Source organism: Hippocampus guttulatus, chromosome 10 (assembly GCF_054856545.1).
Source record: "Hippocampus guttulatus isolate MCC_2025c chromosome 10, RoL_Hgut_1.0, whole genome shotgun sequence".
Classification (NCBI taxonomy): domain Eukaryota; kingdom Metazoa; phylum Chordata; class Actinopteri; order Syngnathiformes; family Syngnathidae; genus Hippocampus; species Hippocampus guttulatus.
Window position 1 is genome coordinate 6,315,281 of NC_141270.1, and position 141,482 is coordinate 6,456,762.

The following is a 141,482-nucleotide window of genomic DNA, read 5'->3' on the forward strand; positions in this document are numbered from 1 at the left end:
GACTCAAAAACTCCATGTACATGTTACCCCTTAAAGTCCTTTCCCCGTTTTGAATTCAGCTTCCAAGCATGGAAATAAAGCTGGAAATCAGTCAAAAACGATTAAAGTGGAAAAACGCAGAGACTTGTGAATTTCCTGTTCCTCTTTAGAAGGCCAGAAATCATAGCTGGGAAGGTTCACTCCCAACTTTGCTTTAATTCCCATCGCGGAAACGCTAAGGGAAAAACAAAGGCTGTTGAAAAACAAAGCCTTTTAAGGTCTATCAACTTTCTCCAAGCTAATCTAAGAATCTAAGAAAATAAGTCATTGGCCCTTCACTGTGAATACGTCTTGATTGGCGTGTCTAAGAAGAGGCGGCGGGGAGATGAGAGATTGCGCTCTGTCAAAGGAGTTTATCTTGAGACACTCGCTGATGACAAGAAAACACGAGGAAACTTTCTGGGTTGCAGAAGCAAGTAAACGAGCACTTTTTGAATTAAAAATAAATAAATAAACAAAGCGGCGGATTGGTTGCGGGGCTTAAACTTTCACATGGGATGACGGTCAAAGACAGAAATGGTAGAATGACATACCACGTGCATTAATGGGAGCCATTCGTTCTCTTTGGGGGAGCGCAACAAACCAAAAGTCAATTCACAAAGGTTGAAAAAATGAACTAACTAAAGTCACACTAGCGGGATTTGATCTAAAGAGGCCAAAGTACTTGGAAACTCAACCGCTCAGAGGGCACTTAACAAGGTCCAAATGGAGAGCTTGCTGACCAGTTGTTCACCACTGGGGTTACACTGCCCTCCAGAGGCCAGAAAAATAATAACACTGCTATGGAAACGAGGAGACAAAAAGCATCCAGGTGGGGAGAATGAGAGGTGGTGAAAGTATTCACGCATTTATGTAGTGGACTCCAGTAAAAAGAATAAAAATAAAAAATAAAAAAAATCATCATAATTATAAACAATATTGATGGTGATGTAACTTTCTCTCCCCAGTTTTAGGACATGTACTTAGGTGTCATTTCTGTTGTGTTTTCTATCTGTGTTGTACATTTTGTGCGAAGATTGTTTTTTGATTGTTTGTTTGTTTGTTTGTTTGTTTGTTTTTAAGTCAGTTGTTCGTGTAAGTGGTGTACATCATTTGCATGTTCGGAATAAACATAACATAACATCCATCAAAGCCAGCTTCGTATTTGGTTTTGGAAAACATTTTTCTTAGTGCAATTATTCAGCTGTGATGTCTGTAAAAAAGCTTTACTGACAGTAAAATCAGTTACATCAAAGAGCCTAATTAATTTTATAAAATGTAAAACTAGGTTAAAAACAAATGCTTGTAAAATTTACACACAAAAAAATCAGTCATTTTTAACACTGTTCACCCTTGTGCAAGTATGAAAAAAAAATCTCAGGTGGGTCTGGAACATATCCCCTGCGATAAAGGGCGGGGGGGGGGGGGGGGGGGGGGGACTCACTATCCTCCGGTTAAAGGGTGTGAATGGTCTCTTCTACCATAGCATGGAAGGCAATGGAGCAGCTGAGTGTTGGGCTCTCGAGTGGCTTAAGGAAGCGTTGGATCTCCTTCAAAAGAAACAAACAGCCATTATCTCCTCGGGTAAACTCTCTCTTTCCTGCCCTGAGCACCCTCATCACTGAGTGCCTCCCCCAGGGAGCTTTTTCTAGGCAAACAGGCCTGTTTATTTGACCCAAAAAAGAGGGGCGGGTGCACTTTAAGCAGGTTTGTCTAATTAAAATGTTGCTAAAACGCGGCGGAGCAGGCACTTTATTTAAGAGCTAATTGCACCCACGCCTGGGATTGCCTGCTTTTTTACGCACGCGCTTCTCTGTGAATGTTAAACAGTCGGGAGTTAATCAGCGAGGATTTGGCAGGGGGATATCGGGTTGCCTCGTGACACGGGAGGATGCGCGTATGATTAGCGGCGGCCTCGGCGGGATGCTTGTTTTGTTTACCAACAGGTGTTTTTAATCTCCACGCGGCGGTGAGATCGGCACGTCTTGACGTGTAAGGACTTGTCAGCAAAGAGTAAACAAGGCTTGCCTTTGACTTGACGGGATGTATCTTTTTTCATCAGGGCAACACATCAGCCTCACGGTTGTGAGGTTCAGGGTTTGAATCTCGGCTCCGGCCGCCCTGCGTGGAGTTTGCATGTTCTCCCTGTGCTCGCGTCAGTTTTCGTCTGTGGTCATTTGAAGACTCTTCAAAACATAAGTGTGAACATGACTTAAGTAATTTACAATTGGCTGGTGACCAGTTCAGGGTTCTTGTTTAAGTCCCATGAACTTTTAAGCATCACTGAAGTCATTACAAAAACATTTTTTGAAACAGAAGCCACTCATGTGGATTTCTTGCCTGATTCCTACTTTTTTATCTTAATATTTTCCAGATGGCCACTCACTTAACTGTTTGTTGGTTTGGTGCTATCTACGCCACCGGTGCATCCACTGAAATAAGATTTAATTTCATTTTCACATGGAATAAAGAACAGGTAGCATTTGTTTCACTGAATTTGTGATGCAAAATTTTATTTCACATTCAAATTTTAATGCTTAGTTACTTTTCACTCACTCTGTATGTGTGCCCTGCTTTTGACTGGTGACCACTTGGTCACTGTGCAGACAATGCCCTAAACTGAGCATTAAATTTCATAGCTTTCTATTATACAGCTTCAGAATTGGTCTAAAAAGACACGTTGCTCTACTTTCTTTGTCCGACCAACGGGCAAACATTAGAGCACAATGGAAACTGAGAACAAGGTTGTACGTAAAGTAAGAGTGTGCTTCAGTTTAATCAACAGATGATTGACAGAAATTAAGAAATGCCAGAGGGACGTAAAATTATATGATTTCATCCCCCCCCCCTTCTCCGCCCATTTAATAGTCTGTCATTTTATACCTTTGGGCGAAGAAACACTTTAAAAACGACCAGCAGGAATTGTGTTGAAAGTGTTGTCATTGGACGGCATGGACAAGGACAAAGCGGAGGAGTCAACGTGGTAGTGAATAGTAGAAGAAGAAAAGAAGAAAAAAAAAAGGGTACGAAAAGTGGGATGGGGTGGGCGTGGGGGGTTTGAGAGTGAGAATAAAAGCTTAGCTTGTATTACCTTTTCACACATCTACTTCAGGCTGACAGGCCGCGAAAGCAAAGCCATCTCAGCAGCCAATTTCAACAGTTTTGCGGCACACTCGCGCACAAGTCAGGGTGAAAATGAAAAGCCGTGTGGAGACAAAACTTGTGAATGGACACCTATCTTGTTTTTTTTCTCTTGCTGTTCTTTCTTTCTTTTGTTCTTCACAGGAGGAACTATCTGCGGTCATTTATACATATGGCCCATAATACATTTATAGATGCGTCAAAGATATAAACTACATTTTTAAATACCACATTCACAGCACGAATACAGGACTACCAGGTACTACCTTGATATACACTCTACCAATAAATAAATGTCCATTTATTAAAACCTCAGTCAAGGTGCGGTTCTGACCGCTGTTGCTTGTCTGGTTTTTAGCATTCCATTCTGTTAAATACTGTAATCTGTTTTTCACTTTGGTTGTAGTCTACCCGGTTTCGTATTTCAATTAGCTTGTCAGTGACTTTAGTTAGTCGGCTAGTTTGACAGTTAGTTGGTTAGCAAAACATGAAACATGTCAGTTATGCAGTGAAGTTAGCACGCTGGCCAGTTTGTATGTCTGTCAGTTAGACAGTGAGTTAGTCCGTCGTTTAGTCAGTCAGTCAGTCAGTTAACTTGTCAGTTATTTTGCCAGGTGGTTGGAATTGGATAGAGTTGGTTGGGGGTTCTGTTCCTTCTTCATTTAGCTAGCCAAACAGAAAAAGAGTTTGTGAGTCTTAGTTCGGTAGTTAGTTGGCTAGCTATCTAGCTGGCTAACTAGCTATTTGGGTCAATTAAGTAGTCACCCAGTCATCCAGCCAGGTTACAGCCATGTTGTCTTAGGTAGTGTATTGTCACATACTAACAAAAAGACATGGACGAGCCAAAACAAATTATTGCCTCGTGTATTTTATCGGAAATATCAGTTGGAACGACACTGAGTAGCATGCAGACCTCCGCCAAGGTTGAAATGCCAAGATTTGTGTTGAAGCCTCAACCTTGGCAAGAGGTAAGCTCTCTCCTGAGTTCCATTCTACTTGCTATGGCTTTGATATTTGACAGTAAAACGCATGTGACAGAGGCCCGTCCATCCGTCTGTTTATCCATTGGAGATGCTATTCTTTAACAGGATTAAAGAGTGTTCCCTCTGCTCTTATCTAGTGTTTGAGCACTTGATCACGGACGCGTGCCCTAATCCGAACATCGATGCGGCTCCATCAAAACGCTCTCGTGGAGCAACCCGCCAACAAAAGAGGGCCGATTTCGAGGGCAGGGGCTGGGGGTCGATCTTTGCACGCGCGCACACACACACACACACACACAGTCTTTTTTTTAAAAAGACTTTCCGCTGTTAGCTTTGATAGTTGATGCCGAACAGCTAATCTGGAAAACTGACGGGCGTATGAGATCTGTGAGGCAATTTTGTTTGTGCAGAATAACAATGTGTGTGTGTGTGTGTGTGTGTGTGTGTGTGTGTGTGTGTGTGTGTGTGTGTGTGTGTGTGTGTGTGTGTGTGTGTGTGTGTGTGTGTGTGTGTGTGGTGGGTTTGTTTAAAAATCAAGCAGGAAGATCAAGTCAGATTGGTTGATCCGCAGCGCATTTGTTTAGCTCCGGACCGGGCAGATGAGAAGCTGTTTATGTCAAATCTGTCATGAGCAATTGCAAATATTTGGGACTTGTCATGTGTGGCGTACACAAGACACGCTGGCTGAACTTTTAGAATGTGTTCAAAGAAAACAAGCGCTCAAGGCAGACCGACACTGATTGGCAGTTAAGTGCAAACAACTTTGATGACAACTTAAAAGTGCAATTGAGCAAATGGCTAATTAATACTGCTTCCTGTAGTTTGAATATACCAAGAGATGGACCGACTATGAAAACACGCTACCATACAACCAAACAATGGAGAAGAATAACTGTAGTAATGTTGGTAAGGAAACCATCTTGATTTGAGAGGAGGCTGAGGGCAGTTGCAGGAAAGTGGAGACTGTGGAGTGTGATACTCCAGTGAAAGGGTATGCCAATGTTTGCACTTTTTGCCACAGCCTTTTATCCTAAGATGTTATAAAGAAGGCGGCCCGGTAGTCCAGTGGTTAGCACGTCGACTTCACAGTGCAGAGGTACCTCATGTTCTCCCCGGGCCTGCGTGGGTTTTCTCCGGGTACTCCGGTTTCCTCCCGCGTTCCAAAAACATGCATGGCAGGCTGATTGAACACACTAAATTGTGCTTAGGTGTGAGTGTGAGCACACATGGTTGTTCGTCTATGTGTGCCCTGCGATTGGCTGGCATCCGGTTCAGGGTGTCCCCCGCCAACTGCCCGAAGACGGCTGGGATAAGCTCCAGCACCCCCCGCGACCCTAGTGTGTATTAAGCGGTTCGGAAAATGGATGGATGGATGTTATAAAGATGCAGTGGTTTCGTGAAAGAGGAGACAAAGGAAAGAAAGAAAATGGGCTGATGCAACCAAGTGCAGACTGTGGAGTAGAACACAGTAGAATTGGAGTGCTGTAACACATCTGATGTTAAAATGTATGCCAACTATCAACATTTCTCAACAATTCTCAAAATGACACTAATTTTATTCGAGAGCCAATTGAGGGTGTCTGCAGCAAAGTGGAAACCGATTGTGGAGTAGAGCACAGCAGGGGCAAAGTGTCATCAGTGTATGGCCCTGCTCCTGGGAAAGTGGATGACACACAGGGCCAATGGTTAAATAAAAATCTGATCTCTGAACTTTTGATGGGCTCTTTCAACCTTGAATTATCAAAACACTGATTAACTGGGCCTGCGTGGGTTTTCTCCGGGTGCTCCGGTTTCCTCCCACATTCCAAAAACATGCATGGCAGGTTGATTGGACGCTCTAAATTGTCCCTAGGTGCGAGTGTGGGCGTGGATGGTTGTTCGTCTCTGTGTGCCCTGCGATTGGCTGGCAACTGATTCAGGGTGTCCCCTGCCTACTGCCCGAAGACGGCTGGGATAGGCTCCAGCACCCCCCGCGACCCTAGTGAGGATCAAGCGGTTCGGAACATGGATGGATGGATGGATGATTAACTGGTTCCCCGAGCAGAAATGGATGTCCTATAATGGTTCTGGGGAAGGGCTGCGGGGGGGTTCAGACTCTGTCCATCTGCGTCTCGAGGTTCTGGCTCCAGACACCCCCTCCACAAAAGAATCCACACTGACCACTACAGAAACACAGCCGTCACTTGCAATTAGAAGCCATCCAAGAGTATGATGTACAGTCCAGTCAAACAGCTAACGGGCCGAATGAGGGTGAGGGAACGGGGGCGGCGGGATGGGGGATGGTTCAAAAGGTCCTGTTTGTTGATTACATTTGATGTACTCAAAGAGCGCTCCGAGACAGACTTAAAATGTTTTTAAACTCATTTGGATGGATCTATTCTATTTCGGACTCACTTTCTGACAAGCTCGAGTTCATTACCAGAGCTTCTTCTGTGCTATCACATCTTTCGCCATCTATCATTTCTGTGGTGTTATACTCCGCAGTCTCCACTTCGCAGCAGCAGTCCGTTTTCGTCCTCCTCTAAGTCTCCACTCGAATACAAAATTGTTTTGCCGTTATTGATATTTGAGGATGTATAGTTAGGAGAGACAAAAATAAACACATCCATGCTAACCTACCCTGTTGCTGAAATTACAACGGTAATGCAACATTTGAGGATACACGGTTAGAAATGACAGCGAAAATACACACGCTATTAACTTCCTGGGTTGCTCTGCCCTAGCTCTGGACATGGGACTGTCATCATCCACATTCTCTACTTTGCTGCAATGATCCGTTTTCTTGGTGATCGCAGTCGAATCCAAATAAAATTATTTGTTGCCTTATCGATTTGACAATACACCGCTCAAGATTACAGAAATGAAACACGTGCAAACATGAGTTTACTCTGTGGCTGCGGATGGTGCAGTGTGGCACTGCACATACTCCACTATGCTACAGCAGCCCGTTTTCTCACCGCAATCAGCCTCCTCTCGGGTGAAATTTCCACAAAATCAAAATGTTTGAGGATACGCATATAGAAATGACAAAACACACACACACACAAAAGCTAATGTTATCTTACACGGCTGCGGTTCCCTCATTCTCTATTGGGATAACATTTCTGAATCAATTTAATAGTTGAGGATAATCACTTGGAAAGGAGAAATAAATACACACACACACACAACATGTACAGTGCGCTGAAGAAAAAAGGCCAAAGTTGAGACAGTTTGGCAATAAATCTCAGCAAGGCGAACGGAAAAGTGGAGCCGCCACTCAGGCAAAAAGCACAGACTAAACACTGATGACCTCGGGACTGACCTGCAAAACACACACACACACACACACACACACAAAATCATGCTTCCATATCACTTCAGAGGACATTGACTTGCATCCATTTCCTGGAGACGTCAAGATGATTTAGCTCGTGAGCCTTTTTGGTATGAGACAAACGTGCCTTTGATGCACATATCCAGCCTCTGCCAAAACACTTGGGCAAAATATAGTTTTATTTACTAACGTCAAAGAATGTTCAAAATGACTCAGAATTTCAGAAAAGCCTTTCTTATAATACATTTTACTTCTAGGAACAATCTGTTTAGAATTAGTAAACATACTGTCTCTAAATATGTTTAACTTCCAGAGTGTATTGTATTGGGAAACATTACGATGAAGGATTCCCGCAAAGACATAAATTAACACATCGTTACAAATTGATTGATTGAAACCATTGAGGAAAAATGTCAGTGCATTGCTGAGCAGAAACCAGCAGAGGCGCTGTTAGTTAAATTAAAAGAAGACAAATGTGAATTGAGCTATGAGCGAACCATTTTGTTCCTGTTTTTAATTGCTTTTATTTTTTTATCTTTATTAGTTTTTTATGAATTTTATGTCAAGTGGAAACATGTTTTTATCGTTTAGATTTTTGTTCTAGTTAATCTTCTGAATTTATCGTTTTCTGTAACAAATATTTTTCTTTTCATTTGTACTTCATTTACATTTTTTTCTGTTGTTTTTCTTAAACAAAATATTTCTGAAAACTAAACGTATATTTTTGGTGGGGGGAAAAAATCATACTTTTATTTTATTTCTTATTTAGATTTTGTTTTTATTTCCATTTTATTCTTTAAATGTTTTATTTTTATTGGCGTTTTTAAGATGTATTTGTCCTTTTTTTATATTCATTCTGACTTTATTTTGTCACGTTTGTTTTCTAATGCATTTTCATATTGAATTTGAACGTTCTAGTTGAAGATTCTTCTTGAACAAAATGGCTCGGAAAGGATGCACAGCATAACATGAGTGTCTGTCTCCCCCTGGTGAATGAGCCTGGCTAAACAGGGGAAGTGGGCTCCCGCTGACTTTTCCATGCCCTCGAACCCCACTAAAACAGTTACGGTGACCTTTGAACTCAAACCACACACTGAGGGAGGGGGGGGGGGGGGCGACCTCATTTATCACCTGGATGTGGACTGTTGTGATACGTAGGACAGACGTGCATCTGTGTGTGCGTGTGTGTGTGTGTGTGTGTTGTTGATTTTAAAGGGGGGGTCTTCTTTGGGCTTCATAAGTGTACAAAAGTTACAGACATGGAGGCGCTGGCTGGATAGTTTCCGACTGGCTGAGGAGGTGGGGGGGTGGGGGGGTGGGGGGGGCTGCGCATGGGGATGGAGAGAGGTCATGGAGTCAGAGCTGATGAATGTGTTCTGGTTTCACAGTGTGGTTTGAATTAAAGACAAATTAGGTCCATTTCAGTTCAAATGTTGTCTGAGGCTCAAAACCTTCAAGTATGATATTGAGAGCTCAGTTCAGTGAGCAGAAGCTGAAAAGAGATAAGCATGTAAAGTATTTCTCTCACAAAGCATGTTTTCCTTCAATTTTATGGGAATTATTTTCAATTCCGTATGACCATTTTTCAGATTTCCTGTAGGAGTATTTTAAATTCAGTGTTCTTTACAATTATGAAAATTTATTTTTTGGGGTAAGAAATTGTCCAACTCTGATTAAAATAATAATAAGAAGAATTCTAAGAATGTTTAAAATAACAAGATTTCTTCTATTGTGGGATTATTATTTAATTAGTTTTATCCCATCTTTCTTTTAGTTTTATTGAATTTCTTTACTACAGTTATAAATTTGTGATTTTTTTCTGAGATTTTTTTATAATTACAATTGTTTTGATTATCATTTTTTAACTAAAAAAGTTTTTAAGTGACATTGTTTTCACTTAGAATTAAATTTTTACTCTTTTTTTTTTCCTTACCAACACTTTTGTCAAAACACTCTGGATTCATGGCCTTCTTCTCCAAATTTATTTTTTACCAGTTAAATAAGAACTAAATGTATAGTCATAACAGGCAATTTAGTCCCCAAATTTACAGCCGTGTTACTCGATACATCACCATGGGAGACAGTGAAAAATACTCACTGGTGTTTACTCGGCCGGTGATAAATGAGTGGTCTTCTCTCTGATAAAACGTTTCTGTACATTGCACGCACACACAGTAGAGACCTTTTGGATTAATTGAGCCTTCAATGCATGGAGAGCAGACCACATGTTTCGAAAACGATGTATGTAACTAATCGGAAGCATGATGAGATGGATCTCAAACAGAAGTGTACGTACGTATGTCTATTAGTGTTTGGAGACAAGAATGAATGACTTGAAATTTCGTAGTTGGGAGAATTTTTTTTGGGCCTCTGAGTTTTGCACTAGGATTGTTCCCATTTGAGCCACATGGTGCCAGTGTTGGCCCTCGTTTAGTGGTCACTGATTGGCCATGTGGAAAGAGAGATCGGATTCGAGGAAAAGGTACCACGAATAACTAAGTATTTGGGCATTGATAGGTGTTTTCTTTTTACTCATGAGCTCATCGTAAAATGAAATTGATGTTTCGATCTTATTACCGATTAGCAAGAGTAATGTGGACCACAAGAAAAAAAAATTAAATATTGGTTTTAAATTGTTTTTTTAAACATACAAGAAAAAATTCAAATGTTATTTTAAAACAAGAATATTTTGTTTAGTGGGAGATATTATCAGTTGGATGTGTGCTCGTGTTTTTTTTTAAATAAAGGAAATAAAACTCTAGCAGCAAGCTGCACACAAGAAGCGGAACAATTCCTCAAAGAAAAATAGGCCATGTGCTTGCCTCAAGATGGTTAGTGGCAGTCCCAGTCAAGATTAATAAACATGTAACAACAAGGACTACACATCGTGCAAGTTAAACCAAATGATCAAATTTACAAAAATCCATTAGCTTAATGCTAACATGAAGTACAAAACGCGGTAGACGTGCTCACAAAACTAGCATTGATGATGCAGTAGTAATAACCAACCCTTGACAGTACGGATATTTGAACGCAAACTTGGCATCAACACATGTAGACGAACAACATACCATATTTGTATCTTCAGCGAAAAGCGACGAATATTACTGCATCTTATTCAGTGCGCTGAACTGTAGAAAACTTTTCAATGTGAATTACAGCTTTGTAAAATTATATTATTACCCCTTACCCCTGGTGAGCAGGGCGCGTGCACCAAAAGGAGCACTATCTCAGGGAGCATTGAAGCATGGAATCATGTTTAATTGTTTACATTCTCTTTAATTAATGTATAACACTATGTTTGTTATTACAATACTTTTGTACTTTACGGAGGCAAGAATGACCAGTAGAGGACGCTACAACATAGCGCTTTCTCATGAAACCTTGTCTGTGGATTAGTCCAGACTTGAGCCCCTCTTTACAAAAACAAACAATGCAGTCTAGTGTTTAGTGGTGGTGTAAACAGTGGCACTAAATCATCTGACTTGCTCACAGTTTAAGTGGATCAATAGGTGTGAAAAAGATCAATCCACAACGATTGTCTCACGAAAACTGAACCTCTAATCTGGCTTTTGCATAATCAAGCATGTGGAGTTTGAAATTGCATGTTGCCAAACGGAGGTGAGATGAACCGCCGCCAAGCCGAAACCGTTCTACTTTGGGTCCAGCAGGTCTAAATTTGAACTAAAAAGAATGTCCTTCAAAATGACAGCAAAATATCAACAAATTTTCAAATTTGTCTGCTTACACAAACAAATGTGTAAACACAAACACACAATAAAATAGAATCCTGTTTACTCATCTTTAGTAGATTTCTATTTTTATGACAACTTTTTTACTTTTACTGCGTACATGTTTGTTTGAAAACTTACCTCTGTACTTTCTGCTTTTTACTTTGTGAAAATTGGCTCATTATTATTCAATCATTGCATATGATGACAAACTGTAAAAAAAAAACAAAAAAAAGTAAAACTAAAAACAGCGGTTGAGAGCTTGACTGATTCGTTGAGATTTCACGGATTTACGGGGTGGAAAAAAAACAAAGACCATGGCAACATTGAGGAATGTGAACCACAGAGTGATTACAAGGATGCTACAACAGATTCGGAGAAGCAAGACATTCCCCTTGCATGGCTTGATTTAGAAAAATTGATGTTGTCAGCTCCGAGAACGATTAATGGAGAATGCAATGTATTGTGACAGTCTAAAAACTACCAGCCTCTGGCATTCAAAAATTCCCTGCCTGGTTTGAAGAAGCATTTGCTCGTAACGTGTATATTTGCAGTTCCCATAACGTAATTTAGCTTCTTGTGTGAGGCAGGTCACAACATCAGCGAAGCTACGGGACCACGTCGTTTTGATGAGCATGTTTCCAGTGACTTTCTTACTCTTTCTTCTTTTTCTCAGGACAAGTATTGTGCAAGTTAAGAGAATGAAACTATATTTTATGCACGACGAGGTAGAAAGTAATCTATATCGGGGTTAGCGGAGCTATGATGGGGTGGGGGGGCATGTGGCCTGCAGCCCCGACACCAAACTGGAGACCGACGTCACAACTTCCGCCCTGCTCCCTCCTCCAACTCCCTCTCTCCTCCCCCGGCATCGCTGGAGCGACTCGAGCCTGCTTGCCTGGCTCCCTCGCAAACCAACATGGAGTAGCAGCGCAAGAGATGGGGCTCTGGCGGGGCCACCCCACGGCGACGACGACGCGATTTTAACATTATAATCACAGCTACCGTCGTGTGGAGGACATTTTGGGGGGACCGAGAGGGGCAAAAAAAAACCGACAACGAGCCAGCACCTGAGGGCGAGTCCATATTGTCCTGCAAGGCGGGGGGAGCTTGCGTCGGACGAACACTACCTGCTGGCCCTCTGAAAAGTTGGAGCATATCGGGAGGAGAGGGGCTCGACATTTGCAATCGAAAAGCAGCTGGCTGGCGAGGTAGAAGAGGAGGGAGGTGAAGTGGGACGGCTCGCACTGCACACAAAAGACTTCCAGTCGGATTCTTTAGTGATAAATGTGGATTTGTAGCGGGGATCGACGCGATGACGAGGCCGAAGAAGAACGCATCCGCCGCGCTACGTGACCTGAGGTGAAGCGAGGAAACATGATAGAAGAAGAAACACACCCAAACGAGTAAGTAACCATATAACCCCCCACCCCTCCATTTTACCCCCCTTTGCGCTCTCCCACTACACCCCCTCTCGTGCTCAACTTGGTCTCGACTACTTTTATAAATACCTTCTGTTCATGATGTTATAAGACAACATAATCTAATAGTGGCTGCGTGGGTAGACGGAAAGGCGCATGTTGTGTTTGGAGAAAAACGACGAGGAGGTAGTGGTGGTATAGGAGGAGGAGGAGAAGCGTGGGTGGATCGGAAACATTTTGTGAAAGGATCCCCGTCCAGCACTCCCCCAACCCCCCCCGTTTTCCAAAGACTTCCTTCGGCTGAGCGTGCTTGAAACCCTCACTACGTCAAATCAAACAAAAGCGAGAAAAGGCCGCGTGTGATCCTATCGGCGCGTGTTATTTTGTTTTTTAGCTCCGTGCGTGTTTGTGCGTGTGCGTGTGTGTGTGGTGCCTCTAACCGAAAGGGGAAGTCTCACAGGATATGAGATATCCGATACGCCTCATCCGCCATGTCTTTCTCAATCACGCCTCATTTGCATACCCCCATTCATAAAAAAACATCGGTAGAAAAATGAGCCCACTTAAGTAGCCAAGCCCATAATTAGCATGTTTGTGTTGGTTAAAATAACGTCAACGTGCCTTAAACGCCTCGTTTTCGTGAGCATCCACGAGGCTTCTCTAACGAGCCAACATGGAGACGTTTTATTATGCTGGTTCGCCATTTTGGCTCTGCGGTGTCGATTTGCGTGTGTGTACGTAAATATGCGTTGGTGGGAACTAACTATCGGTTGGAGGGGGGCGGGGGAGGGGGTGAAACAGTCGAAGGGGCCGAAGGGCATCGGAGGAGGATGTTTGTGCTGCGGTAGCGTGACGCCGGCCTCATTCATAAAAGCCCTCTTCAGCGTTGTAGCCGTGTGCTAAATTATTAGCACAACCCTAGGTTAGCCATAACTAAATAAATAATTGATACATTAAAAAAACATCAATAATACATTTCTAACGCATATTCGAAAATACATGTATGGTAATTCATTTTTTGCACTTGATATCCTCGTGTAAAGCTTGATTTAGGGTCAAAGTCAGGCGTTTTCACAGTGACTTAAAATTCGCTAGCGCTCAGTACATGTAATAGAACATTTTAATATATTTTTAACTATATCATAAAGCTGTCTTTGAGACTAAATGAAGCTTTTCCCACGTGAGTCAAGTTTGTACTCATATGTAATGCGAGTAAACTGTCATGGATTTTTTTTTCTCATTTAAATGTAAATGTACACATGTATCCTCCTGGAATATGTCCTGTACTATGTCCTGTACTCCTAGTGTTTTAATAAAGTACACATTTGAGTCTAAATGTCACAATTCCTGCATGATTGTTTCATGACATACCTGGAAATTACATTGAAACGGGCGCATATGTTTTGTCAAGTTACACATCAATTAATTTCTCCAATGCATGGAATAGAAAACTCTAGAACATTTTAAAGTAATTATATTGAAGCTCTAATTTGATGCTAAGTGAAGTATTTCCAGAGTGGGCTCCCACATACGCTTGCTTGAGCACATGGTCAACACTCGTAAACATAGAAAATGCTAACAAACATTTTTTTAGAAAAAAAATATCAAGTTGCACGATGTATGTGTATATTCCCCTGGAATGCACACTGCAATGTGTTGTTTTCTTTCTTTTCTTTAGTCCTCTTGCACTTCATGGCGCGTAGAGCCAACCATAGCTACCAGGTCTCTCCATCTGGGTCTATTGTGTTGTTTGTGACTTATTAACTTAATAACGTTTCAGATGGACTAAAAGTGTTGAGTGAGAAATTTGGGGAGCTAGCTGGACACTTAAGTAAAACAGTTTTTGTGTGTTTGTGTGTGTCATTTAAGTTGCACATGTATCGCACTGGAATGCAAAATTAAAAATGTTTTGTGCTGTGTATTAATAAAGTTGAAATGGAATGTTTACTATTGTGACTTCTCTTGTGGGCTAGCTGGAAAATGCCCAGTGAGCCCATTTTTAAAATGTTGAAATGTCAAGTTATACAAGTGTCACTCCAATATATCAAATGCAACACTAATATTTTGCTGACTATCTTTGTCTATTCGCAAAGGTGGAATTCAAGACTAAATTAAGCATTTCCATAGTGAATTGTTGGGGTACGCATGTTCAATGCATCTAAAATATATAATATCTTAACTTAAAAGTAATGTAAATGCAAACACACAAACTTCAAGGCTTCAAATGGTGCATTTTAAGATAATCAATGTAGAAAGTGGTAACATATCATTTTTTGGGTCAAAATCTCTTTAAATATCTGTACTATATATTGATCTATATTGTTGAGCTAGCATACTAGAAAGCTCTCTAAACGTAGAAAATGCTCAAACTGTTTCAACGTTGAGTTATACAACATGTCCTTGTGTATTAACACTGGCCACAGACGTTTTCTCGAGTTATTTCTGGCATCGTGGTGACCAACTGCTTAGCACATCTGCCTCAAAGCTTCGGCCTTACCGTGTAGCGTTTGTATGTTCTCCCCATGCCTGTGTGGGGTTTTCTACATATACAGTACATGCTGGTTGCTCACCACCTTCTAAAAACATGCGTGGTAGGTTAACTGAAGACTAAACCATCCATCTGTGTGAATGTGAGTGTAAATCGTCCTGCGATTGGCTGGCGACCAGTTCTGTGTATATAATTCTAGTTAGTATAGCGTACATGCTACCAGTGTTTTTTGGGGGGTGTCTTTAACTGCCGAGTTAAACAGCAAGTATCCCCTCCAAGACATGGAAAGCAACAAACACAGTTGTTTCTCATACACTACCTATTTTAGAAAAGATGGGTGGATTACCAACTTTCTAAACACACAACAGAATAGCACCTGATAATTATATTTTACAGCACTGATGGATTCAAGACAATTAAGAAATCGTGTACAATACGTCTACCATAACTACAGCTGCAATTAATGTTTTTTCTTTCTTTGACTGTAATTTGTCGGCAAGATGCCCGTTGACATTCATCCGAGGTCAGTTGGCATCCCGCGGAAAGGAAATCCACCCCCCCCCCAAACAAAAAAGCACTCATCACGAAGCAGACGGTCCAGTTAGCGGAGCTGCGTATTCAACCCCACCACAACTGCCTTGCTAAAATTGTTCTGTTCCTCATGTTTATATTTGTCAGCATTGGATATCGAGACCCCGTTAGGTGTGGAATTTCATAGTGGGCGACCGATAATAACTGTCAAGAATAACACACTAAATCTGTGCCAACGGCCTTTGGTAAGTGCAATTGAATAGCCCCGTTTGGTCATTTACTACTAATGGCTTGGCCTAAGTTTGAGAAATGTTCGAAAATAGAACAAAACCATAGCCCAGCATTTTTGTTTTAGGTCAAATAATCACGGAATTACACACAACAGAGAGCACTTTTGTCCTCGTAATGTGACTTTACATCCCTCCGAAGTTCACTTGCGATGTTTTTGCATTCCGCTCTATTGAGTAAAGCCTGCACCAGGTATTCTTGCGAAAACAACAACAAGGTTGAGCCACAGGTCCGTTCTGTTCACATTTGCACAGTTTTCATTCGCCAGATGCTTCAAATTGACCCGTGAGCATGATTTTTTTATTTCGGAAAAGCAACATAACAGGAGGGTTAAGGACATGAGGTACTCCCAACATAACACGATGTAGCTTATTGGCCAATCAAATGTCATAAATTTGACCCGGGTTCCCACCTGCCAACAACTTGACTGTTTTCTATCCTCGGATAGCATTATTGAAAATGTTCACAAACGGGGTGTTGTCAAAATAGTCTTGAAAAAAAAAATGTTAGAACAGTTATTCTGATTTGCTTTGACTCAGGAACATGATTGCCGTTCCCGAGGCCTCCAGACAGCGCTAGCAAGTTGGCACCATCATAAAATTGGCCCACGGTCAAACTGCCCAAAACATGACGCTGAAAGATAAATTGTTCTCTGTCGTAGGAATGTTTTGGAAGCATTTTATGCACAGATGTTGTCAAAACCAATCTCCAGGTCTCAAGATACTCTAAATGTAATACATCCTATCTTATTGAGTAGCATGCTAGCAAGTTAACGTTGTAGGAATGTTTTGGAAAAGGTTTGCGTACAAAAGCTATAACTAGCTGTGAATATGTGGGGGTTGTATGACTTTGATCGGAAATTATAATATTTTAAGAAAATTGGCTGATACCTTTGATATACAGTCATATGACCTTTTAAAGTGATTGGAGATTACCAGCTACGTAATTAAGTCAACAAATCTTTGACACAGATTTCCCCAAAAATGATCACTGTGTTGTTTTCAATAGTTCCGATGCAATAAAGGCATGAGAACGAAGGATCTATGGATAATCAAGACTGGAACAATACGTGCGCGGACATCCTGAAAATAACACACAGGAGCCCCGTCTTTAAACATGCATTGTTAGAGATATACTGCGCGTAATTAAAACATCATGTTGGTAGCGCATTCCAATCAATTCAATGAACTTAATAAACTGTGGTAGCCCACCCCCACCCCCACCCCAACACACACACACCCTAGTTTGCATGCACACACACTATCATGTGGAACAGATCCATGGTAACAGTGTTTCCTGTGTTGTACTCATCACAGCTTTTATATAATAGCCTGAGCGGTTTATATCTCGAGAGCAAACAATGGAGCCCGATTGTTTGTCCTTTCTCATAAAAAGAATTAATAGATTAAAAAAAAAACATCCTTGCTCATCAGCTGACGGGATCGTATCAATAGCCGTGGTTGGCGTCAACTTTGATTGCTGGCTTAGACGCTAGGGTGATGATGTGAACAAAATGTGGGTAGCTGCGCCACAATGTACACGTATCATGCGCTTTGTATTTCTTGCCCCGAAATTACTCCTTTTAGGAATTCTTTACAGTACGAGGCAAATAATGTATTTTTTTGACCGTTCGTAGAACACGCGCACAATCACTCTGGGTTATTTAAGTGCACAGAACTCAGACGGAAATCACATTGAATATCAGATGGCTTACTTATGTCCAAAAGCGCCGCCACAAGCGAAAACCGCAACAGCCGGCTGTTTATGTAAACAAAGTTGACAAGTTATAAAATGTAGGGAGGACGATAGAAGTTACAGCAGTCTCGCCAAGTTTATTTTCTTATGTTCTTCACTGAGAAAAAAGTTTTACATATGTTTAAAAAAAAGACCTTGGTACACAGGCACACTTAGTAGCAGTTTTTAAAAATGCCGTAAATTAAGGGTAGCTTTTTACATGTCAATATCCTCATCAAAATGTCCTCAGAGCATTTAAAAAAAAAAAAACTCTCTCAGAGTGACCATCAGAAACTCTACATTCACCTCTAAAAATGATAAATACCCAAATGAACGCTAGTGGTACATCCAATGCCCAATATGTCATTAAAAATAAAAACATTCTTACATTCTTTCATTAAGCATGTTTCATTATGCATGTCCACATCCTAGCAAAGAAATTCTGTTTGCGCCTCGTATGTGGATTTAGAATTTAACGTACAGAAATAATTTTTTGTTGGCACACGCTATATACACTGCCGTTGTTGTTTTGGTCACGCATTCCAAAAACTGATCTCGTCGTATTCTTTTTTACAGATTTCAGCATGTTGGCAAAATAAATAAATAACATGTAGGTTTTGTTTTGTAACCGTCTTTGATGTTTGCTTTTTGAGTCTCCAAATGTCCCCCACTTTTCATTCATTTCCATTTAAAAACAATGTGGCTGGACTGAAAGTATTAGCCGCTCAAGTCTAAGAGGATAAGAAGCTTTATGGGGAGTTTTACTTTGACCTTGTAAGAGGTTTAGAAGCAATCAGCTTATATTTCCACCTTGATTTCAACGGATCAGATGTAGTGTCGCGTCGCAGACGTTTAAAAAAAAAAACACCATTTCCTGTTTGCATTATCCGCAACACGCTCACCCACTTTTAACCAAATCGACATCGGGGGTTTTCAAAATGAGGTTCACTACCTTGAGTGTCCACAAAATAATTTGCTGTATATTCTTACGTCGTTAACGGTTTAAAAATAGGAAGGCAGCCAACAAACCAATTAGCTTTGGGCCAATTAATTGCTCTGATATAATTGTGACGCATTATCACAACAATCGGTCGTTTCCCCATTAAGTTATTGGAGCAGCTGGATTGTTACAGAAAAGACATCTATTTGTTTTAGAACAAAAGGTGTCTTTATTTTAATATAGTCCTATTTTTCGGGACCAAAACAGCATTTTTTTTTTGTCTCTCTCTCAAAAAAATAGTCTTATTTGTGAGACAAGAAATCCATCTTTAAAAGGCATAATACGAGAGTTAAGTTGTCGTTTTGAACTTGACTCGTTAAAGGGTGACGGGTTCCTCCCTTGTTCAAGTGTTGACTTTAAAATCATAACGTGACTAAGAAAAATATGCCTTTATCGTCATAACATGATGACTTTTTATCCCAAAAAAAGACATCTGTGCTCTTGATCTGAAAATATGCGCAGGTTGTAATAGTATGACTGTTCCTCAAAGTGGAATTTAAATTTTGCCTTTTGTCATTAGGCGATTAGAAGCGGGACAAGGGTCCCTTACAAAAAACGTTTTTTGGAGAACCCTTGTTAGGGTCACCTCATGTAGCGTCAATGCAGGCCCTGTCGTCCATGTCGACGATAAACGTATCCGAGTGACCAACTGAATGAGTGGCCGAGCGACCGCTCTGCTTCAAACACGTGAGCGAGTGTCCCATATAAGGGCTTCTGATTAGCAGGAAGCCGATCACGGCTTCCCCCGGGAGGCATCAGTGTCAATAGTTGGGAACAAACTCGTTTCACCTCGCTCTCTTTTTTTTTTTTTTTTCATTTGCAGAGAGAATAGGGCAGCTTTTCATTCAGTTCATTTTCTTTCAACGGTGTGTGACTTTTCGATTTAGCCGGCTTATTGACGAATTTCAGCTTCATGCCAGCCAATAGATTTACCCTTGTTACAGCTGACCTATTACAGAACAAACAAAAAAAGTGGGGGGGGGGGGGGGGGGTAAAGGCGTCTACTGGTGTTTAAGGTAATTTATTTTTTCTTTTTTTTTTACTTTCATTGCAAATATCCCATGTTATAACGTGTTGACCCGTGGTTGTTAATACAGTGTGGCCAATGTATGGACAGGTGTGTTTTTATTGTCTAAATTTAGCTTGCTGCTGCCGCTTTTGATCAGGGACGTTTTGTAGTCTGGAAATTACGGTACTGTAATCGTATTTACCGTATAGTATAAAAAGGAGCACTGCAAATGTGCACCCCCAAGGGGTGCGTCAAATCACACAATCTGCTTAGTGTGGTCTGTTTTTTGAGTTTTTGGGGGGTTTTTTGGTTGTTGTTTTTTTTTTTTTTGGTAAATTTTCTAAACCATGTTTTCATTTTTCCCACGTTTCCAATAGGCTTTTGGTTGGACTTTTTTAATGATGAGGAAAGGGTGTGCAACATCTGTTAAATGTCTTTTAAGAAAAAATAAGTTTACTTCATATTTATTTTTTATGATGTTTTGGAGGACGGAGGAGGGTGTGCCATGTCTGTCTTAGTTAAGTGGGGGTTTTTTTCCATTGTGATTTAACCACACTTGCATAATCTTTTGCCTTCCAACGGGCTGAATTTAATTTGGGGAAAGCCCAACAGTGCATTGTATTCCAAATTCCAATATTGTAATTGGAACATCAAATATCATGTCAAGAAAGCCAACATGTGCCTCATTGTTTAAGATGCGGCACAACGGTGTGAAACGATGCAAGTGCATCAACCGGGAAATGTTGCCACCACTACGTGATGGCGTGGACTTGGGGCGGTGCTCCGATCGGCGTACCTTTTGTGCGTCTACGTGTTTGTGTCGATTACACCAAGGAGTGGCCCTTGTCAGCTCCATTCAGAGGAAGTGTCGCCGCCCTTAGCATACAGGACGAGCCTTTAATTATTATTATGATCACAATCAGTCATGCATGAGTCAGATGCCACACATAACTGAAGTCAGCGCTTTGAACAATTGTCATTACTGAATGTTTTTTTTTTGGGGGGGGGGGCAATATGGTGACCAAAAAGGTCAATATATTTCACTAATATTAGTGCAAACTAAGTCGTGGCAAGTGCATATCGTGGCCTGGTGCAAGAGGATGTTAGCGGTAGAGACTCTTCATGCCGGTTGACCTTCAACCTAATGATGGGGAGGCTGATTAAATACAAAGATGTGATTCATAGATCGCCTTTTCTCTTATCAGTGTGACTGTCAATGAGTTGTTGTTGGGGTTTTTTTTTAACGTTGCTTTTTTCTTGTTTTTTTTTTTAACTAGTTAGAGCTACACGGTGGCAAGTCTTGTTTTTCATGGATCATTTTACTCATGTATTACTGTGAGGTCATGCAGATATTAAACTGATATGAAAAAAATGTTCTTTTGAAATTGCAAATTCCCCCTTTTGCTTCTTTTTACGTTAAATAAACATGTCAGTCATATCTGTACTTTTGTCAGTCAAAACTCCTGTATTTTCGCTCGGTCTTTTATCAAGAACTTATGTTATTTGTTTGAAATATTACATGCAGTTTTGCCTGTACAGTTGCTTATCTGGCTAAAGTAGGATGCCAGAAATGGATTAGTTCTACTTTGAAACCTGACCGTAACTTTTCATAAATTGTACACGGTCCAGAAACTCCACAAAGGGCTCATCACATTCGTCTGGAAAGAATTAAGTTCCCAGCCCTGCAAAAGTTTGCGTGCATCCTTGTCTGTTTGTCTGCATGTTGGTCCAGAACATGCTGTGGCCTCCGTGCGTATCAAAGTTGTGCTTGTGGCTCTTCCCACCACAGATTACAGGGCCTGTCAGCAGACGGGGGGCTCTTAAACACGGGTCACAAGACTAGACCGAAACGTGACATTTCCACATCACCGGTAGCGCTGATAGCTGCTATTGTGTATCTTGGAGCATATGTGCTTTTAGAAAGGTCTAGATTTTTATTTTATTTTTGCTGTTATTGCTGCATGTGGGTGGGCTGTGTGGGGGGCCAAACTATCGCACATATGTTTCAAGTCGACCAAAAGTCAGCGGCATGTACAGTAGCTTCACCTGATACAGCTCGTGACAACGATCAAAACTGAGCAGTCTTTGTCACAGCAAGTTTTCAAAATGCCAGGATGTCGAGCAACAGGTGGCACTGTGCCCGCTGAATGATAAGACGTTATAGCCAATGACAAGGCAAAAGTAGTTGTGGGGGGGGGGGCGGCATTTCTAGAAAAGGCAAAATAACTATATGCCCCAAAAGGCTTCAGTATAACATGAAATGAGTTGTGTTTGGGTTCTACTGTTCAATAAATGACTGAAAAATGCATCGGTGAACTAACCAAAATGGATCTTACCAAAAAAAAAAAAAAAAAAGAGAGAGATGAAGCATTTGTTCGATAACCTGATGCGTTTTCTGGCTAACCCGTCCCAAGCTATTTATACGACCTGTTGTTATGACTGAAGACAGCCTCAGTTAAGGTTTCGGGAGCGGGGGGTGCTACTGTATATGTCAATGGACGAGAATGGAAATACAGATGTGTCTGTGGGCGGACGCGCGAGCGAAGAAGAGGGAAAGGGAGGTGCAGAACAGAGGGGTGATGTTATATAATTAGCTTACAGACAGTGCGGCGGATTTGACGCATCTATGCGCGCGCGCGCGCACACACACACACACACACAGACACACACACAGCACAGGTGGCGAAACCGGTAGAGCGGCTCCGTTCCCACCCACGCACATTCATAAAAGTGACTGAATGACAGGCTGGCTGACTGACGGTGTGTCGACAGACTAACAGTGGAGCGCCGATCCACCCACCGCTTTACATGTTCATTTTTTTAAAGACACACACACACACGCACACAAAGACTCCTTCCTGTTGTTGTCAGATCAGTGCAACGAGCTCATTGTGTCCCCACGGAGGGTGGCGACCATCATATGTTGGAACATGACTCTTTTGTTTTGTACTGGTGAACTCTGTAGACTAAACTGTCGCAGGTTCTTCCCAGGGGCGGTTCTGGATCAATTTCACTGAGGGGGCCGGGCTGGGGCCAGGGGTTTTGATGGGGGGGCACATTCAACCCAGGGCTAAAAAGACAGATTCGAAATCTTATTTGACTTTTTATTTCTTCAGACTTTGAAATTGTAGTCATAACATTACAGTGACGAGAAAAAAACAGTATTAGGAGGGCTAAAATGTCTGCAAGCGTAACAATACGTCTGTTGAGAATATTCAAGCCAGGGGATGATATGGTACCAGCCTGCCGGGGACAAAAATTGCAAATACACTGAAGCTAGATGTTTTACATGCATATAATTATCCAAATTTTAAAAGGCAATGTCTTATATATTGATCCTGTTAAATAAAAATTAAAATAAAAAGGGAGACTAAAAAAGTTACACACACGCACGCACACAAACGCGCGCACACACACGCACACACACACACACACACGCACGCGCACACACCCACACACACACGCAAATAGCACTCGTGTCGTGGTAATTTCCTTCTCTGCGGACTGCTTCTCATTTTCCCGCTCATTTTTAAATGGCGCAGCGCACTAAAGGGTCCGACTAGAATGTTAAATCACGCACTTTAGTTCCACCTTTCGCGTCGGCCACTCGGCACGACTGCGTAATCTGCGCTCGGAGGAAATAAAATATTTGCCATTGATGCCGATTATCAAATGCATTAATTTGCGCAGATCGCTCACTGATGTGTTTTGTTCGTCTGAAGTTGCTTGAACAAGTTTTGTTCTGACCAGCCGACCAGGATGGGAATCGATAAGAAGTCCATGATTGCATGATCGAAACTTTTCATCCCGAAAGCTACTTTACTTGCACCGTGTCAAATTTTAGGATCAAAATGTCACCATTTAGGAGCAATTCAGAACGCTGCTTTAAATTCATTAAAAAATGGGTGACTTATGGATGTGTGTGTGTGTGCGCGTGCACAACACCTCCCACATCGTTAGAGCCAGGACGAGGCAAAGTCGTGACTGCGGACGCCCTCAAACATTCTGCCGATGTGTGCAAACTGGAAAGCAAACTCGAGGCCGGGAAAAGATGATTCAATGAACCCCCGTGTATCGCGGCGATACGTTCCAGACTCACCCACGACAGGTGAAAAGCCATGATATGAAACGAGACAATTTTTGTTGTTGTTAATAGTTTTTCAACAAGCTTAAGACATTTAAAATTCCCAAAATGACTCAAATCTGTAGTGGCTCTTTGCATTTTTGTACACCCCTGTGGGACAGTATTACCGCACTTATCATTGTAGTTCCAAGCAAACGTTGCAATAGCTGATCAAGCAGGCCAAGTGCCTAACCGTTCTTCTTGTTATGTTGCAGTGACAGCTACATCGTGCGTGTGAAAGCGGTGGTCATGACGCGGGACGACTCGAGTGGAGGCTGGCTGGCCCAGGATGGGGGCGCCCTCAGTAGGGTGGGGGTCTGCCGCCTGCGGCCGCCCGAGCTACCCCAGCTACCACCCTCTGGCAGTTGCCAGTTCCTCATCCGGGGCGAGCGGATACGGGACAAACTGGTGACGGGTGTTTTTTTATTTCGTGATTTTTAAAGACAAAATGTGTGTTTGTTTGTTTGTTTATTTTTTCCATCTGATCGGCAGGTAATAATGGACTGTCCGTTAAGGAAGGACTTGGTGTACACCATTGCCACGCCCACTTTTCACCACTGGAAGGTGGAGGACCGGAGATGTGGTCTGTCCTTCCAGAGTCCCGCCGACGCCAGGGCTTTCGACAGGGGGGTGCGCAAAGCCATCGAGGACTTGGCGGAAGGTCCGTTGCGCCTTTACCACGACCGCGTGCTAACAACATTTAGCATTCAATCTGGTCGCCCGACACAAAAAGGCATGCTCGGTAAACAATATACTCACTATTTTATTTTGTATTTTCGATTTTTGACTAGGTGAGGATCAGATAATGAAAAGCTGGATTTCTACTATCGCGTTAGCATAGGTTAGATTGTTCCAGAGATGAAACTCCATTGTAAACCGAGTGTCCCCTGTACGTGCTTGTTCTTGTCAAGATGTGGCCTGAAGCAGCGGTCCCCCGGAACAATTTGACATTTGATTCGTTTGCAGAAATAAGTACAATTTGGGCTGTCAAAATCAACGCCCAAACATGTTAAAATTGTAATCGATTGATGGCCTTAGTAAAAAAAAAAAAAAAAAAAATGAACATCTTTGGAGAGGTTTGTTGGAAAAGCCCAAATAATAAGATACGAAGAAGAGTATATTTTCAATTTTAAAAATTGTTCGTTTGCAACGTCCTCTCTTTGTGAAGCAGGACTTTTTGCATGTCTGAGACCATAACAAAAGTGACCAAGTAGACTTTTTCAGGATCCGCTGGCGTGGTCAAGTGAAAGCCGAGGATTTCTTCATCAATTCGTCAAGCAGGGATTTGACTGCATGCGCTTCAGGCTGGAATTACATTGCGTGTTTCGAATGACGCAATTCAGAAGTTTTGTTTTTGTTTGGGGGGGTTTTCCCTCCGGAATGACGAATGGCAATATAAAAAAAAATTAAAATAATAATAATTGGATACCCTCAGACCAAAAGCAAGACTCTTCCAAAAATAAAAAACACACACACAAATCTGACACATATTTGACATCTGCCAATATACTGTAAGTGGCCACGTTCTGCCCCAAAACACCCGCATAAAACCAAGCAACAGCATCAGCATAAACAATTAAAATTCCAATCAGTGTCAATATGCGACCATCGAAGTGCATTGTACAACGCTCACAGATGTCCCTGACTCTTTTGGCTTTTTGACATTTTTGCGTAACCGGATGCTTTGTGGGAACCTTTTGGGGGAAAGGCCCTTTTTTGTTCCCAGTGCACAAAATCTTCCCAGGGGAGTCTCAAAGCTTTTCTAACTGCAAATGGTGAAATGCCCTGTTACTATTGTCCCAATAGAGTGGCTTCCAAACTAATGTTATAGGAACTAGGTTTGCAAATTGAAGCTTTGCAGGAAGCCGTGAATGGCTGGTGTCAAACTCAAGGCCCTTCTCTCCCCCCCCCCCCCCCCCCCCCCACTCGTAGGTTCCACAACCTCCTCTACAGCACTCCAGAACGAAGGCGAGCTGGGTGACGACGACGTCTTCACCGTAAGTGTTTTCTTTTCGTTTAACTATGGGGAAACGCCAGAGCTGTTTGGAGTATTTAAAATAAAAAGTGTTTGGGAGGGTCCCTCCCCTGCCCCCACCTCCCTGTAACCTGACACAGAGAGCAGCAGGCAAGGTCAGAAGGTTACTTCCTGTAGCCTACCGCCCCCCCCCCCCCCCCGGCCCTCTCTGCCCCACCACCACCACCATTCAAGCCTCCCCTCCACCCACCCGGGCGGCTTAAAAAGAGAGCGGCAGCGTGCAAACGAGCGGCTCGCAGCTGTTTCCCAGCTTAGTGCGGGGCGGCTGATTTATGAGAGGAAGTGCCTCGTGGGTTCATCTTTTGGACTCTGGCTGTCTACGACGGCCAAGACTAATAGGTGCTCTGCTGGGAGTGTACCGCCACCGCAGAGATGCACACAAACACCCAAAGAGGCCGAGAGAGGCTTCTACAGAGCTGTCAAGGGACCCCACAACACTTGAATTTGGTAAAAAAATATATATATATCTCTTGGAAGATCAATGCATTTAACGATTGTACTGCATTTTTAAAGGGGACATACAGTGCTTCCTTAACTAAGTTAAGTTTATTTTTGTTCTGTGAGCAAGCGCATTTCCTCACATCAAATCAATTTTGCCCATAGAATTGTAATGAAATGCTCTTAATTCGTTCCAGCCATCCAAAATACTGAAATCTTTCATGCATCACTGTTTCACTTTAAATTGTCCTCTGATGTCAGTGTCTCAACAGCAATTATTCTCTGATTTCTGTCGTCCTTCATAGAAGTAAAACGATTGTCTTTTGTGTTTAATAGAAATAAAACATTTGCAAACATCTGTTTTTGCTTTGGGGGGAAAAAATGGCTGAACCAAAAACTGAATCAATTTCAAAAAGCTTGGTGAGTACTGTCCAACATCAATCCCTCTTGTGTGATATTGCTGAGGGATTAAATCTCAACAAAATACATCTTTGTTTGAAATGCGGTACGGAGTCCATCACTGTATTTGTTCCAGCATCATTCGTGGTCAAAACAGTCTCTTGGCCATGCACATGGTCGGGTGGCAACGCAGATGACACCTACAGGTTGTTACGTGCTTAACTCATTCACTCCCAAAGACGTTTTTATACGTCTTTTCAGACTTGGTCCAGAATTGGCTGGTAGTGAATGAGTTAAATGCAGGTGCCGATTGGCAGTAGAGCAGACCTGTGTATCTTCACTTGATTACTTTTCCTCAACTACCTAAAACTTACTACATTGAAATTGAGTTGTAAGAACGGAATGCGAAAATATATACCGGTAGTTGAATTTTCAGTGAGGAACAAATATAGTTTCAGAGAAGCTAAATTAGATTTCATTGTCTTACCTTCAGTTTCACGTTTATTGGACTTCAGTTCCAAACTAATCAAATCCATTTCAAAATGTCACTATTTGGTTTTAGTTTTTCAACGAAGCGATACAAATTAACACAAATTCAAATTCATTTTTGAAAAGGAAATGTAAATATTTCAGTTTCTGGTAGCACATACAGCTCAAAAGCATCGTCGACAGACTAATAGAAATTAGCATTCATACATTATTAAGTGTCTGGAAATCTTTGAACAACTGCTACTTGAACCCGAATGTGATGTCGTCCAGTTGCTAACGATGAACAGCAATAACGCGGAGGAACACCATAATGTGATATTTTCAATTTTGTTGACCTATCTGCTGTTGCTTTTATCCTCTGTTAATGACCGCTCCAAAAGTTAGCGGCGTGGAGGCAGGGCTCGCCAAGCGTGCAGTCGCGGACGGCGCAAAATGCGGCAGCAGATTTACAGTCATCGGAGGACGGGGAGAGGGGGGGCATACTTCCCTAAAGATTCCTCCTCCTCGTACTCCTCCCTTTCAGAACGTCTCGTCTGTCTCGCCGTCTCTATTTTGGCTTTTTCGTTACAGTGGATGCGACAGAGAGGGTTGGAGGGGCAGCAGGAGGGGGGGGTCAATTCTGGGTTCGTCTCAGGAGGGCAACACAAAAGCCTGGAAACTAACTCGGAAGTATCCAGAATTGGAAATTGGAGGAAAGAGTCCAGAAAGAAACTCTTAAACTTGCTCGCAGAGTAAGCGCTCCGATCCTGTTTTGAATTAGTCGCAGCCTAGCAGGCCAGAGTACAGGCGGTATGTTTTGTTATTTTTGGCCGTCTGCTCTGCAAGGGCTTTGTAAGAAAGCAAAGAAGGGGGGGTAGAATTCTCAGCATGGCTGTATCCGTGTGGGGAGCGCTGCTCAGGAACGCGTCCAGGATATAACGGGTATGGCTTCATGCACACAAACATAACTGGGTCATATAAATCTGGCAAATAATTCATAGAGTTCAGGCCTCGCCGTTTGCCAGATGGACGGGATCAAAGCGCTCGAGGTGAACAGTTTGTCCGTGCGATCATTCTTAGGAATAACTTCCGAGGGGTGAAAATGACACCATGGCTAAAACAGATGTGTAATGCGAGAAACATTGTTTTAAAGATAGTCGCTTTTATTGGATAGTCGCGAATAAGCCCTGCTAAAATAGAGGTGCCTTATCGTTCGGGCGATTTTGTTACATTTGAGACACGAGCACTTAACGGTCATTGAAATCAACACACGTCGCAACAAGTGGCAATTTGGTGGCTAGTGAACAACTCTTTAAAAAAAATTTTGGCTTGCCTATCACATTTAAAGGTCACTGTCAAACTAAACATAAAACAAAGAGAATTACGCTTTTTCAAAACAACCACAACTGTGCTTTCCTCTATCTCAATGCTAACACAGAATGCAAAACACAAGATGGACTCACGAATAGCATCAATAGTCACAAATGTATTAAGGTTTTGGATTTCCAAAAATCATTTCACAGTTGACATTAAAGCCAACATGTTTTCAGAGGGATTTGCTTCGCACACACATTTTCTGGAAAAGATTACAGAAAACCTTAGGCAAAACTGCTGGATGCGGGACAACGTGGAGCTGGACAGTGTTTTTGACTTGAACAGTACCAAATTCCTAGACCCCAAAAACCTAAAACTGACTCATCTTAATACCTCGAAATCACGAAATTGCTCGTACAGAACGCATCCCCAAACACGTGCCCGGCAGCTGGGACACGGCGAGGCCCCCTACGTGCCTGTGACTGCTGAGGCTGACCTCTCGTGTGCCCGTCTGAAATCGATCGGCCCGCATGCTGCGTGGCCAGACGTGTGCGGTGTCTGGCCAAGATCTGACTTGGAGCGGCGCCCTGACGGTCTTTTGGCCGATAGGGAAGAAAAGCTGTCAGGATATCGGTGATGTGAACATGTAAAGTGGATCGAACATGCAAACCCAACGACACTGAGGACTCAAGAGTCAAGACAGTTGGAATCGTATTTGGAAAAAATATATTTTCTAGGTTTTGTTTTTTGGATTGACTGGAGGGCACCGTGGTGGCTTTCTCAGCAGGCTTCTGTAGGGAATTCCCTATCATGAGAACAATCCTCCAGAGAGCTGCGGGGGAATGTCAGCCCGGGCTAATCCCAGCCAAAGCCATTTGTCAACTGAATGAGCTTTTTGCCTTTTTAAAGAGATTTGACCCCAAATCGGATGTCCTGCTAATAGATAGCCTAACCATTGTTGACAGAGGCGTTTAACTCATTCGCTACCAGCAGTAGAATATGCTTGTATTGCCAGCCATTTTAGTGCATGACGACTGATCTTTTAAGATGCGCAGGATATCGTCTTCGTTGGCAACAGAAGCACTGAACATACCAGAAGAGAGAGTTCTTTCACCCGAAAAAAAATGTTTCTAGCTTTGTCGCTTCTTTGGTAATCAGCAATAAAACATAACTGACCAAAAAGTGGAGAGAATCAGCTTTTTGTAAAAAGAAACATGTCAGGCAAAACACTCGACTTTGACGCTAATCTTTTGCGATTTGTGACAATTATAAAAATACAAAAACAAGTTGGAGAAAGGGCTTACAATATCACTATCATATTACAATATCATGTCTGCGTTGATGATTTTGATCCCAAAAGGTTTAAATGAATGCCAGCTCGTGCTGCGCAAAGGTACGTTAGTTAAGATATCCTTTATTTGTCCCACACTGGGGAAATTTACAGTGAACATCACTCCTCGTGATCAGCAAGAGTGTCAATGGCCACTGAGTTAGCGGCCCAGGCTTTTAGCTCATCGATTACCGTACTCGACTTCCATCCGGTGACAGGTGGTGGTACGCGTTCAAAGCCCGGGTGCGGCTCGACAGGAGGGTGAAACGATTTAGGAACATGCCCCAGCTCACCCGCGACCTGAGTGAGGACATGGCCTGGAGAAAATGGATAGGCACTACTCCAAAAGCCTTCGATTCCATTGCCATGGTAACCACATGCATCAGTGTTGTGCATCCGTCCGTCCCTCGAGCCATTAAGAACTACCTGCTTGGTTTCTTGGTTCCGTTCGTGGGCAGATGCGTTGAAATGTTTGCCCCCCGTTTCCAAATGAGGAAGCCAATGACTGAAAAACAAAAGCTCTCCTTTCCTGTTTTTCCCCAATCAGAGTGGAGCCTTCCTGTTTTTGCTTGTCAAATCGCGACATCCCCCACCCGGCGACAGTTTTTTTTTTGTTGTTGTTATTGTTTTGTTTTGTTTTCTGCGTCCAATGGCACAGCTTCTCTCAGACGCATCCTGTGTTTGTTTGTCGTCGTCCTCCCCCCTTCCTTAGAACGCCACCGACAGCTCGTCCAACTCCTCTTCCCAGAAGCTGGAGAGCTGCCTGCCGCCGCTCGAGTCCTCGCCTCTTCCGCAGAGGCACAGGTGCATGCTGGGATATCGTCACAACCTCCATGAATCATACCGGCTCTCGGACCACTACCTGCCGGACCAGGTTGGAATTTTTTCCAATCCTCAACAGAACAATCTAAAGAGCTTGTGTTCGACTGAGGACCACTTGTAATTTTTTTTTCTGTCCCAGGCCCAATTTTGGGTCCTGATCGAACAGTTGAGAACCACTGCGTTGAAGTATTCTCTCTTTCCACAGCCTTTGTCCCGGCTTCCCCATGTCACCTTTCAGGAGGACGAGGAAATCGTGCGCATCAACCCGCGCGAGCGCAGTTGGGAGCGGGCGAGCGACCGCGTCAGCGAGCGGCTCCACGCGCGCCCGTCAGACCGCTCCTGGCTCACGGGCTACGAGGACTACCGCCACGCCACCATGCGCGACAAATTCATCCAGATGGAAGACACAGAATCCTACGTCCACTTTGCCAAGACAGGGGAACAGAAGCACGACTACACGTACCCGTTGGCGCCCGCCCTGGTGCCCTCAGACTCGGACCCAGCTCTTGGACCCTTTGCCGTTAAGGGCCACCACGGTGGGTCCTACCGCCAGGGCTTTTCCGTGGTCTCCACACAGCCTCGGTCCTTCCTGCCAAGCTCGTCCTTGTCCACCAACGGGGTGAAGGGCCGCAAGGAGGACGGCCCGGAGCGGGCCCACTGCGAGCACTGTGGTGAGGCCTTCTTGGTGGCCGAGAATAGGCGGGGCCGGTGCCAGGACGCTCCGGACCCTGTGCGGGGCTGCGTCCGGCGGGTCAGCTGCATGTGGCTGGCGGACACCATGCTCTACCACTGCATGTCTGACCCGGAAGGAGACTACTCGGATCCGTGCTCCTGTGACGGGGGCGAGGGCGGCCGGCTGGGCACGCGCTGGCTGGCCCTGCTGGGTTTGTCTCTGGTGGCACCCTGCCTCTGCTTGTACCCGCCGCTGAATGCATGTCACCGGGCAGGCCTAGCATGCGGTTGCTGCGGGGGCCGACATAAGGCCCTCAGCTGAAAGGACGAATGTAATAAAACAGAAACCAACGCAAGCACAGGGAAGGACAGGGACGAACCGCTGAGGTTTTGCTTGATCGCCTGACAATTCCTGGAACTGAAATAAGCCAAAAAGTCGAGAAAAACTGGTGCGTTTTCTAAGAGGCCTGGGAAGATAAGCTCCCCCTAAAGGCAGACACTTGTCTCGTCTCTCCAAGCTCAATTTCCGGGCAAGAGACAGTACTCCTTTTCAGGGGGCCTTTTATTTTCCGTTTTTGTTTTATAGCTGAACATATATGTATCACATATGCAGGTACTTTATACTTTGTACACTGACTTTGGCATCAGAGAATTTGAATTGTAGTGTTCCCCCGTGGACCGAGCCCTGCTGCAAATAAGCTGACGTCCGTTGAAATTGACACACCTCGAAAAAGCTTGAGAATCGCCGATTGATGCCACAAGATGGCGTTAAAGCTCTACTTGTCTATTAGACAGGGCTATGGCTTGACTATATAAAGCTTCCCCTCACTTCAACATAGTTCTTTGGCACCAAAGCAATATTTTTATATGAAACGTGGCTTTGGCCTGAGCACAAAAACAGTGATTGTGAGTTTTTCAGCAGATAACAGATGATTGGTTCCAAAAACAAATTCAAAGACATGCGGGGGAATACTGTACTCTTTTCTTTGGTCTATTATTTACGTTCCTATTCCGGTATCCCTGTTGCGATCGAGACACTACACCTCACACGTGAGTCTACATCCTACCACTCAAAATATCCCAAAGATTTTATTTATTTTCTCATTGTACTGATCCACCAGCAGAACAAAAAGTGAGGTTTTGGCTTTGTGGTTCACTCGTGGTGCCTCCAGTCACACTCGCCAATTATTGTTATGATTATTATTCCAAAAGGTGCCTCAAATATAACCACCAAAATCCGGAAACCCTGCCATTCTTGGGAATTCAGCGTCAGAAATTTGTGTTTTGTTTTGTTTTTGCTGCCACTTGCCTTAACAATCCGGAGCGAATTTCCGATTTCCGTCACAGAACTCGTAACGCGCGGTGCCAAACTTGGTCAAAACTATTTTTTTATACTTCAAAATAAGACTCATCTGCGACATACAATCGGCTATGGTCAACGGTCACATAAGAATGGCACCGACTCAAAACCACAAATCCCAACAAACTGAATTTATGCTGTACATTTTGACCACTTACCTCGGCAGGTGGCAAAATATTGACATATTTATGACGGGTGTTAGCATTGCTTTCTGTGTACTTTAAAAATGATATGGTGTCCCTCCTTTGTTAAATCTAAACAAATGCATTAAGCAACATGTTAAAACCAAAACTAGCGCTCTGTCGTAAGTGATATGGATAAAACCATCCATCTGTTCTACCCCGCCTATCTGGGGTCAGGTCGCAGGGGAAGCAGCTTGAGCCCAAGCCACCTCATTTGGCTGCTCTCGACGTGGAGGAGCAGAGGCCAAACTCTGAGACCCCTGCAGGATGACCAAGCTTCTCACCTTATCTCTCCCAGGACAACCTGCGGAGGAAACTCATCTCGGACGCATGTATCCAGGATCTTGTTCTTTTCGGTCTCAACCCACAGCGAGTGACCATCGGTGAGGGGAGGGATGTAGATCAACCGGTAAATCGAGAGTTTTGCCTTTCGGCTCCATGTTCTTCTCCATGTCACACCGATACATAGAGTCCGCCTAACTGCAGACGCTTGCACCGGAATGATTGTCGCTCTCGCGCTCCATCCTGCCCTCACTCGTGAACAAGACCCCAAGATACTTAAGATCCTCCACTTGGGGCAAAGATACCATCTCCGACCCGGAGAGGTCACTCCACCCATTTCCGACTGAGGACAATTTAAGGGTGCCGATTTTCTTCCCAAGCGCTTCACATTCTGCTGTGAACCACACCACTGAGAGTTGGAGCTCGCACCTTGAAGAAGCTAACAGTACCATATCGTCTGCAAAAAGCAGAGAGGCAATACTGAGGCTACCAAATTATATAATACCATTCCGATTTAATATAGGCCATCATGAAGTATAGGGCAACAATTATGCACTCATCAACATATTGGAAGAAAGTCAGCTGCGATAAATTGCGTTAGCTACTTATGTGACTTAAGCTATAGAAACACATGAAGACATCCAAAAAGATTCTTGAATATAATAAAGGATTTTTTTTTCAACTTCATCCTCTGATGTCCATTAAAAGAAGACATTTGGTGTCAGAAAAATACATCACATACACAACATCAATAACAATTGTTGGCGTTCCAATACAGTCCTGATATCTGTGTATAAATACTGTACCATTATGCGATGTCGATGCAGTACTGATAGCTATTGTTAGCGTATTTATAAGAGTTTGTACTGATAATCTGATATTGGCGTAGTTGTAATGCGCCGATGTTTGGTGGTGGTGTGTCGATGTCGCACCAATTGCAGATGTTGAAATATTGATACAGCGCCGATAGCTGATGTTGGCGTATCTGTACTATACCGTTGTCTGCCATCGGCATATTAACTCTGTGTCAATATCTTATATTGGTCTCTCAAAGGAGCACTGACTTGACATTAGCATATTGATACAGTATGATACCAGACGGCGGTCCATCGATACAGTATTGATATCGGCGTATGGATACAGTACTGATAACTGATGTTGGTGTATTGAAACAGTACTGATAACTGATGCTGGAGTATCCATACGGCACAATATCTGATATTAGAACATCTATATATCCATACTGAATTGATACGTAATGTTGGCATAGCTATATTTTACTGGTATCTGATATTTACTCTACCGATATCTGATAACTGTGTATAAATTCAGCACTGATATAATAGTGTTTCTGTACTGCACCAATATTGGTATATTGATACTGTATTTGATATCTAACGTTGGTATATCTACACTGTACTGATATTGCAATATTTTGTTCCACCCTAGGCTGGAATCAGTTTAACATAAAGGCTTCACCTAAATGTGTATTTAAAAAGATTTAAAAAAAGATATCTATAGTGTTTAAAAGGACAAGGGTGTTGTTTGTTTTTTTTTGGTTGTTTTTTCCGAGGAAAAAGGAAAAAAAAATCTAGGAAATAAAGCTCCCATCCCAATTGTGGTGCTAAGGAAATGTCACCTACTATAGTTGAAGTCCAGAATGGCTGAGGATGTCCTTTTTCCTTGAGTCCGTCTCGCACGTCCTGTGTTTTTGCGTCCTTGGTGTGTTTTTTTACCTCCTGACGTTGCATCTGCGGTGATTAAAAAAAAAAAAAATCCCCTTTGTGGTGTCACACATCAGGGAGAGAGACAATCAGAATAGGAAAGTGTGCATTTGTCTTTTTTTTCCTCTCCGTCCACTCTTTTGTGTGTTCTTTTCAGAGCCAATTTACAAGTGCCTGAACGCATCGTCTCTTCTGCCACATATTAAAGTTGAGAAGTTATTAGAAAAAGAAATGACTCCCTGTATTTGAATCTGACACATTTTTATACGCTTAGTATTTTTACCTCAGTAAAAAAAGAAACATCAATAACACATAAAAGCATTATATTATATAAGTATATATAATATATAAAAACAGTGTGGGTATTTTCTATATATACTGTCTATATATATATATATACATAGGTGTACATTTTTAAATAACTGTTTCTAACTGGCGTACGATGGATGTAGCTCTTGCTTTTTTTGAGAAGGAACAGGAAGTACTTTGTAGATAACGCGTGTGTGTGGGTGTGTGTTGGGGGGTGTGAGGGTGGTCGGTTCTGTGAGAAAAACTGAGATGAAATGTGTCTTTGCCTACGGCAGCCAATAAAAGGAAAGAAAATGTTGAAAGCATATCTTAACTGTCTGCTGATTGTCAATAGGAAGGTACTTACTTCCTATGAGGTACCTTCGAGTGCTAGAAGGTTCCACTTTCAACTAGGGCCTGAAGTCTCTGGTACATTATGCAAAAAAGGCGAATAATCCAATAAGGTGACAATAATTTTGTATGGATTTCTTTTCCGAATGTCTGGCTTTAGCTTTTTTTTTCTTAGCTTATCCTATGTGATTCAAGCTGTTTAGTGCCATGACCAGTTGAAATTTGCTCTCAATCGAAACCTAAAACAAAGAGAATGACGTGTATTCAAAACGATCCCATACGCTTGCCTTTGGAATGTTCGCGAGCTTAATGCACACAATGCAGAACGCTACAGACGGTGCTATACAAACGAATAGCAGTCTGGGTGTCATCATCACCCTTTTGGATATTTCAACACCAATTGTGCAACAACGCCACTCACAGGTATATATTATTTGTCAGCTGTGAAGAATGACTCGTATCATTGCAGCTTATTAAGGGCTGTGACCATCTCCAGGTCCCAAAGGCACGCACACCACACGAGCACAATGTAGGCCTGGGACGGAATAACGGCATTTCCATTCATTTCAATAAGGGAAGGTGATTTGATATTCAAGTGTGGTCTCTGAAATTAAACTCAAAGCACCATTGTAAATATAGACACTTTATTTTTTTTATGTCAAAGCTGGAGTAAACTATTCTTCCAAGGTTTAAGTTCCTATAACTCCTTATGTGCCCCCCCCAAAAAAAAACTCTTCTCCTTCCCAGCTGCTTCCCCTCCTCAGCAGGAACATGTGATAGCCATCGAGAGGCCATTCAAGCTCAGGATGTCTCTGCAAAAAGCATGTGGGCGATAATGACGGAGTGAGGAGGCTCTGGAGGGAGAAAAGAGAAGAGAAAAAAAGCCAGGGTCCCGCAGGGCTTTTGGGGGGCCTGCTCCAGCTTGGAGGATGCAAAAAAAAAAAAAAATAGTCACAGCGGCACACATGTGCAAACATTTAAGATAGCTGCGCTCAGAACAGGGTCAATGTGGCCCCTCTGCGAGTGCTTTGTTTCTCCGCCACGGTGCTGCATGTCCAAAGATAGGCAGTGACTTAAAATACACTTTAAAATCAGCAAGACAAGACTGAAGTCTGCTTTCAGGCCTTCTCTGTTGGCCAAAACACAAGCAGAAGGACTGATCTGAATTTACTACCCAAATTCAAATCCAGAAATGAATGACCATATTTGGACATAGGAGGTTTCCACAGCAATGACGCCATTATACTTGGACACACACGCCAGAAGGAGCCGCAAAATGTATTGAAGCACAAGCTCGTGATGCACAGGCTGTTTAATTCTTGACAATATATTTAATTAAGCTATTACTGTATGTGTTTCTATAGTACAATTTTGTAGATATTGTTAAATCTCGTTAAACGTTTTACAAATTATTTTGTTGGGTTTTAATGGGGGCTGGAATGGAATGGATTATACCACTTCCATTTATTTTAGTGGGCAATGGATGATTTGAGATGCGGTGTTTTGTTTTTTGATATCCCTGTAAAAAAAATGATCATTACAAATCCTCAAATACTTTGAGGGCTGTCATTCCTCTTGGTCAATTGCTGCCCCCTCCATCGGTGTCTTATTTTCATAAGCAGGTGTGTGATAAAAAGCCCAATTTGGTTTACACCCTTGTCTATTATTACGTCCGACTCCCCAGCAAGATATGACCATTTTAAAAGATAATCGCTAATCTAAATGGAGACGGGACTATATGTTTTACAGGAGTTTCAGCGGTTTAAACAGGCACAAAGTTATTTTGCCATCTGACAAGGTGGATGTGGCATTCTTACAAAGGTTGTGACATTATGCGCAAAAGGTGACGAGAACGCCACTGGGTAAAATTTGTGTCTGTCTTCAACGAGTGAGTAGTTTTATTCTAGTTGTAAAAATCCAATTCTAATGTAGTTGGGATGTTGTCTTGAACATAAATAAAAACAGAATACAATGATTTGCAAATCATGTTCAACCGATATTTAATTGAAGATGGACTTGTAAACTGTTTTTTCACTATATAGCGGTCAACAACAGCTCCAATTGTAGTTAGTTAGAATGTTGAATTGTTTGCCATACATTTAAGTTTATGATGGCTTACTTTACGTTGTCAATGTTAAACATGAGGGGGGGAAAAGCCATTTTAAATTAGAACAACGTATAAATCAACCAGCATGAAAATGAAACGACACAATTGGCAATTAGTGGACCTACCTGTTACTGTAGAAAGAGAAAATAAATAAATAAAAATACACACATACAAACATACCTAAAAGAAAATACTGTCTCGCCATTTTGATGAGGTTTCAATGTCTAAAAAAAAAGGGCCATTGACACCGTTTGAGCTCAAACGTACTTACAGAGGAGTGTTCTGTGTGTCTTCAGGTAAATCTGACGTCCTTTCTCCTTCAGAGGTCTTTATTCCGCAGTTTGACATCCACTGAATGACTCTGAGATATTTTAACTGGATTTGTTGTGGAATACGTAGCTAGTTAAATAAACTGTCAAGGGGTAAACTATTTGTGCACACCCTCAGCAGCTCCTCTTGTTTTATGTTGTCTTGAGAGGGAAGAAATTTCATCTGTGCTGCAGCACATTTGACAATAAAGGTGTAATCAATCCAATCCAATTATACAAGCGAACTCCATTTGTTGGCGCGGGCTTTTCGAATCAGGGAAGTCATCTGACCCTTTTCGACCAATAACGTTCGATCAGTAAAATGGCGTCATACCACAAACTTAAATTGGGATAAATAAATGCCAAATGTCATTTAAATGTTAACCTTCATGAAGATGACTGATCACTATCATCGTTACCATCAGTCTTTGGGGCATTAAAAAAAAAAAACTTGCTGAAACAATTTTTTTCCTCACAATCACGTTCATGACGTCACTAGTGTTTGTATAGCTTTCGTGGAAGCGTGAAATGAACCATTTTTTGGCCCAACTATTACATCATTACCTTATGTTAATCGTGTGTTCTTCGTAGTGTTGGCCTCTTTAGAATAAATGAATAAATAAATATGCACGGTGCAGTCTTTTTTTTAACGGGTTACGTTCACTACACCGTCGTCACTTCAGTGAAAGTCTTTAATGTAAACATTTTCAGATTTGAAATAACATTAGCCAACATGTATTTTTTGTGCTTGAATGGAGTTTTTCAAACCCTGCTTTATAAACAACAAAACAAGTCTTGTATTTTTCTCCTTGAAGACAAGCATTTGTTTCATTAATAAACAAACAAAAAAAGATACAAACATTGAAGACAAGCAAGTATTGAGTCACTTGTTCCTGAGGTTCATGGAGCGTGTCATGAGCTTTAGCAACGCATGTAACTTGTCCGTGAAATTGTAGGGTTTAAAAAAAAAAAAAATCTTTTAAAGAAGTGTTTCTTCTCTTCCTGCTCTGGTTGAAGTTGAGTGAGGAACACTTACCAGCTTGTTTGAAACACCAATGACTTTGTGTTCCAGATGATGGGGGGAAAAAAAAGATGCCATCGCAGAATGAAAATAGCTGACAAGTCACTCCAGTGCCAAATGACCTTCCTCGCTTCCTGTCTGTGAGGATAGGGAAACTTCAAACGGGAGGTAAGAGGTCATGGCCGCCGGGGAAGTGGCGGCGGGAGTGGAGGGATTAAAATGGAACCAAGGCCGGAGAGGGCTTTATTTTTTTATTTTGTCACAGACAAGGAAAAGACACCCTCTTCCTCTGCTGGCGCCACTCTTCCAGTTCTTCCTCCACCCATTTACTTTCAATATCTAGCAAGCAATAGATGGATATATACACAGGTACATACATAGACGGATGATAGGATCGATGGATAAGGGATGGCCAGAACAATCGATAAGCGATAGATGTAGAAATGGATTATGGATGAAGCGATACAAGGGGTAGATGCATGGAGGATGAATGGATCAATAGAAGTAAATAATGGGTGAACAATGAAACGACAGAGGGGATGGATGGCCAAAATGACTGAAGGATAGATGGAGCAATAGAGGGGATAGATGGATGATGGATGAACGGAATGATAGATGAGCTAGATGGATAAAGCTTGGATGGAATCTTAGGTGGACAATGGACAACAGGCCTTATAATAGCTGGATGAACGATAGCTGGATAAATGGTGGATGAAACGCTGGACGAGCTCAACGGACAAAGGATGCATGACCCGATGGATGGATGGACAAATGACAGAGTAAACAAAAGATGGGGTAGAGGAATGATTATATGAATGATAAAGGATGGAAGTGACGCCAGAAGGAATAGATGGATGGATGAAACGAGTGATGGGTAAAATGACGACTCGAAGGATGGATGGAAGAATGAACTGAGATATGGATGGGTAGAATGATAGATGGACAGAACAAATCAGGGGACAGATGGGATGAAAGTGAATGAGTGGATGAAGGATGGATGGAACATGATGTAGTGAGTGGTGGGTGGATGAAAGATGTTATTGATGGGTGGTTGAAATGACAGATGGAGGGATGGAATAATGGAGGGAACACAAAAGATGGATAATGAAAGGGTGGTACAATGGATGGGTGGTGGCGCATGGATGAATTGGAAGAGAGGAATGATTGGCAGATGGAACTACGGATAGTCAAACGTAAGAGGACTAATAATAATCAAGCCAGGCATCCTTATAAATCACTTTTCTTTATTTAAATCAGCGTTAGGCAGTTATGCTATGAACAACAACAGTGTCCAAACAAAATGGTGGCGACAAAAGAAAAGAAAAAAAAAATTAAGAGCATAGACGTACAATCAAACATGAACTGCACTTGGCACTGGATAAGACATCCACGGAAAAGAAGGAAAAGAAAATATACAATCCAAAAATCATTATAAAAAAAAAATAACATGGTCAAGTGCCTCTAGGTCACGCCAGGGGACTCGAAGAAAGAAAGAAAAAAAAAGACAGCCTTTTCCATTTAAACCTTCAATGTTTGGAGGAAATATACAACACCAGGCCTTTTTGATCAACACTAAGGCATATTTAACACCCCCTCACGCTGAAAAGTACCATCACACAAAATAAGTCAAAGCAAGCTTCTTTGTTGTCTTTCATTATGTGTGTGAGCTCCTTTAAGACAGAGTTTCCCGAAACGCAACTTTTTTCCATTGGGTCGTACATTTTTATCAAGTAACCAGTGCCACACCGTATCGGGATCACTTTTGGGAGTACATTTGCAAACTTGATACTCTGTTTACGGCGCTCCAGACATGCAAAGATTCCAATGACGGAAGAAGGAGCTAGTTAGCCGCCGTTACGCTCAGTCACAACCGTACGTTCCTACAATAGACGACTCCATGTTCTGGTTTGCAAACCACTTCAGGTAATGTAAACCGAGGGCTCGCCATAGCATTTATGTGACTAAGCTGTGCATCCAACAACACCGCAGCTCTGCTTATTGTCCGACTACAACACAATGCCCCGTTTCAATGGCAGAAATAAACAGGACATGTTTCGAGCTGGCCGGCTCACAAAAATGTACAGAGGGTTCTATGTTTACAACTGTACTGATTTAAGATGTTTCAAATGGCAGGTTAATGGATTTGTTAGCACAGCAGGGTAAGAATACGATTATATAATTTTTGGCCTCTCTCGGCTTTGTAAAAAATATTTACCGTAATTACAACTATAATTAGCATTCGCATAACAGAGCAAAAGACTACAGCGCGTTCCTACAAATTCGGGGTTTGTCAAATTTGGTTGGTCGCTACGAGCTCGCTACAGAGTCATTCATAACCTCGAAATGTTGTATATCGGGACTGTCGTTAAATGGTGGAAATCAGTGGCTAAATTAGCGATAAAACTACAAATTACACAATGTCTTCTGTAAATGTTTGGAGATGACGAATGACTGCACATTGAACTACTTGAATACGACGAACTTTGTTGTTGATGTGATATTTATGGTCTCGAAGCGTATTTATACAAATACTGTCTTTCCAACTTGAAAATTGCACTAGCATAGCTTAGCAATAAGTATTACGTTGAATATGGCTGCTCACCACTAGCTTGTTGCGCAGGCGTAACCTCGAAGCCTTGTATGTCGAGAACGTCGTAACTGGGGATCCATTAACATGTACTTATCCTTTTTCTTCTTTTTTTTTTTTAAAGACCACAGTTCCTCAAATTTGATTTGCTTTCTCGACAAGCCCAGACTCTCAGGATGATGTTTTTGTTCACCAAGTCTCGACAAGGACCGGCTTTGAACAAATGACTGACAATGAGTTTAGTTTTCATTTATAATAATAATTAGTAGGAGTCGTAGTATTATTGCTGTTTTTGTTGCTGTTATTCATAAATTATCTATAAAGTTGTGAATTGGCTTTCTCAATATATGAGCGTCCGACACAGGATGTTTCAAAGTTATCAATGGCTGCAGAACTAATGAACTAATCCAATACGACATACTTAGTATTTCATTGTTTTACAATATGGTTGACAAGTGTTTGTCGTCAAGATACTTTTTGGAATGACAACGGGTGCGTTCTGACTTGCGTACAAATTTGGGTTTCATCGCCACCGTTCCGAGGAAGGACACCCAAACTTCAGGGGGAAACACTGCTTTGACAAGAGTTCAACTTCATTAAAACCAAACTTCTGTTATCAGGGTTACACTCCATTTACAATGGTAGTAGTGCACTGCAACAAAGGAGAGGGTTAAAAAAAAAGAAGAAGAAAAAGACGGCAAAAACGCAGTGACAGAAAGTAAAGTCATCCCTCTCCCTGGTAAGAAAAAAAAAAAAAAAAAAAAGAAAGTTGTTTATAAAAAAATGTGATTAGTTGCGGGGAAAAAAATGCTGGGTGGACCCTGATTGTGATATCAAAAAACTTGTAGGCTTCCCTTCAAGATGTCCCCGACTTTCTCGGTAAATTGGCGATGACGTCAACCTTTTTTTTTAACGCTATATGGGAATTGTGCAAAAAAGATGGAACCGTTTGTTAGGAAAGATTAAAGCGGGAAAGGAGAAAGGCGACAGTGGGAAAGAGAAGAAGGATAAATAGATATATTTTTGTGTGTATGTTTTCCTGTGTGTGTGTGTGTGAGGATGTTTTTTTTTGTTTTTTGTTTTTTTTATCTGACGGTGACACCCAGCTTTTGCAGAACGCGCACCCCCTTCTCCTGGTACTCCTCGCGGGTGAGCCAGAAGTTGTCCTTGTCCTTCATGATGTCGGCGAGTACCGCCCCGCCAAGGAAGACCATGTGCTTCCGCCTGGGAGGGTCCTCGATGCGGATCTTGAATTTCTGTTTACAAAAAAAAAAAAAAAAAAGGCCGGAAGTGAACGTTGGACACTTCCTGATTTGCAAGTATCCACGTCAGAGGAGACGGCACAGTTCGAAAACGCCACAAAACTTAAGGGGGATTCAAACCGATCCATCCCTGGATTGTAGCTCAGTTCTCCTGTTTATGCTACTCTAACCACTATGAATTAACGTGCTGACAAAATTCATTGGGGAAATTAAAAAAACGGAAGCATCAAAAGGGACAATTTTTCTACACAGACAAATGTTATTTTGGTTATAGAAAAAAATTGCCGCAATGGTGGCAAGCCAGGAGGTGATTGTCCATAAAAGACAGAGAATGTCCAAAATTGGATTGTTTCACATTTACAAGGAAGATAAAAGTGCGATGCGTAGCACAACAGCACCTCTGTTATTGCCAACACCAAACACACATGACCGGTAACAAACATACACTTACAATGAAAGCGATTTTTGGAGAAAAGGAATGATGTCCTTGTAAAACATTTATACACAATCTTTTATGGCCACAGCTAACACACTCAGGCACCCAACGTGCAGACTGACTAAGATGAGCAAACAACTGGCACACAGATATTCACCGGGCGAGGCATTTCAAGTCACATGCGAAGACGGTGACCCAGGTGAACGGAAATATTAATTCTGCTACCTCACATCCAAATATTGTCTTGTATTGTTGTGTAACAAAGAAAATCAATTTTAATCTGATTATGTTACTAATCGAGGGGATACGTAGAATATGTGATTCTGTAAATACTGGAGACTTGCAACTCTATAAAACACATAGTTGAGATGCTTAGACAACAAATTAGCATATATTTGGACAAAAACGAGACCTCAAGTCAAGGTGTGCTTTTTCTTTGGTATTTAGGCAAGCTTTTTTTTTTTAGGGGAAGTGAGGGTGTTGTTAAAATGATAATTTTATTGTTTTGTCCAATTTGTCAAGTTTTACTCATCATGAAGAGTGTTGAACCTTTTTTTTACTGTTCACCTAAAGGATTTTTGTTTTAAAGGAGTAACCTTCTTGGAAACAGTTGCTTGACAGGATTGTTTAACAGTCATCGACATTGCATTTCATAATGTGTTTTTTCCAAGTGTAACATGAACAGTGGTCAACTGAACTAATTAGATATTACTACTTGGGCTATCAAACAGCGATTTTATCACCAGCTACACACCAATTCCTATACTCATTGGACACAGGGCATCATCTGGTGGCAGGTGAGGGCACTGCACCAGTTCGACATACACAGGGGGCATCACTGTTTGAAAGGTATGCAGGTGTTGTTATATTTAGGGTCTTAATTATAAACACTGTGAATTACAACCATGATTATTTCAATTACTTCCAGTGGGTCTGAGCAAACGTTTGCTGTACTCCGGCTCGTGACTCTAATGGTTATTTTAGCAGAACCACAAGCGAATTTCTCACCGATAGCTTGTCCACATCCCCCTTGAGCACACGCTCCAGGTACAGCTGCTTGAGTTCCCGCTCCAGTCGCGAGGGCAGCCCCGGGTACATGGTGGACCCCCCCGACAGTACAATGTGTTTGTAGAACTCGGGCCTGGTGAGAAAGAATTTTAGTTCAAAATGTTCCGTCGTATCAGATATGGAAGGAAGCGCCGGTCGCGGGCCCGGCCGCTCACCTGGTGTCGATGTCAGCCGCCTGGATGGTGTTGAAGAGCAGCTCGGCCACGCCCACGCCCTCCACGTTGATGAGGTGCGGCTGGAAGAGGGCCTCGGGCGCCTCGAAGCGCTCGCCGCCCACCTTGATCACACGGCCGTCTGGCAGCTGCAGACGCGTGGGAGGGAGGAGGGACATGAAAGGAAACAAAGGGGGGAGCCATTTTAACAGAATTCCAGCAGGAAAAAAAAGCTTCAAGAACTCTACAGGTACTGTTTTCAGTCATGCAAATGTAAAAATTAGCCAGTGTCAATTTGATGTATCAATAAAGATGTATTGTGATACAGTCACGCAAATGCCAAGCCTGGCTTTTGTTACCTTGGCAACCAGAGTTTGAGTGTGGGGATGAAAACTTGGCAACCTCTATCTCAACAATTTTTTTTCAAAGATGTGCCTTGCAACAAATCTGGCAACTTTTTGTGACATTTAGAGAGATTTCAAGCAATCAATCCTCAAATGTATGGCATACGTCACTCAGTTTTGTGTAACAAAGTAAACTACAATTCCCAAACAACCCACGTACACGCTTGAGAACAGACAAGAGCACTCATACAGACGAGAACAGGTACATGAAAACGCATGCGCGCGCATGAGAGAACAGGCAGACGAAAACACACAATGTTGACGCTAAAGCACAACTTGTAGAAGTACATGTGTGTGTGCGTCTCTATAGAAAGGCTTCATTGAGCGAATAGGAAGTCGCCGCTGCTGCTGCTGCAAAGGTGGCTGCCCAGGAAATGATGCCACGGGCCACTCTCACATTGCTCTCCTTGTTTCGAGGGGACCCAAATACACACGAGCGCACTCTTATACTCACACACACTGAGCTCAGAGACACAACACTAGCTGGCCACGGCATGGTTTTGGATTCTGTGGTTCTGGAGGGAGGGAGCGAGGAAGGAAAAAAAAAAAAAAAAAAGACATTGGAAAGAAAAGCAATGCTGGCGGACAAGCACCGCCGCGCCGACCACCAGATGTTTGAATCTCAAGTTTACAGCGGCCCCCGCAACAAAGCCCGTTAATTTAAGAGTACAAGCTTGTTATATAAAGCTGTGCTTCTAAGCAAAGGGGCCACGAGTCATCCAATGGGCAAACACCGGGATACAAATACGCTGCTTGTCAAACTATGAAAGAAAAAAAAAAAACACAGCTGCGTTTATGTTGAACACATCACAAACATTCCTATTTTTTTTTTTGTATATGACCCGGACTATTTCTAATCACATTAAGAACACTCACAAATTGAACTTTAATAAGTTCGAATCAATTGTAAATAAAATGTAACAGTGGGTGGCATTAAGCAGCCGGACTTGTGCATAGGAGTCCACCTATTGAATAATGAATTAATATAAGAAGGAGAACATTCGTTAATAATTCAGGAGGTGTAAAAGTCAACTCAACCACAGGCCGCCACCTGAAGCGGGTGAAAGACTAAGCAGACTTTTACCAGCCGTTAGCTCAGTGGCCTTACGCTTGCTTGGCAATAAACATCAAAATGTTGATTTTTTTTTTTAACATGTTATTCACTTTACTTAATTTTCAGGTTGTGACATTTGTAGTATTTCTATATTCAGTTGCAGTACCTTTTGAGTGAGTTTAGTTCTTATAGTCATGTAATTAAAGACAGTTCAAACCTTTTCGGAACATGCCCCGGAAGTTACATGACATTTTGAAAGCATTAACCTTGAGAAAGGTCTTCTCTTCCTCCTGAATACAAATTCTATAAGAAAAGGTTGATTTTTAGATATTCCTCCTCGAAGAAAGGAGCAATCAGCCTTGTAGACCAAAACATCAAACACCTCCTGAACTGAGAAGAATCTTCTTTCGGACCCGACACATTACCCTCAAAAGTCAATTCCAACCATTCTCGGCTCTAGGGTAAAATTCCTGACCTCTATTCATAACCACGGAAAAAATGAGGGGGAGCCAACGAAATTGAGAATTTGCTTTAACAACTATAGGGACGGACCGTCGCTTCAGTGTCCGTAGCACTGCGCATAATGCCCATGTGAGGGCAGCATAACACACAAACCAGTCAGCCACAACACACAACCAGAAAGACCACCTTGCTTCCACGTCACTTTACCGTGTAGGACTCCACCAAGACGGTGGTCTCCAGCGCCAGCTTCTGCTCTTGCTCTATGTTGTAGCCCACGTAGCACAGCTTCTCCTTCATCATGCGCACCGTCTCAAAGTCGGCCGAGTGGTTGAAGGCGTATCCTCGCAGGAGCAGCAACTGCGGGAAACGATAACAATCGTGAGAAGGGAAACTATTTGCCCAGTTTGGGGGGGATAACACATCAAAATAAATTAATTAAACACAATTTTTAAAAAATTGGTAAAAAGTTACGGTCCTTATTTGTTCATTTGACTGCATTTCTCCATTAAAAAAAATTTGGTTTATTACCACATGTAAAACTTTATATGTTTGCAGTTGAACACTGGTGTGTTGAGAGTGACACCTTGATGAGGTAGCGGGTGATGTCCCGCCCGGCAATGTCCAGACGTCTGGTCAGGTGGGGCAGGCTGAATCCTTCATAGACGGGACAGATGTGCGTCACGCCATCGCCAGAGTCCACCACCACGCCGGTCAGAAGGCCTGTTAAACCACGCACACACAAACAAAACAATGATGTGCTCATTAAAACAAACAGTCTTATTTAACCTCGAGTTTCTTCGGTTCGTACCTTGAGCGTACAGCGTCAGCACGGCTTGAATGGCTATGTAGACTCCTGAAAACTGGTATGTCTCAAACATCACCTGCAGGGGGCGCAAAACAAATGTCAGGCATGTGTGCATATTGACATTGTGGTTTTTTTTTGCAAAACCGCATGCCATTTTTTAACCAGGTAAATCCCCTTTGACAATGCCCGTTAAAGCTCGGCAAAGACTCTCTTGTCACGGGTTCCGTTAATTATCCAAGCTAAACTTTGCTCCTCCCTGGGGCGCCTTGACACCAATTTACGGTGTAGATAAAAATACGCCTACACTCCCCTGTTGAGCCTAAGATAAATCAGCCCAAAACCTTTTCTACCATTTGTGTGACCTCTAACCTCTGCAACTCAATGTAAAGAGAAATTTGGGCGACGAACAGCTACGTCGCAGGGGAAAAAAACAAAACTGAATTGCATGCGTTCGCCTACCTCGATGATTTTCTCCCGGTTCTTGATGGGATTCATGGGGGGCTCAGTGAGCAAGATCTTGCAGTTGCGCGAGTCGATGTTGAGCTTCTCGGGGCCAAATGTATAGTCCCACAAGTGCTTCATGTCGTCCCAGTTGCGCACAATGCCATTCTCCATGGGGTAGTTGACCTCCAGCATGGAGCGGAGCTCACTGGCCTCATCTCCCACCATCAAATCCTGAAAAGGAGAATGGGGAATAGACCCAGATTTAATTTTATAGTCCAAATTCCATTTTAGGACAAATGGGCAAACTGCGAGTATCAGGTTAGAACTCATCTGGAGTCAAACTATGCCATCACGCAACTGTCTGCTTTTGCACTCCACTCTCCAGCATGCACCATCACTCTACATGCACATAATACTTTATTTTTTTGTTTCCGGGATGTTTGTCAGATGTGTGAAGCAATTAAATCTAGTCCAGAAATTTTCTAACCGATGATGGCGGCCATTTTATGAGTTTATCCTTTGCAGTTTTGATTTCTGACATCTCTGCGTGTGGTCTCAAAATAAAAAAAAGTGGTGGACTGTCAAAACAAAATGTAGCAGATGTAGAAAATATCGTAATGTGTCATGTAAAAAATGTGTTCGGGCATTCAAAATATTAGCTATTTACAAAACTGTAGGTGACATTTTAGGGTGATCCGCAACAGTAAGATTTAAAGGGCAATTTAATTTGACCTTCCTTAAACTACTGAATGCAAGGCAAAATTCACAACAGGTGTTTGAACTATGAAAATTCCCAAGGGCATCGACTTCCTATGCCTTTTTGTGACTCTTCCAGTTTCTCTGCATCTCTGTTGAAACCTCCTGATGACACTGACATGGGAACATCAGTGGCCACTTCTCTCTGCAAACATCCTGTTTTATCATCCTCTTTTGTGGCGTTCAGACCTTTTTATTTTTTTAATCCATTCTATTATGACATACCATATTCAGCCAATTTCGTGTTCATCATTAACTGTGTCAAAGGATAATTTTGTTTAACTTTCCAGGAAGCGCTACGGAGTGACTTTAGGGGTTCCATTTTTATTTAACTTTTATGTGCTATACATTTTAATTGCATCATTATTTAACAAGAAAACGATGTTCAAACTGCGAATGTTTCAGTGGCTTAGGACAATATGGAATTGAATTTTTAGAAATAGGCTAAACTCGAGCCAACACTCACTCCAAAATTCAAACAATCCTTTCGCACCGAGTTCATGAGGCCAAAACGACAACTTCAAATGTGAGTAGAAAGAACAAAGGGCAAAGAAAGTGGTCACATCATGACAGGCAGGCAAGATGATGCAAGGGAGCAAATGCCATCCAACACTCACCATCTTGTGGGAATTCTACTTGGGGGGGGGGGGGGGGGCATGGAGGAAGAGGAAGTTTGTGTGTATAAAACAACAAAAGGGAAAAAAAGATTTGTAAACAGCGAGAGGAGCTTGGAAGAAAACTCACAAAACCTGACCTAGTTAACTATTTACAGTTATGTTAAATTTAATACATTTAAAGGGATTTTCAAAATACTTTTTACTTTCAGAAAACTGCACACCGGCGGCCAGCATAACCAAATTTAAACAGGAACAACTACGAAATAACGTGCCAACATAAACTAAGAACTACCACACATTTCAATAAAAGTCCTGACACAAATGTAGCTATTACGCAATATTTTGCACAATTTTATTACCCTTTCCAGAGGTCTAACTATGTCTGTGAAATGCTTTAATCAGCCACTGCCCATCATCCTCTCCCTTTGACCACAGGCCAACTCCCATTTGTGTTTATGGATTCCATTGCCAGGACAACCGGTGCGGAGGTAGGGGGTTGTTAGAAGGTGAGCGACTTCTTCTTGTGGAATGGCAGATATAGAAGAGCTCGCTGGCACACACTAGGACGCAAAAATAGGGGCAGCCTACTTGTCAAAACCAGAATAAAACAAATGTGTGTGAACCCACAGGCCCCCCATATAGACACCATCTGTATGTTCGCTCATGGAGGCAGAACTTCATCACCAAGCTCCGTAATTACATGAATCCATTAGTGAAGCAGTTCTGCACGCGTGGGATAACGCCAAAGACAAATGCGGTTGATGACATCACAATTTGGCAAAAAAAAAAAAAGAGCAGCCAACTCATTTTGAGAAATAGTAAGATAAAAAGATTTGTTTGGATGTTTCGTTTCACACTTGATGGGATGAGACAGACATATTTGTGATGCAAGCAATTAAAAAGTACATTCTTGATAATACGTCACTGGTGAAGTTAAATGCAATAAATATTTTGCACATTTCACGTCTTGCCAATTTTAGTTTTTCAGAATCATCAAGTCACATTCAGTCCCTTTTTTCAGTGATAGTCCATTCAAAAATTTACTCAGAAACTGTACTTTTATTGTGGCTTTTCAGGGTGTAAGGTTGAGAAGAAAAGGGATTCTCTCGTGAATAAAGGTGGTTTCTTTTTTTTTTTTTTTTTTTTTTTTTTTTTTTAATTGGCATGAACGAATAAATAGCAGGTGTTGTGTACCTTGATCTCAATGTTTCCCACTTTGGCCGTGGACCGGATGATGGGCCTGCCCACCAAGGCGGGAAAGATGTGCTCTGGAAAGTTGGAGCCAGCATAGCCACACTTGACAAACTATAAAACAAAAAAAGTTGCAAAAGGAAATTGTGAGGATATTTAAGCACATGACATTTAGCACGACAGCACAACTACTATAATGGAGCCTACCTTCTAAAGTGTCTTTGGATTTTTTTATCCAAACTAATTAATTACCATGATTACTTAAGATAAGAAAACCTTTATTAGTCTCGCAATGGAGAAATCCCAGATCCACAGCAGCAAAGTTATGAAAAGAAGAAGTAGAACAACAAAATATAGGAGCTGCTGGAAAGGCACTTGGGTTTCACCAATTTATTTGTTTTTAATTTTTTGGGGTTTTCAGCGGACATGAATCCGTTTCCAATTAGGAGCATCACAACAAAGACAACCTGTGTCTGCTTCAAAATAATCGATGAGTGTCTCAAACAATAGTGACCCACCACACTAGCTATGCAAGTTTTAATAAATTAATGCTTTAACATAATAGTCATATTCTTCTTGTAACTCTTAAGTATGTTTCCTGTAAAAGAAAGAAACTCAGTAGAATTTACAGAATACATGCACGTTGTGTCGCATGGTCAGGGTGGGACTATCCCTGGCTCAATTTGAGCCAGAAAAAAACCCTGTGATGGTTATATATTTAAAACATATTTTTTTCTAAGAACATCAACATACAAGATGTTTTGACAAAAAAGTGAACGAAAGGGAGGTGGGGTGTGGGTGTAGGCTAAGATTTTCTTTGAAGACCAGGAAAAAAAGGACAACAAAAAACTGAGCATATAAAAAAAAAAACACCATTTACAAAGAGGTGTGTGGACTTTCAAAGCTATATTCTATAGCTTTAAAAGTACATTTTATGAGACTGATTTTGGTATCGTTTTAAGGTTCAGCACTTTCAGAGCCAGTTTCTTCTTTTATGTTATATTTAATGTCATTAAAATAGTGCTCCATGTTAACAGAGAGGAAACAGCATTTGGATTCTTCCATATGTCAAGTTTTTGTCTTTTCCTTCCATTTCCAAACACACCTAAAAATTCGGAGCAGTGAAGATAAAATGACTGACACGTAGACGCTAAAAAGGTGTACAGATGACACATTGAACTACAAACGTCTTTTTAAGGCTTAATGCTCTGTAACATCCTGTTTCAATGCTGACAAGCAACAAGAGGAAGTCTCTTCTGCGAAAGGGTCAACTATATGACATTCCTGCACACCGCAGTAATGCAAACCACATACCATCATGCTAATTGGCCAGCTGCTGACGCTTTAATTCACCAAAACTACAACTAGCCAACATGATTAACGCAAATAAAGCGCTCAAATACGCCTTAAAGCGCAGGTAGGTCTGCTGAGCGTGCACAATACGTGACGATTTAACAAGTCAACCACTTCCTGGTGGTTCTGTCGATACGAAAAAAACAGACTTATGCTTAGTGTGATTACACGCATTTTGAGGGAAAATATTACGTCAGCAGTTTTAACAGTAATAAATCACAATGTGGCTGACGAAAAAAAGGTTACACCTTAATTGACTTGACACGGCCTAAAACAACTATGCAGAAAGCCTGGTGAAAAACCTCAAATGTTCATCACAAATCGGATTGGAGTGTTTTAAAATTGTTTGAATTTGACCCAGGGATATTCAGTTCGAAAAAAGTGGACGTTAAGGTGACGTTAAACCACATCAAAGGTTTCCGTTGCCCATCGGAAAACAGGAGACAGACAGCTGGAAAGCTAGCAGGCTAGGTGGGTAGCTACAGTCGTGCAATTGGTTGTATAACTACACGCTCTCGTTTAATATGATTTTATTTTGACGGCCAACCTTGTGTGACTGAGTACGCGCTAGTGGATTCAGTTTGAGGGGAAATAACAGCGACGTCTCTAAATGCGGTTTCCATGTCACGTCTGGATGAATGAAAATTAGCCCAGCTAGTTAGCCACACGCCCAGTTAGCACTGAGGCTCCACTTCCTGATTCTTTCAAAGCGGTGAAAATGGCGACCGTTCAACTAAACGACAGAACGAGGTTCGAAACTCACCCCGGTGCCGTTGTCACACACCACCACTTTCCGTCCCTGGCTGTCCATTCTGTCGAAAGCCCCGGTCGTCTCAAACCTCCCCGCAACTTTTCTTCAGCAAGCCCGGAAGGAAACCACGCCAGCCCGGACGAAAGGAGGCGGAAGGGACTGGGGCTCATCCGGTGTGTGCGCGTGTGCGCGGATGTGTTTTGTTTGTGTGTTAATTTTGTTTATTAAATCAAAATAATACAAATAAATCTACCCCCCCCCCAAAAAAAAACATCACAAAATGTGGAGATAATGCACACAGTACAGACATTTTCTTGAATTACAATGGGCTGAAAGGATTACATTTGATGTACAGTATTTGAGGCACCATACTGTATTGGCTCCAACTGTCAAGTTTTCGTCATTCCCACATTAAAACAAAATGTGCTTTGGTTGCATTTACTAAACTCTCTCAATTGCATCATACTCACAAAATGTACCTTTTACGCCCGACGTTTTTCTCAGACACAATCCAGCAAGTCTGTTGAAAAGGTTTTTCTTTTATGTTTTTACCAATTCTGTTTTTAAAGCCTCACAAAATGTATACATTTTGAGAATTGCGAATTTAAAGTGGCCATTAAGGGCCGATATATAGTTCAAGTTCAATCATGGTCAGCCTTGGCAGATTTGCCTGCCGACCCATTTCAGAGTCCCTGTTGAGTTATGTTGTCATCCCAATTTTTTTTTTAATCCACCAAAAATTCTAACACAGTGTCCCTAAAGGTAAAACAGCCACACATAGTGGAAAATCTGTTAGCAATTTCAGGACTCGAGAGTGTGACCTGTCTCCAATTTTTAAGAGTCTAGGTATGACAAGACTCATTTATGCAGCTAGGTTTTGGGTCTTTGAAGACAGAAATAAGGTTGTCCTAATGGGTCGAAAATGTGCTAGTTGTAATTGTTGCATCAGATTTTCAGCCTTGACAATGTTACCTGTGTATTAAGAGTGCCATCTAAGTGCAGAAATATGGTGGCTACAAAGGGTCAAAGAGGCACAGAAAAATGCAAATCATATATAAAAGTGTAGATCTGTTGTCAATACACGTAAAAAATTCACAACTATTACCTGATTTATTTCTGTATTGACATTTTTGCAATACGCAGCTTTTATTGCAGTGCATGCCATTTGGATTCAAGCAGTAAACCTGAAGATTTAAAAAAAAAAAATCAAGATTTGTCAAGGACAAACAGGTCCCAAAAAAGAATAAATAAAAATAAATAATCTGGGTGTTGGGCAGGGGGGGGGGGGGGCAGGTGCAATTGGTGGCATATAAAAGGCACAAATCATCAAGGTTGAATGGATGAATGGAAAAACATATTTACAATGATACAATGCAGGAACATTTTGATGACAAAACACTAAGAAGCTATGGCGTTTAACATGCTTGTCCAGTTAAGTGGACAGGGACTGATAAATAAATAGGACATAAATAGAAACAGCGCAAACCTGTTAAAGTTCATAAAGAACACTGAGATCATTGGAGTGCACCATTTTTTTTAGTTTGCATTGTCAAGTTCTGTCACAGCCATGTGGTTTCTTTTGATCATGAAAATAATTCCCCGGATCATTCACAGATCCCAGAAAAGATTGTACTGTATTAAAAAACAACGTACAAAGCCTTGTCGGGGTTTTTTTTCCACTGTTCACAGTGCTTCCATGACAACTTTCCCAACCTCTGCTTGAGGGAAGAGAACACCGTGTGAAAAATGAGAAGAGGAGGAGCACCAACTGAGAACTGCTAAGGCCTAGGCTGCTCTGCTGTGAAAGAAAAAAAAAAAGACAACCATTACTGGAGCATGGCATCCACTAATCCAAAATCAATGCTTCAACATACTTGCACTGAGCTGATTGAAAGGCCTGTGTGTGTGTGTTTGGGCCTTGTATGTGGTTTCTGTGTGTCCTGGATAAGAGTCCTTCCTGGGCTCCTAGTATGAAAATGAAACAAAAAAGTACCATTTTGACACGGGTAGGAATAGTATTTGGATGGAATGAAATGAACTTACCATATTCCCGGAGACCACGCCGAGACACCCGAGCAGAGTCCTGTTGGTGTGGGAAGTGCCCCACCAGAACTTGAGGCTTGCGGCGCAGTGCGCGTCCTGGTGAGGGAGCCAGAACCCTGGCCAGGCCCTGTCAAAAATAAGAGCAAAGATGGTTTACAAAAAAAAAAATGCGAAAAGGCACTTCTAGTGATCTGAAAAAGATCAAGGTCAAGATAAATCATTCCTAAACCTTTCCCACCTTTAATGTGAGCTTTGACCTGTACAACGCAATAGAAATTTCAAGATTCTTTCAAAAGGGGATATAAACATAACTGAAATCACATGGATGCAAAAGTGTGCACACCCTCATGACCGAGGATGTTGCTTTGTTCAGAGCAACCCAATCACATTCAAACTCATGTTCAACAGGGGTCAGCACACACCTGCCACCATTTAGAGTGACCCTAATGAACCCTAAATAAACATCAGCTTTTCTAGTAGGCTTGTCCTGCCCTTTTTGCTTTCTCGTGGAGGTTTTTTGAGGAAACTGTTTAGTTTTTGGAACAGCTCATAATTCCCTTTACATTGACAAAGCATCCTGTTCTAGATGAACAAAAACAGATTAAAAGTACGATGCTGACATGACTATGCTTCACTGTAGAAACCCATTTTCTGTACAACAGACTATGGAAGAAACAGCTTTTTTTTTTAAATCTCCAAATAGACTTGTCAAATTGCAACTGCATCCTAGTCTTCCCTCATCTCATGCAAAACCATCTTTAAATAACCTATGGTCGTGTGGAAAAAAATATACGCAAGTAAAAGACGAGTGTTCAGAATGACGTCTTTTTCACCTATGATCAGCTCTTTGATTTTCTCACTGATTACACTTCGAACTAGAATAAATGTAGTTTCCAGGGGCAAATCACGACTCCAAATGTTTTCCTAAAAGGTTTCTTTTTTTTTGTCATACCCCTCAACTGTGTCTTCCGCATAGTCAGGGCGACGTTGAGGCAGCAGTGCCTCCAAGCTGGGCACGTCTTCCTCCTCCTCTTCTTCCTTGCTCACAGCTGGGACCTCAATTTCAGGAAACGACGCCTGGAGGAGCTGACGAACAGGAAAGAAAAGTTACCAAAATGGCCAGTCTGCATATATTAACATTAATATATTAACATGTGCCTGTGAGCTGAATTTCTTTTCTTTGTTTTTCCTAATCCAAACTGTGTTTCCCTTACAGGAGCTTAGCCTGGGGTTGTTTTCTTCCCCCCTGCCCTTTTTTTTTCTTGTAATCTGCGAAAACAATGACAATAATGCTATTCTGATTCTAAATGTGAAAGGAATTTCAAATGAATATTTATTAGAAAAAACGTTTTTTTTTGTTGCTGTTATTTTATTTTATTTTTTTAATAGTACTTAGGTCTTCTGGGAAGGATGCAAAGTAATAGTAGAGGCAGAGAAGGACCCCAGCTAAACTTCAGTAATAGTCATTTCAAAGTTATATGACAGTTACTTTCAACATGTGGCACCAGTACCTCTGGTGATACTTGGGTTCACTCTAGTTGTAACTTTGTAGTCCAATTTTCCTACATTGAGACACAGTGTTAATGTTCAAACTGTGCATGATGTTACAGTAGAACTATGATGCTACTGTACTTTAATGTTGGTCATGATGGTGTTACTTAGAGCGCTCGTATTTGATGTATTACGTTGCAAATTATTTTGGGGATGCCACGCTACAGCTCACGGAGCCCATTTTGAGCAGCACTGCCTTAGACTACCTGAACGCTGCCTACTTGTTGCATGTGGTCATTTTGGTCTTTAAAGTCGGGCCACTTTTCAGCGCCATCTTGCTGGGTAGTGGCCGAGCAGAAGTCTGCAAAACTTTCGCTCAGGGGGAGACCTGGCGGATCCCCGGAGTTGTCGGCACAAAATTGCGAGGACTGCTTAGAGGTAGGACACGTTCCCTGAGATGAGGCACATCCATCTTCTACCATGTGATCATCATCATCATCATCGGTGTGGTACCCGTGGGAGGCAAATGAGGACATGTAGGGTTCCGAGTCATCGGACGGCCTCTCCAATGAGAGGCAGTCCTGATCCTCGGCGGCAGGGGACATTCGGTTATTGTCCTGAGTCCTGAGATCGAGGCGATGGTTAGACGATCTTGGTTCGGAGTCCATGATGACATCTCGTGCTTCCTTCAGATCATGCAAGGGTGTCGTGGCACCCGTGAAGCTGCAACACCATGGGTGGGTCGCCTGCTCTGCGAACACAGCAAAATCGGCGAATCCCACCTCCCCGCCAGGGGACTCGCAGAAGCCATTAGTAAGGGGCAAAGCCGGCCCACCGGGCGGTTCTCCTTGGCGAAGAAAGTTGCGCTTGAGGTGGAACAGTGGATCAGCGGAAGTGGGGAGGCCACAAGAGAATCCCCGAAACTCTTCCTCGTCTGATTGCGCCACCCTGATTTCATCATCCAATGAAGGGCGAGCTGCTGGGTGCTGATAGGTCAAAATGTTTGGCTCCATTCACTCATTCACTTGGAGGAGAAAGAAGACGGCAAAGATTAGTGTGCTAACACAGCTGTCCAATGAAATGGTTACAACAGATCCAAGATTACTTTCTTCTTTGATAACACTTTTACAAAGAAGCTGGTGGAGGAAGATGTAAAAATGCAGACTTGACGGTCTGGCAATTGGCATTTATCACCTTTGAAAGAAAACCCACCGAAGGCCACGGTGTGCACTTTCACGCAGCAGCAGTGCAGAAAATTGCCAGCTTTTACACCAAAAAGATATTTCTTTCACACAGCCATTCTGCAAAACTGCCACAATAGATGAGCCGGGACTCCATCTTTGCCTTTCACACAGAACGCAGTGAAGGTAGTAGTCACTTTAACGTAGTGACTGTAAATAATGACAGCGTTGATAGTCGAAAGCTTCTTTTAGGCAGCTTGCAAAGTGGCCGCATGTGAGCAATTTAACGATAAATCTCGGATTCTATATAACTAAAGAGTTAACAACTAAAATTTGGATTCCCATATGTTTTGCATTAAAACGTTGGCTAGAAATGTTCACTGCTTTTAAAGAGTCATAACGTTCTTAATATTTGTCAGAATAAAAGGATGCTTTTTATCACTGGAATATTAAAATATTTGTCTAATAATGCTGGTTTCATGTAAGTCAATTAATCATTTAAATTTCACACTCGTACAGGCAGTAAGACGCTTAACGTGGTCACTTATCGTTTGATTGACAGGTGTCCTGGCTAGGAGCCTTTACGTACAACCAACAATCAATACAATACACTAAAAGGACCACCACCAACTATCTCGAAAGCAGACTTTTGACGAAATAACAACAACCAGAATAATGAGGAAACTCATACTTAATCCTAAAAATTTTACTTTCTGCCAATTTGTCAAAAGGCAATTTGATGGTAAGTTATCAGTTAGCTAGCCCGTTTGATGTCGTCCAAACAATAAACACACCATTAATGACTACATAGTAATACAAAGTGAGATTTTAAAACATGTACCTGTCGATCTTATTCACGTTGTTTCTCCTTTGCGTGTTTTAGCCGATTACAAATTTAGCCATTATCCCCGAGTCGTGACGTCAATGTCGTCATATGTAAGCGCCAACTAAGGTGGTCGATTATGTGTGACGACATCACAAGCGCGATCAAGCTGAGTTGCTTGAGCACACTGCAACTTGCTGGACAAAATAATAACTGCAAGCTACTGGATGCGGCGGGGGGGGGGCGTTTTAATTTTTAATTAATAAAACTTGTTCTTAAAAAATTACATTAGTAAACATTATTTTCGTTTTGTTGAAATTATTCTCACTGATAATATGAGGACCAAATCATCCATCCTTTTCACTATTTGGTCGGCAAACCCTTTCAGTATTGAAGCGAATATATATAATTCCTAAAAATATTTGAAAAAAAAATTTATCCGAAAAATATAATACTGTAACACAATGTATGGACAGTGAGAACACAAGCCATGGACGGTGTTTATTCAGTTGTGGGACGTTTGGTGCTGAGAATACTTTATTCTTTTTTTACCTACATACATGTAGTTACGTGAATCCATTTATACAACAAATGCAGTACAGTATTAATACATTCAAACCAAATACCGATGTGATGTTTCATGTACATCTTGCTGCCTACATTCTTGCTGCTGGAGGCTGTAAATTTCCCCAGTGCGGGACAAATAAAATATATCTTATCTTATCTTATCTTATGTTTTGCATGATTAATCCACAGTATCAATACGCCAGTATCACATACCTTGATATGTTGAATCCTTATCACTCACAGTATGACATTGATTCAAAAGTAACACATTTTAGTACTCTGTTGCCTTGTATCGTTGATTCATCATCGCTTAGAGTATCTTTACATGGCTGACAAATATTGAAATTGTTGGATCATTATTGCTCACAGTCCAGTATCAGTGCACCAGTATCAAGTATTGTAACGGTATTACCTGCAGTAGTCGAAGCAGGTATTAAATATCGTCATTTTTATGTGACATATTATTTCTGTATATCGGTAACAATAATTTTGATCTGCCGTATCGTTATTCCTCACAGTCCAGGATCAACACCACGCTCACATATTTTGATGTTGTAGCTTTATAGTGCACAGTACGATATCAACACAGGAGTTATCATAGATCCATATTTGGATGTGTGGTATGATTATCTTTCACAATTGTGAATACAAAAATCTAAAAGAGTTGTAGTAAAAAAGTGATTTTAAGAGTGTTTGGTGAACAAAACTACACATCAGAATGCTTAAATGACGTCCTGATGACACACAGTGGAGGTCCTGACATGTTCGGGGGAGAGCGCCTTGGGTCCTGACCGACAGGCACGTCGGACTAACATGGCCACGGCCAAAACGGCAGCGCTGCAAATGTACGAAGCGCCACTGACCAAGAAAGTTGCCGTGTAGGTTCCGGTCACATCCACCAGCCAACCTGAAGAAAGACACACGAATCCCATATTAAGTAAAAATGTGCTTCTAAAATTAGATAGCTCATTTCAAGAAATTAAGAATAATTCATGTATTTAAATTGTATTGTTTATAATTCCTGATACTTAACTAACCGGTTATAATTAACACATCATTGAAAATAATAACAATAAATCTAAATTAGTGTATTTTATCAATATTTTTAGATAGTATTTGATTAATTCCAACAAAGCAATTAACAACCTCTATCATGAAATTAATTCATACAAATGTTGAAATAAAAAAACGCTCAAGTCTCACCACCGATGGGTGGGCTGACAAGGTAAGGCACACCATGCAGGAAATAGACCACGCCCAGGGCTGAGGCGAGGTAAGCGGAGCCCACGGCGTCCGAAGTAACCACGGGTAGCAGTGCCACATAAGCGCCGTCAAAGTAGCCGTAGACCACGGCGAACATGGTCAGCGGGACGAAGGAGTGGAGGAATGGAAGCCACAGGCAGCTCAGGCCCTCCACCGCTACTGCTAGCATATAGCACAGCATACGGTACCGCTTCAGACACCTGCAAAGGACACCACGGAGTGCAGTATCAAATATCATGTTTCAACATGATAGAAACAGAATCAATACACCAGTATCAAATGTCGATACTGTATTTAGATGTGTAGTACTATTATTATCCTTTCAAGTACATTATTATCTCAAGATGTACAGCTGCTACTTACTTCCTGTCTGTGATCCAACCAAAGGTAACGTTACCCACGATACCGCTGATTCCAAATATGGACACGATGAAGGCAGCCTGCTTGTGCTCAACCCCCTTACTGAGGGCAAAGGGAACCAGGTAGACCACTGGAGTACTACATCCATACGCCAAGAACAGTAAGGACAGGCACAGAACGAGGAAGTCAGGGGATACTAGGAATCCAAAGTCCTTTCCCGACTGGAAGCATTGACAACGACCTCGAGGGGTGTTAGTATTCACTAAAGGGTCATAATGCTTGGGTTCCATCATAGTAACTGCCATTTTGTTGCAAAAGCTATGACTCTCCACGGTGCTAACCAGCTTTGTGTTGGCTAGCTCCCTAAGCGTGTCACCCGTGAGCGTGTTACTAAGTAAAAGGCATTCCGCTGGCTTGAGATCCATTATACTGACATTGGGGCCATTGGACAAAAAGGCTAATGTGTTTCCCTGGGCTAGCTTTTTAACCTCAGCTTGGTTTCTGTTCTTCAGATGGCAGTTTGTCAGAGCTTCGTTAGCAATTAGGAGTCCTTCATTGTAGCTGAGGGTGCTCATTACTGGCGTCTTTGCTGGAACTTCTTTGCCTTCTTCTTTGGCATCGTTGAACTCGTGAGGCATCCTATGTAAGGAAAACATACACACAAGTTAGCATTAGGTGCTCACATTAAAATTGGAACAGCTATCTTGGCTTGGCATTAAGATGAGGGTAGTGGTTGTTAAAACACACAATGTCAATTTATCTCGCATTATGTACCAATTGGTGCAAATTAATGTTTCATAATACATACCTAGAATAAATCATTAAAGATAGCGGGCTAATATAATTAGCAAGGTAGCTATCCATCCATCCATCCATCCATCCATTTTCCGAACCGCTTAATCCTCACTAGGGTCGCGGGGGATGCTGGAGCCTATCCCAGTTGTCTTCGGGCAGTAGGCGGGGGACACCCTGAATCGGTTGCCAGCCAATCGCAGGGCACACAGAGACAAACAACCATCCACGCTCACATTCACACCTAGGGACAATGCTAGAGAGTTCAATCAGCCTGCCATGCATGTTTTTGGAATGCGGGAGGAAACCGGAGTACCCGGAGAAAACCCACGCAGGCCCGGGGAGAACATGCAAACTCCACACAGGGAGGCCGGAGCTGGAATTGAACCTCTGCACTGTGAAGCCGACGTGCTAACCACTGGACTACCGGGCCGCCCAGGTAGCTATCCATATCAAACAGATATTTTGAGGTATGATATCATGATATTTCTGAGTATCCACATCCAAATGTTATATAGATATTTTATATCATCATCACCCAAAGTTCAGCATCGCATATCAACATTTTTATTTGATATCATGAATCCCTACAATTCAGTAACGACACACAATGTGTGCTTCAGAGTTATTGATTCATTTCAAGGTATTCAAAATTAACTCACAGGCTAATGAGTTATAATGCTATTTCTCATGATCCCACCTTCGCTTCTGGCCGATCTCCACCACCGGCCTCATCAAAGCTCCACACACGCACAAGTTGGAGACAAAGCCCCCGAGGATTAGCAGGGCCCCCCTCCACGAGTATTGATCGATGAGGAACTGCACCACCGGAGCCAGGATGAAGGTCCCGATACCGCTGCCTGAATGACAAAATGTGACAATAAAGACGGAGTGGGATGGTGGAAAGGGATGATAACAAAGTAAGGCCCCTACCAGACTGGGCGATGCCATACGCCAGAGCTTTCCTCTTGCTGAAGTATCGGCCAACCATGGCAATGGATGGAGTGTAGCTCAGAGCAAAGCCAAAACCTAAAGGAGTGAAGTATCAATACAACAATATCAAATGTCCATATTTTCCATGTGTCGTACCATTATCATTCATACCACAATGGCGATACAAGGCAACAATATCAAAAATCTATATTTTGTTATACTGCTGTTAGTCAACATTTATCTAAGCACAACTGAGATTGATAGTTTTGTTTTATGATATCATTATTTCTCGCAATCCAATATCAATCAATACATCAGTAAAAGCGATATTTTGACGTATCATATTACTGCTCACAGTGCAGTATCAAATACATATCAAATATCAACACTGTTCACTTTTATAGTACAGTACAAATACACCAGTATTAAATCATATTTTGATGTCCTATCGTGATCATTTTTTGTAGCATATCAATACACCAGTATCAATTATACATTAACAAAGTAGATATGTTGTATCATTGGTCACATAAAATATTGATATTATGTGTGCTATTACCATCAGTATTGTATCAAGGACATACTACAGTAATCCAAAGTAAATATAAATTTCTGGACGTATCATGTTGTCATCGCTGTTAGTGTGTCAACACATTAGAGTATTAAGCATTAAAGCATTAAGCAGCATTAAAGTCGCTATTTAGATATGCTGTCTCGTTATTTCTCACAGTGCAGTATAACACATTATTGTTTTTATGTGCAATATCACTATCACTGTCAGTCTGGTATCAGTAGACCAGTATAAAATATACTGTATATTTCAAATCTATAATTTGTAGTGATACACCAGTATAAAATACTGATATTATGTATGCAATATTGTTAATGCTAACTGTACTGTATCAATACACCAATGACGCCGGGGACCCAAGGACATACGTACCTGTTAGGATACCCATCGAGACGTAGAGATGTTCCACACTGGAAGCGAAGCAGCTGATCACCAGACCCACCGAGGACAAGAGGCCTCCGAGCATTATTGTGGCTCTGCATGACAGACGGTTGCTAAGGAAACCACCCAGAGGTGCTGGAAAAACATGATGTCTGAATTAAGCAGGCGGCAATACTCTTATTTATTTATTTGTTCATTTATTTATTTATAAATCGATATTCAATTTTAAAAAATGATGTGTTTCATTACCACAGAGCATCGTGGTGCAATCAATGAGGCTGTGGAACCATGCCGTGGTGGAATAGTCCCGCCCAAAGTGCAGCTGGAACTCCACGAAGAAGATGGAAACACATCTGGACACAAAGGACAGTGGACATCATTATATAATAAAAATATATCAGTAAAAAATATAGTAGGTATCATGAAGCGCAGGAACTTTTATTAATACTGGTCCATGAACACTCGCTGTCGAGCAGTAATGTAGATCAATTTAATTGCTGGGATTCTTTTGTAGCTTGTCGCTAGGCAGACATTGTAGGATACAATCTCAACCGCTCCCATAGGCCAATGAAAACAAAAACACATGAATAGCAGCAGTGCTTTTTATTAAATATCAAACATGTTAGAATTATCTCGTCATGATTTTTCATCTATCATTTTATCTCTTCAATATTTTGAAGTGGCATATCATTTCATCTGTTGGTACAGGATCAACACACCAGTATCACATATCAATCTTTTGATGTGTTGTGTCTCTTTGATGGCACATCATAGTATTAGTAAAGTAGTATCAAATCAATATCTCTCAACATACAGTATTGAAAGGCTGGCATCAAATATTATGAATATTTTTAATGTGTTTTATAATTTACTGCTGCCGATTACAATACAATATTGATACAGTCCTATATCAAATGTTCATTATCACTGTCAGTGTAGTATTGATACAACAATATCAAATAGCAATACATATCGTATTGTTAACTCTTACCGCACATTATTGATACAGCAGTGTCAAATCATCACATTTTTACCAGTCATAACATTATGGCTCACAGTCCAGCTTCAATGCACCAGCATAATATATCAATACATTATGTATCATTTGATATTGTCGAGAGTGACGACATACCATATTTTGACATGTCGTATCATGTTCGCTGTCAGATCATTTCATGATTTTGTTTTATTTCATTTATCCGAAACAAAGTGTCAGGTCAGGAAGTATGCGGACTGTGAAGCCTTGCACATATTGAGTCTTGCATAAGCGTGCTTATATAATGTCATGTCTTCCACTGGTCTTGGTGTCCTTTGATAACCAGGAGGTTATCAAAGGACACCTGGCACTCATTCACACTTATCTTTTTTTCTGATTTAAGAGAAGACTACACCTCTGGAAAAAAAAAGCATCGCAAGCATTGCTCAACAACAAAATGAACAGACATCATTTTGTAGGACTTAATCTATAACTTTGTGTGATGCAAATGTGCTGACTTTGCAATTCAAAAGAACGTGTCAACATGGAAATGCCTCAGTAGGAATTTTGAGTCTTAGTGGGAGAAAAAAAAAGTTGGTCACACTTTAAGCTGTTCTGGAATGAGCTCCTGCCAAGGGAAGGAATCATTCGTTTTAGACCATTCTTTTAGTTTAATATTCATTTTTGATTTTATTTTACTTTTTTAATATATGTGTTCGTTTGTTGAGGGTGGGACGGTGATCCACTGGTTAGCATATTTGCCTCACAGTGCAGAGGTGTAGGGTTCGATTCCAGCTTCGGCCTTCCTGTGCGGGTGTTGCATGTGCCTGCGTGGGTTTTCTCCGGGTACTCCGGATTCCTCCCACACAACAAAAACATGCATGGCACGTTGATTGGGCACTCCAAATTGACCCTAGATGTGAGTGTGAGCACGAATGGTTGTTAGCAATTGGCAGCTGAGGTGGGCTCCAACCGCTCCCCCCGCGACCCTTGTGAGGATAAAGCAGATTAGAAAATGGATGAATGTTTGTTGAATTCAAGATAAAAAGAGATCACTAAGAATCGTGTAAATAACGTAAACTATAATTCTCAGACAACCGTTTGACCTTGCTAGCGACGGATGGACAGCAATATCGAAATAGATACATTTTAAATGAACCCCAAAAGTTCTGTATTAAACATAGTTTCATTTCATTTTCTCAATTTATGATGTGGTTTCCCTGAGTGTCTATTTTTAGAAAACATTTTCCTTCCTGTTTTATTTTGTGAACTAAAACATATGTTTAATTGTAGTTTTAGTCATTTAACTCTAGTTAACTACTTTGTATAATAACCTTGATCTCTGTCGGATTAGTAGCGGCAACTATATAAACTGAGAATCACACACACACACATACACACAAATGCACACCTGGTGACTGCACGTGTGCAGATGGTTGCGAGGAAACAGGCCGCGACGACCATCCACCCCCAGCCGCCCTCCTTGGTCACCTGGCCCTGGCGCTTTTTCTGCACGTTGACAGCCATGGCTACCGACCAAACATGGGGCTAGTTGTTATAAGCGGCCTCTTCCCCTCCGCCTTGGCTTTATGCTCAGGACACCTTCACGATGTGGGAGCCAGCTTTTCATTGGCCAAGCTTTTTTTTTTTTTTTTTGCTTTGGGTGGCACGTTTTCTGAAGTTGCAGAGGATCTGAAGGAGAGTCCCGTTCTTGCCTCCTCCACCTCCTCGGTCCCGCCTCCACTTCCTCTTTCTCTGACACACAGACACACATATGCACAATCCAGTTGTTTCTTGGCCTCATTTCACAAAGATGTTCATTCATCACCCTTTGACATGTCATATAGAAAGAAAAAAAACCCATTTGGATTAACATCTAGTGTCATTGAAATGCACCTCAAAGCAACACAAATAAAATGAATTTAGAATTTGGGGTTTCAGGTTTTATACACAATTCCAAGCGAAAATAGAAAAAAATGTTTGACCTCTTTGACCAGACCCTCTTGAAAGACGTCCCACTTATTTTTACGCACTTTAACCGAAAAAAATTATTGTTTTACTTGATATCTTTTGAAACACCTGCTCCATCCATCACTTTGTGATTTGTGAATTAGTGTTGTTTGTGTGTTTGCATCATCCTGTGCTTCCAGCGTTTGGTCGTTTGCAGTGCGTTTGCCCCCACCGTAGTCACAGCTCTGAAACTGTTTCACTCACTTCTCCTGCCTAAAACACTGAAAATAAATGCTGGATATAGAGCAGATTGAGTTACTTTTACCCAAGGTTGTGTTCATTATTTTGAGCAAGCAGATTGGAGTAAAGACAAAATTGTTGTGGGAATTTGACATTTAACAGTGCTAACTTGTATCTTATAATTGTTAACTTGTATCATTGTATCGGGCGATCGTGCTGTCTGTAAGTGTTGCTATGCAAAGTTTGTTGCTATGCTAGCTTGTAATTTTCTCGTACGTCAGGCTTTAACCCCTTCCAAGATGAACAAGAATGGCATAAAAGGGGCCGCACCCCATTGCTTGGGGAGACGCTTCATCACAGATCTGTAAACGGTGTTCCTCCATCAATTGTAGCTGAAATAAATCTCATTGTTGTACAAATACTTTCGTTGTCTTGGTTTCCCTGGACAAGACACATGGTCAAATTCTCACCCCAATGTGCTGGCTCGACAGCCCTTTGGAATCTGTGCTAGGTTAACTACTTCACCCAATTTGGGTTACTTTTGACGCAGTAATTTGATGAATGTAAATTTTGACATGGCTGACACAGACTTGATCATCCGCTTCTGTTATGGCTTACATAGGAAATCCAGAGAATTCTATGTTGTTGCAGAGCTGTGGCAGAGATGGAACAGTGTCTCACCTACTTTTACCAACATTCAAACGGTGACAGGGATTTCCTGTTTCTGAGCAGTAACATGGAAAGAGGTGGAAAAAAAGAAGTCAACTTTTACCCGCAGAAGTGAGTTAAGTGTTCTGCCCCTAGCATGGCTCTGATACTAACTGAGAAGATGGGCATTTGTCAGTTGAGAGCAGATAGTGTGCCACACAGCTAGGCCAACAAGAGGTCAGTGGGTTGCTTCCTAGCTTATCACCCGGCATGCGTACAGACACTCTGGCAAGCGCTGTGACTCACACCACATCACTTATGCAACAACCTGCCGGCTACAAAGCCGGCACGGGATTCGTCACCGATCCGCACAAACACACGGTACGGTACAGTGTCAATACTGTGAAGTCTGGCACCCTTTCCACGAATGCCCACAGCCGCCCGCCTGTCTGTTTCAATCTGAAAAACAACCCTTTGTGTTTTTCATGAGTACATCCGACACTCAGGTGGAAGATAAGGTTACAGAAACGTGGGCAAGCACACAACAACTAATTTTTTTTTTCTGCATTGGGTTTGTTTTATGGTTTCGGTTTTGTTAATAAAGAATTCCATCCACCTATTCAAACTAAATACAAGGTAAAAAGTAACTCAAGCAACAACAACAATGAATTAGTTATGGAAGTCAGCACACATCTATTACCTTTTAAAGGGCTTCTGATAAACCCCAATGTCAGTATGGTTTACTATTAATTTAGACTTAGTAACATATTTATTTACACATCGCTATAACTTAGCTGGCTAGATTTACATTAGTAGCCAAGCTAGATTCCACATGCTAGCTAGCTTCATTTCATTTCTTTGAATCGGAAGCTTTTCTCACCTACTGCATTTCGCTAACTACGTCTTACGCCAGCTTCTGTCATAAAGTACATATTATTGTCATTGGCACTGCTGTCAATCAACACGGGGGCAAACTTTGCAACTTGGATAACCTTTTCACAGCCACAAGATGACGAACAAAAATAAAAAAACAACTGAGCTTTGACCCTTCTGCTGTAGCCAGCGCTTTCATCACAGCACTAAATCCTTCTCCAACACACTTGTTTTTCTCTTTAGTTGTCACGTGGGGGGGGGGGGGGGGTTCTTGGAGCCCATGCGTGATGGGAGTTCCTCTGAAAGGCTGCAATGCAAATAGAGCACAGCTGGCGAGGAAGGTGTTTTTTTTTTTCCACACCGAAACACAAGGGGTTCTTTTTTCAGTTTTGGCCCTTTTCTCACCCATTTTAAATGGCAAAACTTCCAATTGCTCCAAATGATCATTTTGACACAATGATCTGCCCACATTAAATGATGTTGGAAAAAAAACAATTTGCTCAAAGTGACCGCTTCTAACCGAAATGACTGACCGGCTTGGTGTTCCATTTCAAGCATGGGACTTTGAGAATTTTTTCATGTGTCCTTCTTTAGTTGACACCTTAAACAAAGTCAGTGTCAGTTGGGGGGTACAGATAATGAATGGATGATGAAACTTGTGAACCGGACATTTCAAATGGTTCTATTGTGTTAGCCCCAGTATGCCTGAGAACTCACAAACTGAGACTAGCTACCAAGTTAAAGCTAACAGATAAACAATATGCTGAAGCTAATAAGAAAATGTTCTTATTTACGAATGCAATCTAGCCAGCTAACGCTAAAAAGAAAACTTGCTGAGTAGGGTTAGGGTTAGGGTTCGAGAATGGGGTCGAAAATCGAGAGAGCAAGATGCAACCAATACATAATTAGGTTCATGCAATTTCAAAAAGGAGCTACCTTTTCAAAATAATATATAAAACAAGTTTCTGGCTAACATATATAACGAGCCATCAAACAGAAGCTAATAAATTAACTAGTTACCAAGTCATCACTAGTTAGTTAGTAAACTACATCTGAAAATACATCTTGCAAGCTAAAGCAAATTAAGCTATATCCACAAAAGTAATAGGACTTGTTTCCAAAATTCCAGGTAATAACCAAACACAGTTAACGCAGAAAAAAAAAGATAAAAGCTAACAAGCTAAAACTACAGAAAAATATATGGTTATCAAATATGCAGCTATTAAGTCGACAGCTAACACACTACAAACATTAAACTATCGGGCAGGGTGGAGCGAACACATTTTAGGACATAGAATGCACATGAAAAAAGAATGAATGAATGTGTATGCAACCAGTATAAAAACTAGCTAACAGATAAAGTTAGCTTCTAACATAGATCTAGCCAGCAACCTGAAGCCAATACAGATTTAGCTACAAACATACACACTAACTAATTTCACAGACAGCAAATTAGCGAATAGGCCTATGTTTAAAGAAAATACTCAGCTCAAGGTTTAAAATGCATAAACTAACATGGATTTATAACGGTTGTAATGTGTAACATTTTCACAGATTCTCTGGATTACACTTTAGGTCCCAAATACAGTGGTGCCTTGAGATAGTTCACTAGTTGAAATGTGTTTGTCTTAGATTTAAAAAAGAATTAAAAATCTATTTGGTGTTGCTCTTCTCACAGGCACAATGAATACATGCTTAAGACATATCGCATGATGATCATACTTTTACACCCTGCTCCACATATGCTAGTGTAGGCTGAAAACAATCCTGGCAAATGTGTAACACCTCACATTATTACATCACAGCAAAAAGCAGGCATTACTGTAATTGTGTTACTTTTACAATACCATAATTTAGATGAAAAAAAATGGAGACATTGTGTTATCTTATTGGTTGAAATGTTGCAAGAATCTCATTCTAAAGAAATTACACATACAAATTAAAAAATCAAGTCACATGATGGAAAAATTGTGAAAAAAGAAACAAAGAGACTTCAAAAAATGACTTTGCTTAATAATACAAAAACAAATAACAATATCAGATTTTTAACTTACATCAAATTCCTGGCATTTTTCCTCCAGAAACTTTGAGGAGTGGAGTCTCGCTGGGCCTGCTGCGACACCGTGAAGGTGTTCTGCAACACCAGTGGCTGAGCAAACAACGTATATCTTTACACAACGTACATGTCTCCGCCGGTGAGGAGGGGGGAGGAGAATCCCTGCATTATTCCCAACATGACACTTCACTATATGTACTGTGTGTGTGTGCGTGTTGTTGTTACCTTAGCGTTTTATCTGACTTCCTTAACTTTGACTCCTGCAGTATAAGTTGCAGCATAAGTTTCAAATCAAGATTAAAAAAAAAGTGACCTCACTGAAATTAATGTTTAAATAATCTAAAATCAACAACAAAAATGTTTTTTTTTAAATGCCACTCTTTGTGAGTAATAAACATTGAGGAGACTGATTTCATCCAGGTTCACTTTTATTCCTTTTGAGAAAAAGTCTTGTTCACATCATTACATACGCATTGCACATGGCACTTTTTTTTTAGTCAAAAGCAGCAGAAATGATGAAACCAGCGACAGCTTTCACAAACATCTCAAATTTACTTTACATTTCCAAAAATAAATGCTAAAATTGACTGACTGTGGAGCTGCATCGTGTAACCTATTGATATCACTGCAACAGAATTGTTTCATGAGTCATGACAACATTGTGATGTATAAATACTTTTCTTCCATTATTTATATCACTTATCATGCAATTGCCATATCGTGATACCATTGGCATTTTTTGGAAACCATTGCAATAAAACAGTTTTTGGTTTATCAAATTGTGCACAGAATTTTCTTCCAATGTATTGTAATGTCTTCAATTTTGTTGGAAAAAAAAAGTACCATGACACCATTGGTGTCGTGGCAAAATAATCACAGTCTCCTTAAGTACATATGTACATTTAATCTTACATATTTTTCATCCAATATATACATTTACAAGGTATCGTTATTCCCTCGATATCACAATTATTAGACAATCCCTGTATCGTGATACCATTTGCCATCGTGGGAAATACATTAAGATAACATTGTAACTTATAGTTATTCTTAAAAAGGAAAACCTATCAGGACATATTGGAGACTTTTTTCGCCATTGGTATATTGTGAAACCATTTTATACCGTAAAATACCGTATTGGGGTATCATATTGCGAGTTTTCATGACTTTCAGAGACATTGCGACATATGGTGGATGATTTCCTTCCACGACATCAATTATTCAGGATCCCAATGTCACTCGTATCACAATACAGACGATGTATGTGAAAGCTGTCCATGTTAAAACTAGAGACAAGTTGCTGGTGTAGGATAGATCATTATTCATATTTACAAAAATCTACACACAAATACACAACCAATTAAACATGTCAAGCATTCCAGACAATCGTTTTAATTCAACATTTTCTCCCCGGTATCACGAGTTTAAAGGCTTGGACTGGTCAACGGGATGTTTGTTTGACAACCAGTAAGGATTAAAAACAACAACAACAAAAAACCCATTAAAATCATTTTCAAGTTGTGCAAGAGGCAATGACGTCACAATAAGCGAGGTTGACTCGGATGCAAAGCGCTCGCCGTGAAACGTTTGTCCACCCAAACTGATGTTAAATGGTTCCACGCTTACACACTTTCGCCATTGGCGCTTCTATAAAAATCAGCAGGACAAGACGCAAAGGAGGAGGAGGTCTATATATTTGCTGTCACACTTGCATATCCAAGTGGTCTTTTTTTTTTTTTTAGCATATATCAAAGAGCTTAATAGTACATGTACCTTAAATGGATATCAAGGATTTCAAATAAATGCACAAAGTGCTTCCATGAATCAGGATGCTAACTGCATAGCAAAGTAGCTCACAGGTGAAAGTTATTTTAAAAAAGGCATGGTCCCAGCACTTTGTTGTGTTAGCATTGTCGCTAACACAGAAATCATCGCATAACTTAACAATGTTCAATCGGAGAGCAAACACTGAACCCCCCCCCCCCCAAATAATTAACACGGTAGCACAATTATCGTAATAATAGATCACTAGAGAGTGTACCTTCAACCGCAGGGTTTTCCCTGCAAATAAAATTTGGAGGTGGCGATTTCCTCCTAATTTTGGACTCTCTCATCATGAAACCTGGCGATTCTCTGACCATTGAAATAGCTGGGTTAATTTTTGACTGAAATCGAAATAGTACATATCAAAAATGCTGCTAAAATCATGATTTCCTTGCCTACTGCCAATGAGTCGGGATGATTTTGTACATGTTTTTCTTTTTGTAACCAAAAGAAATGTCCGACTTGGAAGAAAATAAACAGAAGTGTTTTAGTATCTTTCAAGGTAAGTGGTATGTTTCAAGAAATGTGTCAAAAGAAACATCAATAGAAACACACGTAAATACATGAACAGGATCAGAATGGTACCACCTCAGTCTCAATTTGAGCCAGGAAAAACCCTGTGACTTTTACATTGTTAGCCATAGATATTCTGTAGTGTACTTGGTGTTTTTAACCACAAAATGGCCACCCGGGTAGACATTTTGTGGTTCGAATTTACCACATGCTCGCAGTCATGACAGAACTTGTAAACCAACATGAAAAAAACAAACAAACAATTAAATATTACTGACAAGAATAATTAAATAAAACAATCTAGTTGTATGTACAGTATCCGATGAAGGTTGTTGAGGTTTTATCAACATTTTAGTACCACTGCGTAACATGAGGGCTGACAGCGCTGACATGGAATGAGGGAACAATCTATTCTGCAATATTCCGGCTTCGGAGGTAGTATCAGAACCGTAACAAAGGCGGGATTGTGTAAAACGGTAAGGCTGGGGCGGGGGTGGGAAGACTTGATACTCTCTTCTCACGCATTGTTGTGTTGAAAACAATTGTCACCATTTGACAGCAATTGTACACACATGTCCAAGGTAGTATCAGAGTCGGAACAGAAGTTTGACGGGATGGCACTGGGAAGACCTGACAGTCACTTCTCTCGCTATATTGTGTTGAAAGCAATTGTCCCAGACCGTCCGAATCATCCGTTACGGCTATGCTTCTAACCATTTTGTGAACTCAACGTATGCAACAGGAAAAAAACACTGAAGTCAAAAACAATGTGGAGTACATGAGAGGTTAGAAACATGAAGGCCTGGATGCCTACAGACGGTGTGTGTGCGCGTGTACGTGTGTGTGTGGAGGGGAGGAGGTCAGTGGGTTCGAGGGCACACTCAAAACATCACCAAGGCAACAAGCACCACAAAAACCATGAGAAGAAAGAAAAGAGAGAAACAGTTGGTTAGTTTCTGGCTGATGGTTAACGGATGTGAAACCTTTGAGACTTTCTGCTAGCTGCAAGCTAGCTGTGAAGGGAGTGACTTAAGGTGACAATAAACATGGCTGGATGGTAGAGTAAAGCGGGGCGTTCGGGGATCCAAGTGAACAACAAATATACACAAAAATTGTGGACTCGAAGGTTGTTTTATACATGTATTATCTGCTCTAGTCGTGTCACCTCAGTGTGTTTTGACTCTGGTCTAACCAGATCACCCGTTCTATCGGTTAAGCGAACATAAACAGGAAGTGCATTTGGCTTACAGGCTAGTGCGAACAAAACAGCAACAAATTAGACAATCAAGCAAGGCCGCGGAATACCATCAAGTAGTCGAGAGCACTTTTAAGTCGGTGTGCGTCTTGGACTGCTAAACCAAAGATGCTATGCTAATGCTAACTACCTCTGGTTACATCCCCATTACAAAGTTTTGGGTCACATCGGATTCTTACATGACTAAAAACCATACCAGTGAGGGAAAGAACTGTAGTTTGATGAAAAAAAATGCTAGTACCAATATTAATGCTAAAGATTCATGATAAAATGTGTTGGCAAGTGACATTACAGAGGGATTTAACGGAAGGGTGGATGCAATGGCACAGAGCATGAAAGTTGTAAGGAAGGATGCGGGAGGGTTTCAAATTTAGCATTCAGCGTCAAGCCGACAAAAGAAAAAAGCAATTACTTGGACAATCTAGCAAGGCTTGCAATACCAACAAATAGCCGAGTGCACTTTTCAAGGTACGTATTGACACAAAACTGATGATGTATGCTAACGCTATCAATAGTTGATAGCGTTAGCATAAAAACCGGTATGATGTTTATTTCTTGTGTTCAGACCTGACCAAAACGAACCACCTGGGACGGAAAGAAACATTTGGATTAAAAAAAATAAATAAATAAACGATTGTACCGCTAATTTCAAATTCTGAAGAAAGGCGTCTGTAATATTTCAGAGGTATTCAACTGAAGGCTAGATAACACAAAGAAGCGTGACATAAGGCGTAAGGACAGTGACAGAGTAGCTTGAGATGGTCCACTTTTAGCATTTTAGCATTAAGTATGAAGTGGATGTGGAAGGCCATGCTTAATGCTTACTTTGGCAGGTTTCTACTTCCTGGATTTCTAGCTGGCATTAGCTTCTCGCGCAAGCTTCCGAATGGCTAGCTCCACTTTTAGCGACAAGTGGATATTGTAGGGCATGTTTTATGTTGCTTACTTTGCCAGACTTTCTACCCCATGCTGGTGTTCCCATTCCCGTTGGCTTGACCACCTTTTTGTGAACCAAAGATTTCGACATACTTGACATTGGTTTGGAGACAAGTCCAGAAATATTGGGACATGGGCAGCTACGTCTTGACCGAAGTGACGTGATGGCGAGGAATAGCTTGGCGCAAGGCAAGGAGATGCAAGACAAACACAAGAGATGCTACCTGAAGCGTAGCTCAGAAGAAGACACAATGTTGGTCCACACTGGGAGTCACAAAGGGAAACAAAAGTAAAAGGCCGTGTGCAGTGATGTTCCTATTTGACCACAAGGGGGCAACTTTTGTATTAGCTTAGCAGCATTTTGGCTAATCCCCTGTTTGAGTTCCTCTCATCGTAAAGAGATCCCACCGTTTTCCTGGGGGCGTGATGCTACAGTGGCTCGTCAGTAAAAACTCGGGCTAGAACAAAGTCAATTAGTATAAATTAGTAATTACAATAGTACAACCTCTACACTTTGATGGCTATGTACACGAGGTCCCCCAATGGCTTTTCCCCATGTTTGCTTTCTTGTGTCTTGTAGTGATTCCTTTAGCAGCCTCTGCGGCGTTCGCAGGGTTTCCAGAGTTGATGACATCACAGCATTGGAAGGAGAGAGGCCACTCAGGGGTCCTCGGTGGTCTTGAGAAGCTCCATCAGTGCGCCCACGGCTCCAAAGTAACCCTAAGGGGAACCACAGAAAAGTGTTTGTTCAATTTAGCAGCTATTTGTGAACAAAATAACTTTCAATTAGCTCTTCTTGGCGTATTTGAGTCTAGCTGTTCCTGATGTTTGTCAAGAAAAAGCAGAGTGAGTGACAATGTGGACCGTGATGTTAGCTTCTTGCTAACTTGTTCAATTGCTACACGAGTGATAACATATGATGATAAGGCATTGTGTTTCTGAGAGTCTTATGTTGTCTTGTTTTGTTTGGAGAGTAGGCAATTGTATCTACATTAGAATGGTTTGAGTGCAGCTTGTACTTGTGTAAGAGTTAATGTTGTTGAAATGTGTCTTTTTACCTCATGCTCTAGGAAGAGTGCTCGCAGCTGTCCTTTGGACCAGAAGTCCATGGCGTAGGCCAGCAATTTGGTGGACACCGTGTTGATGCGCAGAAAGTTGCCAACAAACACCACGCGCTCAATCTTCTGCCATGTCAAAAACGTTTTGTCATTGCCATCAAAATAATAAAAAGTGTTATACATGTACTGTATATCAATAAAAGTATATGATATGTCTCTGTGTCATCAACCTCAAAAACAAATGTGAAAAGTCATATGTCAACTCCTCGCCACATGGTGGTGCAAACGAGCTAACTCGAGCAGATTGAGTATTGGGTAGAACATGGCAGAGCAAAATTACCACAAATTCCAAAGGAAAAAATAAATAAATACACTATACTGCACATCAAAATATACACTCACCATTCATTTATCTTTATTATACATATAAAAAGGAAAAAAAATAAAAATAAAATATCCAAATACCTGTATATGTAAAACGTAAAATCTACAAAAACAATAAAATATATGAAAACTTGGCAATATTAGAGACAAATAAATATTTATAATCATACAAATGAATAATTTTCTGTTATTCGTGGTGGATCGGGATCAAGCTGACTCGTGAATTGCGAAAATAATTGACGTCCACTGAAATGCATTGGGAGAAAATAAAAAAAGACAGTAAGATCTAAAAACAAATGAATAAATAAATAAAGAATAAATGATGCAGCAAATGAAAAAGTGATTATATTGCTTTACTGATTTATTTCAATTATTGTTGGATTTTTCCACATTTTCTTCTTACTTTGGTTAGATTTTTCGAAATGCAGTGTACGTATTATTTATTGATGAATATTGGATGTATTATTATTTATTTTAATCCATTTCAAAAAATGTATACAAGATTCATAACATAACTATATTTCAAAATATTTTATTGTATTCTTAAAATTAAAATGTTTAGATGGCAAAAAAGATGGCATTTTTGGTATGACTCTCGTGAGGACAAGGACTATAGAAAACAGATAGATATAAAAGATATATTTATATCCAGTAAAGCCGACATAAATAGCATTCAAAGGGGTCCTAAAAAAATCAATGAATGATTCTAATAAATCTATAGTATTATATATGGGTATTTATAATAATCATGCCAACATCTTTGCTGCGGCTCTGCGTGCCGTGATAGCCCTGTACAATGCTGCTTGATCGCCATTGCCACAAGGCAACACTGTAAAGAAGCCCACCGCACTCAGAAAGTCACAAGTCCTGCCGTTTCACTCCTTTAAAACGCATCGTCGGGACTTTTCCCGCATTTACCTCATTGACGGCGCACATGCGCGCGATGGAGCCAATGTTGTTGGTGATGGTGACCAGCGTGGCTCGCGCCAGGTCCTCCTTGCTGATGGTGTCGCGCTTCTCTTTGCCCATCATGTGACCAAAACTGACAAAGAAGAACATCACATTCAGTGTCCCGGCATGTGTTGTTTTTTTTTACACGATAACAGATAACAACACAGCGACAAGAGATAAAAACGACATGTTTTTGATCTAACTTTTGCTTCACGGCTTAACCTTTGAGCCGATCTGAATGCGAGATTAACAGGCAAAAGGTCTGACTTGAGTTTGTGTTGTTTGCAACGTCTATTGTGTTTCTACCGGCCCTGAAAATATAATCTCAGATTTTATCCACAAAAGTCGGATTGCCAATTTTAATCCCCCCCACCCCCCTTCGTTTACATGATTTAAAACAAGTTTATTGGCAATATCAAATTCATCTATTGACAGACTTCTTTTTTTTTTGGGCAAACTATCCACTGTTAGTTCACTGCTTTCGTGCTCATGGCAAAACAATGAAAGCATCATCTTGGTGCCATCATGTGGGAAGTTGGTTCTAAGGAACTATGTTGAAGTGAGTCGTGGAGTTTGTGGAATCCGCTCCTTCCTAAGCACTGAATCGAGATTTTAAAGCGCTGGACTGTTTCCCCATGTTTGCCCAAATGCATTATGGGAAACGCAGTGCTGGCGGCACTCACTCACCTGGACGCCACGGCCGAGCCCTGCAAGCCGAAGCGCTCGTAGTCGCCGCCGTAGATGTCCTTGACCAGCTTGTCCACATTGGTGGAGTCGCCCTTGCTCGCCATCTCCAGAGCTTCCTCAAACGTCTCGCAGCCCGTCAGTAGGCAGCAAAGGCCGAGGAATGTACCACCTCCCAGACTAAGGAGGAGAAAGAACACTTCATATGAATAAATGAGATTTACAACGATCAAAATAATTCTCAGTTATAGCATTCGTTCAGCCAATATTATTAATTATATGTAATAATTCCGATCATATTTTTTTCTTATGTGTGAATTTAATTATTATATATTAGAAATCATAAGTCGTATGAGCTTTTACATATTGATAAAACATTCCCATCAAAACAAACAAACAAAAAACCTATACAGTATAGGTCCAAAAACATCACGAGAGGGCGATGAAGTGCAATAATCTGGAAAGGCAGGAAAAAAAAGGCAACGTAAATAGCTCCAAATCGACATTTAAATTAATCCAAATCAACTCGACTTCACCTCAAGGGACACAACAAATGACTCAGTGTGTGTGTGTGTGGGGGGGGGGGGGGGGGTGTTCGCAGGAACTTGTCTAGCCAAGATTATTATACCAATTAACTCAATTACACTTGTAAATATTAACTTAAAAAAAAAATACCAGAAATGGGATGACAGAGGCGGTTATTAACGACTGTAAGTAAGGTGGTAAAACTTCCCATCTGTCATAAAAATACTTCTCTAATCTTACCGTATCTGTTGCGTAATGCAGGGAGATATTACATAAAGATGAGCGGTGTAAATATGTTAACTATGTTCACCTTTAGCACGTTTTCTAGGTGACAAAGCAGCTTTATCAGTCATTTATTTGACACTGAGGGGAAACATTATCGTTTTTAATCTCAAAAGCCGTTTTTAGGTGTTTTTACCACAGGATCATTAGCATACAATACAAAATACATCAATACTAGACTATAATTATTACTATAATTGTAAAGAATACATGAGAGACTAAACACACACAAACATACAATCCAAAATATAGAGTCAAACTAAACTATTTTTAAAAATTATTTTTGGCATAAAAGCATATGGTGTGTAATATTTAATGTTAAAAAGTAGCAATAATTGGGTGAAATTCCTCTTGATTAATTTGTATTCTTTAAATTTTTTTAAAATAATAATAATTGTTTTTTTATTCATTTACATTTATTTTTAGGATGTATTGCACAAGATATCAAGTAAATAAATACTTTAAAATAATAATGCAACCGAAAGAAAAAATATCTAGTTTTGAATTGGACTGGACTCACTCCCACTTACCCATTTTTAATATACCGGTACTTATATTTTATATTTATTAAGATACTTTTTGTTCTTCGACTTTCTCCCTTTCATAATGTTGCTCCTTTAAATTGGGAATTTATCCATTGTGAGACAAATAAAGGTTTTCTTATCTTCTTATTTTGTTGACTCCATAGGATTTTTCTGAACATGTTTTAAAAAGCGAACCAATAAAATGCATTGTAAAAAAAGAGAATTTCTTTTTTACCAGGCAAAACCAGGCAAAGGGTACTATATTATTTAATTGCTAAAAAGTGTATTTCACCAAAATTATAAACCAGTGAAACACTATGTGCACTTTAATCATCAACATTGACATTCAATACAGTGATCAAAGGCACTGACCTGGTCCCGGTGACGCGCTTGTAGTCGTCCTCAGAGTAGACGGCAAGGATCGAGACGCCGGAGCCGATGTTGACCAACAGCATTGGGAAAGGGTTGTCCAGCGTGCACTGCTGCTTGACGCAGCTCTGCGTGTCCGAGGGGTTGTGGAAGTAGTAGCACTCGGGGTGGCCGTTGAAGCCCACCCGGTCCATGAACAGCAGCCCGCGGATCAGGCAGTCCAGTTCGTCCAGCTTCAGTAACTCAAGGTTGGCCAACTGGACAAGAACGCAGGACAGCGTTAGGATTGCGGATGATGGCATTTTGATGAAAAAGTTACCACTGGCCTCTAACAAAATGAAACATAAAACAAAGACAATTAAACATTGTATAGCTAACCACACGTTGTCTGGCGAATGTATGCTAGCTAAATGCTAACACAATCCAAAATGCAAGAGAAAGGCTAAAAAAATAGCATCAATGTCATAGTGCTATAACTAAGGCACAACCTATTACCTATTTATTTAATTGGCTAACATTAGCTCTTTTAAAACTGATTTTTTTGGCCATTTTTTTTCACATAAACAATGAACACGTTATCACTTTCAACAAAGATAAAACATTCCCGCCAAAAGACATTAACACATGCAGCTAACCAAACAAAAAAGCTTTTGTCTCGTGAATGTTTGCTGGCTTAAAGCTAACACACAAAACAAAACGTAAAACAAAGGCAAACAAAAATAGCATCATTGTCTTAGTGGTTTTTTTTCTTTTTATAATTTTTTATTAATAATAATTTTTCATGGAAAAGAAATATTGAATGTTTATTATGGGTTTTGACCCCCCCCCCCCACCCTCCCGCCAATGCACCATGAATAGCGGGGTTCCACTATACTAAAGGATGTAGCGTTTCTGTGGAGTAACACTCACGGCACGGAAATCGTCCTCGAACTTGTAAGCGCCGCCGCCGGTGGCACAGAGCGTGGTGTGCAGACTGGAAAAGTTCTTCTCGCGGCCCATGTGGATGAAGAGCGGCATGGCCTGCGTGGGGAAGCGGATGAAGTGCAGGTTGCCCGTGCGGCCGCACATGGTCAGGTTGCGCAACTCCAGGTGGACGTCGCGCACGCCCGTCTTGCCTAGCAGGGAGGACGTCGTCTTACATGACCACCCACAATCACGCGTACAGTCAACCTTTGCCCATTTGCAAATTATTTTTGTGGGGAGCATAATTAAAAGCATTCACTCAAAAGCCACACCGCATGGTACATTTTTAAGCAATGATTTTTCTAATATATTTCTACACTGCTAATTGGCTTTTATTTTGTAAACTCTGTTTTGATGTGTTTCTTCTACATGTGTGTTAAAGCAGCGGTTGTTTCGAAGGTTTAGAATATACTCTACCTTAAAATATGCACTAATTTCTGTTACCATGTCATGGCACTTCACATCATGCGTTAGCATGAAGCTAGCAGACTCCTGTGAGAAGAAATTAGACGTCTTGGTTGAAGAGTTTGGCTTTGAATTTATAATGCTTAGTTGAATTTTGGCAGTTTTACAGTAAACTTCAGTGGGGAATGACAAACAACTTGAAGCGAGCACACCTCGCATTGTTTGTAGAACTGCAAGTCTTTTTTTTTTCCCCTTCCCGCAAATTGTCTCTTCTTAGCGAGAAAGCAAAAACAGATGCTAATGAATGTGTTTTAATGAAAGTAAGTCTTTCAAGCAGACTGTGGGGGAGGTAAAACGATTAAAATATATATTTTTAGTCTCTGCATACTTCCTAACTCTTGCATACGGCGAGGGTTGACTGCACATTAAAGAAAGAGTGTGGATTTTTGTTTGTTTTGTTTTTTACCATAGGCCACGTTTGAGGTAAGATATCGGCGGATGGATTTGAGGTTCTCCACCTCCTCCTGCTCTTCTTCCGCCGTGATGTCCACTGGCTCGAAATAGACCAGCTTGACTAGCGTGCCGCCGATGTCCATCCCGAACCATGGGAACGCTATTGGGAGACACAGGAGGATGAGTCATTTCTTTTTAGCTCCGCCAAAAACAAAAGGCTATCATACAACAACAGGTTATCGCATGACACTGGCGGTGTCGGTGGGTTGAAAAAAAAAAGAGTGCAACCTGCTTGTCGGGTTGGCGAGACCTTCAGAGTCCTGTGCGAGTTGCCGTGGAAACAGCCACCCTCGAAAAATCGCCGCCAATCGTCCCTTTTTATTGTCATTTTCACACTTTGTGTTGTCTTGGTGCCAATATCCACTCATCAATTTGATGACCGTTGTTGACAGATGACAATTTTTAAGACCAAAGTTACTTGTTGAAAATGATCATTTTATTTGCATAAAATGGTAATAAAAAAAATTTCTAACTTCGAAGCTTCAAAAGCTAATTCTCCCAAAATTGAATTTTTTTCCTCATACAACTACGGCTTCAGTCTCATAAAATTCATAAAATATTACAACTTTATTCTCTTTGTGCACAAAAATCAAGCTGTACTGCTGTAATGCAGCTAGAATAAAGGCACCATACTTTTAGAAATTTAAAAAAAAAAATTAAGAGGGGGAAAAAGAATCCTAATCGCAGGAACCGCACAGTGTATGTTCTCACTTTCACATACAATATTGACAAAAGATGTCCGAAGATTCCTCCATGGGCGCGCGGCTCCTTTTCGAAGCAGCACGAGCGTGTCGATCAGACGCACCGAGCGCCGGGAGACGCCGCGCTCGCAACAGACATGACGAAAGCTGACTGGCGCGGGAGGGTTTACTAAAGGTCGAGTGGAGCCTGTCGTTTCTGTGGCGTGAATCCGTGTTGTGATGACATTTCCACCAATTAGAGCGCTTCCTCAAGAACAATGCAAAGCTTGTAGGCCGATCGCACATGGTTACTTCAACATTGCAGTTCTGTAATAAACCACAGCCGAATCCACGTGCAGGTTAAAATAAATAAATAAATGAATAAATAACTTTTCTCTTTTTTATATATATAAAAGAGAGAGAGAGAGAGAGAGAGAGAGAGAAAAGATATAGTAGATATGCAATATCCAGTGGTGACCAAGTCCGGTCCTCCAGAGCCCCTGTTTAGCCCTTTTTAGATGTGTCCCTCCACCCAGCAGGCCCGATTCAAACCATCACCCCATCGACAAGCTATGCAGAAGCCTGATAAGGATCCAGATCATGAGAGACTTATCGACCTGATGTATGTCAGCATTGCGCCAATGGAATCTTTTTGAGGTGCTAATAGGAAAAAGTTCTTGGAAAATCCCTTTCCACGTCATCACCACAGCCCCGGACGGAGCAATCCCGCGAGTTTCTTTCCATCACGTCGCACCTGCTGCTCGTGACGCAGCCAATGAATGAAAAGTGTCCCGTTTCCGAACCTGGCGGGGTCGCCTCGACTCTTGTTCCGCTACCCTCTCACCTACTGACCTCATCTAAGGTCCGTAAACATGAGCTCCCCCTCACGAAAAACACAACAGCAAACAACACTGACAAAAGATATCCCATCCATATCAAGAAGCAGTTTTCTGTCTGCGCTTGCAACGGGCAACAGTTTCCTCAAAGCGTATTCGGACCATCCTGAACAGGAAATGTCAACACCACAGTTGACCCTCGAATAGCAAGAATGCACAAATAATTGTTGTGCCCCTAAAAGTGATTTTAATTCGCTAGATTTGTAATTTAAACCATATGCCACAAACTATGATCCCAAACCTTTTTGTTAAGAGGCTCAAGGGATGTCAAACTAATTTCTCAATTTTGCCAAAAAGAAAGAAAGAAAGAAAGACATACTCAGCAAGTAATGGGGTCTAAGGTTCCAAAAGAAAATCCCTTTAAGATAAGATAAGAAACCTTTATTAGTCTCGCAAATATAGGTAAAATTTACAAAAGCCGAAACTGCGACCAGGCGTGAGTCCAAGAAAAAAATAGGGGGGGGGGGCATTATTATTATTTTAATGACAGAATAAAGTCATAGAATCTTATGACAACAATACTTATCTTATTAAATCTTATGACAAAAATATCTGAATTTTATGAGAATAAAGTCTTAACCATTTCGGGGACAGCGGTTACTACAGTGGACAGTTTATCGTGCTATCGGGTTACAGGGTGCATGATAGGATTAATCTTGAAACCATATTGTCAAAATTAAAAAAAAAAAGAATGAAGTTTTCAATTAGGAGAATAAAAGGCTCAGCTCACAAGAAACAAGCTGCGCAGCGAATAGAAAATACAATGACGGAAAAACATTTGAGTTAGATGTGTTCCTTTGTTGCTTGTTACTTTACTTAGTGTATATATTTTTTCTATTCTTCAGTTTAAAATCCCACGCACTGTTCCTGTCTTATCGGTCACTTAATGGAGTAACAACCGCACAACACAACTTGTTTCTGTACAGACAAAAACTGATTTGTCATGCTTATCACCTGCACACATACGCACACGCAGATGTTTTGTCATCCAGTCAAGGGTCAACATGACATGGGGGAAGATTTGGGAGTGGGTGGCGCGTCACTCCATGTAGATTAAAAGACTATTTGTGTATCTGGGAATGTGTGTGTGTGTTAATAGCTGACCAATCTATTATATCTTACCGATCAGCCTCTTAGCATGACTCGGCTTTTTCTCTTTACTTTCCAATGAGCGAACCTTTAAGCTCATCTTTGACTCGACTCATGCGCGTGTGTGATAAGAAGACAAAAAGGCTTGATTCAAAGTGACGCACGAGAAGTTTTGAGTATTTGTCCCGTTTAGATTCAGGGCTCGTCGACTTTCAACTTTATGAAGACATTGAAACTTGTTTTTAACTGTTAGAACAGATGTGCCTTCTTCCAGAACGAGGCGAAATTATTAATCAACTTCCTGAGTGTTCCCGCCGTGACTGGAGGGTGAAGCGGGTGCTCGTCAAATAAAACCAAACTAGAACTCAAAAATTTGCAATGACTGGATAGTTTTCAAGGACAAACGGGAGCTCCGCATATAATTACAGGCATTGTTGTACAACAAGTCGAGTGAGTCAGGCTTCTTCTGAGTGCGTTTTTATTGGGGGGTGGGGGAGTTCTTGATTTCATGTTGGTGACAAAGTGCAAGGTTCTATTTGACTCATAAAAAAAACACAGTTGAACAATAGAGTTGGCGTCAAGTATTTACTGGATTGGCAAAAGTGGTTGTGCGGCATTATCCCTTTCATGCATCGATAATATCAACCAGTAACCCAAACTCATTTTCGGCGGGCCACATTTTAGTTAGCGTTTCACTTGGAGGGCCGTTATGACTGAAACCATATCAGCAACTCAGGAATAACTGTTGATTCAACTACTGTTGAAGTTACTTTCATGAGGGGTTTGGCAACAACAAAATGCTTTGAATATATCTCTTATTATATAGATAAGAGATATATAATAAGAATTACAATTTTTGGTCGACATTTTAGAAAGGATCATGGAAGTTGACAGGTTTCAGCTGTTTTCGCGGGCCACATAAAATGACGTGGCGGGCCAGATCTGGCCCCCGGGACTCATGTTTGACGCCATGCTGTAACCTGACAACATGATCAGGTGAAAGAGTTAATGTTCAGTGTGCCACCAAGCAAATTGTTGGCTGGTTTTAATTTTATTGCCGTTGGCCTGCATCATGTTAAGTGCAGTGAAGTGTGGAGCAGGACACAAACGTAAGATTACATTTTTTTTTTTTTTTTAAACACACACTTGAGGGGACAAAACATCCCTGCCGAAATGCTCTCAGTGGCATTTGGTAGGATGGCTGACTGGATTTCCTGCAAAGACAACATAGCCATAAAAAAGGAGGTGGTGTGCAAGCAGCACCCCCCGCTACCACGATTACGTAAGTGGGGGGGGGTGTTCTTTAGTACATCGGTTTGCCGGCCGGACACAACTTGCTATTTTAATGCACATTCATTGCTAATCTTGTCACGGTCATCATTTATCACCAGGGAATCTACTGTGTGTACAATGGGAAGGTTTTGGTCTTCTGTGTACTTTATTTAGCAGCGACAGAACGTCACTCACTCTGGTATGTTTTTAGCACTTTTTAAAACATATAGCTTTTTTTAAAGGCGACATATAGCTTTTTTTAAAGGCGTAGTTGGCTCCATAAATTTGGGTTGATATGGACGCCAAAACTATCACCATCAATATATTAAAGATACATGATTTCCCCCAGCCAATCAGAAAGGAACGATTGATATCATAATGTACAAAATGTAAAGTCATATTATACAGGTATATCCTGTAATGCCAATCCTGTAATGATTACGACAACATTTTTTAAAAAAGTATGTTTTGTAATGCTTCATTTTTTGAATAATTAAATGACGACTATTATTATTTCACTCATATTATTGTTACACTTGCTCAGAGATAAAATTTAAAAATGATTGGCTTGGCGAGTGCCAAGCTTGACGTGAATCTCCAAACATCAAACGGGTGAGGTGACAGCATGCTCACATTTTTGCGGTTCGATGACATGCCCAAAAAACCTGAATCATTTGAGAGCAGATAAAACAAATTGTGTGTATGTGGTACATAGCCTTAAAATATATATATATACATGTACTGTATTTTCAGCTTTCCAGATACACCTCGTATGAGAAGAGAGTATTTGTTGAGGCAAACGTTGCATTTTAGTAAAGATCGAATCATTAAAGAACAAGACACATGTAAATACTTGTGCAAATGATCCAAATGGTACCACCTCTGCCTCGGGTCGAGCCAGGAAGAACCCTGCTCAAGTATCGAGTCACTTTCAGAATAAATAAAGTGGTGATGAGGAGCAATCTACCTGTTCAGAACAATGATCATTTATCAAGAACCAAGTGACCACAGTTCCCCTGACAGTGGGAACACAAAAACGATGTGCAAACCCAGTCCCCCCACTTCCCCGCCCCCTTTAAGTTAGGAATGTTGACAGTCTACACTTATCACCAAGCCCCTGAACGTGCCAGCTACACAATAAAATCTGGTTTTGTCACAACAACAAGCCCTCCTCTGTTCATCTCAACAATGTGCAAAGAGGCGGCATACCGGAGAGACTCTAACCTCTGTAAAGTTAACATTGTTTTAAACGTGGGTTAAATATTAAGAAGGTGAGGAATACCAAGTGCAGACGCATTAAAAATGTGGCTAAATATTTCAAATTAAAAGACTTACCAGGTTTCTTTTGATTTCTCAGCTTCATGGTGACACAAAATATCAGTGCATCAATTTAAAAACAGTCACGGAAGTGTAGCAAAACTGCAAAACATCTAAGGATGAAGCCCACTCTGGCACTTTGCAATATTCTGCACTTATAAAAGCCTCACAAAGTTTTGAACAGTGATTTTTCACTCATATTGCTCTGGAACGCTGGGTAAATAAGAGGGCGTGGCCAAATCCCATTCACACGCTGGCCTGGAGACAAGAGTCGAACGCTGATTGGCCTCCATCAGCCAAGCCCACTTATCAGGAGCTTTTCCGCCGCCGGGTGTCGACCAATCAGAGGGCGACCAACAAAGCCAAACGTATAAAAAAGCCGAGAACGCCACAACGATTCACTACAACCCATCAGAATGACAGTAGGATGCAAATAAAACCATGAATATTTTACAACAACACGCCTACCTAGTCTTGAGTTATTTTCGCTAAAATGAATGTCAAAATGCTGCGGCGTTGTTGGGTAAAAGTATTAAATATTCCCTGCTAAAGTGTGGCCCTCACTTACGTGGTCTGTGCCGCCTCATCGACTCGGTCCTCCTCCGAAGCCTGCTCTTCTTTGCCGGCGAGCCGTTGCATTCCACATTGTCCCCTCGGTGCATATGGCGAGTGTTGGTCTCGTACTGGTTGCCGCCGCTGCTGCTGGCCGAAGCGAGCGCACCCACGCACCCGTTGGTGTGCCCGTTGTAGCTCCTCTGACTCGGGCCGTTGTTGACGCGGAAGAGTCCCGATCTCGTCCCTTTTTTGTCCAACATTGACTTTGCTTTATCCATAGCAGCAGCTAGGTCTACCTTAGCTTCGACAATGGGAAGCGAGCCGACAGATACTGGGTAGGAATGGGTCTAGTTTCGCTGTAACATCTACGGGTGCCGGGAAGCGGGCAGCAAAAGCTAAAGTAGCCTAGCTTTGGTTTAGCAACTCTGTGGCGAAACTAAACCGAGAGCTAATTAGCGTTAGCCAGTACACGGTAGCTCCTAAGAAACAACCGCGCCGTCCTCCCAAATGAGCCGAACCGAACCCCGTCGTGGCGGGTCGAACGTATTTTATCGCGGGTGCAATTGTTTGAAGATAAAACCAACTGGCGACACTGACTGTTGCTAAACCAAGCCAGCAGTCGCTTCGAGGTCACTCGCGGTCATTTCCCTACATTAGGAGACGAGAACCGACCGACCTCCGCGTCGTCTTCGACGTCACCCAGCGAGTCCGCGAAAACCCCGTTCACCTCCTTGGACCGTTTTTAATTCCAGAATATAAACACGATTCAACTCTGGTTCATCCGATCCACTTTATCAACGGAGGCGAATTTGCCCACGCCAGCCAGCAGGCAGACAGGCCAGCATGGAGTGTGCAGCTGCGGCGGGCTTTATTTTTATAAGAGCCGCTGTCATTCCCTGTGCAGCGTGCAGCGCACCCCTCCCCTCTACATACCGGAATGATGTGCACAAAGCCGCCTGTCAACACACAGTCGCGAAATGTTGCTGTTCTCGCATGCCAGGGCGAAATTAGACATCGATCGGCTCAATGCAAGAATGCCAAGCACAATGCAGAAAAGACGCACGGATCTAAGAAAAAAATGGCAATTGCAAGTGACCTAAGCGAAGCTTTGCCGCGTTTAAAAAAAGCAATGACCGTTCATTTTTGCGCGTGTAAGTGTATCGTGCAAATACAACTGTGTCGGTTGTGGAATTGGATAGAAATGAGCATATATTGGGGGTTTTTTTTGCTCACCCTATTGAAGATTTGGATTCTCAAATGGAGCCGATTTTTTAACAAGGCACCTTTTCACCATCTGGTGTTGGGTTGAAGTAAGACACACATAGGACAGGCTGTACTATACTGTATCGGGATGGGCAATTTAAATTCGGGGGGAGGGGCGAGGGGCACATAGGACTACGCACATCCTATCCAGATGTGTTCCCAAAACATTTTATTTTGAATATGAACAAAATACGTCAAAATTTACCATTTTATTTTTGACCATACATTTTTCACTGCATGCGTAAAAGATCCACTCTCCTAACCCAACAACAAAGGGTTTGAAGCAAACAAAATAACCACATACTACTGTTATTTTTTTCCGGTGCAAAGGGCAAAAACTTCTGAAGTAACCGACATTAAGTGCTCCCACAAAAATCAACTCACTCAAAATTGTAATATTACTGAGTTTCTATGTTCAAAAAACACATTTTTGGTCAGGCAAATCACATTTATTTTAATGGAATTTATTTCAATTTTAAGGCATTTCAGAATAGCACAATCGTTCAAAAAATAATGAGCCAGTCATATTTGCCGGAAATTTGTCACTATTTCCCACATTGTGCAAAGTGATGAAAACTGAAGAGAACAAATTTACAGTACATACATCAGAATCCCATCACACCATTTGTTTGATTAAAAGTGTCCTCTTTCATAAACCTTTCTTCATTTGTTTTGCTACCAAGGCAGTTGAGAACCATCCCAGCTGTAGGCTTTGCCCGTCTTTTCCACATCCAGCGCTTCGACAATGCCCATCAGGTACCCCACAGAGCGTTCTGTGCTGAACAATTTCCCCTCAGGTACGTTCCTGTGATACGGTCTGGACAAATCCGAGTCTAATGTTCCTGGATGCAAGGAAACACAGAGCACCTGGGGAGAAAAAAACAAAAACAATGAGCGAATCATCTGGTCGTCCATTGTTATTTTATTGACGTAAATGCAAGTAAGAGTAAATTACCTTGGGTCGACTGCGGCCCAGCTCGATAGAAAGATTTTTTGTGGCCATGTTTAGAGCCGCTTTAGACATTCTGTAGCTGTACCAGCCTCCAAGACCTTCAGTGTAAACAATATACATAAAGTGCACTCAAACACAATCAAGCTTTGAATATACAGGAAAAAGTGGAACCTCTAAATGAGTCAGAAAATTACTATAGGTATTGGGTTACACTTTTATAACACCGAAAATGGTTTCAAAACTTTACCGTTGTCGCCAATGGAGCCAACTTTGGCTGTGACGTTGACGATGATGCCGCTGTGCCGCTTGGCCTTGTCCATCGGCTGTCGACCGAAGCCACCGTTGCCCTTCTGCAGGAGGGGAGCAAAGTACTTGGCCATCACCAGCGGACCCACAGTGTTGGTGGTCAAGGTAGCCATTATGCCCTGAAGGCAGAAAAACATGAAGAAAAATAATGCGATAGCAATGCATAGTTTGAGGAGTAACATGAAAATGGTGATGGAAAATCAGTACAGTATTCATTCAGGACAAAATGTCATGTGTAGATGATTTCAGGAAAGTTTGAGTTTCTGTCAATTGAGTTTGACGCTACTGTTTACATGCTCAAGTCAATGCCATACGTGTGCAGAAACATCTCTCAGGCTGGTCTCTCCTTTTCCGGAGGGGTGAAGCAAAGCCGACGAGTTGACCATCAAATCAAGCCGCCCGAACCTCTCCTTCACCCGCTCGGCTGCCTCTTGGATGTCCTCCTCGCGATTCACATCCAGTTGAAGTACCGTCATACGGTCGGGGTGTTGTCCGACCAGCCCCTGCAGCTCCGTGGCCCCTTCTGGGTTCCGACATGTCGCTATGACACTTGCCGGGAGTTTGTTTTTTAAAATATATTTGCAAAACTGCAGACCCAGTCCCCGGCTGGCACCTTGAACGAGGGCAACGGGGGCCGCCATGACACCAGAATGACATAATGCTAAAACAGAAGCTGGTAAAACGTGTTTGTTGCATTCAATGTCTACAAAAATCGTGGGGATTTTAACATACCCACATTCTAGAACTAGACTACGGGGGAAAGTGTTATCGAATGTGGTGATTGCTCAGCAATAATACACGGCGTGGAATGACTTAAAATGATATTTTTGTATGACTACTCATTTTGTTTATTCTTTATAAGAAGACACCAGAATGTAAGAGCGCGTTTTCGTTTTGACAAGAAGCTAACCCGGAAACGGAACTCGGTTGCTGAGCAACCGGCGAGCCAATCAATAACCGTCAAATCGTTGCCCGAAATACTACGAGACTCGTGGGAGCTGTAACCAGTAACCACCCAAGAAGCATTGCACATAATAACTAGATAAGAAGCAGAAAACGAATACACGTATATTGGATAACAATTATTAGACATATTATTTGAGTGAATTCTTTTATGTTCAGAGCGTTTGAAAATTCATAACGAGCCATTGTGGAAACACGAAACGCCCAGTGAAAGTCATCGGAGCGTTACCTTATTTATTTATTGCTTTATATGTTTGATTATTTGTGTCCAAAGATTAATTGTACACTTACACGCTAAAAATAACCATAGACCAGTGAAAGTGCTCGAAAACATTATGAACGTTTACCATGTCGTTTTGAAGGCACAGGGACTCTACCGGAAGTAGACCCCGGCTGCTCAGCGACCGGCGGACCAATGGGCGCCCGGCGTCTCATCGCAGTTGGTTAGTTCCGTCGCTTTCTCGGGGCGTTAGCGCTTAGAAATTGAAACGATCATGGTTTAAAACGGTGATTAAATGCCGTCCAAGGGAAAAGGGCCGCTGCAGCAGGTCCACAGAGAGGTAGACGACATGAGGGTGCAGGTTTGTCACAGATAGCGCTCACTTTTATGACGTTCAAGTCGAGGGTGGTGTCTCCAAACATGTCAGAAACAAGCAAGCGTTAGCAATTAAACACTTAGAAGGATAATGTGGCATTAATACAACCTGTAGACAGTTAAAAGCTAAGTGTTGCATATATTTTTATTATACTTGTTCAAATGACACATTGTCTTCATGTGTTGACGATTCACATGTATTCTTTGCTTCTAGCTGGAGAGTCTGTTGAAAGATGTTAAGGGTGAAGTGGAAACCAAAGAAGAGTCCTTTAGGAGGTGAACTACACACCTTTTCAAGACAATTAATACTTAAAATTGTTATTTTTCCACGTGTCCTGTGTCTAAAAGTCTCACATTTTCAACAGATGCCAAGAACTTCAGATTTCTGCAGAGAAAACACTGAAGAATCTGACAAAACTGACCAAGGTGACAATTTTTATGATGTGCACTGAGGCTGCTTTGTCATTGGATATTAAAAGGCAACAAGTGGTGTACGTTGTAGGCCGATGAGATTGCTCCTGTGGGCAACTACGACCAGAGGAAACTAGAGGAGCAAGGACGACTGCGTAACGTCCTGGAGCAGCTTAACAAAGTCTCCGTGCGGCTCTCACCACCGGGACCCAGCACGGAGCCACCATCAGGGTCTGTAGCTTTACTCGCTCCATCTAACAACGTCGATAAAATGACCCGAATTTTCATCCACAGTGATGCCCAGAAGGAAGATGTCGAGGATGGAGCTGAAGACAGTGATGAGGACGACAGCGATGAAGACACCGCCGATAAGGTCGACAGCCCCAAAGACGAGAGTCAAGCATCTACTGCACCGCCGCAATCGGAGCCTTGTATCTACACGGTGCTCAGTGATTTCAAAGGCGACCAGGAAGGAGATTTGACTGTTCAGGTGGGGTTTGAAACTGGTTCCAAACCGGTACATACGTATAGTGACTTCCAACTTAGTCATTTAATCTTTATAGAGCTCATTGATACAATTCTAATTTCAAATACAGCAATTCTTTCTTTCTACCCCCTACAGTATTTTTAATCAAGTGTTGAACACATCAAATCAGGTTTTTTAAAAATTATATTTTGTGACAGTGGAACCTCGAAAGCCCCAAAAGTGGAGTTCAGACGATGTTTTTTGGAGAAATTTCTCCAGTCTCTTGAGAAAAAAAAAAGATTGGCAAAGACATTTCGAAGACAAAAATTACAGAAAAAAATATTTTTGTTTAAAAAAGACCTTCAAAAATGTCCACAATATAATAATGTGAGAAATTAATAAAAAAGATAACTGCACAAATTTATAACATGTCAAAGTAGTGAATGCATTTTGTATATCTAGGGGGAAAAAACTGCTGGAATATTGTCAACAATATCACAAAATACAATACAAATATTGCATAACATTTCACAAATACTTGAAATGGTACACAGATATTACTGTAAATAAAACATAGAGAGTATACAGTTATCAGAAAAATAGAATAAAGAAAAGAAAAACATGCTGAATAAAAAAGAACGCAATTAAAAATAGTGATAAAGATTAAGACACAGTCAAACAATTGGATTAATTACCATGTAAAAACAAAAAATACAATGGATAAATACAAAGACAGTAGAAAAAAAATACAGAAGTCCTTGAGGGAAAACTACAATACAATACATTTCATAAAACAGCTCAGCAACAAATATAAAATAGATACAATTACACAAATATTGCAGAGAAAATAGGCAAAAATTTCACGACTTTAACAATACTGTTTCTGTGCTGCTACAGCGGGGTGACACGTTGAAAATCATCAAGAAGACGAGCGACGGCTGGTGGCTGGCTGAGAATGCCAAAGGCGACAAAGGAGTGGTGCCAAGAACATACCTGAAGGTCCGCACTCGCCATCCAAAATATTAGGCACAGCCGCACGAGACACGGTCAGTGTCTACATCATCGACATACAGCACAGTAACACTTTTCTTCTTCACAGATTGGTTCCGTCCTCAGCGACAATCGCAAGGATGAAGAAGACGAAGAGTCCGATGAGGCTGAAGAGGAGCAGGAGGATTCCGACGAGCAGGAGAACGAAGAAGGAGAGAATCAGAGGTTGGATTTGGAATTTCTTTTTCTCCAACGGCCTTTTATTCATTCATTGAAAACCGACTTATTCTTCCACAGTTACACTCCTCCTTCCAACTGGTCCACTTTCAGAAAAGCTCTCACTGAGGTACGAGCTCATATTCCCAAACAGAAAACAGATGCGGAATATTTGCTTCGGTTTCCACATCATCTATGTTTGCGTGACAGATTGACGCGACGGACGTCCTCTCTGCAATGGGCGCCATCCCTTCCGGGTTCAGACCGTCCACTCTCAGTAAACTGCTCGTGGACGAAGGTCGGTTTCATCTTGTCGCAGTCCAAAACAGGACTAACGACTCTGAGTATATGACTACAAGCAAATGTTAAAAAGTCCAACTTTGCAGCAGCTGGTTAAAAAAAATGGTGATAATGGATTGTTTCTTTAGGATGAGTACATTAGAACATACATGTAAGAGTATAATAAAAATTTCATGTGCCTAAAATTTGACTGAAAGCACCATCAGATGCATGTCAACGTACAGTGAAATGCATATTACTGGCATATTCTGTTTTAGGTGCCAAATACAGAGGAAGCCATTTCATGCAGCCGGAGCTCAGCCAATCACAACTCTCCTTCAGCGACCTCTTCTTGGATCCCGACAATGGCAGGGTTAGAAAATGTAGAACTGTTATCTTCTCTTTTTTTTTTTTTTTTTGCCTCTGACGATATACAATATTTCTATGAGTAACATGACCACAGAACGTCTCGTCACTCTGTCTTCCTCCCACCACGCAGGTGCGGCCACGACACCCTCGGACGTGCGTTTGTTTCACCCTGTGGAGCTGCAAGAGGATCCCCACTCCCGGGGTCGGCGTCCAGGTCCTCAGCAGACACATTCGCCTCTGCGCATTTGATGGGACTCGGGTATGTTGACAATATTTCATCCATGACCTGGCTTTTTTGTGACCATTGATTCATCATTGGATGTGATTGGATGTCAATCACTATCGCAGCAACACTCATTGGCTCGGTAATGTCCGCTGGAAATTTTTAAAAATTCAGCCCCCCACAGGAAGTTTCACTCAGCAACATGGAATTTGGTTTCCTTGTCCACGGTGAGTAAATCCTTAAAAAAGCCATTCCAGAAAAGACACAGCGAGTCAACCATTTTGCTTTGAAGCGGTAATTTCTCCGAATGGAATACTTTGAAGAAAAAAATCAACCTCTGAAGTCCGTTTCACTTAGTTGACCATGTGAAATTTGTTAAGCCTGTCAATCATGAGTAGACCCACAAAAAAAGTCTCAAGCGACCATGCACTACAAGACACTGCAAGGAGGCCATTTAGGTTTGAAGCGGCCATTCTCGAGTAGTTTTAGACATTGCTAGGGCCCGACAAGAATTGTTTCACTTAGCAACATGAAATTTGACAGACATGCTTATCATGATTAGATTCACAAATAAATCTCATGAATCAATGTCCGAAAACACACAGGGAAGTCTGTCATTTTGGCTTAACATGGTCACACGCTCGAGTGATTTTATCCGACTGCTATCCAGTTGAAAACATGTACACTGGACAGATGGTTAACACCAGAGTGAAACGTTGAACAAAACACAAAACGCTGCCTTTGTTACACTTTAGGTGCTGAGTAATATTCACACGGTGAGGGCTAGCTACAACCCCAAGAACCCCAGGACCTGGCTCTTCTCCCCGCGGGTATGAGCGCGCCACCGCAGACCCACTGCCCCCCAACCTCGCCTCCCATTGATCGCAGAAGGCTCCCCGTTAAGACTGACGCGGGTGATATCTTTGTCGCAGACAACTGGCGTCCTGCCTGCCCTGCTGGACGGAGACTGCTTCCTGCGCTGCAACGCCGACAGCCCCGACCTCGGTATCCTCTTTGAGCTCGGCGTCACCTTCATCCGCAACGTAATAACAAGAACGCAAGAGTGGGAATTGAAGGAACTGAGCCAAGCGGTGTTTGAAACGGGTGGTTTTTGCTGCGTTTTTAGTCCACAGGCGAGCGGGGTGACCTGAGCTGCGGTTGGGCTTTCCTCAAACTGAGTGACGCCTCTGGAAATCAGCTCCCAAACAGGTGATGTATATACCCTTCACAGTGCCACACTCACACCGTGGGCATTTTTGTATCCTGCACCAAATTCATCCAGCTGTGCCTTTTAAAGGGCTCAATTTGTTCATTAGGGACAAGAAAAAGGGCTTTCTTTCCCACCAAAATGGATCAAAACTATGGCAGTTAACTCATTCACTCCCAAGGACGTTTTTAAACGTCTTTTCAGACTTGGTCCAGCATTGGCTGGTACTGAATGAGTTAAATACCGTTCTTTTTCAGACTGATACCAGTATGAGTATCTCCCCCCCCCCCCTACCCGAATGCGCATGGGTACCAAGTACCGCTACCATAAATACTTAAAATCCGTAAAACAATTCACACAATTCTGGAAAAAGACCTTTCTGTCTTTCTGATGCACATGGTAAGTCATTCAGTGGTGTGTCAAACAGTAGCGGTGTGGCACCCCCTACTGGCAAGGAAGACTTGCGCAATGTCACACCTCTTTTCTTCAAGTATCCGTGTCCGGTATTGGCAGCCTTCATGAGTACCATTAACTTGTTTAATTTTGACACGAAAAGAGAAATAAATTGATGACTTCTGCTTCCAAAAGCATGAATGGCTTCATTCTGTCATCCCGTACGTAGGACATACGAGATCTCGGTGAGCGGCGGCACTCCTTATGAGAAGGACGTCGACATGGAGGGGTCGCCCGCTCGATCATGTGAGAGCCACACGCAAACCTGACAATTCTCCTCACAATTATTAATATGGCTTTCATTAAAAAAAAAAAAATTAAAACGTTTTTAGCAATTAGCGGCTCTCTTCTTGTTTCCAGCTGGGGCCGGCGTATTCCAGCAGATGCTCAAAGCGCGGCGGCTGTCCAAACTCATCATCAAGTTCAAGACGCCCAACAGTCGCATCAAGAGACAACTCAGGTGAGAATGTGTGTGTGTGTGTGTGTGTGTGTGTGTGTGTGTGTGTGTGTGTGTGTGCGCGTGTGTGTGTGTGTGCGCGTGTGTGTGCGCGCGTATGTGCGTGCAAATCATAACAGAGTGTCTTTTCCCTCTAAAGCCTCCTCCCCGACACCCTACTGCACTGTCTGAGCTGCGTCCCCTTGTTGGCCATGTACAGACAGCTGCTGGCTGATACGCTGCTGGTGGACCGGCCCACCATGCAGAACGCAGGTAACACACACACACACACACACACAAAACATAATCTTTGTTTCCCGCAAGTGTCACTCCTCGAATTCGATTTGTTCAGATTTGATATTCAGTCCCGTGCTTGCCATCTTCCCGATCCTCATGGACCAGCCTGACCTGCTGGATGCCCTCAGGGTGCGTATAACAAGAAACACACACTAAATAACTTTTTAAAGTCTGCATATTTTTTTAAGGGGGCTCATTGAGAGCTCCCTTTTTTTTACAGTATTAAGAAATATATATATTTAGACAAAATTCCCTTTTTAAAAAAAAAATTCAGAGTGCCTGGATGGATGCAGAAAACAACATGAAAAGGTCACAGAAGGTGTGTAGTACTTGTTTTCACCTACAGGGAGAGCTCAACTACCGACTTAAAATCTTGCCATCTGTGTGCATGTGTTACTGTGTGTGCGTGTTTATGGATGTGCGCAGCGAGATGAGGCGCAGGTGAAACAGGAGTTCGCCAAGGCGTTCCAGTGGTCGGCTTCCTTCCTGCTGCACTCGTCTTCTTTCCCGCCTCACCGTTGGGCCGATCCCACCTCGGACGAGCAGCGGTCCCGCCTCATCGTATCCACGCGGGAGGCGCTGAAACGAGCCCGCGGCCAATCAGGAAGCTTAGAGATGCTGGCCAACCCAACCCACACACACCAGGCCTTTGACATCACCGAGATGACTTTTGACCTCCTGCGGGTGGCGCACTAGAACAAAATAGAATGCCACAAATCCCAAACCTTTATTTATGGACCTGTTGAAATGAGTTTTTTTAAAAGCACATATTAATGTTTTTATAAAGTTTTTATTCCAATGTAAACTGTGTGATACCAGGAAAATATTTTTTTACTCCAAAATGTCTTGTGAATCATTAAATATTTGTGGGGATTGTTGAACATTTAAAACCACATAGTCAAGAATGAACGATTAATAATTTATTACACTAAAACAAAAAGCCCTTTGAATTTAATTCAAACATGTACAGTTATATAAAAATAGACAGTATTTGAATGCTTTGAGTATGATTAAGTGATGACATCATGGCATGCTAGCATGTCCTCATTCAATCTCAAGTCGTTGTGCTCACCTGCGGGCGGCCCCGCGCTTGAGTGGTTAGCGTCTCAACCTCACAGTGCAGAGGTGCAGGGTTTGATTCCAGCTCCGGACGCCCCGTGTGAAGTTTGCATGTTCTCCCCGTGCCTGTGTGGATTTTCTCCGGGCACTCCGGTTTCCTCCCACATTCCAAAAACATGCATGGAACACTCAAAATTGTCCCTAGGTGTGACTGTGAGCACAAATGGTTGTTTGTCTCTGCATGCCCTGCCATTGGCTGGCAACTGGTTCAGGGTGTCCCCCGCCTACTGTCCGAAGACAGCTGTATACTCATCAGCACCCTCCGCGACCCTTGTGAGGATAAAGCAGATCGGGTAGATGGATGGATGTGCTCACCTGCTATCTGGGCGTGGCTATACAGCAACACATTTCTCTTTACATACCCATGAAATGCTCACTGAGCTGCAACCCTTTGCCAACACCCCTTAGGTCAACATCATTACGTCTGTGTGTAGTGTGGGGTCACTGCGTATTAAAGGAGTGTTGCGTGTTAATTATTAGAGGAAGCGTGCAGTCTTTTTATAGTTGGCTATGAAGAAAAAAGCCATGCAGTGAACCAGTCCATTGGAATGCCTTCATAAGACATTTCAGTGTGTGTGTGTGTGCGTGTGTGTGTGTGTGTGTGAGGATCCAGGAGGAAACAACAGGCCTCCAAAAATACATCAAGATGATGATGATGATGATTATGCATACAAACATCCTATTTACTAATATAACTTACAACGACCCGTCTGTGCAAAATTGTTTTCATATACTGCATATAAAGCCAGAAATGTCTTCGCAATTAACGATTATTTGAATATTGCAGTGTTTCTTCCTAAACGTGTTACAAGCAGCTGTCAGTAAATATTTCTTTTTGTTCTGTTTTATTTGGTTTTGGTGGTAGAGCCACATCAAAAGCCCTTGGCTATGCAAAAGATTTTTTCTATTCAATTCTCTCGACAAAATTGACATAGTGTTGGTGTGTAAACAAATTATTCACGCCCCCCGCCGACACACACACACACACACACACACACACACTGTACTTGTGTTTGCTGGCAAATAATAGAGGTAATCCTGTATTTCCACATTCCACTGCCATCCCCCAGGTGTGTTCTTCTTCTGTGGTTTTTACCCTCATAGGTCTCGCCAATACAACAACAGCACAGATTTAACTCCGATTATCCCTTTTGTGTTTGGATGAGTTTGGTGTGGAAGAACAATTTGAAGACGATCGGAATCATCTTTTTTTTTTTTTTACTTCCTGTAGGTGGAAACGGTCAAGTGTCCTAATACTTTTGTCAATTTACTCAAGTCAATTGAAAACAAAAAACAAACCACAAACACAAGCAGGAAATTGGTCATGAGGAGTCTCACAGAAAGGTTGAAGCCGGTCCAACAGGAAGTGAGCGTTTATGGAAGATTAGAAAGACGAAACGCCAAAAGATGACGTCGACCGCTTGTTTTTGAGAGAAATTGAAATTAAACTAACAGAAAACTTAAATTTCAGCCCGAAAATATCATCACTTTTCCTCATCTACGTTTTTACAAATGATATTATTTTGTTAGATTATTCCCCCCTTTGTAGCAAGTTGTTTAAAAGACATTTTTTACTCAAGAAATTACATTTTCTGTGATTTTGACTAAAATATCAGAATTATATTTTGTATGACAAAAACATAATTTTCATTTAAAAAACTTTTTGGTCATTTTTTGTATGGAAAAATACAGGTTAAATTAGATTGAAAAATAAACCCAATGCATACAATACAAAAAAAACATTGATTAAAAAAAACATTAAGACATGTGTCTTGAATGTGTCAAAATCAATCAGTGGATCAGGTGAGTGCTTTATGATTAATTCGTGTGAAAATGTGTGTGTGTTTGTGTGTCTCCTGGCAGTCGTCCATCCATACATAGTGTAGGCGGTTACCATGACGACAGTTTCCAACCAGCCACATCATCAACAAAAGCCTTTCGGCTGCACAGCACTTGTTCAACATGGGCATAATTATTGGGACAAGTTGCAGGAAATCGTCGAATGTGAGAAAATAAAAGTACATGTTAAACTAAGTATTGTGACATGTGTCAGAAAGTAGCCAGCCACAAATGATAAGATTGGTTAAACCGCATGGGTAAAAGTACGCGGGCATATGACAGGAAATAGTCAAAATGTCCACATCATTCACTTGTGCTTTCCTTTTTCTCTGTTTAGCAGCAGTGGCGCCGTGATATAAATTGGAAATTAAACAAATGGGAATGCCATTAATCTGTCTGAGAGCTTCAAAAACATTTTTAAAAATCGATTTTTTTCTTTTGTATGAAATGTAGCACTCCACAGTATTACAATTAAAAACCCCATTGTGCTGGTACTTGTTATCATGTGCGTGGCGCGGCGACAGAGGGCGCTATTAAACATTCAGATCTACTACACATGAGCTTTCACCATGAAACAGAAGAAGACCATCGCATACAAGATGAAGTCATATTAATCGTTCTTCATAGACGATGAAGAATATATGCCGGTGAGTATTTTTGTATTCTGTTTGCATTTTCCAACCGCACGTGTGTTAAATATAAGTGTTTTAAAGTTGATTTTACAATGACCACAACATTTATGCTTGTTCTGTGAGCCTGTTTAAGCAGGGGCGGTTCTGGATCAATTTCACTGAGGGGGCCGGGCTGGGGCCAGGGGTTTTGATGGGGGGGCACATTCAACTCAGGGCTAAAAAGACAGATTCGACTTTATTTATTTGACTTTTTATTTCTTCAGACTTTGAAATTGTAGTCATAACATTACAGTGATGAGAAAAAAACAGTATTAGGAGGGCTAAAATGTCTGCAAGCGTAACAATACGCCGTGTCCATCTGTTGAGAATATTCAAGCCAGGGGATGATATGGTACCAGCCTGCCGGGGACAAAAATTGCAAATACACTGAAGCTAGATGTTTTACATGCATATAATTATCCAAATTTTAAAAGGCAATGTCTTATATATTGATCCTGTTAAATAAAAATTTAAATAAAAAGGGAGACTAAAAAAGTTACACACACACACACACACACACGCGCACACACGCACACGCAAACACCCGCACACACACACACACTCACGCACACACACACACTCACGCACACACACGCACACACAAACACGCGCACACACACATTCACACTCACACACGCACACACACGCGCGCGCGCACACACGCACACACACGCAAATAGCACTCGTGTCCGTGGTAATTTCCTTCTCTGCGGACTGCTTCTCATTTTCCCGCTCATTTTTAAATGGCGCAGCGCACTAAAGGGTCCGACTAGAATGTTAAATCACGCACTTTTGTTCCACCTTTCGCGTCGGCGACTCGGCACGACTGCGTAATCTGCGCTCGGAGGGGGGGCCACAGCGGGGGCCAGAATCGGTGCTACAGGGGTACTGGCCCCCGCTGCCCCCCCCCCCCCCCCCCCCCAGAACCGCCACTGTGTTCAAGGCGTTTTGCATCGTGTGTTAGCATTAAGCTAGCAGACTGGTGAAACACACCACGTGTGATACACACCACTCTTCGTTTAGTTTGACAGTAAATTTTGACTGGGACTGCTTTTATTTTGGCACATTCAACGATCATTTTCAGCCATCCATCAACTGAAACCGCTTAAGCCTCGCGAAAGTCGCAGGTCTGCGAGAGCCTATTTTAGCTGACTTCGGGCAGTAGGCGGGATACACCCTGAACTGGTTGCCAGCCTTTTATTTTCTTCCGCACAGCTGAACACCTTGCATCTCTTTTTCATGTCCCACATGCACAATTTGCCTCACAATCACTTTTTATGTGTGTATGTAAACAACCACTTTGCCTCCTATAGGCAACTTCTCCAAACACACACACACACACACGCACACACACATGCAGACACATGGATGGTAGGCGGAGGGCAGGTGGTGGCGGAGGAGGAGGTGCGGGAGGCGGCCTTTACGTAAAAAACATATTAAAAGCAGTCACACATCTCATTCTGCGGCCACACACACAAATACTCATCGACATATACATAGAGTCATTGTGTTTGGGATTATGGCTTCCACCACCTCGGCAGATATTCTGCCCACCGGCAGCAGGATCTTCACCAGCATCCCCGACTTGTTCTTCATCCCGGAGTTTGTGAGTCATTTTTTTTCGTGGCTTGAGATGTGGAGAGTGAAGCTGTGCCACATGTGTCGTGTTTGTAGTTCTGACTCCGCTCGTGGTTTGCTGTGTAAACTTGTCTTGGTTTTGTTCTCCAATGAGGGGTGAGTGTCAATGTGTTGTGGTCAGACGGGACCATCTGACTAATCCCATCAAGGAAGTGAATGTTCATCTTGGAAAACTGGGTGCCAAAATGCTCATTTATTTATTGATTTTAAAATGTTTTTTTTTCTTAACTCTGATATGTTCTTTTTTCCCCCTAAAGCGTAACTTATTTTCTGTTTAAAAATATGATCTTATATATTTAAAATTATTTCTTAGTTTCTATATTTTGAATCATTTGCATTTAACATTTTTGATTTTATTTGTATTTATCTTTTATTTCTGAATAATTATACATTATTTATTTTCAAAAACTTAAAAAATATATTTTAGAATGATACTTTTTGTATTGTTTTATTACTTTTTATTTCAAAAATATTACCTTTGGAGTTTCTAAATTATATTTCATTTGTAATTTTCAAATCCAATTTTTTTTATACTTCTTTTATTTTCTATTGTTGTTTTTTTTGTATTTTCTAATGAATTTCTAAAATCTGTGCTCTTAAAATTAAGATTTTTATTTTATTTTCTATTTTCTATTATGTTAATGACTATCTAGGTGATCTGGTGATTTTAATGATAATTTTTTTTCCTCTTTTTTTTTTTTTTAAACCCACGCAATATGCCCGGCACCATGGCAACTAATACACTGACAGTTGAGGCCAGTCAGTCACCATAGCAACAACAAAACACATGCGAAGAAACATCAAAATGTTCATATGTGCTGTGTAACATCGAAAAAAAGACTGCAAACTTGAACAAGCTGCTGTTGACTTTTTGGCTCATCGTCACGTTGTAACGCTGACAAACAAAACATTTGACTGAACAAACCAAAAGCAAACTCGTCAGGTCAGCTAAATCGTGGTTATGATCCCGAGCAGGATAAATGTAGGAAAATATGCACTTGTTTTGCATGAGAGGCTTTAAAATATGGGCGATAATTTGGCCTGAAAAGCATTTTGGGGGGAACCTACATTGAATGCTAATATTGAACATCGCGATCGATGCAAAGTATCCATATGTATATATATGTATATGATATATGTAACAGTTTTGTTTTTTTATTTTAAAAAATCCATCACATTTGTAAATCTTTTTCAAACCACACATGTCCAAATATTCTAACAATTGTTACAAAATTAATTGTAATAAATATTACATAACTACACATTTTAAAATGGAGACAAAGCTAGCGCAAAATTTCATAATGTTTCGGATAAAAATATACTTTTATGATTCGATTTAAATCCTTCTTGACCCGTTTGGACCCCCAAAATCAAATAACCTCCTTCCTACCACAATTGGAGGCCATTTTCTTTCGCGTTGCAGAAGGAGAGATTAAATCAGTTTGATTCAACCTAAAAAAAAAAAGAATTCCAACAGGTTGGGGGAGGTGTAAATCGACACCAGGCATCTTCTCAGCTCCTTTTTCGGTGTGGGCCGGTGGGGTCGGTTCTTGGTAAACCTGCTGATCTGGTTTTGGGACAAATGTGGCCCATGTTTGCCAACAGCAAGTGACCGGAGCGTGGCAGACGGGAGATGTTTGCTTTCGCTGGCAGGGATTTTGACGCACTAGAGATCAGATACTGACTTGCGCTTATTGCGAACCAAGCCACATATTTGACATTAGACAAATGTCATGTCACACCACCAAACGAAAATATCACAAAAAGAGCAGTTCATCTCTGCGATATTACGGTTCATCGTGATATACAATAAAATGCAGATTTTCAAGACAAGTCCAAATTTTGAAATGCACGCAGTCAGTGTAGTACCACTTCGTGCCACAACTTGCAAGGCAGAAAGTATATACAGCTTGCCTGTGAGCATTTTTGTGTGCAGCTTGAAGCGCATTCGCTTAACCTCTTGTTTGGAGAACTGTTTGATTGTGAAAACAGGCGCTAAGGGATATCATAGTGTGTTTAATAATCTTAAGCACGTTTTACTAACTGTAATAAACATTTTTAAAAGTGCTAAGTGAGCTAACTAGCTAATTGCCAACTCCCTAACTGAGTAAACTAACTAAAGGGCTGGGGTTTTTTTTCTTGCCTGAGTTAGCTACGCTAAGCTAGTCATTGATTAAGCTCTGGCATGTATTCTGATCTAATGAGGGGGTGTGCCTAATGAAGTGGCCAGTGAGTGACTGAAGCAAATTCAGAGCCAAGAACATTCCTTCAGTGGAAATCCGAGATCAAAGAGAGCATTTCATATTTGCAAAGAACATGAGGCCGCCTGAAATATTTGGGGTGTGGTGCCGATTGCAAGTCACCGATACCGTTAATAAGAACAGAGCGGAAGAGATACCGCACTGTTTGCTCAGTTTTACGGCATGTGTGTTTCTTTATGAAGCATAACGCGACAACTACTTCAACACTTACTCATTAACTCTTGGCTATAGATTCCGGATAAGGGGAGAAATTGTATAGAGGGCGGACACACGTGTAATGCAGTAGATCATAAACGTACTATTGTTCACTCGAAATACAGAACTCAGCTCATGAGCCACATGCTGCTTCACCACCATCTCTTTTCTACTCTGATAAATGGACCCATAGACTAATTGGACATTGTGCGTGGTCACATGACTAGACCAGGTGGCACTAATAATGCCAACAATGGTTGCTTTCTATTCTTGGGGTGAAATTCAAGTTTTTCATGCTTTAATGAACGGAGTGTAAGGTTAAATATTCACCATTGTGAATTGTGTTCACGTTAACGTCTCTTTCAATGGGAATGTTTGTCAAAGGGGGGGGGGGGAATCGTTGAGGCTTGAAAGTTTGCTTTTTGAATGCTAGTTGAGTGCCATTATGGTTTCTTTAAAGGGCAAAGCCGACAAGTGCTAGGAGCTGTTTAATCACCACTTCAGGCTCAACTGGCTTCTAAAAAAAACAAACTAACTTTGACATCCTCACCCTCCAGCACAAATCCCTTAACCCCTACTTTGGTTAGACACTCTTCCCAAACTCTTATTTTTCAACATTCTTAGAGCCATAAGTGCGTACATCTGTCCAATTATCGGCAGTCTCAAATGTATCGTACCCATTTTTACTCAACAGGCGGTTTTGCAACACTTCTCAGACATAATAAGGTGTAAAAATAACAGACAAACGTAGGGGACAGACAGATGCGGACTGGCTATTTGGCGTACCGCAGGCAATTGCCCGAGGCCCCCTGAAAATGTCTCATTAAAGCTTTTCTTCACTTTTGAAGGCAATGATGATTGTTTCAGTCTGACATCCTTCTTTCGAAACTCTCTGACCTTAGTGTATGTATTCAGTTTTATTTACATTAAAAAATATACAAACAAATAGAAATTTTGGTCCAAATACTAAGCCTTACCACCTCGCCCAAACTAACCCAGATTTTTTTTTTGTTTGTTCCTATTCGCCAGGTGTTTGGAGGTCTGGTGTGGATCCTGGTGGCGTCCACTCGCGTGTATCCGGACCATCCATTGGGTTGGGTCATGTTTGTGTCCGTCTTTTGCTTCGTCTTCACCACGCTTTGGTTCTTCCTCTTCCTGTGTGGAGCCAATCAGAGCAGCATCTGGCCAGCTCTCGTACGACACACCCACCGTGAATACTGATTGGCTAAGATTCAAGTGCCATTACCTGTCGTGGAATCTCGGAATTCCCGCTACATTTTCAATCTCCCTTTTTGCCGCAGGACACGTTCTACCATTTCTTGGCGGTGGTGTTCTACTTGAGCGCGTCGGTGATCTTGGCGTACATCACCGTGCTGAAAGGCTGGGGAATCACCATCAACTCGGGCGGCACCCTGTCCCTTGTGCCCCTCATCCGAGAAGGCCTCAAGATCTACAGGCTGGATATCGCCGCCGTGGTGGGTGTCACACAAACACACACGTTTACGGGGCCCCACATGTGACTAGTGAAACATTTTTAAATTGCAGCCACAATGTAGAAAATGTTATACGGACCAAGCCATGCTGCGACTTGCGAGTAATCGTCCACATGTCACATGATGGTGGCAAATGATTTTTTTTTTTTTAAATTCGGCAAGACTTTGGCCTGACTATAGACATGACTTCGGCCTGAGCACAAAACAGCAAATATGTGAGTTTTTGAAACCATAATGGGCAAAAGCCACCCCAAATCAGCAAATATTTTGTGTATAATTTGGTATTTGTGGTGCAAAATGTCACCGCGTTACAAATGTTACACACAATGTTTTTTTACATGAAAAAATGAGCATAAATATTTTGTGAAGTATATTCCATCCATCCATTTTCCGAACCGCTTGATCCTCACTAGGGTCGCGGGGGGTGCTGGAGCCTATCCCAGCCGTCTTCGGGCAGTAGGCGGGGGACACCCTGAATCAGTTGCCAGCCAATCGCAGGGCACACAGAGACGTATATATTTACAGTATATATGTATTTTTAATTACAACATGACATTTTCTTTAAGGCTTGCATCAAATTTTGCCAAGAATAATATAGTACTAGTAATATTATACTGTACCTGAATCCCCCAACCACTTAAAAAAAGGGTACAATGTTGTCCCTTCATTTCTTTTTTAATAACCTCAAAATTAGACCAATTTGAACTTTTTTTTTTTTAAATTAGAATTTTTCATGACTGGAGAACCAATGTACATAGAGTATCATCTTTCTGTATGTGTAAATAATTTTAAAGTTAACAAGATGTTCTTAAAGGGCCAGCTCCTTTTTTCTTTTTCTTGATTCCGTCGGCTATGTACTGATCTGATGTTGATTCGTCTGTGATGTCATCCAGGTGATGTCATACTTGGCCACGCTCCTCTACTTCCTGCATGCCATCTTCTCCGCCATCCGCTGGCAGAGAGCCTAAAGGGGAACCCTAAAAATGTCACTGGCCTCATCCTGAAAACAGAACCACTTATCATACTTTCATTATTATTATTATTATTATTATTAATATATTTTTAAAATATAAGCTGTGACAAACAAGTTACATAAAGTCACATGACTGAATGAGCGGTAAACAAACTAAATGTCACATTCTTTTTTTCCACCGCCCCCCCCCCCCCACACTTTTATAACACAAAAATCTAATAACGTTTTACAACAAAAGTATGTTGTGGAAATAAAAATTTAAGTCGTCGCCATTTTAAAATTTTCAGTCAATTTAAATATGGAAGTTTTTATCAAATGAAAAAAAGGATGAGAAAAACAAACAAACAAACAAACAAACTAATTAGGATGAAAAAAACATGAAAAACAATCTGGGGATTTAGCATTTTTAGCATTGCACATCTGTCATATTTATACAGTTTATGAAATCAACTCTCTAGTTTAAAGATAATTAAAATATTATTTTTCTTTTTTTTAACATGCATCCATCAACATATAAAATGAATATCCAAAAATTCCTCAAATGCTCAACATTTTGCTTACATTTTGCATTTTTAGCAGAGTACAGTTGCACTGTACTAAGTTAAATAATTATTTTGTGTAGGACTTCTGTATTTTTTCAAAAATAATACAAATGAAGAACTATCAACATTCTTAAAGGCAATGTTTTACATTTAGCTGAAAATTAAAAAAATCTACTTAAAAATATATACAATTATGGCATGAAGATAAAGATCTTCATGCCATAATTGCTTCGAAATGGGGGCTTAATTTAGCATTTTTAGCACCGCATGTCAGTTTATGAAATGTAAAACAATAAAAATAAATATCCAATTCAGATACAACTTGAATATAACTTTGCAATTACTTTTGAATGATTTTTAAATATTATAAAAATCAATTAACTAAAAACACCAAATCCCCCAAACCAATTGTCAAATATTTCACTTTTTCATTGCAGCGTGTCCACCGTTTTCATGTATGAGTTACAACATTTTTTTTCATGTATGATTGTCTACTAAATTGTCATTCAAGAGAACACGGTGAATTTAACTAAAGATCATTCTGTTTTACAATACAGACCAAGTGTGCATTTAAAAAAAAAAAGTGAGTAAAAATGATGAAACCAAATGTCAACAATGTTGGTGAACTTGTGCTCCACGTGTACAAAATGCCTACTAATTCATTCTTTTGTGTTTACAACCAGAATGTAAAACTTCCTCAAGCTTTTTAATGCTACTTTTTTATTTTTGAAAGGATCACTTTTATATATCTTTTATGGATGAAGGTTCCGACGTGATTGTTATTTGTCTGAAAATGCTCACTTTATGTATATGCCGGATGATTCCATTTGACGCATATCGTTACAAATCTTCAATGTGAAATAAAATATTCTAAACACTTGAAAAGTGTCTGCAGACTATTTATGACTCACCTTAGCTGTTAAAAATTCTATGTTTCATTATCCAAATGTCTTTAAATAGATGTAAGGCGATATTATTGTACTACAAATATTTAAAGACAGACATTGTTTGTATTGATGCTTCAGCAGGTGTTTTCAGTTTTTGGGCCCAAGAATTAAAGTGTTCATTTTGACATCATATCAGCTTTAATGCATGGTTGGGCAACTGGCAATCAGTCTTTTGACAAATATATTTTCAAAAAATTATAAGAAACACATTTCTTCTGGGCTGCTGATGGGATAGGCTCCAGAATGCCCGCACCCTTTGTGAGAAAATGGATTAGAAAATGGAGGGATGTTTACTACAGTGGACCCCGAATGCTGATGGCTGTTTTTTTTCCCAATGTATTTTGCAACCCCCCCTTCCCCATCCATTACTGTATTGTAATCTCCATCCCCGATTTACTGCATGTGTACGTGTTAGTTTCTTACGGAGCACCTAAGCCTTAGGTGTCAAACTCAGGTCCTGGAGGGCCGCTGCCCTGCATGTTTTCCAAGTCTCCCTGTTGCAACACACCTGATTCAAATGAACAGATCATCAGCAAGCTCTGCGGAAGCTTGACATTGAACCTGTTCATTTGAATCAGGTGCGTTGCAACAGGGAGACTTGGAAAACATGCAGGACAGCGGCCCTCCAGGTCCTGAGTTTGACACCTATGATTAAGGAGACATGAAGAAAAAAACAACTTTGCCTTCCCTCGCGTTGATGTACTTCCGGGTTCTCTTCTGGGTAACTGAAAACAACAAACATGGAGCGTTTTCACCCGTTGGAGAGTTGAATGGAATTTTATTTTGAAATTGGCTTGAAATACAAAGACATTACATCTGTCCTTGAACTTAAATACGGTTTTCAAGTTCTCCTCCATAATTCTCTCCTTCCCCGAAGTAGTGTCGTCTCTCAATCAGCCGCGCATGACATTCTAATGAGCCAAGATGACCCGGAAGTACATAAACGCGCATTAAAAAAAAAGCCCCTTGCAAAAAAAAAAAGAAAAGTTAGCGGGGAAGAACAAAGTTCTTTTTTTCTTCCTTGCCACCTTCGGGCCTCCGTAGTTTCTAGCCCGAACATTGAAGCCTTTTTTGGGGATACTGACAAACATTGATGCGGGTGATGAGTGGTGGGCTATAACGCCCTCTGTCGAGCAGACGCAACCTTGCCTTGTTGAATTCGCTGACTGACAGCCTGACACTGCCGGCGGCGTTGGGATTCTAGTCCTCTGTGTAAAACGCGAACAAAGAAGACAATAATGGCGATATTCCATCTGGCTCCACTGAGGCCCCGAGGCCACAAAATTTCAGCTCAGAAAGAAAAAAGAAAAAGAAAAAGGGCGTGTATGGAGATGTGGGAGACACCAACAATACCAGAACAGGTTTGTCGCCTAAATTAGCCTCCCTGGCATTTCCACCTGCTTCTGATCCTTTCGTCCTCACCGACGGGGACAAAGAAAAGCGCCCGACGATTTTTGGATGGCGGCGACCACTACTCAGTCTATGGGAAGTCTGCCCAGCGGACTGGCAATATGCGTGACCGTGCCTGATATGTTCTACCTGCCCGAACTGGTGAGTGACCTTCACCTATGACGAGATCACTTCAACGGAGGAACCTGAAGTGATCTCATTTGGATTGTTTCTATGAGCGAAATTTTGTGACTGAATATACAAATTTCGTGAAAAGATGTTTCGAAATAAACACGTCGCTGATTTTATTACTGCATTGGTTCTTGCTTAGGCAAGTAAAAAGTGAACCCTTTGGGATTTCTGTATAAATTTGTCTGCCTGATAACGATCCTTGTCATTTGAATCACTAGTGTTGGAGGAGGGAAACATGAAAAAAATAATAATAAATTGCAGGATAGTGGGTCTCGAGGACTCAGGATTGACACATGAGGCATCAGGCTTTGAACTCATGTTTGTACGTTTTCATTTTTTAAAAAAACATTTCAAATTCCACTTTGTTTGTCCAAGGAGCAGGTTGTAGAACAAACTAAAAAACATTTAAAAAACAAACAAATTTTTCAGTAGGATGAGCCTTCAAACCTTTCCAGGTGAACTCCATGTGACCGTCTTGAAGCTTCTGAATGCACACGTCCAACTGTTAAATATTTCCAGACTTTTTGCACGAGTTGCCGTTCTCTAACGAGGAGTTTTATCGGCATAATTCAGGCGTTGGATCCTTGAATCGACCAATCAATGACCTGCTTCAGTTAGATCTGGTGTTTAAAGTCATCCCTATCATGCCAAATATCTTTTTGTGAGTAGTGTGTGCGACCAGATTTTGAACAGAAATATGTTAAAAATGGACAAAAATATATACATTTTTAGCAGGAGGGTGAGGATATTCATTAAAAAAAAAGCCTGAATTATGTTTTGGCCTTGTGATTGTTGGGTGCAGGTGACAGGTGGGCTGGTGTGGATCCTGGTGGCGTCCACCCACGTGGAGCCCCCCAACCCTCTGGGCTGGGTGATGTTCGTGTCTGTCTTCTGCTTCTTCATGACCCTCCTCTGGATGGTCCTCTTCATCGCCGGGTGTCACAAGAATGGCTCGGCGTGGGTCGCCGCTGTAAGGCCACAAGTGGGAAAATGAGCATGAGATATTACGAACAATGCTACTATATGACCTAATATTGTTTTTATATTATTAGAATTATTATTTTTTAAAAATCATGTGCAAGGGGGAACAAAAACAGAATCAGAAGGGGTGAGAATGACCAAAACGGGAATATCATTGTGAGCAGATCAGGAGACGGAAATCTGAATTGATCACGGATGGAAAAATGGGATTATGAGATTATTGAGAATAAAACGATCATCACATTGACATTAAAAAGACAGAAATTAGAACAATATTAAATATAACCGATTATTTAAGAAAAATAGATATAGGTGAATAAGACAAGAGAGTGACGAGAATGAAAGTAGATTGGAGAATGACTACATGAGGACACTTGATTAGTAAATAAGGCAACGGGCCATGCTGTAATTGAACTTCCTGTGTGTGTGTGTGTGTGTGTGTGTGTGTTAGGATTTTGCTTATCACGCTTTGGCTGCATTGTTCTACCTCAGTGCTGGGGTCAACTTAGCCTTCATCACCTTTATCATGAAATCAGGAGCGCCCCGAATCTACCAGATTGACATCGCTGCTGTGGTCAGAACATTTACACACACACACACACTTGCTTCATAATATTGATTGTATGTATTGATGTCTAATGTGTTATTGTTGTGTGTCGTGTGTGTTGCAGGTGTTTGCCTTCATGGCAACGCTGCTCTACTTCATTCATGCCGTCCTGTCGTCCCTGAGGTGGAAACACTTTTGAAAAGACAACAATCCTCGAAACGACCAACATTTCAATGACCGTAGTATTAGCATTTCCTAGTTAGCTTGAACTAGCATTTTTTTTTTAGACATTGACCTCTTTTCTATTGCTCTTTCATATCTTCAAAAAAAAAATCAATATAACAAAACATGTTTGGCATGTTTTTTTTTCAACCCTGGAGTGCTCTGTGGTTTTCATATTGGTTACACCAACATTGGAAAAATGTTTTGCAAGCAAGTGTATCCTGGTGAAAACGTTTGTATTTTGGGGTCTCCCGAAACTAGCCGAAAGAATGCACCAAAGAGTCTCACGGACCAAAGCCCGAAATTGAGACAGTCAGTCTGTCATTTTTGACATGAAGAACCCCTCAAAGTTGGGGCATGAGCCTGCAGGAGGCAGAATTGAAGAACAAATCAAGAGATCCAGTTCATTTTCAAATCCTATTTTGTTTTAATACATGTCACAAACAGATATAGACAAGGAAGAACGTCAGCTTGTGATGTGTAATCGTGATTCTCATCATATTCTACAATAAATACAAAGAACCCCCCCCGCCCCCCCGAGCTTTTTCCCATGAATTGCAGTTCTACCAGATGGTGCGCTTGACGCCCGCCCAGATGGAGCGTTTGAATCCCTGGGAGGCGCGCACGTCGGCCCAATGCAGACGCGTGTCTGGGATCTCGTCCTCGGGCTCCGGTTGGGTCCGAGGCCCCTCCTTGGGGGACGCCACCACCAAGGGCAGCGGGCCGCGCTCCTGCCGGAACTCCACCACGTGGAGCTGCTTCTTGTCCGCCAGCATCTGATGGGTTTCCTGAGAGATGGATGAGCCGCATGCTGCTTACTGGTGAGTGTGTGTGTGTGTGTGTGTGTGAGTGTAGCTTAATATTACATTCAAAAAGAAGTTATTGCCCTTAAATATTTCCAGGAAATAGACAGTGTCATTCTGGACGGTGGCGTACAAGTACAGTACAATAATGATAAGAATAATAATAACAATAACAAGAAAATTTACAATAGATATAAATCCACTAATCAATACATCATGCTTTTTTTTTTACCATATACAGTATTTAATATACAGTTACAGAAATGGTTAATATATACAGGATTAAGTAATCGAGCACATATTGTAAAAGCATTTCAATAATATAAATACCATCAATAAACTAAATATTTCTCATTAATATAAAATACCAATTAATTATTTGAATTAATTGGAATCATTACTACTAATTATTACTAATTATACTCATTACATGAATATTTACCCAAATTAGAAAATAAATTAATTCTTTTCAGCTAAGAAGTTTTTTTAATACCAGAGTATTGCAATAATTAATTTTCATTTTTTAATGTGGTTACAGTATTCACAATACTGTAAGCACATTAAAAAAATGTATTAAAAATATATCGTAATTTATAATCAATGTCATTACGTCTTTGGTGACGTGTTTCCATTATTAAAAAAAAAAAAAGAAATTTAAAGTCATCTGCCTTGCCTTACTATACTACAGTATATGCGAAGATGTGAATATGTGCGTGCCATTACCTGTTGGGCCAGGCCGGAGAAGAGCGCCCTGGTGATGTTGAGGAGGTTGACCGAACCTTCCACTTTACAGTATATGTCCTTCAAGCCGATCAGCTTGCACATCGTGATGATGGCGCGGTGACAGTGAAGGCCGTAACCTGGGCGCGCACGCCGGGGAAAGACGCGCAAATCTTTCTTAAAAACCATTTCACGCGATGACGATAAATCCTTTGCTACGCGACAAACGTTGAGTACCTTCGTTCTGTTTCTTCATACGAAGCGTCGTCCTTTTGAACTTGGATTCGATGTCGTGATAAACTGTTGACAAACACAAAAGTTGCGTTATTTTTAATTATTGGGAATTGCTGATCTCTTTGGTCTCCTCTCCAATGAGCTGCAAGCAGGCGTTACTGCAAAAGTTGTTCTCTTGAAGTCACGAAATTAAGTTACCGGTATATTGTCATTTTTTTTGTTATTGCTTGCTTTGTCTTTTCTTTACATCTCAAGCACAGGGGTACCACGGCTATGCAGGCAGCATATAAAATGCTCACGGGCATGTATTCTTTATCCACTAGGACTAATATTGCAGCTTAATTTTGACGGCCTTTTTATTCTTTTCATATTGTTTGTTCTTGGTTCACTTCTCTTTCCATCTGCCCCCATCAAACCAGGCGCCAAGGTGTTGCTCGAATTTTTATTTTGCTTTTTTTCCCCATCCCGCTAGGTGATGACATCTTGTGAAAAGACATTTTCATGTTACACAAAGAAGAGCTTTTGGGAACATTGTGTGCCTTATGAATCAGACTTCATGACTCAAGCGGAAAACAAAACAAACAAAAAAAAGGCCAAATCTTCCTTGTTGCTCACTTTATGTCATCATGCTGAGTTGACTGACAGCGAGGTGAACAAAAAAGCCTTGTTGATGCCTTTAATGGCACTTAGGAAGCCTATCGCACATTTCATATTGCGGCAAACAATTTTTCCCGTCAGTTTGGTTCTCCATAGTGGCTTCTAACAATTCAAGTGTGTACTTACTGGTGTGGTTGTTGTATCTTTCGATGTAGTACAAGTAGTGGATGGCTCGATTCTTAGCCTGCACAACCATGCGCACACAAAAGTAGCAATTATGATTTACGTCAATCAAAATCTGGATAATAAGGCATCTAGTTCAAAACCTGCATGAAAAGTTCTGCTCCGAATGACGCCAGTGGAGAATGACCTGCGTCAATAAGTTGACGCAGGACAAAAAAGCAATGTTCAAGGTGCTCATAAAGTCAAAGCATTCTAATCATCGCTCTCACCTTCCTCAGTGCAGTGTTTCTGTCAGCCGCCTTCCCCAAGGCGAAACCTGCACGCAAAATGGAGCCCCCTCATTCACACATTCTGACCTTATACAAAATTGAAATTTGAAAAATAAGTCGCTATTGACAGTCTCAGTTCTGATCCTGCACTGAGAATTCTTCCCTCTTAATCCATCCTCTTCAGACCCGTGTTGAAAAGGCATGGCTGACTTGAGGGCGGTGTACCACAGGGTGCTGAGCTAAGTCAACTCGAGTTTCAAGACGGAAAGCGGAAAACGAACTTTGAGAATGAGCCAACATATACATTGACATAAAACATGAATACAAAACGAGTCTTAAAAGCATTCAAAAATCGAATCATTGAAATACAATTATAAAAGACACAACATTAAGTACAATTGCGCAATATAACCAAACTGACTTTTTGTACTATTCATGCTACCTTTTGTTTATTTTTTGTTTTTTGTTTATTATTCTGGTCTGCAGCGGCGGACAAGCACACGGCGCCCAGGTGTACCGAATGAAGCGCCCAGCGAGTTCATACCTGCAGCGCCTTGGCCGTTGCCCACGGCAACCAAGCAGCTGATGGATCTCTTCCTGCCCTCCTTTGCCGTCATGTTGAAGACGCTCTTCACCTGTAACGCCACCACCATCCGTTAAAATCGACATTTGTGCACATTCCCAAAAAGAATTTAAAACAGCCCTGTAGGATGAAAGCCGTTTCATAAAACACGTTAGTTGCACAAAAATGACTTTTTTTTTTAAGAAAAATATTTTGTTGATAAATCCGCTCTGGTTTAGTGAAAAAAAAATTAGAGACAAAAACACCAGTTAGGTTCGCGCGAAATTATTTTTGACATTTATGAAAAACGTACGATTGTCGAAGACGCTCAAGTGCCTCTGACGTGCGCAGGCACATTTCAACAATATTCAGTCACCCCCGACTCATTCCCTCCAACCCTTTCTTGATTTTCTACTTTCTGATGAACTACATGGTGTTTAGCCTCCCGTGTGTGCGTTCACTGTCGTCTACTGTCAGAGTTGTGGCGTAGACTTGCTTTCATTCAACCATTTTGTCATCCTCTGTAAAACTATCAAGGTTGCACATTTCACTGATGGAAAAAAAAAAGAAAATAAATTACACATTCAATACGCGAAAGCAAAGGTGAGACGACTGACGACCTCGGTGGCCAAGGACATCACCTCTTTTTTTTTTTAAATACTTCATCTTACTTTTTATACGTCTTCATCCACCTCTCTTGCCATCTTCTTTTTTTCCCTCCTCCTCACTCGCTAATTATATGCTTGTATCGTCATCCTAGGGAGTCCAGACTTTTTATTCCAGTAAGCCTTTTTTCATTTCATTAGTCTACAATGGACGCGCGCCCAAGCAGACGCACGCACACACACACACATTTCTCTTTCAGTGTACACTACATATCAAAACAAGTGCACACATACACACTGACAGTACACTACACTACACACGCACACATTGCAACTACCTATTACAAACCTTCGGCTGTTTCCCCCCCCCCCCAAATATAATGAGTACAATAACAGTAACATTGGTTAACTTGTTTGTGGAGTCATAGGGCAGTCAATATGTTGACAAGAGCGGCATTCTGATTCATTACCATCATTTCCTTTGAACATATTTTCAATAACCTCGTGTGACGATTTTTGGCGAACGAACGCCACTCACCTCGATAACCCGAGAGTCGAAGTCCTCATAGGTCTCTAAAAACAAACAAAACAAAATACAATTTAGCGCACAGACACAGTCCAGGCTAACCCCCCCAACCCCCCGCAAAAAATTACCCATGAGTCCTGTTGGCATCACTTCGAATGACCTCTAAAAAGACACTTAATAAAAACACAGATAAAAACATTGCTTTGTCCCATTCTAATTAAGAGCAAAGAAAGGATATCCTTATAAAATAAGATGCAATGACAAACACGCGTGCGCGTGCGCGCGCGCGCACACACACACACACACACACACACACACACACACACAATTTCACAGTAGAGTGTGGAGCTGATCAGAGGCGGTTCCAGCTCAGTGCACTTCACATCCAGCGTGTAGGCCTCTTGTGGATTTCTTTTCCTCTTTTTTTTTTTTAACAACGTGCGAGTGCTTGTTAGCAGCGAGCGCACCAGAGAGGTTTAAAAAAAGAAAAGGGGGAGGGGAGACCACACAAGCTTCGCTGTGCATATGATGAAATAGGAGTATACACTACCCCTCCCACCATTTCCAAATATCGTATAGCAAGTCAAAAAATGTATAAATTATACAGTTTAAAAAATGTGGATTTGGGACTTTTAAAAAAAAGTGACCATTACCTCCATTAGGTCCAGGATCAGGGGGGCCAAGACTGACGCCGCCCCAGGAGTTCCCCGTCCATCCTCGTTCCCGCTTCACCTTCATCTTCCTCTTCCTCTCCCACTCATCACGCTGACGCACTGCATGGGAGAAAACAACATTGACGCATAGTTGGGTTCACAAACATCAACAAAAGAGCGCGTGCGCGTGCTTGTGTGTGTGTGTGTGTGTGTGTACATGTCGAGGGGTGCCGTACATCATGTGTATACAGGTGCAGAAAACTTTTAAAAATGTGTATAGAAGGATAATGTACATGTTGTGTGTGTGCGCGCGCGCACGTACCTAGTTCAGCCTGCATTTCCTGCTGCTCAGCCTGACCTCTGCGGCTCATACTCTGCACGGTGCCGTCTTTTAACACGGGCACATTCAAACCGGGCCACAGGAAGCCTCCTTGACCTATGCAGTCAAGTCAGGGACAAAATGGTCTCTAAAAGGTTCACTCTTGATCACTTGAGAGGTCCAAAGTCTTCCTCACCTTCTCCGATGGTCTGGCCTCGGTTCAGATCCCGCCTCAGTTTGCGTTTGGTTCGCTTCCCTCTGCCCTTCCTGGCACCTGCCCCCGACTCGGCCAACACGCCTTTCCAAAGGTCTTCGGCCGTCACTGGGTACGCGCATGCATGCAAACAACAACATCCTTTAGCATATGATCAGCTTTGACATTATAGTTGTTTTTTTCAGTGCTATTAGGGAAAATTTATGAAAACAGCAAGCCCCTAATAATCTGGATGACAGGATCAGTTCGAAGCAGTGTTAGTGTACTCAAATGAAGATGCAGCAGGTGTCTATTGGGCCTGGAGAACTTTATTCAACACACAATGCAAGATCATTTTTAAAACGGCAAGACGACACTTTCATGGAAGATAATTTCCTCCGTTTGTGCTACCGTTTTGGTTAGCAAAGCATTTTGAATGGGAACACAGGTAATGCTTTATGTGCTGATGTTAACATTTATCCTTACGCTTGTTGAAGAAGCTGCCATGTCTGCTTTGTTGCCAACACGCAACAGGCACAAGAGGAAGTGCGGGGGTCGTTCGACTGAGAAGCTGGGATCCACGGAGGTCGCCCGATACCGCGCGGAGAGGAGCTGCACCTGAGGAGACACGCAGCTGTGATTAGACAAATACAGACAGTCAGCGTTAGTGCAAGTGGACGCTTTGGATTTCGTCTCCATTACATTATATGCACTACAATGGCATGAGCATAAATAATGACAGACGCCTGAATAATTGGTAAGACCATACGGTCAAATCGGCAGTCCTAATTGACAGATTATGCAGGATCTCTCCCGATTGAATAGCAGACGTCACATTTTGAATCACAAACATCATAAAGGGGCCTTTAAGTAACCCAGAAAAGTACATAGATGATAAATACTTCACCTCCAGCAACGATGCGGAGGGCACAACACACACGTATGGCTGCCGCCATGTTGGATTTCTGACGGGTCCTCACAAAGCGGAAGCCAGGTGGCGGAGAGCCGCCTGTTCAAAAATCAGGAAACAGTGGCGTACCCATTTTAAAATAGTTTTATTTTTCCTTATTTACTATTACCACGTAGCAAGTGATTGTTGCTCGGTTTTATTACACCAAGCATTTACAATTCTTTGTATGAATTCATTTATGAACAAAATAAAAACATGCGAGTCTGACTTTTGCCTGTTAACAGATGCCGTGACATCAGGAAACGAATTTGAATTATTTAACTGCACTGTACTTTAATTTGGACAGGGGAGTGTGGTCAGGACATGTAAGGGAGGCAGCACTGTTGGTGTTCTTTCCTTTCTCTTCACGAGAACATTTAAAAAAAGTTAAATTTTTGTTCGATGGTCCGTGCTTTTCATAAATTTTTCTTTTCAATTCAATAAACTCAATGATTTCTTCATTAAAATTGCCAAATTTTCACATTTCCTATTCAAATGCACAGGAAGAGCACCTGCGAGAGCCAGGTGTGTCATCACTCCTTTCCTGTTTCAAAGCAACCTCGCACAACGGCCCGTGGCTACACAGGTGATTCCTCATTACATCGCCAATAATTAACGTTTTATCACACATCTATTGCATATGCTGTGGTTCAACAGTCTCTCTAAATTTATCTCATGAATGTGTGTGTCATTTCTTCTTTATTCGCCAGAAAAACGACTCGAAGTACACGTTGGAGTCTCAATGGTCCCACGAACAAGGCAATGCAGTAGGCGCCGTATGTACGTCGCCCCAGCCAGCAGGTGGGAGTGTTGAGTTGAATTTAATTGAGCCCCAGATGTCACTTTACCGATCCGAGCGTGTGCTTGTTTACGCGGCCATGTTGGCAGAATAGTAGCAATGCAGAGAAGAACGTGTAAGGTTAGTTGAAGTCTCAACTGTCCATCGGTGTAAATGGTTGTTTGTCTATACGTGCCCTGCGTTTGGCTGGCAACCAGCCTAGGGTGTTTGCACAAAGTCTTCTGGTATAGGCTCCAGCTCACCCGAAACCCAAGTGAGGTTAACTATAGAGGCTACAGGTAAGGCCAAAAGGAATGGCATGCATTTGGACCCTTTCAGCTATTATCTTAGTATGAAAATCTGAAGAAAAAAAAAAGACTCTTTCAGTCGAAGGCTTCTGTGATGATTGACTGCATATGCAAGACCCCACAGAGCCTCATTTCTCCCATTTGGCATTAATTATCCCATCAAGAGACAAGGAACAATTAGAACATGCGGATTGAATTCAAGTCGTCGAGGGGGATGACATTAAGGGAAATTGTTGTTAAACTTCAGCTACCAAAACGCTGCAAATGAACACATCTCTGTAACTCGGTTGTCCTACAATAAACGAATTTGTGCAGATTATTAATTTTCCATCATTGGAGAACAGTCGTTTGTGTTTAAGTGCCATATTGGATTTTCAAAATGGATGGGTGGGTGAGGTCATTTGTAGTAGAAGTACAAAAAATGTTTATAATTGGGTGTGTTGAATAGTTCATTTTAATTATAAAATAAATGCACTGTGTTAGCCTGCAGTGCTACATGTGAATACAAAAGGCCAGGTTATGGCTGTTTCTGGTCCGATGAATGCTAACGTGAGTCATTATGTAACAATAGTGCCTTGGATTTGGGATCAATATTCTTCCCCTGGCATCTTGAATAACAACAAAAGTAATTTTCATGAATCCAAGCTTAACTGCACCGCCATTGACTTTCCACTTCTGGCCAAACGGGTAATCTTTGTAATTGTTCAGCAGCGGGCTAACGGTCGATGTAAAGCTTCTACTTTCGGGACAATGTCATTATATATTTTAAGTACAAGTTCTGCAAGTGCGTCTCACACTGTATCTTCTTGATGATGAGTAAACTGTTGTGTCATGTTATCTTCCCCTATAGCTTTGAAATGGAGTGGGTATCACAACCAGGCCAACAGGCACTGAAAGCTTGAGTTGTGATGTCACATTGCATAAACACAAAGAATTAACTTCAAGGCATTATTTGGCTTTTCTGACTTGATAGAAAACATGATTTATTTTTTAAATTTCAGGTGTATATTTTACATTGTATTTTCACATTTTACCATGGAGACATTTTCCTCATGCATCAAAAGCATGCTTGGTTGAGTCCGGTGTGCAAAAACAAACCCATCAACCCACCCATGTACAATTCTTATAGAACGTGACCGCTGTGGAATGGCATGCCTTTTTTGTTTTCACCTTTGTCCGCAGAGTACAGTATAAGGACCCAAGTTGCACACAAAATCAGTTTGCTCCTCTTTTAATGGCAGCTTTGGCCTCAAATCCAAAGCATATGAAGCAGCTCCCGTGCAGCAAGTCAGAGATGATGGCCTTCATTTGCCCTCGAGAGGGGTAATTTTAATTCTCTTTGACGTGTGGCTACTATGCGCTTTTTGGCTTGGGGGTGAAAAAGCATGTATACCGCGATTAATATGAGTACATCACTATCCCACGGTGGTCCGAGTCCCAGTCTTCGCCAATGTCAGACAGCCCAGCGATTCTTTCATCGTCTCGAGTACATCTATTTATGATCTATTTATTTATAATCTACAAATTAAAATTAAGAATTGAAATAAAATACAAAATTAAAAGTAACAAATATTTAAAAATAGAATTTAAATTTAAATAAAAAATATAAAAAATGTCAAGATTAAAAAGGTCTCTTTGAAAATTAAAATAAATGCAAAAATTCAAATCAAAGTATAAACTCTAAAAATGATGTTTATATTACCATGTTTGAGAATAATACACGAGGCAAATTTGAAAAACAAATGCAAAAATTACAAAAATGTCATCAATTAATGGCCAATGGATCAAAAGTTATTAGTGACTTCATTGTGATTTTAATTTTTGTTTTCCCGGTGATGCCACCACAGAACAATACCAGTGATGACAAAGAGGAAAAGTGTGTGACGATAACCACAGAGCATGAAATGTAATTACTGTGAAATAAGGATGTCGGCAAATCTTGCGACACTTAAGCTTACAGACTAACTCAACTGTGTTCTTTTGTCCCCCCCCCACCCTCTTTTTTTTCTGTTGCCACCACTTCATGTAATGAAATGCATTCAGCACTAAGATAAATCACAAACATTTCCAACAGAGCCGACATGAAAGCGATGGTGTTAACGCACTAAAAAAGTCAATAAGCGAGAGAGCGAAAGGCCAGATGAGAAACAACGAGAGCCTCTAAGTCCTCCCCCCAAAAAAATCAATAAGTAATTTTGCAGGCAAACATCCTCAAACATGACACAAACGGACAAATGGATGCTCCAAGATGGATTAATTCCTGGTCAGCTTTGGGACTTTCCCTCTTGATGAGAATGCGTGAAACAATCATACAAAGTAGACACTGTCAGCCTCTTTCACACGGAGACCCTGCGAAATGGCCTGCGTCGGTTGCTTTGACCAATTGCTTGGTCTCCCGCTACTGTTATGACTTTGTTACTACTTCCAAAAGAAAAAAAACAAACCAAAAAAAACATACAGTACTTGGAACTGATAATAACCTCAGCTAGCGAGCCACATGCTGCTTCATCATGACACACCCCTGTGATTTCCATTTCAGTCAGACAGCTTTATCTTATGCCTTAGCTTTGCAAAAGCAATAGTGTTTGAGGTAACATGTAATCTTTTGCTCCCCGTGAGACTAAAAACAACCAGTGCGCAGATGAAAACATCAAACAAAGACTTTGGGTTGTGGGCATAACAATGGGGACGCTAGCCATGAGCCATGAATCATTGACGTATTCACAGGAATACGGGAGCCAGTGGCCGTAAAGCCACGTTATTATCAGCTTGTCAACAGAGTGATGAGTGGAGCTTTTTTGTGAGCTGCACAGTTTATGTAATATTTATAACAGGAGCAGCAAGACAAACAATAAGCATTACAACTAATGGATGCGTTTTCGGTACGCCCTTAAGAAAAAAAAAAACGGAAAAAAAGAAAAAAAACCGTTTAACTCCGACAGAGTACACCTTTCGATAAGTTGCAAGCTAATAAAATCACATTCTTTGCTTTGATATTTGTCGTGAAAATCAATCTCGTCCCGTTTTTTCTCGGCAAATTCTGACTTTTTTTGTTTTTTGTTGTAAAAAAATACAACTTTAACTGTATAACATAAATGAAGAAATTATCGCAAAAATAGGCATTTCTATTGATGTTTACATTTGTTCCCGTAGCTCATGTGTCGGAAAATGTCACTTTTTTTATTATTCACGATACAACTTTAACTGTGTTACTGTAAAATATTTTTTTTGTCACAAAAATGGGACGTTTGGTTTTTCAACATCATTTTTTTCTCCTCGCTTTGCTCATCAAATTTCAGATTTTAGTTTTTTTCTTCTGTTGTAAAAAACTTCACTGTATAACATTATGACATTCCCATGCAATTTTCAACTTTTTAATCACGTAACATTCCATATCTCCTCTTTTGGAAATATAGCTGTTTTTTTTCTAAAATTACATCTTGTTTCTTATAACATGACAGCTTTTCCATAAAAGTTGTTACTATGACTTTTAATCTAGTAAAAACATGTTATCTTGTAACATTATGATTCCCTCATGTTAACATGCAACTTTTTTTCAGTAAAATCATCACATTTTTTCATAAAAATATTTGTATTTTCTTGTAAAACTCTGATTTTAATATAACATTCAGTTTTTTTCCCTCATAAAATTCAACTTTCATTTTATAGCATTTCCCCCCTTTTTTAAATGTATATTTTGTGTGGCCCTTTAGTTTCCTTCCATACGTGTGCAGGACAATCAAGAAACATGGCGTTCACCTTCCCTTGAAGGTCAAATCAGTGGCTGCCTTAAACTTGTGAGTGGGAAACTTGGTGGACGTTAAGAAGTTGCGACGCTTTCAGGTGAGCATGGCAGGGATGCCGACACTTTGATTTATGACCTCCCCTTTCCGCTTCACTATTAATCACACGTTTACACAGTAGCGCTCGCGACCTTGAATGGCTCCTCTCTGTGACTTGCCACTGAGTGTGATGCCAAGTTGTGTGAAAAGAGAAGCTAATTCCAATCATTATGTATCTTTTTTTAAATGTCTTTATTATACTTTTTTTTTCTTCATATCTAGGGATCCACCAAGACCACATTTTTTTAGGTTAAGTAGGAGTACGACTTGGCTGTTGAAAATGAGTACTGAATCAGAATTTTCCCCTGCGAGTCAGAATGCATCATAAGATATTTTCGTCAGAGAGGGTTGTATCCTATCTACGTGGAGAGTGCGCAGGTGTGAAAACTACGTACGCGCTACATTTGAGCTAATGCCTGAATGTAGTTATGGCAATGTTTACCCGGCTCACAAAGTCCTAGTAACAGATATATTTGGCTATCTAACACTTGGCTAACGCCTGAGCTGTTGGCCGGCTAACACTGTGCTAGCAACACACAGAAGGGAGTTTTCAAACAAAGATGCCATACCCGAGAGACAAACTAGCTTAGCACTAGCACGGATGAGGCTAATAGTAGCTTAGATAGATTTAAAATGAGACCAAAAAAAAACCCCCATCCCAGGTTGAACCTTTCAATGTGTTCATATGCCGCGTCAATGTGTGAAAACCAGCGAAAAATTGAACCCGCCATAATTAATTGAATGTATGTAGTAATAAAATGTATCTTTTCTGAAATATGTTTTTTAAATTATTTTGAAGTTGTATCAGTGTCATAGTATCAGAGCATTTTAATGGGCACAATTACAATGTCGGCATCCCTATTCATAACCATTATCCATCCACATTTATTTACTGTATTAGCTGCTTTTATTCTAGTTTCCATTTTGCATGATAATTGTCCATCTTTCATGAATTCATTTGGTCTTTCCTTGTTCCTAGCATTATCATGATTTGACCTTCATTCATTCAGTCAGTCAATCGTTTTCGGGTCCGGTCATTCTCCATCATTCATTCATTAATTCTTTCTGCATACTTAATTTGTTGATTCATTCATGGCTTTGGCTCCCTGCTTTCAACCACCGGGACTGTGGGGGTGAGAGGGTGTAGGGGGGTAGAATAGTGTGTGTGTGTATTTTAGATAAAATGATAGTATGTGTTCCTCACTTTCTCACCCTCAGAACAATTTCAGGAGTCATTGACACAAGCCATTGGTGCAATGATGCTGATCTCTCCATCAGAGTTGCAAGGGGAGGTTTTGTGTGTGTGTGTGTGTGTGTGTGTGTGTGTGTGTGTGTGTGTGTGTGTGTGTGTGTGTGTGTGTGCGTGTGTGTGTGTGTGCGTGCGTGCGTGTGTCACCCACGAAATCACTGTCATACCTGATTGCTTATACGTGCAGTGGAGTGTGCTTTTGTGAGCCATAAAATCAGGCCAGTAGATCATGTGCCATCACATGAACAAACACAGATCATATGCAGTAGCCCCAAAAGTCTACACACCCCTTTTTAAATGCCATGTTTTGTGAGATATACATTTGATAATTTATTGAAAAATATATTTGGCAACCTCTTCAACGTAATTGAAAAAATCTTTTTGAAAGGCAAAGCAAACACCAACAACCTGAGTTCATGTGTTTGCATAAGTGTGCACACCCTTTTTATAATCTGGGATGTGGCTGTGTTCAGAATTCCCCAATGACATTTGAACCAATGTTAAATGGGAGTCGGCACGCAACTGCCACCATTAAAAATGCGCACACGCACACACACACATAAAGAGCACAAATAAATATATACATATGTATGTGTGTATGCTTTACATATGTATGCAGGGAGTTGTAATCCATCAGTTTAGCTGATGTGACAGATCCATTTCCTTGCAGATGTAGAAGCTGATTTGCTTTCTGAGGAATTCCGAGCAGGCACAATTTGTCAAGTCAACACGCACACACATATATATGGCTAGTGGCTAACTTCTAACCGCGAAAGGCTCCAGCTGTCGCTCTGATACTGACGACTAGAGCAAGTACAGTAGCCTGGTTAGCTTAGCATCTGTAGCATGACTGTCAAGAAAACGGGTAATGTAAATAAATACATGTTTTTTATTGTCTATAAAAGATTCATTTTTTTCATAATATGTAACGTGGCACTCACTTATTAAATATAGTCAATAGTTGTAAGTGCTCTTAAATGAACACACTCACTTTTCGTGACGTTAAGAAAAACATCCAGAAAGTCAGAAGTTGACACCAAATGCATCAGGGTCTCCCCCTACTCCCCCCCGCCTCCACTTCTCTCCAGCCTTCCTTCATGCTTCGCCTCTTCCTAATCACTCCATCTTTCATAATCTCTTCATCCTTATTTTTTCCCCCTCCATTTTTCATTCATTTCTTATAGTCCATCCATCTTGTGACCAGCTTGCCTTGGTCACCGCCGTATCATCAAGAGCTGTTCCTAATATTTTTGTAAATGTGTGTATTAATATTCATCAAAGACAGTCTTCAAATGACCATGCATTTGGTGAAACATCAAAGACCATTCAATGAAGGCAAATAGGATGGAAAAAAAAATCAATCGAAACAGCGGAAGCCCGGAAGACGTCTCATCTTCCATGTTGCAAGGGCATGGTGCGTGGTTGTAAGCCCAGTTTTGGCTTCCTCTGCTGGGGCCGCTGCTCCGTCATTTGAGCTTATCTTGATCAATGGGAGTGCAGAAGAGAGAGAGGGAAAAAAAATCACCACTTGAATGAGCAACGTTCATAAAAGAGAAATGTATCGCTCTGGCCACCAGGGGGCACTGGCAGCTGAGGTGACTTGAAAGGGGAGGCTTATGTAACAACAAAGACCCAAGCAAAGCGCCAAATTTATGCGTACATTCAGCATGTCTTGTACATCAAGTTAGGACCATCATTTTGCATATTTCGATGAGAATTTAATAGACATGGAAAAATGGGCACTTTTATCCTGAGCTTCACCGACTTTATTTTCTTTAAAAGAAGAGAATCTATTTTATGATGCTATAATGATGATTAATAAGGTCAAGAATAACATAGCACAATTGCTCAGGTCGTCTTCTGTGCTGGAGCCCATCCTAGTCGTCTTCGGCCAGTAGGCCGGGGACACCCTGAACCGGTTGCCAGCCGATCGCAGGGCACACACAGACGAACAACCATCCGCACTCACACTCATCAAATGCTTCAGTCATCTGTAGTTTTGATTTTTATTTCATTTTAATATTAACATTTTGTAAAGGTCAAAATATGTGTTGCTCAGTCACCTATTTTATTTTAATTTTGTACTCAAGTATGATAGAAATGAATGGTACAATTGATTCATTTCTCAGTTTCGCTTTTTATTTTAGTAAAATAATAATCAAATTGAAGAATTAATTAAATGGTAATGTATACTAATTAAATGCTGAGAAAACCTATTCATTTATTTTCACATGTACAGGGCACAAATATTACATCCCTCAGCTCATTCATTTATTTGATCAAAATAAAGAATTTATTGGTAGCATTCATCAAATGCTCAGGGCAACCTATTGCAATATTTTTTTCTAATTTAATGAAATTCACTGTATTGTACTTTCAATTGGTCAGGTCAAATTTTTGTTTGATTGTTTTATTAAAATAAAATTTTGAGCGATAATTTTGTCCAAATACTTTGCTGTAAATCTACAAACATAGACACCTGTATTCCATTTTATTGTACAGTCTTGGCTCTCGCTCTCTTATTTATTTCAGATCCAGACTTGAGTGTCCACCACACTGTGGACACTTATCTTTTCTCCTCAAGCTGCAATCTGGCTATTTCATGGCCAGGCTGTGCTCCAAACACTATTTTTCCAATGATAAAATGCTTGCTTGTGAAAATCTGTGTGTGTGTGCGCGCGCGTGTTTTAGTGCTCGCATTTAGCTAGAAATCTGTATTCTCTTCCATCTTTATGCTTTGGATGGAAAAAGCGTCTCCCTGCTTGCTGCACTTAGTGGAATTGAATGGTGTACCATAAGCACACACACACACACACACACACTGCTATCGTAGCCACTTTATCCTCTCATCCATCTATACAGCAACACCATGCGCTGCTGCCACATGTTTTGGTTTTGGATGTTCAAGGTGGAAAGGTGGATTTGGTTCAGATTTATTATTTGTGATCGAAACGTGTATTCATTATTTATTTCCTCCAACTGTCGTTTCCTCACCCATGTGTCTGCTGTTGTTTGTCGGGCGACGTGTTGGTGCTCCTGTTGCGGCCTCGGGGTTTCGTTAGGTCACGTCAAGGCTGTGGCAACTCTGGCCTGATTGTTGTTGTTTTAAATTGTAGGCATCGATCATGACAGGCAAGTTAAAAGTGGTTTGGCAACTGGAAGCGGAGGTTCCTGCAGCTAAAACAACAAAAGGAAGCAAAAAAAAAAAAAATCACTATTGTCGCTTAATGTTGCTTCAAAACGTACACGAAGCGTGTTTACAAGAAACTTGGCGTGAAAACATGACGGGATAACGAGACCTTCATTGAACCTAACCTACCTGTTTTGTTTTTTTGTAAATATCGATGACAGTTTCAAGTCTTTATTTTTAACTTGCCTTTGATGTTTACAAAAAAGTTGAAGTTCACTGGGGCTAAAAAAAAATTGTCTTTCAGTTGTCACCCCTCCACCCAAAATGTGATTCATTGAAGACTACATTGTGTTTAAACCTTTCAGGGACAGCAGTGACTACAATGGAAAGCTTATCTTGTTAACAGGTTACAACAGGGGGTGTCAAACTCATTTTGTTCGCGGGTCACATTGTAGTTCTGGTTTCCCTTGGAGGGCCGTTATGAATTTTGGGAAACCATATCAATGTTTAATCCCCTCCACATCTTACATACACAGCGCACAACAAATTAATGAATAACTAGTGTTAAAATCAGAAGTCAAGAATAATGACTGTTATTGCGGATTACATATGACAATTTGGAATTTTGGTTCTGACTTTAGCAAGCATCATGGAACTTGACATGCTTGATTTGCTTTTGCGGGCCACATAAAATGATGTGGCGGGCCAGATCTGACCCCCGGGCCTTGACTTTGACACCTGTGGTTTACTGGGTTCATTAAAGGGTTAAATGTTTTGAAAAAAATCAAATTGCTCCATCAAAGACATTGTCTTTGACTTTTGCTGGGGAAAAAATTGTTCTACTCAGCATATCTCCTCATGAGCACCATTCATTCCCACCCATCCCCCCCAGTGCTAGCTATTTCCCTCCAGCTGCTGAATATGCTAATTCGTGTTTGTGTGTTGTATTATCTATACGCTGTCAGCTTTGCGCACACACCGTGACTGAGGTGCGCCATCCAAGGCCGAGGCCTTGCAGGTGCGTCTATGTACAATGATGAATGTCCACGGGTCACAATTGATTCACTTGCGACCTTGATCAAAAGTTGCGTTGGTATTTCACAATGTTTAAACAATTTTTTTTAAACTAATTGTTGGATTTTCTACATTGTGCATTTTAGACGAGGGTGGAAAAAAAACACCATGTAGGCTTCAAGCCGTGACATCTCTTCAAGGTCACGGCAATCTCCTCTTCGTCGTTTCGCCGGCCTGGTGAGAAATGTCAGCGCGCTAAGGATGCATGCTAACGAGGCATGCCGCAGTCATGCGTTAGGCGAAATGCCAAGCGTGGACAGGGAACGCAAAGAGAAAATGATAAGAAATGTGACATACAATAGGCACTCATTGGAGCGTATACCTCTACCGAGGCCCTCCAAAAATCCCAATTTGAAATACTGAATTCATCAATTGCAGAAAGTCTGATTCAAAAAATAAATAAATGAATGAACAAAATCCAAAGCAATATTTGTAATGGCAATATTAATCCAATTCCGAATTACAATACGAAGGATTACTGTACTCTTATTTCTTCGTCTCACGTGGACAAACAGAAATTTCCAAAACAATGGAAAATGGCTTCAACAGACATTGTTCATGAGTGTTTGCAACACAAACATGCATTAAGCTGACTATATGAAACTAGTATGCCACTGGATATGGTTTATAATGTATGTCGCGTATGAATTTCAACTGCGCCGGCGTGTGATGTGCGTGCGAAGTGGAAAATGTGTTTGCAGTGTAAACACGCGGCAGCAGAAACATGCACTCTGAAAGATAAATGGACACCAAACCTAATGACTTTCCCACAATGCTACATGGCGTTCAATGTCAGGTTTCCTTAATAGACTTGCTAACCGTCGTTGCACAGTTTATCATTGTCCAATAAAAAAAGATATGTCACACTATGTAATCCGAACAGGAGTAGTCAACGGATCGATCAAAATATCAAGACTAACGTTGGTATTTAATGATGGATGTCATGAAATCAAGATGTTTTTTTTCTCCTTGGCTGCACAGCTGCATTTTCATCAAGTCAAGTCAAGTCAAGTCAACAGTATTTATAGAGCACTTTCAAACCGGCATCGCTGCATACAAAGTGCTGTACATGGAGCAATTTAACATGCACAATAAACAGTAAGACAAATCGGTAATAAAGGCGGTAGAAAGCACCAAACAGTAAAACCAAGAACAAATCTAAGTCATGCTGAGTCGAATGCCAAAGAATACAAGTGAGTTTTGAGGAGGGTTTTGAAGATGGGCAGCGAGGAGGCTTGCCGAATGTTCAGTGGGAGGTCATTCCAGAGAGAGGGACCAGCAACAGAAAAGGCTCGATCCCCTCTGAGCCTCAGTTTAGTTCTTGGTACTTCTAATAAGGTCTGGTCCACAGACCTGAGGCGCCGGGCAGGTGTGTAGGGGCGGATGAGCTCAGAGAGGTAAGGTGGCGCGAGATTATTCAGAGATTTGAAAACAAATAAGAGGATCTTGAAAATAACTCTAAAATGAATGGGGAGCCAGTGAAGGGATGGCAGAGTAGGAGTTATGTGCTCCCTCTTACGAGTACCAGTCAAGAGGCGAGCGGCGGCATTCTGGACCAGCTCAAGGCGCTTAATGGAGGACTGGCTGACTCCAAAGTAAAGGGCATTGCAGTATATCATTAAAAGACAGATTTAGCATGACAAAATGTGTTATTTTATCAAATTGCCATTGTCTAACTAATATCATATTGTATCATATAATCTGAAAACCAAAAATAAAATAAAATTACAAAATCTATTATTTGTATTTTATTAAAAACAACAGCTACAGAAAAACTAATAAAAATATAAAAAATTGAATATAAATCGAAATAAAATTATAGAATACAATCATTTAAAAGAAACAAAAGAAAATGCTGGACATAACTGAAATGGGCAAATAAATACAGAATATAGATAACAAATACGACTACTAATACTAACAACAAAAACATAATAATAATATAATAGAAATTAAATACATTAAATTAATGAATGAATTAATAAAATGAATACAATAAATTAAATACATCAAAACTAAACAATAAATAGATATTAAATATATCCATTTTCCGAACCGCTTGATCCTCACTAGGGTCGCGGGGGGTGCTGGAGCCTATCCCAGCCGTCTTCGGGCAGTAGGCGGGGGACACCCTGAATCAGTTGCCAGCCAATCGCAGGGCACACAGAGACGAACAACCATCCACGCCCACACTCACACCGAGGGACAATTTAGAGCGTGCATACTCCACACAGGGAGGCCGGAGCTGGAATCGAACCCGGTACCACTGCACTGTGAAGCCGACGTGCTAACCACTGGACTACCGGGCCGCCCAGATATTAAATATATAATATTTATATATGTATAAATATATTATTTTGATAAAAAGAAGAAAAGTTAATAATATACTATTTGGATTAAATTACAGCTTCTTGAAAAGAAGGTCAATACATATAAATATAATACAAGTAAACAAAAACATAAGGAGTCTATTTGGATTAAAGAAAAAAAAGAAAATTGAACAAGTACATACGTACAAATAATAAATGATACAATGCAATATTAGGATTTTCTGCCTCCCCCCAAGTAGTGATTTAAAAAAAAAAAAATTAAAAATGTTTTCCACAGTCCGTGTCTTTTATTTATTGCTTTTACAATATTCATGTGATGTTATGTATTCTCGGCAGGAGAAACATGACCTGCAGGAGGGGAATTTATTTCTATTCAATTTCTCAATAAATAAGTCCACAACATTACAAAATGCTGCAGCTTTGCCGTGCGTCCTGTCAGCATTCATGCAGCTTTATTTCCCGCCATTCGGAATTTGCCGCGTCATCAAACTTTTGCAGTTTCATTTAAGAATACGAATAATGCTCGATGGCATTGTCCATTTGTCAACGTTAGCGGGGAAGAAGTTGCCGAGGGTTATTGTGTTGAATGCATCCGTGCATGCACGCATACACTGTGAATGATGCGCCGCTATTCCACACTGGTGAAATATGCAAAAGAAGATCATCACTTTTACACACAGTGGCCAATAAGCTGTTAGCGTCTGGAAATAACCCACTTAAGGGAAACAAAGCATCATGGCAAAAGTCATTTCGCAAAGTGCATTCAGTTATAGAATTATAACAATCATTGTTTTTCCATCCAGCAGCAGATATTTCCTTTATATGTCACGTACAACATGAGTGTGGAATCCAAACACTCGGAAAGTTCCGAAGGAAAACTTTCACGCCGCAAGCAAAACCCAACTCCCCCCAAAAAAACAACACAAATGCTTGTAGTGTGTATTTTAATATGAAAAAAAAATATCATTAATATTATATAGTCTACATTTTATAAAAACATACAAAACATTTTATAAAAACATACAATGACCTGAAAGAATGTCAAGAATGAAAAAGCCATATTTTTGCTTCAATTCAACAGACATTGTGTTGCTCCTTCGAGCGTGAACAACCTGACGGTGACATTCTCCGTGCAACTTGAAAGACACATGCTGCACATTCACTGACAAAAATAAATATGGAAAAATACGAATTGAAGAGAAAAATAATATGAGCCCTTGCCAACTCAAAGGTGCCATGCTTGATCTTTAATTTGACAAGTGGATGAGACATTTTAACACCAAAATGTTCGACCAAACCACATTTATTTTGGCTAACAAAAGTGTGCTAGCTTAATGCTAACATATAATGCGAAAAGCCATTGACAGGCGGATGGAAATTAGCATAGATGTTGCGGTAAAATCTTAAATCTTCAAACAACCGCTACTTTACACTGAGATTATTATACTTAATGAAAACTAACAAATTAAAATTGAAAAAAAAGTTATCGTTAAAATAAAATAAAAATGAGAGTGCTTTTAAAAAAAATGATTACAGAAACTGCATTTTATGTTTATAAAAGAAATTCAAATTACAGTGAAGACACCCTTCATTTTCATCTTTGTCAATTAATTTCATACATGACCATTGTGGGTTTATTTTAAATATATTATTATTTATTTTGGTATTACTTTATGGCCATTAAAAAAAAGTTGAACCGTCATTTGGTAATTGTAGTTTACTTTGCGCAATACTGTACTGAGTGACCTTGATTTTAATTTGTACTCAGTAAATACTCCATACGTAAAAAAAAAACTAAAACTAAGTGTAAAACTAATAAAAACGAAAATAAAATAATTTCAAGAAGAAAAAAAAACAGCGCGATTCAACATGCAACATGCACAGGCGATTTGGTACATGGCTGTAGATACAGGAGAAAAAAAAATTGTAGCAGACCATGCAGTCATGATATTAAACTGTACGCCCCGATTGGGAATGTATGTCATCACTGAAAAACATCAAAAACCACATCACTGAATCTAACCTCAGCTTTTTTTTGGTTGTTTTTACAAACACCAAAGACAAGTTCATCTTCATAATGCACGTGTTCATAACTATGAGACAATTTAGTCTTCTACGAATCGAGGCCATCGAACAGTGTTCCTTAAAATTGTAATACGTGTATAATGTGTTGTCTTAAGCCCTGTGAATGTGTGCGCACGTTTGCGCTTCATTGTCTCAGCCTTCATCTCCGGATGCTTTCTAATTTGCAACCAAGCTCAGCGGCCGTCTGCATGTGACAACTCAAGCGTGAAGCTCCTCTTTCAAAACCTCAATAACACCGTCACCCATACAAGTGTGTGTCCATCCACCCGTCATGTTTAACGATTATTCGGCTCGTGTGTGACCTGGAGCTGATTTGGGGTAAAAGGAAGACAACCCTTGAACTGGTCGCCAGTCAGTCACATGGCACAAATAGAAAATCACACCTATGGACATTTTTGAGTCTTACAACTTTGTAAATGAACCTAGCCCGTGGCTCAAAATAAGCGGTTTAGCGTTGCATTCTACGGGCAAAATTTGCATTTTGTGCTTCCTCAAAAGACATTGAATATCAAAACAGACTCAACCATCGAAAACACTCCCAAAAATCTTAATAATTATCACCTAATCAGGCTGTCAGAGGTCGAGTTAAGGTCGGCGCAACTTACGCTACACCAGCTAGCTAGCAACAAGCTTCACTTGGCTAAGACTGCGGCTAAACATGTATTCAGTGCACTTTTCACACAAGTCTGGCTGAAACTCCAGAGAACATCCAACTTTGAACAGCAAAATTCCTGGCAAATTACAAGAAATAAGCATCTTGATTCTATAAAGAAAATCATAGATAACAGAAACGAACACTGGAAATAAATTAAGTTTCATTAAAGTGTGCGTCAGCCAGGAGTGGCCTATTATCTTAAAAATATCTTAGTATAATATAAAATATTTATACCAGTAAGGTTGTTGATTTGTTTTCAAAATGAAGGCCTGATTTTTGATTTTGTCTTTTGCGGGCTGCACAATAAATGTTCTCAAAATTACATGACAGATCTTTTAATTAAAAAAAAAAAATCACCTCTGGCAAAAGACCACACAACCCATTCAGAAATCCTCATGTTAAACTGTAATGTTTGAAATTACCCCACAGAAAATGTTTCTTGACATGCAAATGTCAAAGTTGCTGCTTTCTACAATGTGAATTTAAAACAATGAAATCATGATTGTATTAAAAAAAAGGATTCATATAAATAGTAAGCATTTGTTATATTGTCATATTTTTACGGACAGTTTGAGAAGCACAATTTTAATTAGTTCAGTTCAAAGCTCCCCCTCCCCACCTAAAAAAAACAGCAAAATGTTTTTATGCTTTTGTTTTCAAGAAAGTTACCCTCAACAAAAGTGTACACGTTTACTGTCCACATAACCTAAAAACAAGGAAAACCCAGGCACGAATCACGATTTAACCATCCTTGTTCTTCTGTGGGCCCTCTTCGTGTTTGGCAAACCAGCTTACTATCGCATTACCGCTACCAACTGATATCGCCCTTCCACTGCAGGGAAACCAATGCGAATTGATGGCAGCCTCATTTTTTGAAGGTTGCTGCCGCCATTTAGCGGCGCGGGTCTGGCGAGTACCGCTTTTCCGTCATCCTGTTAGTTAACTTTAATCGTTGGTGACAGTCTAGTGATGGTGGTTATCATTCGAAACCTATGGAAATCACCTGTCATCACGGGCCACTCTTAATGTGTGCATAGCGTGCAAGGCACACACCCTATTATCATATACAACACTCATAATCCCGCCAGACATTAATTTTCACAGCGGACTGTCTCGTTGCGCCTCTCATAGCTCACACTCTGCGTCCATTCGTTAAAGACGTCCCGCATCAGGCTCTGGCGCTTTCCAAAAGGAACTGAACGTGCTTGGGCACGTTTTTCGTCTTCTGATAAGGACCCACGGGCTTCCAGCTGTTTCGCATTTTGTCTTTAAATTTGGTGACATTCACACAAGACCCGTACACGGACTTGCGGTCGTACGCCAATCGCCTACCCGCGCCCAATCTCTCAAACATCATCTTGTCAGTCTTCAGGTTCTGGTAGGTGTAAGATCCCACGGTCTTCCAGTCCTTTGTGGTTCTTTTGCTACCTTTGGAGTGCGACGGTTCCTTCGTGTTCGGGGTGGTCCGGTGACTGATAGAGCTGGTCGGCGTCCAATCGTATCTCGTGTTCGGCGACCCTTCGCTGTCCGTCTCGATAAGACTCAGGTACGTGAACACCGATTTCATGGGATAGCTCGGACATCGGTCTGTCGAGAAAATCTCTGGCGACTTCCTGTGTTTGCGCTTTGGCGTCTTCTCTCGACTATGATTCCGACGAGGGGATGGGTCAGACCTTCCAGGTCCTCTGCACTGCTTTTTAGTCTCACAGCCGTCATCGTCCTTGCGAGACGCACGAATTTCCACTCGTTCTTGCATCTTCTTACTCTCCTTGAGACTGTTTTGCATGTGGGGCGGGGTGGATTTCCGGTGGTTTCCGCTAGTTTGATCCTCTCTTTTGTCTTTAGTCTCCTTAAGAATGTCATGCATGTTAGACTGGGCAGGCTTCCGCTGGTTGGCGTTCGTTTTATCCACTCGGGTTAATTCCTTCGTCTCTTTAAGATTGTCACGCGCGTAGGACGGGGCGGGCTTCCGGTGGTTTCCATTTTTAGTCTCCTTAAAAGTGTCAGGAAAGTGGTTGTTTCCATTTCTTTGATCGACCCCTTTTCGCTCTCTTATCAGGTCCTTAGTCTCTCGAAGACTGTCGTATGTGTGGGATGCAAGGTGATTCCGGTGGGTTGCACGAGTTTTGTCCGCTGCTATTAACTCGACAGTGTCTCTATGAGTGTGGTGGTTTCTGTTTCTCCTCTCGACTCCTTTTCTCTCTCTCATGAAGTCCTTACTCTCCTGAAGACTATCATGGATATGGGATCCATGGGCTTTGTGGTTGTTTCTGTTTGTGTTTTCAGCTATTTTTAAGTCCATTGCGTCCTTCAGACTGTCGCCCATGTGGGATGCAATGCAATTGTTTCTGTTTAGGTTTTGAATTCTTTTGGGCTCCTTCATCTCTTCAAGATTGTCACCCATGTGGGAGGCACAACGATTGTTGCCATTTTGTTTTTTCTTTGTCTCTTGAAGTTTTTCACCCATCTGGGAGACAAAGTGATTGTTGCCAAATGTGGTTTTGTGTCTCCTTGCCTCCTTCCGCTCATCAAGATCGTCATGCATGTGGGATGCAAGGGGCTGGTTTCTTTTTGTGTTTTTTAATGGTTCCATAGTCTCCTCACGATCGTCATGCATGTTGGATGTCGGGGATTTTCCGTTATTTCCATTTGTGTTTTCAACATCTATAAACTCGCTAGTGTCGTTTAGAGTGTCATGCATGTAGGATTCAGGAGGTTGCTGGTAGTTACCATTTGTTTTATCAACTTCCATGAAGTCCTCAGTCTCCGAAAAACTGTCGGACATGTGGTATGTGAAGGGTTTCCGTTTCTTTCCATTTGTGTCTTCAACTCTTATCGACTCCTTCACTTTAACACTCAAATGCTTGTGGTTGCTTCCATTCCTTTCATCAAGTCCTTTTCTCTCTCTTCTTTGCCCCTTAGTCTCCATAGGACTGTCCTGCATATGGTGGTTATCCGCTTCATTTGAGTCCTCAGTCTCATTAAGGCTCTGATGGATGTAGGATGCAAGGCTCTTTCGGTTGTTTCCTTTAGTTTTGTCAGCTCTCTCCCTTATCAGCTCCTTGGTCTCCTCAGGACTGTGACGCACATGTGAAGGAGGTGTGACGGAGTTCTGCTCATGCCTGTTTGTTGCATAAGCTCCCTTTCTCTCACGTAGTGTCTCTTGAGGTCTGCGAGACCGATGGTCGAGTCCCTTGCCCTCCCTCGAATGTGCCTTTTTGGCTATTAAACTTTCAATCTGCGAGCACATCCAGCGCAAAAACGCCGCCTCGGACCGGTTGCGCAGCGACGCCCCGGGCAGCGCGGCGTGAAGGCGGATGCACTCCACCACCACATCGGGCAGAAAGGGCAGCATCTCCGGTGGGATGTGCTCCACCAGCCGGGACAGGCGTTCGCTGTAGACATCCATGGGGACTAGCGAGCGTAGCCCCAGCGCTAAGTATGTTCTCACTGGAGCTGACACGTGGCGATGTATGCTGTGCTGGTGTGCGTTCAAAGCTGAACCCTGATGTAACAAGGCTCTGATGGCATCATCACATGCCGCCTGGTGACATCGCAACAACATCTGCAATTGAAAATCCCCCCCCCCACCGCCCTGTGTGAAAAGTAGATGTGCTGATATTAATCATCCGTTTATGCGCCACTGGTTGCCGTAGCGACGGCGGCTGCTTCTACCACTCTGTACAGTGGGGTGCAGATATAATGACATGTCCTCCTCCATATAATTTTTATTTAATTCTACGGTACTCAGCATAAGTCATCATTAGATGCTGTTTTTGTAGTGCTGGATTGATCCTTTATTACTAGAATACCACACAGTAGAGTAGATTGGTGTGTACTCTACAGTCTGTCTCTTTGTTGGATTATAGACTGTTTCCGCAGACTTTTTAGGTGGAGAAGATTATCGAAGGTGAGAGTGGATGCTTCCATTGATGGTAAAAATACATCTTTGTGCAGCAGTGAGTTGAGAGACAGTTTTTCAAGATAAAATGTAAGCACAAAAATGTAAGCGGCTTCCGGTGACAGTGAACTCAACTCCACTCATTATACAACAGAAGCAGCTTGGCAAATAATGAAAGGTTCTTTAAAACAATAGGCTGCAAGGTGTTTAATGACACTTCTCAAACTATTCAAAACAACCACATAGCTTTGCTTTAATTGAGTTCATTTAGTTAGCTAAGTGCTAGCACACAATGCAAAACAGCATAGACACGCTAACAATGGCGTTATACGTCTTTAACCAAGCCATATTTGAATACAAAAGGTTAAACAACACATGCAGATCAACAATATAACAATATTCACAGGCATCTATTTTTTATCCTTCGATTAATTTTTCCATATTATGACACCCAGGTGGCCAAGGCGTGCACAACATAAGAATCGCAATGTCCATTGAACTGAAGCAAAAAAGATGGCAATTTTTTTTTACATTTTTAATTTCTACCTTATAATGCAATGACTGTTTTTATAAAGAATAAATCTCATCTCGGAGAAGCAATAAACAGCTTACAGCCTCCTTTTGAAAAATTGTTCACCATGAGTTGCATTCACTGCATCTGTTTACTTGCCTTCAACCCATGTAATTTAAACCACAATCATTAATCTGTTATTTTAAAGAGAAATTCTTACAAACTGTTGCGTTTAAGTCGATCTTTGAAATTTCAGATTTTCTTCGACCATTTAATTGCAGCACCTTTGATGATTTTCCTTTTACATGACACGGGGACGTCAATAAAAAGTGTATTTTGGGGGTGAAAAAATCCATTCTGAGCACGTCTGTCCTTCCGAATCGAGTCAACATGGTAACGAGACTGTAATGATTATCTCGTTAAATTGCTGGTGAGCGAAAGGAGACATGCGTGCCCGCACACGCACAAACCTTTTATGAGGTCTCTTATTTCCCAGTGGTCTCACTCATATCGACTGAGGCACTCCTGCTGTGGTAATGCATTACCTGCATAGTGCGTGTGTGTGTGTGTGTGTGTGTGTGTGTGTGTGTGTGAGAGTGCCTGTGGTTGTGTGTGGATACACTGATGAATAACACTAATATTCCTCATTCAGCCTACTTATCTTGTATGTGGGAACAAACACTACAGGTATCCTTAGGGGCTTCGGACTTGTGTGCTTGTCCATTTATATTGATACAATCGTACATGCCACAAAATGTGAAATGAAAACAAAAAAGGTGTACGGCATCGAATGTGGATGGACCTTGGCATCCATGTTGGATCATCAGTTTGAATATTTGGAAAGTTTGATTAAAAAAAAAAAATCGCCCCTGACTTTAATTTTGCCATTTGACACAAGAGTGGGTGGATTGATCTTAACAAAACATTTGAAAAAGTCTGAAGGACCAATGTCTAGCCAACCATTTCAGTTTTTCAGGAACTTTTTTTTTTCCCATACCATCGAATGTGAATGAAAAATTGTGTTAAAAATTGGGGAATATTTCCAGAATCTGCCATGAAAGTGCTCATCCACCGCTTCTTTGATTTAATTTGTTTCCATGGCTATTGGATCTCATTTGATTTTGCGGCTCTACGTCATGCGGCTGCTGTCAAAATCAAAGCCGATACATCCTTTAATCCACGCCGGGCGCAACGGCAGTGGGAGACTCTCATCTCGGCCCCGTCTCGTTCCGACACCTTTTGGCGTCCTCGTTTCTGCCTGCTTTGATGTCGCTCCAGACGTTCGTTTTTCCAGAGACCGCATTGTCTCGGATGCTGCCTGAGGCTTAAGTGAAGACAAATAGGCAGCTAACGCTCCCCTCATGGAAAGACAACATCAAAATGAAGGTGCCATAGACAAAAAAAAAATGGCCTCAATCACAAGATGTTCCCTTAGCAGCAGTGGGACAAATGGCGTCTGCGTTCTGTACAAGGAATTAAACGCAGCTACCCAATTAAATCCCACACGACCTGCAGGATGAAGCCAAATGAATTTTTCAAGCCTCCCAAAAATACAACTGTGAGGTGACAATCCATAAAGCACATAGAAATCTTTTCCAGGGAAAAGTGCAAGCCTTGTGAGTATCCGTCAGTGTTTCCCATTCGCTCCAAACTTCTCTCTTAACAGTAAAAGCAGCCAACACAGGTCAGCGACTGCAGCCGCGCTTGAGCAAATTGAATTGAAAAAAGCCTCAAACTAATGAGGTGAGCCTGCAGTGTCAGAAAATACTTTTTTTTTTTTTTTTTTTTTTTTTTTTTTTTACCTGCAAATAAAATTTAAAAAGCCACTCTGGATTGATAAAGTATTGATTTTTTTTTTTGGTGCTTTTTTTTTTTAAGTGATGACTGACAAAGTGAATGGAAGTGATGGAGTGAATGATGAACGTCATATAAAAAAAGCCACTAATGTCCACCTTGAGTCATCGGCTGGATCATTCGCGGCAAGTTTAGGAGTTTTATCTGCAATCTAAATTAATTTTGCCATTAAAAGCCATTTTCAATCTTGTTTTTGGTGTTTCATAGTTTGAGAAGTCACAAAAGAAAAACATTTTTGACAGTCATAGATTTGCTTTACATGTTGTCATGAAAAAAAAAATTCAGGGGGTTAACTCCATTTTCGTCATTTTGCAAGAGAGTGACTTATAGTTTTATGGCTGAAATAAAATCTGCGGAATTTTTCGGTGATTTATATGGCAATGATTATTTCTTCTGGATACTTGTTTTAACAGAACAGATATAAGTATTTTGCCAAATACTGAACCTTACACAGCGCTGTTTTTGTCTGCAGGCGAAGGGTTTGGCCACCTTAATTAGCATAATTGTTGCACTGACTATCATCAATCGGAAGAAGATCAGGAGAAGTGCTGAGCGCAATCAAGGACTGAAAAAATGCAAATGAACCTTCATTCAAGCCTTTTCTCTTTCCATATCTGTATTTTACTTAGAAATGATGAGAAATATTGAGTTAGTTCACTCTTGTTCTCAGTGGCTCATTTAAGAAAGTAACAACAAAAATTGCCAGCTCTTATGTTTGGATAAAGAAACTATGATGACACGTCTTTTATATGTTTTGCCACGGTAACCGACTGTGTAAAAGTCTGGAAACATGAAACACAGGCAATGGCGTGAGTTTAAAAACACTGACGCACAAGAACCGTAGTTATGTATTTTGTTCGCTGCTGTCGAGTGAAGAATGTTTTTCTAGTTAGTCGCTTTGCTTTCAGTACAAACAATTGGCTAATTAACTCTTCCAGCTGACGTCAGCCATTTTGTTTAGCTCCAGTCGTGTCCCACGTTAAATACCGTATCTGTCTTTTGATTCGATATCGACACCAAGGCTGAATGGGCCTTTTTTTTTTTTTTTTGTATCCTAGTAATCAATTACTAAATACAATGAGCTCCTCATTCTTCCCTGAAGTATTTCTGTGACATGTGTCTGCCCGCTTGTATAAGAGGCTTACTAAGTGTGTTTGTCTTTTTTGGGTAGCATTGATTATTGTATTTCGGCAACATCACAATGAAGGTCATCATATTACTCAGCACAATTTGTTTATAAAGAAGTTATTCGGCTATGCCAGCACAAATGGTATCATACAGTGACGTTAGCCTTTAGTGCGACATGCTAACGAGACAAAACTTCAACAATGACAAAAATGGCGAGCACAAAGTCACATGAAATGTAAATGCAGAAATCCAAAATACATCCAATTGCCATGTTGTCTCTGCACTTGTTAGCCATGTTAGCAGCTAATGTGTCGTTATAATGTAATTTAATCACATAAGCGAACCTGGATATTTGCGGCAAATTTGGCCTTTTCTACTTGCCTTTGTCCTCATCAGGCGAACATTTATACATTAAATGACATTTTATTTCTGGAACTATGTTCATCTTTGTGATGCAGTCTAGTGTGACAACGTTCTTCACGAGCCACAGTCATCTCACCTACTTATGATTTTCCTCTGTGGAACCTAACAACTATTTGTGAAGAAAAATAACTTATATTTTGTTCTCTCCCTCTCCCGTGCTGCAAGCTGCCCCCAAAACGCTGATCCTCATAAGGTTTAGTCATTTTCGTGGAGTGGCTTGGATTGGCATAGCTGGAAATTAACAGCTAATTAAAAAAAAAAAAAAAGTTTTTTTTTCTGGTGGAGAGGCTGAAACCATTTAATTGCATTTAAAGTAATTTTAATAGGCAAAGATAATTTGACTAATGATGATTTTAGTCAGAAAACTGACACTGATAGTAACGGTAGGTCCACTCCTCGGAATTGGTCTACTATTGTAGTGTGATATCTGAAAATTTTCTCTACAAGAAATCAAGCCTTTATTAGTGTATTTTATTGTTTTAAGTGAACATTGCCAACAATACAGAACTGCCAACCGTTCAGGGCTTCAGAACTACTCAACTCATGTAGAATGAGATCCAAACTATCTTTTTTGCGCAAAAGAATGCCCCAACGGCATTTTATTGTGTTGTCGTCTGTTTTACGCAGAAATCACTGCCAACATAGAGCAATTAGTCAACTTCTGACTCCATTGGTAGATGATATTTTTGAGGCTACTAATAGGTTTCCAAAGATTCGATTTGGTGATGTGGAGCAGATTCAGGTCATTAATTAAGCACAATAGATCCCCTTACCTTGCTTACCACAAGGTCAATTCA

General features: G+C 41.2%; 10 protein-coding genes across 21 annotated transcripts; 4 read left to right on the top strand and 6 right to left on the bottom strand.

The window, feature by feature from the left end:
- The first annotated feature begins 12,060 nt into the window (after positions 1-12,060).
- On the top strand, positions 12,061-35,423 carry spred2b (sprouty related EVH1 domain containing 2b). 2 transcript variants are annotated; one of them, XM_086122343.1, is made up of 6 exons: positions 12,061-12,595; positions 23,999-24,191; positions 24,276-24,525; positions 25,716-25,780; positions 30,480-30,641; positions 30,795-35,423. In XM_086122343.1, the coding sequence occupies exons 1-6, from the start codon at positions 12,567-12,569 to the stop codon at positions 31,581-31,583; spliced, it is 1,488 nt and encodes a 495-aa protein (XP_085978469.1). In that variant the 5' UTR covers positions 12,061-12,566; the 3' UTR covers positions 31,584-35,423. The 2 variants fall into 2 exon arrangements, with proteins under 2 accessions (XP_085978469.1, XP_085978470.1); XM_086122344.1 differs by having other exon boundaries at positions 24,276-24,444.
- Positions 35,424-40,108: 4,685 nt separating this feature from the next.
- LOC147199055 (actin-related protein 2-A) lies at positions 40,109-52,377 on the bottom strand. The gene is made up of 9 exons (XM_086122495.1): positions 52,239-52,377; positions 50,126-50,236; positions 47,574-47,789; positions 47,118-47,190; positions 46,893-47,029; positions 46,517-46,666; positions 44,393-44,538; positions 44,178-44,310; positions 40,109-42,727 (listed from the first exon to the last, which is right to left on the bottom strand). Exons 1-9 carry the CDS (start codon positions 52,284-52,286, stop codon positions 42,557-42,559), a joined length of 1,185 nt encoding a protein of 394 aa, XP_085978621.1. The 5' UTR covers positions 52,287-52,377; the 3' UTR covers positions 40,109-42,556.
- A 945-nt stretch (positions 52,378-53,322) lies between these two features.
- Positions 53,323-57,872, bottom strand: LOC147199056 (uncharacterized). 3 transcript variants are annotated; one of them, XM_086122848.1, is made up of 6 exons: positions 57,783-57,872; positions 56,042-56,784; positions 55,222-55,355; positions 54,270-54,396; positions 54,101-54,191; positions 53,323-54,024 (listed from the first exon to the last, which is right to left on the bottom strand). In XM_086122848.1, the coding sequence occupies exons 2-6, from the start codon at positions 56,771-56,773 to the stop codon at positions 54,005-54,007; spliced, it is 1,104 nt and encodes a 367-aa protein (XP_085978974.1). In that variant the 5' UTR covers positions 56,774-56,784; positions 57,783-57,872; the 3' UTR covers positions 53,323-54,004. The 3 variants fall into 3 exon arrangements, with proteins under 3 accessions (XP_085978974.1, XP_085978973.1, XP_085978972.1); XM_086122847.1 differs by having other exon boundaries at positions 53,323-54,021; positions 56,027-56,784; XM_086122846.1 differs by having other exon boundaries at positions 56,027-56,784.
- Positions 57,873-58,284: 412 nt separating this feature from the next.
- On the bottom strand, positions 58,285-65,143 carry LOC147199057 (monocarboxylate transporter 12-B-like). The gene is made up of 8 exons (XM_086121984.1): positions 65,019-65,143; positions 62,881-62,984; positions 62,623-62,766; positions 61,680-61,775; positions 61,447-61,606; positions 59,958-60,593; positions 59,535-59,794; positions 58,285-59,238 (listed from the first exon to the last, which is right to left on the bottom strand). Exons 1-8 carry the CDS (start codon positions 65,132-65,134, stop codon positions 59,054-59,056), a joined length of 1,701 nt encoding a protein of 566 aa, XP_085978110.1. The 5' UTR covers positions 65,135-65,143; the 3' UTR covers positions 58,285-59,053.
- Positions 65,144-65,221: 78 nt separating this feature from the next.
- pank1a (pantothenate kinase 1a) lies at positions 65,222-87,256 on the bottom strand. Of its 4 annotated transcripts, none has more exons than XM_086121986.1 (8): positions 86,383-87,255; positions 80,514-80,660; positions 79,589-79,794; positions 78,683-78,936; positions 76,983-77,159; positions 76,263-76,386; positions 74,961-75,083; positions 69,785-74,622 (listed from the first exon to the last, which is right to left on the bottom strand). In XM_086121986.1, the coding sequence occupies exons 1-8, from the start codon at positions 86,645-86,647 to the stop codon at positions 74,563-74,565; spliced, it is 1,356 nt and encodes a 451-aa protein (XP_085978112.1). In that variant the 5' UTR covers positions 86,648-87,255; the 3' UTR covers positions 69,785-74,562. The 4 variants fall into 4 exon arrangements, with proteins under 4 accessions (XP_085978113.1, XP_085978112.1, XP_085978111.1 ...); XM_086121985.1 differs by having other exon boundaries at positions 74,961-75,086; positions 86,383-87,253; XM_086121988.1 differs by lacking the exon at positions 86,383-87,255 and adding an exon at positions 85,833-85,978 and having other exon boundaries at positions 74,961-75,086.
- A 570-nt stretch (positions 87,257-87,826) lies between these two features.
- LOC147199059 (uncharacterized) lies at positions 87,827-89,559 on the bottom strand. Its single transcript, XM_086122634.1, has 4 exons — positions 89,205-89,559; positions 88,832-89,009; positions 88,588-88,682; positions 87,827-88,499 (listed from the first exon to the last, which is right to left on the bottom strand). Exons 1-4 carry the CDS (start codon positions 89,529-89,531, stop codon positions 88,308-88,310), a joined length of 792 nt encoding a protein of 263 aa, XP_085978760.1. The 5' UTR covers positions 89,532-89,559; the 3' UTR covers positions 87,827-88,307.
- A 743-nt stretch (positions 89,560-90,302) lies between these two features.
- nphp1 (nephronophthisis 1) lies at positions 90,303-96,600 on the top strand. 3 transcript variants are annotated; one of them, XM_086122633.1, is made up of 20 exons: positions 90,303-90,434; positions 90,663-90,724; positions 90,814-90,874; positions 90,951-91,090; positions 91,154-91,349; positions 92,223-92,324; positions 92,425-92,540; positions 92,613-92,661; positions 92,742-92,829; positions 93,089-93,183; positions 93,310-93,438; positions 94,158-94,232; positions 94,335-94,445; positions 94,529-94,611; positions 95,232-95,308; positions 95,423-95,522; positions 95,659-95,771; positions 95,851-95,924; positions 96,070-96,114; positions 96,222-96,600. In XM_086122633.1, the coding sequence occupies exons 1-20, from the start codon at positions 90,369-90,371 to the stop codon at positions 96,489-96,491; spliced, it is 2,052 nt and encodes a 683-aa protein (XP_085978759.1). In that variant the 5' UTR covers positions 90,303-90,368; the 3' UTR covers positions 96,492-96,600. The 3 variants fall into 3 exon arrangements, with proteins under 3 accessions (XP_085978759.1, XP_085978758.1, XP_085978757.1); XM_086122632.1 differs by having other exon boundaries at positions 90,951-91,349; XM_086122631.1 differs by having other exon boundaries at positions 92,425-92,661.
- Positions 96,601-100,862: 4,262 nt separating this feature from the next.
- LOC147199061 (myelin and lymphocyte protein-like) lies at positions 100,863-107,411 on the top strand. 3 transcript variants are annotated; one of them, XM_086122606.1, is made up of 4 exons: positions 100,863-101,030; positions 104,548-104,728; positions 104,820-104,993; positions 105,425-106,042. In XM_086122606.1, exons 1-4 carry the CDS (start codon positions 100,944-100,946, stop codon positions 105,469-105,471), a joined length of 489 nt encoding a protein of 162 aa, XP_085978732.1. In that variant the 5' UTR covers positions 100,863-100,943; the 3' UTR covers positions 105,472-106,042. The 3 variants fall into 3 exon arrangements, with proteins under 3 accessions (XP_085978732.1, XP_085978729.1, XP_085978728.1); XM_086122603.1 differs by having other exon boundaries at positions 100,869-101,030; positions 104,548-104,712; XM_086122602.1 differs by having other exon boundaries at positions 100,873-101,030; positions 104,548-104,712; positions 105,905-107,411.
- Positions 107,412-108,581: 1,170 nt separating this feature from the next.
- LOC147199062 (myelin and lymphocyte protein-like) lies at positions 108,582-114,926 on the top strand. Of its 2 annotated transcripts, none has more exons than XM_086122330.1 (5): positions 108,582-109,024; positions 109,857-110,036; positions 110,487-110,609; positions 110,707-111,625; positions 114,097-114,926. In XM_086122330.1, the coding sequence occupies exons 1-4, from the start codon at positions 108,932-108,934 to the stop codon at positions 110,779-110,781; spliced, it is 471 nt and encodes a 156-aa protein (XP_085978456.1). In that variant the 5' UTR covers positions 108,582-108,931; the 3' UTR covers positions 110,782-111,625; positions 114,097-114,926. The 2 variants fall into 2 exon arrangements, with proteins under 2 accessions (XP_085978456.1, XP_085978458.1); XM_086122332.1 differs by having other exon boundaries at positions 108,590-109,024; positions 109,857-110,024.
- On the bottom strand, positions 111,208-117,449 carry mrps5 (mitochondrial ribosomal protein S5). Its single transcript, XM_086122329.1, has 12 exons — positions 117,376-117,449; positions 116,955-117,086; positions 116,472-116,597; positions 116,279-116,392; positions 115,957-116,076; positions 115,316-115,350; positions 114,155-114,245; positions 113,611-113,657; positions 113,345-113,402; positions 112,565-112,627; positions 112,331-112,467; positions 111,208-111,592 (listed from the first exon to the last, which is right to left on the bottom strand). The coding sequence occupies exons 1-12, from the start codon at positions 117,422-117,424 to the stop codon at positions 111,368-111,370; spliced, it is 1,197 nt and encodes a 398-aa protein (XP_085978455.1). The 5' UTR covers positions 117,425-117,449; the 3' UTR covers positions 111,208-111,367.
- Between the last annotated feature and the right edge of the window lie 24,033 nt (positions 117,450-141,482).

What these genes read in the sequence shown, in the direction of transcription:
- spred2b (XM_086122343.1), top strand. Translation starts at nt 12,567, where the DNA reads ATGATAGAAGAAGAAACACACCCAAACGA. An exon ending in GTGACGACGACGTCTTCACC is followed by an intron (nt 25,781 to 30,479) that starts GTAAGTGTTTTC and finishes CCCCTTCCTTAG; the next exon opens with AACGCCACCGACAGCTCGTC. An exon ending in ACCACTACCTGCCGGACCAG is followed by an intron (nt 30,642 to 30,794) that starts GTTGGAATTTTT and finishes CTCTTTCCACAG; the next exon opens with CCTTTGTCCCGGCTTCCCCA.
- LOC147199055 (XM_086122495.1), bottom strand. Translation starts at nt 52,286, where the DNA reads ATGGACAGCCAGGGACGGAAAGTGGTGGTGTGTGACAACGGCACCGGG. An exon ending in TGTGTGACAACGGCACCGGG is followed by an intron (nt 50,237 to 52,238) that starts GTGAGTTTCGAA and finishes TTTGTTTTATAG; the next exon opens with TTTGTCAAGTGTGGCTATGC. An exon ending in TCACCCGCTACCTCATCAAG is followed by an intron (nt 46,667 to 46,892) that starts GTGTCACTCTCA and finishes CGTTTCCCGCAG; the next exon opens with TTGCTGCTCCTGCGAGGATA.
- LOC147199056 (XM_086122846.1), bottom strand. Translation starts at nt 56,773, where the DNA reads ATGGAGCCAAACATTTTGACCTATCAGCACCCAGCAGCTCGCCCTTCA. An exon ending in AACAAGTAGGCAGCGTTCAG is followed by an intron (nt 55,356 to 56,026) that starts GTAGTCTAAGGC and finishes CCTGTTCGTCAG; the next exon opens with CTCCTCCAGGCGTCGTTTCC. An exon ending in TTTCAATCAGCTCAGTGCAA is followed by an intron (nt 54,025 to 54,100) that starts GTATGTTGAAGC and finishes TTTCTTTCACAG; the next exon opens with CAGAGCAGCCTAGGCCTTAG.
- LOC147199057 (XM_086121984.1), bottom strand. Translation starts at nt 65,134, where the DNA reads ATGGCTGTCAACGTGCAGAAAAAGCGCCAGGGCCAGGTGACCAAGGAG. An exon ending in TGCACACGTGCAGTCACCAG is followed by an intron (nt 62,985 to 65,018) that starts GTGTGCATTTGT and finishes CTTTGTGTCCAG; the next exon opens with ATGTGTTTCCATCTTCTTCG. An exon ending in GTATGGCATCGCCCAGTCTG is followed by an intron (nt 61,607 to 61,679) that starts GTAGGGGCCTTA and finishes TTTGTCATTCAG; the next exon opens with GCAGCGGTATCGGGACCTTC.
- pank1a (XM_086121985.1), bottom strand. Translation starts at nt 86,647, where the DNA reads ATGGATAAAGCAAAGTCAATGTTGGACAAAAAAGGGACGAGATCGGGA. An exon ending in TCGAGGACGATTTCCGTGCC is followed by an intron (nt 78,937 to 79,588) that starts GTGAGTGTTACT and finishes GTTCTTGTCCAG; the next exon opens with TTGGCCAACCTTGAGTTACT. An exon ending in GGCTCGGCCGTGGCGTCCAG is followed by an intron (nt 76,387 to 76,982) that starts GTGAGTGAGTGC and finishes CTTCTTTGTCAG; the next exon opens with TTTTGGTCACATGATGGGCA.
- LOC147199059 (XM_086122634.1), bottom strand. Translation starts at nt 89,531, where the DNA reads ATGGCGGCCCCCGTTGCCCTCGTTCAAGGTGCCAGCCGGGGACTGGGT. An exon ending in TGGCTCCATTGGCGACAACG is followed by an intron (nt 88,683 to 88,831) that starts GTAAAGTTTTGA and finishes TTTACACTGAAG; the next exon opens with GTCTTGGAGGCTGGTACAGC. An exon ending in TGGGCCGCAGTCGACCCAAG is followed by an intron (nt 88,500 to 88,587) that starts GTAATTTACTCT and finishes TTTTCTCCCCAG; the next exon opens with GTGCTCTGTGTTTCCTTGCA.
- nphp1 (XM_086122631.1), top strand. Translation starts at nt 90,369, where the DNA reads ATGCCGTCCAAGGGAAAAGGGCCGCTGCAGCAGGTCCACAGAGAGGTA. An exon ending in TCAGAAAAGCTCTCACTGAG is followed by an intron (nt 92,662 to 92,741) that starts GTACGAGCTCAT and finishes TTTGCGTGACAG; the next exon opens with ATTGACGCGACGGACGTCCT. An exon ending in GCCCACCATGCAGAACGCAG is followed by an intron (nt 95,772 to 95,850) that starts GTAACACACACA and finishes CGATTTGTTCAG; the next exon opens with ATTTGATATTCAGTCCCGTG.
- LOC147199061 (XM_086122602.1), top strand. Translation starts at nt 100,944, where the DNA reads ATGGCTTCCACCACCTCGGCAGATATTCTGCCCACCGGCAGCAGGATC. An exon ending in TGTTCTTCATCCCGGAGTTT is followed by an intron (nt 101,031 to 104,547) that starts GTGAGTCATTTT and finishes CCTATTCGCCAG; the next exon opens with GTGTTTGGAGGTCTGGTGTG. An exon ending in GGCTGGATATCGCCGCCGTG is followed by an intron (nt 104,994 to 105,904) that starts GTGGGTGTCACA and finishes GATGTCATCCAG; the next exon opens with GTGATGTCATACTTGGCCAC.
- LOC147199062 (XM_086122330.1), top strand. Translation starts at nt 108,932, where the DNA reads ATGGCGGCGACCACTACTCAGTCTATGGGAAGTCTGCCCAGCGGACTG. An exon ending in TCGCCGCTGTAAGGCCACAA is followed by an intron (nt 110,037 to 110,486) that starts GTGGGAAAATGA and finishes TGTGTGTGTTAG; the next exon opens with GATTTTGCTTATCACGCTTT. An exon ending in AGATTGACATCGCTGCTGTG is followed by an intron (nt 110,610 to 110,706) that starts GTCAGAACATTT and finishes TGTGTGTTGCAG; the next exon opens with GTGTTTGCCTTCATGGCAAC.
- mrps5 (XM_086122329.1), bottom strand. Translation starts at nt 117,424, where the DNA reads ATGGCGGCAGCCATACGTGTGTGTTGTGCCCTCCGCATCGTTGCTGGA. An exon ending in TGGCAGCTTCTTCAACAAGC is followed by an intron (nt 116,598 to 116,954) that starts GTAAGGATAAAT and finishes GCGCGTACCCAG; the next exon opens with TGACGGCCGAAGACCTTTGG. An exon ending in GGAAATGCAGGCTGAACTAG is followed by an intron (nt 116,077 to 116,278) that starts GTACGTGCGCGC and finishes TCTCCCATGCAG; the next exon opens with TGCGTCAGCGTGATGAGTGG.